General features: G+C 35.2%; 8 protein-coding genes and 3 long non-coding RNA genes across 15 annotated transcripts in view; 1 reads left to right on the top strand and 10 right to left on the bottom strand.

Moving 5' to 3' along the window:
- Nucleotides 1-4,018, bottom strand: part of LOC109147792 — a 5,761-nt gene extending 1,743 nt beyond the window's left edge. For 2 of the 4 annotated variants that reach the window (XR_002048711.1, XR_002048713.1), the window contains exons 1-7: nt 2,465-2,574; nt 2,350-2,395; nt 1,462-1,537; nt 1,079-1,154; nt 905-937; nt 726-793; nt 443-549 (exon numbers count right to left, since the gene is read on the bottom strand). This is a non-coding gene — a long non-coding RNA (uncharacterized LOC109147792). Of the gene's footprint in view, nt 1-442; nt 550-725; nt 794-904; nt 938-1,078; nt 1,168-1,461; nt 1,538-2,349; nt 2,396-2,464; nt 2,575-2,833; nt 2,891-3,833 lie in introns of those variants that run through there. The other 2 variants (XR_002048714.1, XR_002048712.1) reach the window with 2 other exon arrangements.
- Nucleotides 4,019-4,808: 790 nt separating this feature from the next.
- Nucleotides 4,809-8,124, bottom strand: LOC109147851 (TMV resistance protein N-like). The gene is made up of 4 exons (XM_019295509.1): nt 7,619-8,124; nt 6,372-7,218; nt 5,002-5,755; nt 4,809-4,867 (listed from the first exon to the last, which is right to left on the bottom strand). Exons 1-4 carry the CDS (start codon nt 8,122-8,124, stop codon nt 4,809-4,811), a joined length of 2,166 nt encoding a protein of 721 aa, XP_019151054.1.
- Nucleotides 8,125-9,808: 1,684 nt separating this feature from the next.
- Nucleotides 9,809-10,138, bottom strand: LOC109147794. Its single transcript, XR_002048716.1, has 2 exons — nt 10,025-10,138; nt 9,809-9,944 (listed from the first exon to the last, which is right to left on the bottom strand). It is a non-coding gene; the product is annotated as an uncharacterized LOC109147794 (long non-coding RNA).
- A 23,635-nt stretch (nt 10,139-33,773) lies between these two features.
- Nucleotides 33,774-40,070, bottom strand: LOC109147850 (TMV resistance protein N-like). The gene is made up of 9 exons (XM_019295508.1): nt 39,550-40,070; nt 38,324-39,407; nt 37,868-38,137; nt 36,684-37,700; nt 36,081-36,402; nt 34,926-35,210; nt 34,132-34,211; nt 33,968-33,977; nt 33,774-33,883 (listed from the first exon to the last, which is right to left on the bottom strand). Exons 1-9 carry the CDS (start codon nt 40,068-40,070, stop codon nt 33,774-33,776), a joined length of 3,699 nt encoding a protein of 1,232 aa, XP_019151053.1.
- On the bottom strand, nt 36,803-62,320 carry LOC109147785 (TMV resistance protein N-like). The gene is made up of 4 exons (XM_019295444.1): nt 61,433-62,320; nt 60,187-61,294; nt 58,717-59,978; nt 36,803-37,138 (listed from the first exon to the last, which is right to left on the bottom strand). The coding sequence occupies exons 1-3, from the start codon at nt 61,951-61,953 to the stop codon at nt 59,703-59,705; spliced, it is 1,905 nt and encodes a 634-aa protein (XP_019150989.1). The 5' UTR covers nt 61,954-62,320; the 3' UTR covers nt 36,803-37,138; nt 58,717-59,702.
- On the bottom strand, nt 41,461-116,155 carry LOC109147782 (disease resistance protein TAO1-like). The gene is made up of 7 exons (XM_019295441.1): nt 115,616-116,155; nt 114,576-115,479; nt 44,702-44,935; nt 44,240-44,509; nt 43,968-44,091; nt 42,190-43,535; nt 41,461-42,094 (listed from the first exon to the last, which is right to left on the bottom strand). The coding sequence occupies exons 1-7, from the start codon at nt 116,128-116,130 to the stop codon at nt 41,576-41,578; spliced, it is 3,912 nt and encodes a 1,303-aa protein (XP_019150986.1). The 5' UTR covers nt 116,131-116,155; the 3' UTR covers nt 41,461-41,575.
- LOC109147793 lies at nt 71,997-72,862 on the bottom strand. The gene is made up of 2 exons (XR_002048715.1): nt 72,823-72,862; nt 71,997-72,065 (listed from the first exon to the last, which is right to left on the bottom strand). It is a non-coding gene; the product is annotated as an uncharacterized LOC109147793 (long non-coding RNA).
- Nucleotides 90,872-102,839, bottom strand: LOC109147783 (disease resistance protein TAO1-like). Its single transcript, XM_019295442.1, has 5 exons — nt 102,163-102,839; nt 93,106-94,201; nt 92,644-92,913; nt 91,553-92,506; nt 90,872-91,463 (listed from the first exon to the last, which is right to left on the bottom strand). Exons 1-5 carry the CDS (start codon nt 102,675-102,677, stop codon nt 90,909-90,911), a joined length of 3,390 nt encoding a protein of 1,129 aa, XP_019150987.1. The 5' UTR covers nt 102,678-102,839; the 3' UTR covers nt 90,872-90,908.
- On the bottom strand, nt 98,498-100,316 carry LOC109147788. The gene is made up of 2 exons (XM_019295446.1): nt 99,328-100,316; nt 98,498-99,209 (listed from the first exon to the last, which is right to left on the bottom strand). Exons 1-2 carry the CDS (start codon nt 100,186-100,188, stop codon nt 98,580-98,582), a joined length of 1,491 nt encoding a protein of 496 aa, XP_019150991.1. The 5' UTR covers nt 100,189-100,316; the 3' UTR covers nt 98,498-98,579.
- A 1,196-nt stretch (nt 116,156-117,351) lies between the features above and the next one.
- Nucleotides 117,352-126,529, bottom strand: LOC109147789 (protein PELOTA 1). Of its 2 annotated transcripts, none has more exons than XM_019295447.1 (17): nt 126,511-126,529; nt 123,369-123,474; nt 123,175-123,257; nt 122,930-123,005; nt 122,647-122,721; nt 122,287-122,343; nt 122,172-122,217; nt 121,281-121,356; nt 120,899-120,974; nt 120,725-120,757; nt 120,545-120,613; nt 120,262-120,368; nt 119,731-119,803; nt 119,553-119,591; nt 119,358-119,452; nt 118,109-118,215; nt 117,352-117,795 (listed from the first exon to the last, which is right to left on the bottom strand). In XM_019295447.1, the coding sequence occupies exons 2-17, from the start codon at nt 123,417-123,419 to the stop codon at nt 117,722-117,724; spliced, it is 1,137 nt and encodes a 378-aa protein (XP_019150992.1). In that variant the 5' UTR covers nt 123,420-123,474; nt 126,511-126,529; the 3' UTR covers nt 117,352-117,721. The 2 variants fall into 2 exon arrangements, with proteins under 2 accessions (XP_019150992.1, XP_019150994.1); XM_019295449.1 differs by lacking the exon at nt 126,511-126,529 and adding an exon at nt 124,024-124,309 and having other exon boundaries at nt 123,369-123,441.
- Nucleotides 126,530-133,846: 7,317 nt separating this feature from the next.
- LOC109147784 (ubiquitin carboxyl-terminal hydrolase 12-like) overlaps nt 133,847-144,179 on the top strand; it is a 12,730-nt gene continuing 2,397 nt past the window's right edge. The window contains exons 1-26 of the mRNA XM_019295443.1: nt 133,847-133,997; nt 134,363-134,429; nt 134,669-134,816; nt 134,959-135,116; nt 136,025-136,290; nt 136,359-136,577; nt 136,752-136,860; nt 137,020-137,135; nt 137,555-137,653; nt 138,093-138,202; nt 138,421-138,495; nt 138,703-138,781; nt 138,868-139,014; nt 139,096-139,176; nt 139,247-139,366; nt 140,132-140,254; nt 140,747-140,824; nt 140,940-141,028; nt 141,494-141,602; nt 141,698-141,766; nt 141,912-142,022; nt 142,687-142,742; nt 142,840-143,017; nt 143,121-143,222; nt 143,337-143,408; nt 143,707-143,772. Of these exons, the coding sequence (XP_019150988.1) occupies nt 133,968-133,997; nt 134,363-134,429; nt 134,669-134,816; nt 134,959-135,116; nt 136,025-136,290; nt 136,359-136,577; nt 136,752-136,860; nt 137,020-137,135; nt 137,555-137,653; nt 138,093-138,202; nt 138,421-138,495; nt 138,703-138,781; nt 138,868-139,014; nt 139,096-139,176; nt 139,247-139,366; nt 140,132-140,254; nt 140,747-140,824; nt 140,940-141,028; nt 141,494-141,602; nt 141,698-141,766; nt 141,912-142,022; nt 142,687-142,742; nt 142,840-143,017; nt 143,121-143,222; nt 143,337-143,408; nt 143,707-143,772 (2,877 nt within the window). The 5' untranslated portion in view covers nt 133,847-133,967. The remainder of the gene's footprint in view (nt 133,998-134,362; nt 134,430-134,668; nt 134,817-134,958; nt 135,117-136,024; nt 136,291-136,358; nt 136,578-136,751; nt 136,861-137,019; nt 137,136-137,554; nt 137,654-138,092; nt 138,203-138,420; nt 138,496-138,702; nt 138,782-138,867; nt 139,015-139,095; nt 139,177-139,246; nt 139,367-140,131; nt 140,255-140,746; nt 140,825-140,939; nt 141,029-141,493; nt 141,603-141,697; nt 141,767-141,911; nt 142,023-142,686; nt 142,743-142,839; nt 143,018-143,120; nt 143,223-143,336; nt 143,409-143,706; nt 143,773-144,179) is intronic.

Genomic DNA, 144,179 nt, shown 5'->3' with positions numbered 1-144,179 from the left:
AAGCTTTGTTGCAGAATGAAATTTTTTTTTAAGATATAAACAACTGCTAGACTAAAGAAAGTGCTTGAAGCCTTGAACTGCTAAGATAAAAACTAACAAAGTATTGAGGATAATACATATTGGAAATAATAAATGTGTATCCTCACTGACAAGTGACAACTTAAGTTCTTAGTTTCTATATTTCAACAATTAGCGAGAAGGGAAAGGCCTGAATCTAAGATAATTCAACATGCTTCTCTACGACTCTAATGGAGCCAAGGTGGATGTATTATATATCCATACCATGCAAGCATGAATGTATACATAAATGACCAAAAACATTTTATAAGAAATAAAATTGCTCCATCAACAACTTGTGCATTCACGTGCAATATTGTATACTATTAGTGAGTGAGATACAAGTAACACATCTCCTAATATAAGAATGGGAAAGAGATCATACTTATATCCCGAGGTAGTATGTGCAAGAATTATCCGTGATTTGTTCTCTATTATAGGTCTCAGTTGCTTCCTCTCTGCTTCTAACAGCAAGTGACGATGAAATTGATCCTGAAATTATTTGTATTTAGAAAGTTATGCACTGAACCGTAACAAATAACTTACTAAGTATGAGTTGATTAATTCCTTAAAATGTTTATTTGCATATAAAAACTGTAATGGAAAAAAGATTAAGATCATCAGAATAGCATCAGCTAGAAGTAATCACTAGAGAAGCCAAGATGGACCTTTGTGAATCCCGGACTTGCAATCACAGCACAACGAATCACGTTGAAATAATATGCTAAAGGAAAGCCTAAAACATAGAGATATTATTAATGGGGGGAAATTATGAGGTTATCTAGAGAGGAATTGAACTTTTGACGGGGAAAGAAGCAGCAATATGAAGCACCTCAAAACAACTTACATCTACAACATTATTGAAGAACTTGGTCAGAGCCTGCAAAGACAATAAAAAATAATCAATGAGCACAGCACTTCATTCCATGGTTAACTATTTTAAGTATAAAATAAAATAAAATAAATCCATTCTCAGCATTAAAGAAAAATGAAGAAGTGGGAAGAAAATTTAGATGCCTACTTTATCATAACCAGCTATAGCAGGGCTATGCTTCCGAGGAATAGAAGTCTCTATCCGAGAACGAGAAATTGTCACACTGAAAACAGGCACTGTACACATTTAAAACATACTCCGTAAAATCTGTTGGCCAGAAGCCAGAGAATTATAACTTTGTTACAAAATGTCTAGTCAAACAAATCCATCAAACAAACAAAAAGCATTTTGTGCATAGGATTCTCAAGATTTTTGGTGCATATTAATAGTCGAGCACACTCAATTTATTGGCCAAGTAGTCCTACTATACACTCCATGTATGAAAATTTATGTCCACATGGTGAGGAAACAGGAATTAACTGTTATTAATGCGGTATTAGAAAACTTAGTATCTTATTAAGTTATGTTACCTTTTACCAATTAGAAAAATTTGTGCCGAGCCCTCTTGCATCAAAACCACAGCCAGGTCAGCACTTGCAGCAGGATCTACCCTCATCACATGAAAAAGAACCCATCAAAAAAGACACTAAATATCAAGGTAAGAGAAGAAAACCTATTGTTCGGTTGCATTTTGTGATAAGGAACAGTCCTAAAAATAAATAATAAAAGTATCAATGCGTGTAGCTTGCATGCATATGTTTATGTTTATAGATAGATAGGTTAAAAGTGTATAAGACCACGGGTATAGGTTTACTGCAGTATAGGATTCTAAAATGCAAATAGCACAGGCCTGAAAAGTGAAAGCATGGCACTGCAGCAAAATGTTTAGATCTCAGAGATAACACCTCTCTCTCTCTCTCTCTCTCTCTCTCTCTGTGTTTTGGTGGTGGTGTTGGTTTTTTTTTTTTCTTCATTAACTTTTCATTTACCATGATAATCTTTAATAAAAGATTAAAAGGTAATATATTGTTATTTTTCTCTCTTGTTCCAACTTCCAATAGAAATTAAAGACAAACATTTATAAAAGATTCTTACTGTCAAAATAACATTACAATTTGGCACAATCAACTGATGTAAATTAACAGTTTGTAGTTTATACCGGATACACTTCAAGGAAGATGAGGAAAAGCTTAAATAACTAAAAAGAAAAAACTATAGATGCTGGTATCAAGCCAGTTATTTATTAACTAAGCATTTCAGAAAAGTAAAAAGGTTTGTACCAGGGCCCAGGGGCAAAGTAGGAGTAAGGAAGTAAGAAATAGAATTTACCAAATGTCAACAACTCTAACTAATTATGGAGAAAAAGAAGTTACATAATGAAAGGAGTCATTTTCCTAATTCAACAGAAAATGGCATACCAGCAGCTTGACGAAGAGCCTCCAAAGCAAGTGAGTCCCAAACGTCCTAAGACAAGGATAAGGAATATTAGCACTGAAAAACATCACAGAAGGGAAGAAAGGTAAAGATATATACCTTCCCCAAAACGAAAGGTCTGTGAAGCTCAATTTCTAGTGTGTGAAATGCACCAATCTGCAAGACAAATCAAGTAATTCAGAAGTTGTATAGCAGCTTCAAACCAATTAATGTACATTATACTATAGAAGTGCCTGTGATATACTGAGCTTATCTCCAATTAGGGTACCAAGAACTTCAAGGGGAAAAAATTGGGACCTTATAGAGATAAAGATCCTATATTGGGAAGTTAAAAACACACTGATATAGGGAGTAGGGAACAACTCAAATCAAATAATTCATATAAGCAAGAAATAACTCGTCAAATACAAGGATAAGGAATATTAGCACTGAAAAACATCACAGAAGGGAAGAAAGGTAAAGATATACCTTCCCCAAAACGAAAGGTCTGTGAAGCTCAACTTCTAGTGTGTGAAATGCACCAATCTGCAAGACAAATCAAGTAATTCAGAAGTTGTATAGCAGCTTTAAACCAATTAATATACATTCCACTATAGCCAGAAATGCAAGTTACTATTCTGGACGCCACTCCTGACCCAAAAACGCCTACAACAAGGGCCACAACTATAACCCAAGAAGTTCGCACCAAGTATGAACATGATGACAAGAATGCGCGAGCAGCAATTCTGCAGCGCATGACCAACGCCATTTTTGATATATTTTCAAAGCAGAAGTCCGCCAAAACTATTTGGGACTTACTGCACCAGGAATATGGATCGGAACTGATGAGGCTGGAAAGAGGAAATATGCGGTTGGGCGCTGGCTCAATTTCAAAATGACTGACTCGTTATCCATAGTTGAACAGGTGCATGAATACGAAAACCTGGTGGCTGACATGCTGGCTGAAGTTAACAACTGACAAGTACTGAAGATGAAGGCAATACAATGCTACCCAAAAGAAAATTAAGAAGACTTAAGATAAATTTAAACCAAAACTAGTATTTATTTAGACTATATATCGTTTTTAGACTAAGTATTTAGACTAGCCTTATTACAAAGATGCAAACATTTATTTTAGTGACAATTATAATCAATCTCTCATATATTATTTTGCGTTTATATACTTTGAATTATTGATTTAAATAAACAAATTCAACATTCAATTACATATGCATGAATATTTCTTATATAATCTTACATTGATATACTTTGAAGTACTTATTTAAAATAATCATTGGGTATTATCCCATTCGCGCAATGCTCGTGAAAAACTAGTTATTTCCTCATATAATAAACAACATTAGTAAATAAGGTCCCTAACTATACATGAGCTAAATCACATATACAACAAAAAAAAAAAAAAAAAACAAAAAACAAAAAAAGATTAAAAAACCACTCAAAGTCAAAGTGCCAAGAGGTGATTGCCTACCACTGTTTTCCCTTCTATCCAAAATTGTGCCCCCAGGCCCCAGCCAATTGTGTGTCAGAAAAAGTAGCCAACACATCCAGATAAAGGCTTCGAACTCCCTTCTTCTTCTTCTTCATATCGCCTATTACGCTGGGTTTCCATTTTTGAATCAGATGTTGGAGAGCTAATTGTGAGTGTTATATTAACCCTTGAATATACATCTGTCTCGGTGTGCATAGAATCATGGTCAGGGCGGAATATGATGACCTTATTTGGGTTCACAGGAAAGAAGCAAACCTCACCCTCTTCTTCATAAACTATGCATGTTTCAATTCTGAAATTCTCTTCAGCTCCTTGCTCCAGCGGTGAATAAAACTCTACAACCACCTTTACTTCTTCCACTTTATTGGCTTCTATAAAATCATCATATATTCTCCACTTCAACACCTTATTCCTTCTTTTGTCGACCACATGCTCAAATAACTTCTCTGTGGTTTTGTTTGTTAAATAACACGCACAACTAAAAGAACATGAAATCCTCGCAACTATAACTATCCGTGTTTTTGACGGAAACAATGGCAATGTGTAATTTGATGATGAACATCCAACTACTACTTCAGGCACCATGTCTTCTAAAACCAACATTCTAAACCCGTGAAGGTTTGGGTTTTGTAAAAATGCCTGCGTGCATATATATATATATATATATATATATATATATATATATATATATATATATATATATATATATATATATATATATATATATATATATATATATATATATATGTTAAGAAAGAAATTAATAAATGCATGAGAAGAATTAGCATGAAAGCATTAGATCGAGCTGAGGCATGCAATTTCAGAGATAGATCACTAACCTTGAACAACTTCGCACCACAAGAATTACTTGCTAGAGCGCTACAATCCATGAGGTGGACTGAACGTAAATTAACAAAATTCTCTATGCCTTGAATTTCAATCAAATTACTGCAGTTATGAATCCCCAAATGGTTTAAACTTGAGTAAGGCAGATCTTGAATCACTCGAAGGTTCTGGCAATTATACAAACAGAGACTTCGTAGTTGAGAAAGATGAGAAAGGTTAAAAGGCAGGGTATCCAAGTAACTATCCCACAGTTTTAAACAACAGAGCTTTTCAAAACTGCATCGAGGCTCAATAATCAAACTTTTGTAGATAGAAACAGACAACAAATGTAGCCCTGATACAACTTGTATATTCTCCAGCAAGGGACAATGGCGCGCAATAAGGTCATCTAGGTTAGGTGGAAGATCTTTAATCAGTTGAAGGTTCTGACAGTTGTCCAAAACTAACTCTTTTAGCTGAGAAAGATGAGAAAGGTTAAAGGGAATGGTACTAAAGTAACTATTGCTTAGGTCTAGAAATGTCAAGAATGATAGACTCCCCATTTGAAGATCTAAATGTTGCATAGATTGGTAAGGAGCCTGTAGAGTTTCCAAGGAACACAAATTAGCATCGGAAGAAGAAATAGGCTCCACACTCCTATACTCATACCCCCATATATCTTTGGACTGCCCTAGTGTCAGATAGTAGAGATATCTCAAAGATCCACAAGAAAAAGGCACATGTGACACTGAAGTAAATCTAGCATTAAGCACACCTAGTAGCTCTAATTTTCCCAAGTCAGTAGGCAATTTTTTAATTTTGGAGCAATAGTTCAGATCAAGACACTTAAGCGACTTCAAGTTGCAAATACTATTGGGGAGAGCTCTAAGATTCTCACAAAAACTCATATTTAACTCAACGAGTCTTTCTAAATCTCCAATAGATTGCGACAATTCAACCAATTTTGAGCATCCATAGAAGGACAATGTCTTTAGATTTTGTGCTCCAGTAAAATTTGGGGATCCTTTAAGTTGCTTGCAACCATCAAACCTTAAGATCTCCAAGCATCTAAAATGCTGTTAAATCAAAATATAAAAAGTTGTAGTAAGTTTTTTCCAAGCATTTTGTCTAAATAAATTATGATAACTTTTTTAAAAAGATGTAATGTCAAAAAAAAAAAAAAAAAAAAAAAAAAAAAAAATCTCATATAAACTTCAAACCTGCAACTTAGGTTTAAATTCCTTAATATTGCTACTTGTTATTTTTAAAATAACAAGCTTCTTCAGGCAAAGATCAGACGATATGTGTCTCAATGGACAATTATTCCAAAAAAGCAATCTAAGCTCCTTGGATAAGTATTTTAATGGTCCCTTGGCATTCATGGATAAGATTTTGAGTAATCTTAACCTGCTCATTTTAGAGAATACTTTAGTACTCAAATGCACTTCCTTTGGCAAATCAATAATCATTGTTTCAATTGCTTCATTTCCCTAACAAATACCAAAAAAAAAAAAATAATAATAATAGCGTTAAAACATTCCTAAGTGACATAAGTATAATCAAAATGTAAAACGTAAATTAATGACAAATAAATTATTAAAAAAGTACAAAATGTAATTACTAAGCAAACGATTTGAAAAACATACATACCAAAATAATAAATTAAAGTAAATCAAGTGTATTTAAGTTTACCTTGTTGTTCACGAGTACATCCAAAACCTCATCACATGAAAATAATCTACTTCTTTTTTCATAGAGCATAAGAGATTCTTGACGAACAATTTCTCTTCCCATATCTCGAACTAAATCATGCATATAATAATCTTTTCCCCTTAACAAGCATCTATCAATTAAAGTTTTAATTCCACTTTGAGCAAAGAAACCACAAGCATTCAATATTGTAACAATCTCTTCTATGCTGATATATCCACCCTCAAAAAAACAAGCAATATCAAGGAAGATTCTTTGAGTATCAACGTCAAGTGCATCATAACTAATTTTGAGAATATTCAAAATATCTTCATGAGGAATCTTTCTTAACTTCTCAAAGTCAGCTCTCCAATGTTGAATTGATGATCTTGACCGAAAATGTGAACCTAGAACAGTAAGTGCCAAAGGAAGTCCACGAGCATAACTTACTATCACTTTCGATAGTTCTGCAAAAGCCTCCAAAGGATTTGGGTCCTTAAAAGTATGCCAACTAAAGAGTTCCAAAGATTCCATGAAACTTAACACCGTAGCATTGTACTTCTCACAATCTTTTCCGAGGCCATTCAACAAATCAACATTTCTAGTTGTAATGAGAATTGTACTACCTGAACCAAACCAATATCGGTCTCCGACCAATGCCTCTATTTGACTCTCATGGTTTACATCATCAACAACAATGAGAATCCTTTTTGATTGAAGTCTTAATTTGATCAAACTAATTCCTTCATCAACATGGTTAACATCAAATCTCGTTGTTTTGAGAGTATTACAAAGAAGCTGCTTCTGCAAACATTTTAAACCTACACTCCCTCCTTTTGAACATTCTGATCTAACATCAAGAAAGCAACTACCTTCAAATGTTTCAGAAATTTGGTTAAATATGGCTTTCGCTAAGGTTGTTTTACCTACCCCACCCATGCCATAAATCCCTATCATACAAACATCACCATTTGATTTACTTTGTAATAAAGAAAGTATTTCGCTAACCCGAGTATGAATTCCAACGGGATATTTTGCAACATTAAAAAATGTCCGGTCCACCACTTGTAGAATCTTTTCTACAATTTTGTCAATTAATTTTGATTCATACCTGCAAATTTTTGTTGATGACTAAATTACTGACCGACGGATTGTATCATATAAGGGGAATAATGGAAGAAGACAACCAGAAAATACTACCAAAAAGTTTTAATATTTTTTTTAAAAATAAAAGGGAGAAATCAAGATACCCATCAGCATCGTTCAGTAAATCCCAACCAGAAAAATTTGCAACCTTGGTCAGAGCTGTTTTCCATTGACTAACTTTTTTGGTCCCAAATCGTTGTTGATGTTGAGCCAAGGCTTCACCAAACTCACCGGTTTGTTTGCGCACTTGAGAAGGATCAACATCATAGAATACATGGAGAACCACCTGATTTGTCTTTTCTTTACATTCCAGTATCTTCACAAGCTCCTCAAGACACCACCGGGAAGAGACATAGGTTTTGGAGAACACAATAATGGAAATCTTTGATTCTTGAATGGCTTTGATGAGATCAGTGGAGATGTCTTCTCCTTTACGGAGCTCTTCTGCATCTCTGAAAGTGTGAACTCCGGCTCGGCACAACGCAGCAAAGAGATGATCGGTAAAGGACTTCCGTGTATCTTCACCTCTAAAGCTCAAAAAGACATCATAGTGCCAACAGCGCGGAAGTGAAGGAAGGAGCAGTTGATTAGTTTCAGAAGTGGATTCCATGATAGGAAGGATGGATGGAGATTAAAGCTTAACTTAGGATTACTACTGCGTTTGCTGCTTCTAATTCATATGGAGGCATTTATATATACATCTTCTGATCTGTAAGAAATGGAAATTGCTCTGAATTTTCTTGGTATGAATTATTTACTAGCCTTTTGTGGGTGTCCTTTTGTGGGTGTAATTTGGGAAGGGAATGGAAATTTCTATAGATGTTGCTTTCGTTTTAGGTGATATTGGTTGGAGATAATTATGAAGAGTCACCCAATGCATTTAATTAATCTGTTTCATTTAGAATAGTCAACATTATTATTGATAAGGTGAGTTTCTTGTATTATTTTCATGGAAAATGATTTATGGAAGAATTATATTGCAAAACTTGTTACGTGTAGTGAAATATATAATTTGAGGAAGTAATAAGTACATACACCAACTCATACAACAAACACTTGCAGGTAAAGACAAAGGAAGAAGAGCATAATTTATTATTTTATGGTTAATATTATTTAGTGGGACTTTGGATGGAAGAATTATATTGCAATTTCATCACTTTTTCCTTACTTCCAAAACATGAAAAATTGGTAATTTATATCATAGACGAGGGTTCATATAGTATTATGGATCTTAATTTAAAACGACGAGGTACAAAATTTGTATTCTTAAGGTACATAATTTAATAAAATAAAACACACAAAAATAACAGCACAACATATATAACATTATGGACCCTGAATTGAAAAGACGAGATATAAAATTCATACTCGTACAGTACATAATTTTATTAAACAAGACAAAATTATAACACAAGACACATACGCATGTTATATATTTAATTATATTTTTCAAATCTGATTTAAGTACATAATGTGTGTTCTTTGGCACAAAGTTTCTCAGCACAAGACACATAAATTCTTAACACAAACATAGAATTTCAATTACTAACTCTCAATGAAAGGTCTAACTTGAAAATTTGTAATTATCAAGTTAACTGTCCAACCAACTAGATTGGGTTGCCTCTCTACTGTGATAACATTTTCAATTTCTTATAAGATGGAGCATTTATAACCTAAAACTGAATTAAGCCATCAAAGTATTGAATTAAATTATCAATTTTACAAAACTGTTAGACACATATGCATATTTGGTGTTGCTGAGAAAATCTAAAAAAGAAGAAGAAGACAGAGCCACCTATTTGTTTGCATACTTGGGAAGGATCAACATGGTAGAATATGGGAAGAACGACCTGATTTAACATCTCCTTGCATTCCAAGATTTTTGAGATTACGAGAATGGAAATCTTGGATCCCTCAATCGCCTCCAAGAGCTCAGTGGGAAAGTAGCCCCTTTGCAGAGCTCTTCATCGTCCTTTAAACACTAAACCTGTCCAGAGCAACATATATAAAGATGCCTCTTCGCATGTTTTTTTTTTTTGAAAACCAAAAATTTTTATTACCGTAAATGTACAATACAAATAGGAAAAGAAGATAGCCAACAAGAAGGACCAGTCTGAGAACGAATAGCTCTTGCCAACGCATGAGCAAACATATTCACTGATCTAGAAACATATTGAAAAGACATTAACTCAAAGTGTCGTTTAAAGGCTCGGCACTCATGAATAACACAGCCTGCATATGATAGATCTTGAGATGATCAAGCCATTTAGTAATCTGCAAACATTCTGACAATAGAAAAAATGACCATCTTTGTAAAACCCAACTCCTTAACCCAAGATAGAGCTTCCTTCACTGCAAGGGCTAATGCGCATTATTTAGACAACGGACCGGACCATTTTTTGCAGCTAAGAATTCCCCATTACTATCCGCCTATCCACCACAAAAAACCCCATAATAAGCATCATCATCATCATTATAAACCGTGGCATCCACATAGATGCTCATAATACCTGGGTCTACAACTAACTGGGAGTGAATTCGTGCTCGAACCATGCACATTATTACTTGCTACCAATGCTGCCTCTCCCTGGCAATCCAAAACCAAATTAGCCACTTCAATAAGAACTGAAGTAGAATGCCAAGCTTTAATATTATAAGTTTGATTCTTAACAAGAGTAATTTAATGATGTTTTTGGTTTAAACAGATAATCTAGATTAGTTTATCTCTTTTAATCTTTTACTGATTAAGGTCACAAGATGAGATTTATCTAAATACCAACTTCATCTGCATTTGTCTTTTCTTTTGATAAAGCAAATACAGAAATGATGATTTCTTCATTAATCTTCAACAGGGAAAATTATTTGGATGGGGGAAGTTTAAATGACGATAGAAATGTCAATTACAAAATATCAAACAAGTATAATAAGGCTAAAATACAAAATACATTATAAACTACAATAGAATGTTTTTGATAGATTACACGATAGTTAGAATCGGAGTCAAAAATATACTTGAGTGGGGTGAAAATGTAAAAATATTTATGACAAAATATGAAACATAATCAATTAGATAAAATAGTTTGAATAACACAATATTCATACATACTTTTAAATTCTAATTCTTTTAGTTAGATCAACTTTAAGTTCTTCTAAATTAATTTGAATACAATGAAATAGACTAATAAGTAGATCAACTAGTAAATTAACTCGAATAAATTTATATGAAGTATAATATAAACTTGTATACTACATTAATTAAATGATTCATAAAAAGTAGACTAAAAGAGCGTTTAATTTGTTAATTAAATGATTCATAAAAGTAGACTAAAAAAATATTTAACTTATCTTGGGAAGGAATGAAAGAGATAAAATAAACAAGTGAAGATAAGTTAAAGTGCTGTTAATGAGTTTTGAACCTATAATAACCTTATAATTTTTATATTAATATCAAGTTTGAAGTTCAACCAAATAAGCTATTCAAACTATTGATATTATAAACATAAATATAGATTTTATATAACATTTATATATGTCTTGTATTGTGATTTTTTGTATCTTTGTGTTATGAAATTCTGTAGCTTACAAGTATGAATTATTTTGATCTGGTGTTTCCCACTTTCCCATAACCTAACAAATTATTGGTAACAAGTTGCGGTGTGAATGCATAGACTTGAAAAAGCATATGCAAATAAATACGTTAAACTACTCAACACCTTTGATATGATGGAAAAACAAACAAAATAAGGCAGCTGGTGCGCGTTAGTGCATCCACAATGGTTGGAGAGAATTGGGGGATAATGTAAGAGTGATTAGGAGAGAGAATGTGGGAAGGAGAGGAAAAAAAAAAAACAGAAGAGTCAAGTGCGCCGAACGACGCGCCCGTGTGGGCTGGCTGCTGTGCGCAAAACGCGCACAGCAACCCATGTTTCTTTTTTTTTTCTTCTTCTTCTTTTCTGCCATTATGCCTAATTTTGCAGATGAATTCTTCCCAAATTTATTCTTCTCCACATTAGCTATAAACTTGAATTGAGTGAATTAATGCTGCATTCTCCCCACATTATTTACTGATGTGGATGCTCTGTCCTCGTAAAAATGGCACCAATTTCGCCAAAAAAAATAATTATGGGCATTAGAGAGAGTTGTAGAGAGATTAAATATTGAAAACCTTGAAGAATAATTGAAGTTAGTAGTCTATGGGTCACTAGTCAGAGCACTACAATATATTATCTTAATTATTTCTATTGAAACGAGATTCTCTAGGCTATGAAGCTCAAGTAAGTTATTGCAGTTAGAAATAGAAAGAACCAACTGTTGCAGATGTTTTATGTTAGATAGAGGTAGTACCTTATTTTTCAACAAAAGACAATTGTTTATCTTGAGTTCTCATAAGTTTTGTGGAAGTTCTTGAAGCACTTAAAGGGTCTAACAATCTTCCAATTACCTTTTCAGGTAAGAGACAACCCATTATGCAGAGCACTTCTAGTCCAAGTGGAATTTGAAGTTCTCAAGTGCTCTGACATTTGTTCATATTGAGTTTCCATAAATTTGAAAGATTACATACACCTTTTATGGCAAGAAACAATTAGTTGCATTGAACACCATTACGCTAAGTGAAAGTTCTTGAACCACTTAAAGGTTCTAGCAATCCATCAAACTGTAACATTTTAGAGTGGAAAGATGACAATGGATAAATGGTAGGGTATCGCATAGAAAATCCCAGGAGTTAAATCAACATGTGACCACATCTTCGACCCTAGAACAGTGTATCAAGATTTCTCATACTTGTACAAGACAAAGGTAGCACTAACACGGAAGTCAAATCAACGTTTAACTCACATACTAATGTAGAAAAACCAAGCACACTCCCAAAAATTAAGAAAATACTATATGAACTCTCACTTTTACTCCCTCTCACAAATATATCTTTGATATAAACATTTTCTTGAGACCCATATGAAGAAAATATCCTTGTTTGCCATGTCAAATGAAGGGGAATTGAAATTTAAGACATGTAGTAAAACTCAAAAAATAAGCAAAAAAGAAGATGAATGTGGGCAAAGAATCACATCTACAAATTTGATGGAATCATAGAGTACAACAATAGATTTGATGGCCAAAAATTTAGAGTGTTAATTTCAACATTCTACCATCAAAACATAATACTAGTGTTAGCTATAACTTTTAACAGTAAAGTTAAGCATTTGATTTTAACAAGATTTTTCTCTCCTACTTCATATATACAAAGTACTAAACAACTAAGCATACATAGACAAATGAATCACATCTACTTGTACAAAAAATACTTTTATTCAAACTAAAAGCACATCTACAAAATGTGATGGTGTCTTCACCTACACTAAACTTTTAAAAAATGTGACAGAAATATTATTCCATTTGAGTGAGATGCCAAATGACGCGGTATATCAAATACCCAAATCCCATTTGCTTATGAAGAAGATAGCTCTGTTCTTGTGAAGACTATATACATAGAGTACAATACAAGTAATCCATTTTGTAATACAAGGCGAATGGGAAGTATATGTATTCAACCATCACCTACTAAGCTCTCTTTGAGGAATCTCACATCAATGTAATGAAGACAGAATAATGTGATTAAGCATTCCTTCCTCCATTCCATCACATCTCTATGTCATCAAGGTCGGGCAATGGAAACCGAAGGATTGCAGCAATACCACTCATCATCGTCAGTTCTGTATTTCAAATCCATATATGTCAATGAGCATGAATACAGGTTGGGGGTAGAAAGGAAATATATGTACATGGAGTAAAAAAAAAAAGTGTATCCTCACTGACAAGTGACAAGTTTAAGTTCTTAGTTGAGGTAAATCATTCAATAAAAAGCATTAAGTAGCGTGCACAGTTGCACACACACACAGATATCCTCAACTTCATTATCCCACACTATCAAGATGAAACCTAATATTAAAATGTCAGAAGTCCAAAGCAATCATTTGAACTACAACATTTCAGTGTTGAAATATAGAAACCCTGGTAGCCCTAGGATTAGCAAATTATTCAGCCCATAATTTTCCTATATAAGCATGTATCTCTCTTAAACTCTGTATAATATTTTGTGTACAGTCTAAGGAGATGCATGCAGCATGCTTATATAAGAATATTATGAGAGGTATAATGAGGCTACTACACTGCTAGGGTTACACCCTAGGGTTTCTATATTTCAACAATTAGCGAGAAGGGAAAGGCCTGAATCTAAGATAATTCAATATGCTTCTCTACGACTCCAATGGGGCCAAGGTGGATGTATCATATATCCAACCATGCAAGCATGAATGTATACATAAATGACCAAAAACATTTTATAAGAAATAAAATTGCTCCATCAACAACTTGCACATTCACGTGCAATATTGTATAATATTGGTAAGTGAGATACAAGTAACACATCTCCTAATATAAGAATGGGAAAGAGATCATACTTATATCCCAAGGTAGTATGTGCAAGAATTATCCGTGATTTGTTCTCTATTATAGGTCTCAGTTGCTTCCTCTCTGCTTCTAACAGCAAGTGACGATGAAATTGATCCTGAAATTATTTGTATTTAAAAAGTTATGCACTGAACCGTAACAAATAACTTACTAAGTATGAGTTGATTAATTCCTTAAAATGTTTATTTGCATATAAAAACTGTAATGGAAAAAAGATTAAGATCATCAGAATAGCATCAGCTAGAAGTAATCACTAGAGAAGCCAAGATGGACCTTTGTGAATCCTGGACTTGCAATCACAGCACAACGAATCACGTTGAAATCAATATGCTTAAGGAAAGCCTAAAACATAGAGATATTATTAATGGGGAAAAATTATGAGGTTATCTAAAGAGGAATTGAACTTTTGACGGGAAAAGAAGCAGCAATATGAAGCACCTCAAAACAACTTACATCTACAACATTATTGAAGAACTTAGTCAGAGCCTGCAAAGACAATAAAAAATAATCAATGAGCACAGCACTTCCATGGTTAACTATTTTAAGCAAAAAATAAAATAAAATAAAACCATTCTCAGCATTAAAGAAAAATGAAGAAGTGGGAAGAAAGTTTAGATGCATACTTTATCATAACCAGCTATAGCAGGGCCATGCTTCCAAGGAATAGAAGTCTCTATCCGAGAACGAGAAATTGTTACACTGTAAACAGGCACTGTACACATTTAAAATATAAAATCTATTGGCCAGAAGCCAGAGAATTATAACTTTGTTACAAAATGTCTAGTCAAACAAATCCATCAACAACAACAACAACAAAAAAAAGCATTTTGTGCATAGGATTCTCAAGATTTTTGGTGCATATTAATAGTCGAGCACACTCAATTTATTGGCCAAGTATTCCTACTATACACTCCATGTATGGAAATTTATGTCCACATGGTGAGGAAAGTCAGGAAACAGGAATTAACTGTTATTAATGCGGTATTAGAAAACTTAGTATCTTATTATGTTACCTTTTACCAATTAGAAAAATCTGTGCCGAGCCCTCTTGCATCAAAACCACAGCCAGGTCAGCACTTGCAGCAGGATCTACCCTCATCACATGAAAAAGAACCCATCACAAAAGTGACTAAATATCAAGGTAAGAGAAGAAAACCTATTTTTCGGTTGCATTTTGTGATAAGGAACAGTGCTAAAAATAAATAATAGAAGTATCAATGCTTGTAGCAGGCATGCATATGTTTATGTTTATAAGACCACGGGTATAGGTTTACTGCAGTATAGGATTCTAAAATGCAAACAGCACAGGCCTGAAAAGTGAAAGCATGACACTGCAGCAAAATGTTTAGATCTCAGAGATAACACCTCTCTCTCTCTCTCTCTCTCTCTCTCTCTGTGTTTTGGTGGTGGTGTTGGTGTTTTTTTTCTTCATTAACTTTTCATTTACCATGATAATCTTTAATAAAACATTTCTAAAAGACTCTTACTGTCAAACTAACATTACAATTTGGCACAATCAACTGATGTAAATTAACAGTTTGCAGTTCATACTTGATACCACTTCAAGGAAGATGAGGAAAAGCTTAATAACTAAAAAGAAAAAACTATAGATGCTGGTATCAAGCCAGTTATTTATTAACTAAGCATTTCAGAGAAGTAAAAAGGTTTGTACCAGGGGCAAAGTAAGAGTAAGGAAGTAAGAAATAGAATTTACCAAATGTCAACAACTCTAACTAATTATGGAGAAAAAGAAGTTACATAATGATAGGAGGAGTCATTTTCCTAATTCAACAGAAAATGGCATACCAGCAGCTTGACGAAGAGCCTCCAAAGCAAGTGAGTCCCAGACATCCTAAGACAAGGATAAGGAATATTAGCACTGAAAAACATCACAACAGAAGGGAAGAAAGGTAAAGATATACCTTCCCCAAAACGAAAGGTCTGTGAAGCTCAACTTCTAGTGTGTGAAATGCACCAATCTGCAAGACAAATCAAGTAATTCAGAACTTGTATAGCAGCTTCAAACCAATTAATATACATTACACTATAGAAGTGTCTGTGATATACTGAGCTTATCCCCAATTAGGGTACCAAGAACTTCAATGGGAAAAAATTGGGACCTTATAGAGATAAAGATCCTATATTGGGAAGTTAAAAACACACTGATATAGGGAGTAGGGACCAACTCAAATCAAATAATTCATATAAGCAAGAAATAACTCCACTGTAGTCGATGCCACTGTCGAACTCATTCAAGCTTGAAATTGATTCTTTGATGCTAAAATCACCAACTGCATCTAACTGGTCAGTATTTGTTGTGACTTCATCAACCTTGTGGAGTATTAAAACAAACGTAGGAGACGAGGGAGTGACACCAATTGATTGAGCCTCACCAACCAAAATCGTTGATTCCTAAGACATTTAATTGATCCGTAGTGCTTGCCTCTTCAACTGATTCCGCGATAAGTGGTAGCTCCTGCTTAATAACAACAATGTTTATACATGGTTCAACCTCCTCTATTCTGTCAAATGCAAAATGTCACTAAGGAGATCATATTAATTACACGAATTTTATACAATCACTTTAATCAACACTACTATTATAATCAGAATACAATTCACTCCATATTTATAATGATATATAGTCATAACATGCAGAGAACCTCATTGCGCCGACTCCGCTGCAATGGAAACTCTCACGCCAGCTGTCACCTCTACACTGACTGCCACTCCTTTCTGAAGAGCTCAAAATATGGCTTAATGAAGCAATGCATCAAACTAAAAGGTTATAACAAAATATTAAGCTTACTTCACGAATATCTTCAGCATGCCTTGTATATGATAGTGAAAGGAAGTCAATTTTGTTTTCCGCTCCCCATTTGCTTATATATAGCCTAAAACAAAGTTAATATGGCCCATAAGGCCAATTATTAATCAAACTGCATTGCAGAAAAAAAAAAAAAAAAAAACATGAGAAAGGAACTAAAAGTATTTTATAGATGTGTACTCTCTCTAGCTTCAGAGAGAGCATTCTTGACTTCAAAGCTAGTAAGGATAACTAAGAAGAAGGTAAACTAAGAGCTATTGGTAAACAAAGTGAATAAGAAAAGAATTAAATAACTATTTGCGGGTGAACTAAGAGCTATTGCTAGTTTGCTGCTTCCTGGTTCTTTACTATAACAAATCAAAGAAGCTCTTAGTTAAGACAAAATAGATAGCAAGGGAAACACATAAACAATAAACAAAGTAGTTGAATTTTGTACTCCTCCATTAGCTGAAATATTGATTATTATGACCTTGCTACCAACAAGAATTCTTACTCTCTCTTACTATCTCACATTCTCACCAGTGTTTCAATGTGCCTTAAATGTAGATTTAATTAAATTTCCTAAGACATATCTAATTAAATAAATACAAATTTACTATTCATCTTGAACTAAGTCTTAGTTAACCTCATATAACTAAGTCGTATAATGAATTTGATTGCACAAAAGAGCAGTAATAAGAAAAAAGAAGGGGGGAGGGAGTTTTTAAAGCCTCACCTTGACTCACTTCAGCCTTTCCATGGAGTCTCATCATCATACGAATTAAAGGCCCATAGATATCAGCATCCAGCAACCCAACTCTAAGTCGACACTTATTGGCAAGTGAAACAGCCAAATTAACTGCAAATCCAATATGTTCGCGGAAGCATTGCTAAGATAATAAACATACAAAAGCTGAATTCCCGGATATAATTTTAGCAAAAAAATCTCCACAATTGCAATTTAGCGAAGTAAACTTCAGATTATTTTAACTGGGAGCAATTGAACTACACAATAAATCATTTCTAACCAAGAAACATAACAAAGTGTATAGGATGCAGAAATATCAGAAGTGGTGGACTTACCAACACCACCTTTGCCTGAAGCAACCGCTATGATGTCTTAATTCCTTCAATCTTAAGGTTTTGGGTATGGTTGTTGTACCACGCCCCACTGCGAACCCCTCAACTCACCAAGCTTTAAAATGGGTGGTCATATCAGCAAAATTTCAATTTTTTAGCAATAGAAGCGTCAAAATCCGATAAAATGCAATACCAGGATACTTACAGTGAAACGCTTGATAAAAACCCTTCATAAATTCAGTCAGGTGAAGAAGACAAGCCCTATGACTTCGAATTCTGGGAACTGTGTACAGGGAGATATTGCAATTCCCAGATACAAGTATAGGGGAGATATGCATGACAAGCAGCATTACCACATGCTATGAAAAAGTATTATTTGAGGCAGTTTCAGAGAGAGAGAGAGATCACTAATCTTGAACAACTTCACACACCAAGATTTACTGCTCAGAGTGATGCAACCATGTATGTCAATGCCCTCTAAATTAACCAGACTGTCCACACCTGGAAGCTCAATCAAATTACTGCACTCATAAAGATACAATTCATGTAGCCTTAATAAGCCAGCGAGGTCGATCTTGTACATTTTCCAGCAATGGAGAATAACGCGTGGACAGTGTCTCTGATTGATTGTGGCAATTCAACCATAGAGAGACAGTGTCTTCAGACTACGAGGTCCAGTAAAGTTTAGGGCTCTAAGCTTCTTGCAACCAACAAGCTCTATCCAAAATCCTGTTGAAATCAAAATATAAAAAGCAGATGTCAGCTTTTCCTTTTTATCTTTTAGTTTAATTAAAAAGATGTAATGTCAAACCTGCAAATTAGGTTGAAATTCTCATTTCTCAACCGTCGAATCGGAATATTTCGTCTAGGCCGTATCACTCCTCCGGAATTGGTCCTGAGTGAAAATTGATGATGCTTTCCTCTATTTATAATGCTTCACCCCAACGGCTTCTCCTACACCGCCGTCCGAACGCCTACGCTGCTCTGGTTCGCGTCGATTAGCTTTGGGCATTTCTCTTCCGATCGACTGCTTCCTTGACTGGCAGAAAAGAGAAACATGGACTTGCAATTTGGGCTGGCCAAAAGTCCACTTGACTGACAATAACCCAATAATAATAATTATAATAAGCACAATTCTTTATTACTTAAACAAGACTAACTGCAAAACACTTAATAATAAAAATACATTTTTTTAAAAAAAATAAAAATACATTATTAACTGTAAAAAGTCTATTTAAAGTAATAATAAAAATAATACTCACCAGAGGTGAGTGAGGGTGAAGTTGACCGGCCATGAGTTGATCTTTGGATTGTTGACGGACAAAGTCTAAAGATCCAATCCAGTGTCTCAAGATTGTGAAGAACTAATTCCCAGTTAGATTAACCTTAACATTTTTGCAGATTTTTTCCCAGGGAGAATCATATATATGAGGGTTAAATTTATGTATATATAAATGAGCGTTAAATTTAAACACCTTTTTTGGATTGATAGGAAAAAAGTATAACTCACCCTCATCTTCATATACTATACACGTCTCAATACTCAATTTATCTTCAACTTCTTTTAGGGTACACGAAAACTCTATAAGCACCTTTACTTCTTCCACTTCATTGGGTTGCTCATATACTCCCCACTCCAAGTCCATATTACCAGCCAAAAAGTTTGTTCCTTCTATACCATGCACTTGTGGTTTGGATACATGTAATGACCAAGGGTGAAGCGAACATGAAACCATGACAATGATAAATATCCGTTTATTCTTCAAAAACAATGGCACATGAGTAGTAGTGGTGTAATTTGTAGATGAACATTCCCCAACTCCAACTACTTCTTTGCTCCTCCGCATGTATTGTGGAACCATTTCTTTTGAAACACTCATTCTAACCCATCCATGGGTTGGGCTTGGGATTTTAAAAAGTGCCTGCAGCAGCAGCAGCAGTGGCGTTTATATTATATTAAAATAACAAATGAATATAATATAATGCTTGAAAATTAATTAAGCATTGCATGCACTACCCTCTACTATTCACTATGACAAAGCCCGTAGCATTAAATTAAATTAAAATTAAAAACAGGCAGTTTCAGAGACAAAGAGACAGAGATAACTGTACTAACCTTGAAGAAATTCTCACACCAATATTTACTCCTCAGAGTGCTACACCCTCTTATGTCCATTGTTTTTAAATTAACCAGATTCTCAACGCCTACAACCTCATTCAAATTACTACACTTGCCAAGATACAATTCCTTTAGCCATAATAAGCCAGATAGATCTGGTATACTTTTCAACAAGGGACAATTCCTTACTGAGAAATCACGTAGGCTATGTGGAAGATCGTCTTTAATCACCCAAAGGTTGGGACAGTTGTTCAAAGAAAGGTGTTGTAGATTGGAAAGATGAGAAAGGTTAAAGCGCAGGGTATCAAACTCACTATAGCTTAGATCTAACCTTGTCAATAAGGATAAACCCCCATCTAAATAATGTTGCACGTACTGGTAAGGAGCACATAGATTTACCAAGGAACATAATAATTTAGTGTCTGGAGATGCCAAATGCTCAATACGCCTCCCATTATAATACCCACCAACAGAGAAACGGTTCGGCCCTAGTATCAGATGCTTGAGATATCTCAAATATCCACAAGAAGTGGGTACATGTGTCACGGACGTCATACTTGCATCAAGGAAATTTAGCAACTTCAATTTTCCTAAGTCAATAGGCAATTCTTTTATCTTGGAACACCATTTTAGATCAAGACACTCAAGAGACTTCAAGTTGCAAATGCTACTGGGAAACGCATTGAGATCCTCGCAATGATTCAAATATAACTCGACAAGATTTTCTAAATCTCCAATTGATTGCGGCAATTCTTTTATCTTGGAACACCATTTCAGATCAAGACGAATAAGAGACTTCAAGTTGCAAATGCTACTAGGAAGCGCATTGAGATCCTTGCACCAGCCCAAATCTAACACGATAAGGTTTTCTAAAGCTCCAATTGATTGCGGCAATTCTTTTATCTTGGAACACCCTTTCATATCAAGAAAATTAAGAGACTTCAAGTTGCAAATGCTACAAGGAAGCGCATTGAGATCCATGCAATTACTCAAATCTAACACGATAAGGTTTTTTAAAGCTCCTATTGATTGCGGCAATTCTTTTATCTTGGAACACCCTTTTAGATCAAGACGATTAAGAGACTTCAAGTTACAAATGCTACTAGGAAGCACATTGAGATCCGTGCAATCACTCAAATGTATCTCGACAAGATTTTCTAAATCTCCAATTGATTGCGGCAATTCTTTTATCTTTGAACAACTTTTCAAATTAAGACATGTAAGAGACTTCAAGTTACAAATGGTATCAGGAAGCACATTGAGATTCTTACAATCACTCAAATGTAAGGAAATAAGATTTTGTAAGTCCCCTATTGATTGCGGCAATTTACCCAACTTTGAACAACCATCAAGGGATAAGTCCTTTAGACTATGTGCTCCAACAAAGTTTGGAGCTCTTTTAAGTTTCTTGCAAAATATCAACCTTAAAATCTGCAAGCATCTAAAATGCTGTAGAGATCAAAATATAAAAAAACTGTGGTTAGCTTATCCTTATATATCAGTCTAATTAAAAAATATAATATGTCAAAAGCAATATTTATTATATAAACATCAAACCTGTAATTTAGGTTGAAATTCTTCAATATTGCTCCATCGTATTTCTAAGATAACAAGTTTTTCCAAGCAAAGATCGGATGGTATGTGACTCAATGGGCAACCATGCCAATAAAGAAATCTAAGCTCCTTGGACAAGTATTTTAAAGATCCCTTAACATTCATAAATAAGATTTTGAGTGCTCTTAACTTGGTCATTTTTGAGAATACCTCGGTACTCATCAAAGGCACTTTGTTTGACAAATCTATGATCATTGTTTCAATTGCGTCAGTGCCCTGTAAAAGAAAATTTTCACTGCATTAAAACATTCCTATCTGACACAAATATAATGAAAATATCAAAAATAAATAACATATGAATTATTGAAAAAGTATAAAATGCAATTAACTAAGCAATTGATTTAATAAAACAAACCAAAACAATAAAGCAAATCAAGTACAAACAAGCATTTTACCTTGTTGTTTGTGAGAACATCCGAAACTTCATCATGCAAAAATAATCTACTTCTTTTTTCAGGCTGCATAGGAGATTCCTTGCGGACAATTTCTCTTCCCATATCTCTAACTAAATCATGCATACTAAGACTTTCTTCCAACAAACATCTATCAATTAAAGTTCTAATTCCACTTCGAGCATGGAAACCACAACCATTCAATATCTTAACAATATCTTCTTTTGAGAAATTTGGATAGGTGAAAAAACAAGCAATGTCAAGGAAGATTCTTTGAGTACCATCATCAAGTGCATCATAACTAATTTTGAGAGTCTCCAAAATATTTATATGAGGTCCATGAGGAATCCTCTTTAACTTCTCAAAGTCATCTATCCATTCTTGAATTGATGATCTTGCTCCAAAATGTGAGCCTAGAGTGATAAGTGCCAAAGGGAGTCCACCAACATAACTTACAATCATGTTTGATAGTTTTATAAAAGCCTTCAAAGGACTTGGGTTCTTAAAAGCATGCCAACTAAAGAGTTGTAAAGATTTCCCATGGCTTAACACAGTAACATTATACTTCTCACAATCTCTTCTAAGGCCATTCAACAAATCAACATTTCTGGTTGTAATGATAATTGTACTACCCAAACCAAACCAATCTGGTTCTCCAACCAATGCGTCTAATTGACTATTATGGTCTACACCATCAACAACAATGAGAACCTTTTTCAATCTAAGCCTTTCTTTGATCAAACTAATTCCTCGATCAACATGATCAACTTTCAATATCTTTCCATTGAGAGTTTCACAAAGAAGCTTCTCTTGTAAATGTTGTAATCCTACAAGCCCTCTATCTACACATTCTTGTCTAACATCTCCAAGAAAGCAACTGCCATCAAATGATCTATAAATTTGGTTAAATACAGCTTTTGCTAGGGTTGTTTTTCCTACCCCGCCCATGCCATAAATCCCAATCATATGAACATCACCATCTGCTTCACTTTTTAATAAAGAAAGTACTTTCCTAACACGAGCATGAATTCCAACTGGATATTTTGCAACATCAAAGTATGTATGGTTCACTACTTTCAGGACCTTTCCTACAATATTGTCTATAAATTTTGATTCATACCTGTAAATTTTAGATAACTAAATTATTGGCTGGCCAAAGAATCATGTGCATGAGAGGAATATAGGAGAAGGAAAACAAGAAAAGAGTAACAAAAAGTATGTAGTAATTTTTTCTTTTAAAGGGGAGAAATCAGAGGTACCCGTCAGCAATGTTGCGTAAGCTCCATCCAGAAAAATTTGCAACCTTAGTAAGAGTTGTTTTCCATTGGCTAACCTTTTCTCTCCCGAATCGTTGTTGATGTAGAGCCAATGCAACACCAAACTCACCTGTTTGATTGCGGACCTCAGAAGGATCCACATCATAGAACACTGGAAGAACCACCTGGTTTTCCTTTTCTTTACATTCCACTATCTTCACAACCTCCTCAAGACACCAGCGAGAGGAAGCATAAGTTTTGGAGAACACGATGATAGAAACCATCGATTCTTGAATAGCACTAAAGAGGTCAGTGGAGATGTCCTCTCCTTTGCGGAGCTCTTCTGCATCTCTGAAAGTGTGAACTCCAGCCCGGCACAGTGCCGCAAAGAGATGATCTGTAAAGGATTTTCGTGTGTCTTCACCTCTAAAGCTCAAAAAGACATCGTAGTGCCTACGTGGAAATGAAGAGGAAGAAGAGGGAAGGATCTGGTTATTAGTTTGGGAAGTGGATTCCATGATGGTTATGGAAACAGCAGTCGGTAAAAACAAGGGATTGAAGTAGAGGTTGCTGTATGATTAGTAGTACGTCTGATACTACTACTTCATGTGGAATTTACGTACACATCATATATTGTGTAAGAAATGGAAATTGGTATGAAGTTTGTTGCATGTTAGTTTCTTGGATATTATAGCCGCAGGTAGATGTCCGGTATTAGTTTGTGAGTGTATATGTAAATTGCTCTGAACCTACTTGTGTCATATAAGAAAGGGCCCCAATTAGAAGACAACTTTAATGTCTTTTGATTAAGCAAATTAAATACAGAAAGCGGACAAGAAGATATGATGGTGTTTCCCACTTTCCCATAATTTAACAAACTGGTATGAAGTTTTGCGGTACGTGTGAATGCATAGACTTGAAAAAGCATATGTAAATTCCATTAAACTATTCAACACCTTTTTTTTTTTTTTGGTAGAAACTATTCAACACCTTTGACCTGATGGAAAAGCAACGCCCATTGTTTGATAAAATAGTTAGCTTATAGGTCAATTTTTGTTTATTTGACCAATATTAGTTATTTGACTTGTTTTAAAAATTAATATAAGTGTTTAGTTAATTAGCTTTTTGTACTTTAAAATATTAAAATTCAAAAAACTACTCAAAACAAATTTTTCAATTAGCTCTTTGAGAAAAGAAATTATACCAAACAGCTATCAACTAACAACTAATTTACCAAATACTTTTTCTACAATCAGTTAAAGTTATCCCACAAGTTATATTCTCTAATCTCAATCAGCTAACAACCATTTACGATATATTTTTGTCTTCTTCATATATACCCTACTTAACAACTAAAGCATACACCTACTCATACAAAAGAAAAGGTCGTCTTATCTTCAAGCTACACATTTGCTCCTAACTATATATAACTTTTGATATATTGAATTGAAAATCATCATTTAATCTTAACAAAAGTTTTTTTTTTTTCCTACTTCATATATACAAAGTAATAAACAATAATAAGCTTACATAGACAAATGAAAATAAAACGATTCAAGGAATACACAATTCACTTATCATATCTACTTGTAAAAAAAATACTTCTTATATTCAAACTAAATTAAAGCACATCTACAAAATGTGATGGTGTCTTCACCTACACAGCTACACTAAACTCTTAGAAAATGAGTGAAATCAATTAATGTATTTATGTTCTCCAGACACATATATGCATAGAGGAGAAGATGTGTGTGGTTAGGTTCCCCCTGAACTCTTGACCGCATTCACCAAATTGGCCGCTGGCATATTTTTGTCTCGTTGCTATATCAGAGTTCCTGCTAAATACATGATTTGGTACCTTAATTAGCTTCTTATTAAGGGTAAGAAATGCATGCATTCCTATACTTCAATCATTGAGTCATCAAAACTTACACTAGATTTTGGTAGTACCTTAAATATTTAATAAAACTATGACAGGGCGGCATTTAACATAAACTAGATGCTTCAAATTTAAATATGGGTTTGTTAGTCATGCTGAGGCACCAGGAAGTTGTCTATTCATCTTTTTTTTTTTTTTTTTTTTAATTTTAAAAAAAATTACCTATTGATCAAAGTCTGGCCGGCAGAATTCTTTTTAATTTGTCAAAAAGGAATGGTATGATTGGTATCAATTAAGAGTGGTATAAATTAATTAATTAAAGCAATGGTATGGCCGGCAGAACTCTTTTTAATAATTCTTGAATTCAAGATTCATATATTAAATAATATAATTTGGGGAGACATCATATATCGTCGTCGTGGCCCCTTTTGGTTTGACAAAACGAAGCAATTGTAATTTGGAAAGGGAATATAATGGAAATTTCTATACATGTTGCTTTCGTTTTAGGTGATATTGTCACTAGGAGATAATTATGAAGAGTCACCCCAGGCATTTAATTAATCTATTTCATTTAGAATAGTCAGCATTATTGATAAGGTGTGTTTCTTGTATTATTTTCATGGAGAATGATTTATGGAATTTTATAGGGTAAAACTTGTTACGTGTAGTGTTGTGTACTCCGTGGTGCAGGGTATAACGATTGGCATTAGAGGGAGTTTTAGAGAGATTACATACCAAAAACCTTGAAGAATTGAAGTTAATAGTCTATGGATCAATAGTCAGAGCACTACAATTTATTATCTTAATTGTTTCTATTGAAACGAGATTCTTTAGGCCATGAAGTTCAAGTAAGTTATTGCAGTTAAAAAGACCCAACTGTTGCAAATGTTTTAGGTTAGACAGAGCTAGTACCTTATTTTCCAGCAAAAGACAATTGTTTATCTTGAGTTCCCATAGATTTGGTGGAAATTCTTGAAATACTTGAAGGTTCTAACAATCTTCCAATTCAAAAATTGTTACCATGGAGAGATGACTTACTACCTTTTCATGTAAGAAACAACCCACTATTCAGAGCTCTTCTAGTTCAAGTGGAATTTGAAATTCTCGAATGCTTTGACATTTGTTCAAATTGAGTTTCCATAAATTTGAAAGATGACCTAGTACCTTTTCTGGCAAGAGACAATTAGTTGCATTGAACCCCTCTAGGCTAAGTGAAAGTTCTTGAACCATGCACTTAAAGGTTCTAGCAATCCATCAAACTGAGACCTTTTAGAGTGGAAAGATGACAATGGATAAATGGTAGGGTATCGCGTAGAAAATCCCAGGAGTTTAAATCAGCATATGAACTTCCACTTTTTACTCTCAACTTTTATTCCATCTTACAAATTTTTGATATAGACACTTTTCTTGAGACTAATATGATGAAAATTGAAAATATCCTCGTTTGTCATATCAATTAGTAAAAATGAAGGAGAAATTTGAAAATACACGCAGTAAAACTTCAAAAATTAAGCATAAAAAATTAAAAAATAAAAAATAAAAAAAGATGCATGTGGGCTATAATGTTACTGTTACTACACAAAGCAGATGCAAGATTCGAGTATACTATTCTACAAATTTGATGGAATCATAGAGTACAACAATAGATCTGTTGGCCAAAGATTTAGAGTATTAATTTCAACATTCTACCATCAAAACATAATATTATTGTTAGCTATAACTTTTGACGTAAGGTTAAGCATTTGATTTTAACAAGATTTTTCTCTCCTACTTCATATATACAAAGTACTAAACAACTAAGCATATATAGACAAATGAAAATTAAACGATTTAAATAAACAATTCACTTAATTATCACATCCACTTGTACAAAAAAATACTTCTGATATTCAAACTAAAAGCACATCTACAAATGACGCGGTATATCAAATACCCAAATTAAATCCCATTTGCTTATGAAGATGATAGCTCTGTTCTTGTGAAGACTATATACAATACAATATAATACAAGCAATCCATTTTGTAATATAAGGCAAATGGGAAGTATATGTAATTCAATCATCACCTACTAAGCTCTCTTTGAGGAATCTCACATCAATATAATGTGATTAGGCACTCCTTCCTCCATTCCATCACATCTCTATGTCATCTAGTTCGGGCAATGGAAACCGAAGGATTGCAGCAATACCACTCATCATCGTCACTTCTGTATTTCAAATCCATATTTGTCAATGGGCATGAATACAGGAAAGTGAAATCAATTAATGTACTTATGTTCTCCAGAGACATGCATAGAGGAGATGATGTGTGTCGTTCCCCCTCAACTCTTCACCGCATTCACCAAATTCGCATATTTTTGTCTCCAGTTCCTGGTAAATACATGATTTGGTACCTTCTTAAGTAAGAAATGCATTCCGAGAAGTACTTCATGTTAGATAATAATATTAAGACTAACACAAACTGCAGTAAACGAGTAACCTGCCTCGTTACAGCAGAAGCTTTAGGATCGCCCAAATATCCCCAGCCATAGTCGTTGGTATTGCCACGAGATGGTAAACCTGCAGAATAAAGATTAGTGTCGTTTTGTCTACCACTTCTCTCCCGAATACGTGATGGTGCGTGTACTGAACTCGGGAGCTGTGGGAGGACTATTTTGCTTAGAAGCCTACATGCCATCAACATAGGCAGATATTCAGTTAAAGCTTAACTGAATATCCTGAGTTGCATAAGAGATTAAGTCACTAATTGACTCAATCTCCTACTTGCACCACAGCCACCCAATAATACAATATATTATAATATATTGTATTTAGGGAAAATACTTACATTCTCCCACTTGGTGCAAGTACTGGCACAACCTTCATTAAAGAACAAAATACAAGAACCATAGTAATACGTCATCTACTAATCAAGTGAGTAGTATTTACTATGATCACATGCATTTAAATTCTCTAACTTAGGTTCTTTATGAACAAACCCTACGTTTATTCTTAGTCCCTTAATGGATGTTTCTCAAAATATATTATGTGCACAACTGAAGGAAGAAACCATCCAAATTCACTGTATGATCTCCAAAATCTTAGAAGCATGCCTCAAGTAGAGATCTCTTAATATTAGCATAATGCTAACTATATTCTATGACTTGTTTATAAGTTAACATAAACACTACCTCTAACGGCTAAGAGCTTGGAGTTGACACGTCTGTCACTCCCACTCATTAAGATAGCCCAAAAGATAGTCAAGTCACAGAAACATTCCAATGACATAAACCATAAGGTCTAAGTCAATAATTTGGAATCTTAAACATACACCAACTTCCCAAATAATCTCAAGGTCCCCCTCGAAATTAATTGCTCGAAATTAATTGAACATTACGAGTCTTACTCATAGGTCTTGCAAAATTGTTTTGAGCCTTACAAACCAAAAATGGCCCAGGATCAATTTTGAAGAAACTTAAGACTCTGTTAATTGCTAAAGAATTTATTAATTGGCAGTGCACCACAAGTTAAATGTTTTCGTTCTAATAAATTCATTACTATTGTTACAACATTTTCATAAATATGTTGTACAACCAGACGTTCAATGAGCTGAACTTATGAATTATAAGAACAAAAGACAAAATTAATACTTGTGGAAACTTTTGGACTTATTGCTAGACGCACAATCCAATTTGGAATGTATGAAAACAACTAAATCCATCAACTTTAGTGGAGTATTTTAATGATCTTTTTCTAAATGATCACTCCCACTGATTAAGATATTCTTTAGCCAAATTAATGATATAACACTCATAATTGATTTGACCAACTAAATAATGAAGATATAATTCTCCACCATTAGTTGGGCACACTAAATAATCAATATTTGGTTCCAATTATAGTCCAACTAAATGAATGATTAATGAGGACATGATTCTCCACCATAGTTGGATATACTAAAATAATAAAATACGCCTTCCAAACCCAAGTTGGAATTCGGCTCAGAAGATATATTTTATTATTGGAACCCAAAAGAAGTATATCATACCACGCAACTTACTATAGTTAACCCAAATAACCAAGTAAGCTTCGTGAAAAATAATTAATAAAAGGTGTATCTAAATTTTGGAAAGTGACTAAATACATGTTTTACCAATGCAAACCATGAAACTTAGAATTATAATTGAACTGAATTTATAAATTCTAAGAAATTGGGATAAAGTTATTATCTAATGGGTTGATGAATTTGTTGACATAAAACTTGTCTGTGGGCTAAAGTTTTAATTCTATTAAATTCAATTAACCACTTATGATAGTATTTTATCTCAATTACTAAATAGTCGGAAGAATCTAGTGACATAAAACTTGCCTGTGGGCTAAAATTTTACTCAATAAGATCCAACTGAAATTTTATGATGAAACAATTATCAAATGAGTTGAAGAATCAAGTGACATAAAACTTGTTGGGCTGAAGTTTTATTCAATTAGATTCATTACAGCCATTATGACAAAAAAACTTAAGAGATCATGTTCCTTATCTTAATCCCTGTGGGCAAATTAAGATATATAACCTAAAGTTTACATCATAAAATTAAGCTTCATGATAGAGATGAGAATTATTCGTAAAGTAAATAAAATTCTTTATTCATATCATCACTGATAAAACTACTAAACTACATTCCGATACATAATTGCCTGTGGGCTAAATTATGATCATAGTTCAGTATTTCATCCTAATTAATCATACAAATATAACGAAATTGCCTGTGGGCTAAATTCCATCATATTACATACAATTAATCACAATTGATATGTCTAAAACTTTATGTGACCCTAACAACTCAATATATAATTTTAACTGATTAAGGATGATGTGGCTACTCCCCAACTAATTAGAATTATAAGATCACTAGACATTTATCATTGCCATCTTTATGTGATTTGAACTTTAGACAATTTTTAGTAAATTAAAAATGCTGTGGCTACTCTTTAATTAATCTAGAAATTGTAATCACTTGGCAAAAGGGGAATTTAAAGCCTAACAAACAAATTAAACCAACACATGATAGACAATTATTAGGTATACTCCCAGGAAAGTTGGTCGAGACGAAGCTCGGTTAAATACCAACTCCTTAGACAGAGTAGCGTCGCAAGGGGACTAGTAACAACAAGGCTTTTAAGCCAGGGCCATAGAACTAGTATTCCTCCCCAAGAAACTTCCCTAAGTCATGTGTTCTCATGTTTGAAGTAAAACCATTTGGGAGATCTATAAGATTGTAGATTCACCTATGGATAAGGCTTTAAATTGATGAACTAAATTGACAGACTAAACGTGCATAAATTCAGGCACTACCGCAACTAAAGTTTTATGCATAGGTCCAACTTAATAAGGAACTAATATAATTCCATCCTAAAGTATGCATTTCTAAAGGCATAATAAAATTGCATAATTTAAATTAAAAAAAAAAAAAAAACAGAATATTATGCGGTGGACAAGTATGCATAAAATCAAACATTAAACTCATATATTCTAAATAAATTGCATAAACCAAAACAATTTTAAATATGAGCAATAACCTCAAAGTATACAATTAATATTCAAAACTAGTATGATTTCTAACCAAAAGAAATCCAAAATTTGAATAATAATATAATAGATGTATACTTTGAAAGGTTAAAAACTATAAGCCCACGTGGAAAAGTTTTAATTGCATAAAATCAACTTTGTGAGAAACAGGCTAAATTCACAAATATCAAGCCATAGTATATGTTTTATTCGTAAATAAAATCTCACAAATCTCAACTGCATAATTAAACTTAATATTATGCACTTAATGTGATTAAAAGCATAAAACAATTTAAAGAGTATGAAAAAACACTAAATCTGTATTCAATTATTCATACTTAACTAAATGTGGGCAATGACATCTAAAATCATAATTCAAATACTAAATAAATTGCCAAGAAAACATGTTTTTCCAAAATCTGAATTAATTAAAAAAATCACTCTCCAAAACTCAATTAATAATATTATTAATGGCAAAAAATCGCAAATAAACCAAAAAAGCAATAAATAGCCATAATAATAGTATTATGTTAATTTGGAGACTAAATATGAAAAAAACAATAGTTAAAACTGTTAAACTTTAAAACATTTTTGAATATAACTTTAAAATGTAATAAAACTTAAGTCCGAAAATAAATGTCACATAAATCAATTTGGAAACAATTCATGACTTAATACCATAAAAATAATGTTATCATTAATTAAAATATTAATAGTAATAAGGAGCATTTAATCACTATGAACATTTTAATAATGACAAACATGGTAATACATATCTTAATGTTTTCATATTTTTAAGGATAAAATGTGACTAGTTCAAAATGGTTAACAGCTATAACAGTAGTTATCAATAATAATAAACTGTAATTAATGATTTGCGTACCTTAATGATGCAAACTGCATCTATCAATAGCACTAACAGCGATAGCGAAGAAAAACCTTCAAAATCTCCCATCTTCACGGAGTGTTTAATTGAATCGCCCAATGGTACGCAACAGTTTATTGGTAAGAAAATGAAGTGACATGGGTAATCTTACCAATGTACCAAATATAGTAGATTACCATGAATTAATAATTATTATGAAAGATAATAAATGAGATTAGCCCCTAAACTTAATAACATTAATTAATAATAATTGCAATAAATGTAAAACTGTAATTAAGGGATGCTAAATATTAATCTCAATTTACCACATAATAATTAATCAAGACTGTAATGAGTCGGAGACTAAAATTAAGTTATAACCAAATTACCAATAATGTAAAGGCAACATAACTATGTACATTGCTTACCATTAAGAAAACAGAATATTATTGTTAAGGCCCCGAAAACTATTAATAGATTAAAAAACATAATTAACTTAAATAATAGTTATAATTCTTAATGGCCAAAACAATAATTATAAGTCTTAATGACTTCAAATGGTAATTGTAATCCTTAGATACTTAATGACTCAAAATCAGACAATGATAATAATTATAGCACAAAATTACTTAAGTCAGGCCCATAAACCTTAATGTCCCAAGTTAATTATAACATGAATGATAAATGCTCTAATATGGAAATAGATCCAAACATTATATTATAACCAACGATAAATACCGTTAACAAAATACGGTAGTTAGTAATAATTGAAACTAAATAAACATGTTATAATCAAAATAAAAAAAATGTGCTACAATTATTATTAAAATATCAATCAAATAATAGTAGGATCCATACTGACCAAGATAGGTCATAAATAGCCTGTTCAAAATAGGTTTTAAAGTCCCAAGTGAAAATTAGGACTAAAATATGCTCAAAATTAAATGAGAAACCAACAAACTAACTTAATAGGCTATATTGTCCAAAATTAGCCTAAGGATCCAAAATTGAATGATATTTAATATAAAATCTATGAGTTAATAATATGCTATATCCAACTTTAATAAATGCTTTTCTAAATGTACAATTATAATAAAATAATTTAAAAAATATACAAAGCAAGTTTGGATTTTGCAAATTAATATATTATTAACTCATAAATACTAAATAAATTGCAATAATTCAAGCAATTTTAATATGCACATCAATATTAAATTAAAATTCAAGTAACAAATTTAATACTTAATATTTGCTCAAAATTGAATAATAATTTAATTGTGAATATAATGCCAAAATTGAGAGAAAACTAGCTAAAAGACATTAATACAACTCTCAATATTAAATTAAAATTCAAATAGCAAATCAGAAATTAATATTTGCTCAAAAATGAATAATAATTTAATTGTGACAAGAATTACTATAATGGTAATAATTCAATCACAAATAATGCATAATTAATCTCAATTTGAAAATTTTAATGCTAAAATTTAAAAAAATATAACTAAAGGGCATTATTATTTCAAAATTAAGCAATTACCATGTAATTTACCACTTGCCAATAAAATAATATATAATTAATTAAGGTAATATAAAGATTTCAACTTTAAACCAAACATAAACACCATTTACCAAAATTAATATATATATTATTCAATTCAATGAGGCAATATTTATATGGTAAAAATAAATAATGGTAAATTGCAGAAAAAAAAAAAAAAAAAAAAAAAAGAAACGTTGCGTACCAGTCATCTCATTCCTCTTCCAAATAAATGCCGGAAAACCAGCGAAGGGGATGAAGCATCGGCCATCATCCAGCCGTCCGCCATCTTCAGATGAGGAGCAACAGCAGCCGTCTTCATCGCGGAGCCACCATCGCCGACGGCCTTACGGAGAGGAGAACGCGAAGGAGGAGAGGAAGCAGCAACGGTTCGCCGGAAAACCCAGCACAGCGCTAATAACCGCCGCCATGGCCGGAAATCCAGCCACGTCGCAGCCTACCGCTCCAGTCTTCTTCATCGCGATGAGGCCTCCGCCAACGCAGTCCTCATTCGCTGAGGGTCGCCGCCCGCCGCCGCGAATGGAGCAGCAGTGGCAGCCGAGAATTCAGCCAACCTCCGTGGACTCTCGTCATCGCAGCTAAAAGCTTGAGGAACAGCGAAAACCGACGCCGCCGTTGTCCACCATGGGCAACTCCCAGTCGCATCCTCAACAACGTCACACCGCGTTCTTCGCGTCGCTAGAGCGATGCTCCCTTCGTCGTTGTCCATGAATGCTCATAGTTGCCGCCCTCGTCAACAACGACCGGAATCAAAATCATCGGCGACAAATTCCACGCAGAAGGCTTTACTGAAAAGAAACCAAAAGAAAATGAAAAACAGCCCAGCAGTACATATTTCCCAAAAAATATACACTGTCATATGCTAGACAAACATGGAATTTCCTAAAATTGTTTTTCAGGAAACAAAAGAACAAATATATTTTTCAAAATATATATTTGGCACTAATTAATCAACCAGGCAGGAATTGATTGGGCTCTGATACCAAATGTTAGATAATAATATTAAGACTAACACAAACTGCAGTAAACGAGTAACCTGCCTCGTTACAGCGGAAGCTTTAGGATCGCCCAAATATCCCCAGCCATAGTCGTTAGTATTGTCACGAGATGGTAAACCTGCAGAATAAAGATTAGTGTCGTTTTGTCTACCACTTCTCTCCCGAATACGTGATGGTGCGTGTACTGAACTCGGGAGCTGTGGGAGGACTATTTTGCTTAGAAGCCTACATGCCATCAGTTAAAGCTTAACTGAATATCCTGAGTTGCATAAGAGATTAAGTCACTAATTGACTCAATCTCCTACTTGCACCACAGCCACCCAATAATACAATATATTATAATATATTGTGTTTAGGGAAAATACTTACACTTCAATCATTGTCATCAAAACTTACACTAGATTTGGGTAATACCTTAAAATTTTAATAGAACTATAACAGGGCATTAAAAATAAACTAGAGTAAAACTTGGGAGTCCTGGGTAACTGCGTGATAGAGTAACGAAGGCACCTTTGTAGTTGTAGTTCCCCAAGCCATCTTCATTATATTCATGATGGCGAAAATTTAAGCACCTTATTTGGGTTGATAGGAAAGAAGTCTAATCCACCATCTTCTTCTACTTCATATACTACATACGTTTCAATACTTAATTTCTTTTCCGCTTCTTCTTGTGTAACCCAAAAAAACTGTACAACCACCTCTACTTCTTCCCCTTCATTGGGTTCATATACTCTCCATTCCAACTCCATTTTACCATTCCAAGACCCTCTTCCTCTTCATCTTCCCTTGAACAACTTCACACACCAAGATTTACTGCTCAGAGTGCTACAACCTGTTATGTCCATTGTTTTTAAATTAACCAGATTCTCAACGCCTACAAGCTCAATCAATTTACAGCAGTTACCCAGATACAATACCTCTAGACTTAATAAGCTAGATAGATCTGGTACACTTCTCAACAAGGGGCAATTCTCTGCTGAGAATTCACTTAGGCTAAGTGGAAGATCTTTAATCACCTGAAGATTCAGACAGTTGTTCAAATCAAGATATTTTAGCTTGGAAAGATGACAAAGGGTAAAGGGCAGGGCATCGAAATCACTATAGCTTAGATCTAAAACTGTCAATAAGGATAAACTTTCATGACCAGTTTGAAGATCTAAATGTTGCACATACTGGTAAGGAGCACATAGATATTCCAAGGAACATAAATTAGTGTTTGACGATCTAATTTAGAATGTGTACATGCCAACAAGACTATATATAGAAGAGATTAGAAATGCTGCACAAGGCTTAAAACATTTAATCAATCGAGGAGAAAATGTAAGATACCTGCAAATTATTTACAAATAACATATTCCTATCAGATTATCATCATCATCAGCCCCAGTTTGAGTCCCATCTTTCTGAAGGCACTTGCAGAGAGCTATGTTTTGCAATTTGCTGCACACGACACATCAATTCCTGTGTCTTGTGGAATCCATCTAAAAGGATACAAATGTTGCAAGTTCCTTTAACTCAGCAGGAATATTTGACAATTATAAGCACTAGAAAACCAAATGACTTTGTATATGTGTATGATATGTGAACTGTTGTAATATAACATGCAAAAAAAGAATATTTCAGGGCAAGCTCATCATATCACTCAAATTGTCAAATACCAAATATCATTATATCAACTTCTAAAGTCCACTGTCCACACAAGCAGCAAGTGACAAATGACAATTCAATAAATTCAAATTCAGAGGCTCATTCTTAGCCTGAGAATATTCACAAATCAACTTCACCAACAATTGACAAATCAATGAACTCAATTCACAGACTCCTTAACCCTTTTGATATGATTATCTGAACAAGCAGGTGATTGCCTACCACTGTTTCCCTTGTGCCCCCCGGCCCCAGCCAATCGTGTGTCAGAAAAAGCGGCCAACACATCCAGATAAAGGCTTCGAACTCCCTTCTTCTTCTTCTTCTTAATATCGCCTATTACGCTGCATTTCCATTTTTGAATCAGATGTTGGAGAGCTAATTGTGAGTGTTATATTAACCCTTGGATATACATCTCTCTGGGTGTGTGCAGAATCATCGTCAGGGCGGAATATGATGACCTTATTTGGGTTCACAGGAAAGAAGCAAACCTCACCCTCTTTTTCATAAACTATACATGTTTCAATTCTCAAATTCTCTTCAGCTCCTTGCTCCAGCGATGAATAAAACTCTACAACCACCTTTACTTCTTCCACTTTATTGGCTTCTATAAAATGATCATATACTCTCCACTCCAACACCTTATTCCTTCTTGTGTGGACCACCTGCTCAAATAACTCCTCTGTGGTTTTGTATGTTAAATAACACACACAACTAAACAAACATGAAATCCTCACGACTATAAGTATCCGTGTCTTCGACGAAAACAATGGCAATGTGTAATTTGATGATGAACATCCAACTACTACTTCTGGCACCATGTCTTCTAAAACCAACATTCTAAACCCGTGAAGGTTTGGGTTTTGTAAAAATGCCTGCGTGCGTATATATATTAAGAAATTAATTAATTAATAAATGCATGAGAAGCATTAGATAGATCACTAACCTTGAACAACTTCGCACCACAAGAATTACTTGCAAGAGCGCTACAATATAACATGCTGATTGAACGTAAATTAACACAATTCTCTATGCCTTGAATTTCAATCAAATTACTGCAGTTATGAATCCGCAAATGCATTAAACTTGAGTAAGGCAGATCTTGAATCACTCGAAGGTTCTGGCAGTTATACAAACAGAGACTTCTTAGTTGAGAAAGATGAGAAAGTTTAAAGGGCAGGGTATCCAAGTAACTATCACACAGATCTAAACGACAGAGCTTTTCAAAACTGCATCGAGGCTCAATAATCAAACTTTTGTAGATAGAAAGAGACAACCGATATAGCCCTGATACATCTTGTATATTCTCCAGCAAGGGACAACGGTATGCAACGAGCCGACCTAGGTTAGGTGGAAGATCTTTAATCAGTTGAAGGTTCTGACACTTGTTCAAAACCAAATCTTTTAGCTGAGAAAGATGAGAAAGGTTGAAGGGAATGGTAGTGAAGTAACTATTGCTTAGATCTAGAAATGTCAATAATGATAGACTCCCCATTTGAAGATCTAAATGTTGCATAAACTGGTAAGGAGCCTGTAGAGTTTCCAAGGAACATAAATTAGCATATGAAGAAATAGGTTCCACACTCCTATAATCATACCCATCTGTATAATTGGACTGCCCTAGTGTCAGATAGTAGAGATATCTCAAAGATCCACAAGAAAAAGGCACATGTGATACCGAAGTCCATTTAGCATTAAGTACACGTAGTTGCTCTAATTTTCCCAAGTTAGTAGGCAATTTTTTAATCTTGGAGCAAAATTCCAGATCAAGACACTTAAGCGACTTCAAGTTGCAAATACTATTGGGGAGCGCTCTAAGATTCTCGCAAAATCTCATATCTAACTCAACAAGGCTTTCTAAATCTCCAATGGATTGTGACAATTCAACCAATTTTGGACAATTAAAGAAGGACAATGTCTTTAGATTGTGTGCTCCAGTAAAATTTGGGGACCCTTTAAGTTGCTAGCAAAAAACAAACCTTAAGATCTCCAAGCATCCAAAATGCTGTTGAAACAAAATATAAAAAATTGTAGTAAGCTTTTCCCAATCATTATTTTGTCTAAATAAATTATAATTAACTTTTTAAAAAAGATGTAATGTCAAAAAAAAATCTCATATAAACTTCAAACCTGCAAATTGGGTTTAAATTCCTTAATATTGCTGTCTGTTATTTCTAAAATAACAAGCTTCTTCAGGCAAAGATCAGACGATATGTGTCTCAATGGACAATGATTCCAAAAAAGCAACCTAAGCTCATTAGATAAGTATTTTAATGATCCCTTGGCATTCATGGATTCGATTCTGAGCAATCTTAACCTGCTCATTTTAGAGAATACTTTAGTACTCAAATGCACTTCCTTTGGCAAATCAATAATCATTGTTTCAATATCTTCATTGCCCTAATAAATAAAAAAAAAAAAATCATAGCTTTAAAACATTCCTATGTGACACAACTCACACAAGTATAATCAAAATATAAAACATAAATTATTGAAAAAGTACAAAATGTAATTACTAAGCAAACGATTTGAAAAACATACATATATACCAAAATAATAAAGCAAATCAAGTGTGTTTTAATTTACCTTGTTGTTCACGAGCACATCCAAAACCTCATCGCATAAAAACAATCTACTTCTTTTCTCAGACACCATAAGAGATTCTTGGCGAACAATTTCTCTTCCCATATCTCGAACTAAATCATGCATATAATAATCTTTTTCCCTTAACAAGCATCTATTAATTAAAGTTGCAATTCCACTTTGAGCAAAGAAACCACAAGCATTCAATATCATAACGATCTCTTCTTTGTGGATATATCCACCCTCAAAAAAACAAGCAATATCAAGGAAGATTCTTTGAGTATCATCATCAAGTGCATCATAACTCATTTTGAGAATATTCAAAATATCTTCATGAGGAATCTTTCTTAACTTCTCAAAGTCAGCTCTCCAGTGTTGAATTGATGATCTGGACCGAAAATGTGAGCCTAGAACAGTAAGTGCCAAAGGAAGTCCACCAGCATAACTTACTATCACGTTTGATAGTTCTGCAAAAGCCTCCAAAGGATTTGGGTCCTTAAAAGCATGCCAACAAAAGAGTTGCAAAGATTCCTTAGAACTTAACACCACAACATTGTACTTCTCACAATCTTTTCCGAGGCCATTCAACAAATTAACGTTTCTAGTTGTAATGAGAATTGTACTACCTGAACCAAACCAATCTCCATCCCCAACTAATGCCTCTAATTGACTCTCATGTTCTACACCATCAACAACAATGAGAACCTTTTTTAATCCAAGTCTTAATTTGATCAAACTAATTCCTTCATCAACATGGTTAACTTCAAATCTCATTGTTTTGAGAGTTTTACAAAGAAGCTGTTCTTGCAAACATTTTAAACCTACACTCTCTCCCTTTGAACATTCTGATCTAACATCAAGAAAGCAACTACCTTCAAATGTTTCATAAATTTGGTTAAATATGGCTTTTGCTAAGGTTGTTTTTCCTATCATACAAACATCACCATTTGATTTACTTTGCAATGAAGAAAATATTTCTCTAACCCGGGTATGAATTCCAACAGGATATTTTGCAACATTAAAAAATGTACGGTTCACCACATGTAGAACCTTTTCTACAATTTTGTCAATAAATTTTGATTCATACCTGCAAATTTTTGTTGAGTAAATTACTGACATGTGAATTGTATCATATAAGGGGAATATAATGGAAGAAGACTGCAACCAGAAAATATAACAAAAAGTATTTAATAATTTGTTTTTAAAATAAAAGGGAGAAATCAAGATACCCGTCAACATCATTCTGTAAATCCCAACCACAAAAATTTGCAACCTTAGTCAAAGCTGTTTTCCATTGACTAAGTTTTTTGGTCCCAAATTGTTGTTGATGTTGAGCTAAGGCGTCACCAAACCCACCAGTTTGTTTGCGCACTTCAGATGGATCCACATCATAAAATACAGGAAAAACCACTTGATTTACCTTTTCTTTACATTCCACTATCTTCACAAGCTCCTCAAGACACCACCGGGAAGAGGCATAAGTTTTGGAAAACACGATAATGGAAATCTTTGATTCTTGAATAGCTTTGATGAGGTCAGTGGAGATGTCTTCTCCTTTACGGAGCTCTTCTGCATCTCTGAAAGTGTGAACTCCGGCTCGGCACAACGCAGCAAAGAGGTGATCTGTAAAAGACTTTCGTGTGTCTTCACCTCTAAAACTCAGAAAGACATCATAGTCCCAACAGCGCGGAAGTGAAGAGGAGGATGAGGGAAGGAGCAGTAGTTGATTAGTTTCAGAAGTGGATTCCATGGTGGAAACACCTGCCGGTAAAAACACAATAAAGCTAAGGAAGGTAGGAAGGATGGATGGAGATTAAAGCTTAACTTAGGTTACTACTGCGTCTGCTGCTTCTAATTCATGTGGAGGCATTTATATATACATCTTCTGATCTCTAAGAAATGGAAATTGCTATGAATTTTCTTGCATCCATCCATCTTTAATAAAGATGTAGGCCGGGCAGAGCATAATTAAATAAAACAATAATAGAGTTTTGTGGGTGTTAGAGTGGCCCCGGTCTTTGGTTTGACAAAACGAAGCAATTGTAAGTTGGAAAGAGAATATAATGGAAATTTATATACATGTTGCTTTCGTTTTAGGAGATAATTATGAAGATAAAGTCACCCCAGAAAATAGGAACTTCAAATGCAGAAATTACAACAGTTTGTGTGCCTTTCATGCTAAATACGGAGTATTAAATTGTCTAATGCAGAAATACTATTTGCTTCTAAACTTTCGTGCTAAGACTACAGTTTTTGTTTTTATTTTTGTTCTTCACCCCCTGTTTTCCACTATTAGGTTTATACAAATATTGAAGGCAACATATCTCATGTAGTACATATGGCATGGGCTATGCTGTCTTAATTTTTATTTATATGCTGTCAATATACACACACATGGCAGACTATTGAAGACTATTGTCTATTGATATTTTAAAAAAATAATAATAATAATAATTAAAATAATTTTTTTATATATAATTTGACATTGTATGAGAGCTATCCTACATACACCATTTTCACAAATGTAGACAGAAAATTACACCCCAAAAACCAGACCATCTCCTACTGCATTTACATCCACACCCTTCATCTCTCTTCTTCTCATCTCTTAAGAAACCATATTGAATCTCTCTGCCAAACCATATGGTTCAAATACAAAATACATTATAAATTACAATACAATGTTTATGTTGAACTATGAAATTCTCAAAAGTAGATTTTCTTTTAAAGAATTTCTCCATCACTGAACCAAATAAATGTATTTATAGCATTAATCAGTCATGACGCAAATAAATTTCAGAAGCAAGCATAAGATAATTTCACTATAAGGCTTTAATCCTTTAACCAGAGCAAACTGAAGACTACAGATAAAAGCATCTCTATTACTCTATACACAAAGTTCAGCTGTGTAAGTTCATCAATACATGATGCATAGATTTACACACAGAAAAACAAAATAGCTAGCAAATATGAAGTTGTTTGTTATCTTATTCTTTGCAGAGTATTAGGACATAACCCACACATATAACGTGTATGTGCCTTGTGTTATGAAATTCTATACTTATGAATATGAATTATGTACCTCGATCCAGGGTTCATAATGGTATGTAGACCTGGACCTGGTCCATGATATAAATTACCTGAAGTTGAGTGGCGGCCTGAGCTGAGCTTTGGAAGCGGCGTTGGATTGCAAAGATTGTTGAGGGACAAAGCCTAAAGAGTTACTCAAGGTTAGGTTGTGAAGAGCGAGCTGAGCTAACGGCGTGTTAGAATAACCTCGACATTGTTGCGGTCTCGGATGGCCGGGACACTTCCCCAGCGTTGAGGGACAAAGCCAAAAGTACGGGGTTGGAATTTGAGCACCTTGTTTGGGTTGATAGGAAAGAAGCATACCTCACCCTCTTCTTCATATACTATACACGTCTCAAGACTTGAGTTCTCTTCAGCATCTTTTTCTGTAACTGTAAGCGGACAAAACTCTATAAACACCTCTCCTTCTTCCACTTTATTGGGTAGCTCATAGACACAGCATCCCAATTCCTTAGAACCATACACTATTCCATATCGGCTTCCATTCGTCTCTTGTTGGTATAAAATCCAAGGGTCAAGCAAACATGAAACCATCACAACGATAAATATCCATTTATTCTTCGATGAACGTCCTTCAACTCCAACTCCATCTACTTGCTTGCTCCTCCGCCAGTATTGTGGAACCATATCTTTTGAAACACGCATTCTAACCCATCCAGTAAGGGTTGGCCTTTTAAAAAGTGCCTGCAGCATAGCAGCAACGTTGTTTATATTATACGGAGTATTAAATTTTATTAAAAGCAGCAGGCAGTTTCAGAGACAGAGATAACTGTACTAACCTTGAACAAGTTGTCACACCAATATTTACTGCTCAGAGCGCTACACCCTCTTATGTTCATATCTTTTAAATTAACCAGATTCTCAACGCCTACAACCTCATTCAAATTACTACACCCGCCAAGATACAATTCCTCTAGCCTTAATAACCCAGATACATCTTGTATACTTTTCAACAAGGGACAATTATGTACTGAGAAACTATATAGGCTAAGTGGAAGATCATTGTCTTTAATCACCGAAAGGTTGGGACAGTTGCCCAAATGAAGGCCTTGTAGATTGGAAAGATGAGAAAGGTTAAAGGGCAGGGTATCAAAGTCACTATAGCTTAGATCTAACCATGTCAATAAGGATAATCTCTCATCACCAATTTTAAGATCTAAATGTTGCATGTACTGGTAAGGAGCACTTAGCATTTCCAAGGAACATAATAAATTAGTGTTTGGAAATTCCAAATGCCCAATACATCTCTCATTATAATGCCCACCAACAGCGAAATGGTGCGGCCCTAGTATCAGACACTTGAGATGTCTCAAAGATCCACAAGAAGTGGGTAGATGTGTCACGGACGTCATACTTGCATCAAGGAAATTTAGCAACTTCAATTTTCCCAAGTCAATAGGCAATTCTTTTATCTTCAAACAATTTCCCAAAATAAGATGCGTAAGAGACTTCAAGTTGCAAATGCTACTAGGAAGCGCATTGAGATCCTTGCAATTACTCAAATTTAACTTGACAAGATTTTCTAAATCTCCAATTGATTGGGGCAATTCTTTTATCTTTAAACACCCACGCAGAACAAAATCCTTAAGAGACTTCAAGTTGCAAATGCTATCAGGAAGCCCATTGAGATCCTCGCAATTACTCAAATTTAACTCAACAAGGTTTTCTAAATCTCCAATTGATTGCGGCAATTCTTTTATCTTCGAACACCATTTCAGAGCAAGACGCTTAAGAGACTTCAAGTTGCAAATGCTATCAGGAAGCCCATTGAGATCCTTGCAATTACTCAAATTTAACTCAACAAGATTTTCTAAATCTCCAATTGATTGCGGCAATTCTTTTATCTTGGAACAACTTTCCAAATTAAGATACTGATGAAGAGACTTCAAATTGCAAATGCTATCAGGAAGCCCATTGAGATCCTCGCAATTACTCAAATATAACCCAACAAGGTTTTCTAAATCTCCAATTGATTGCGGCAATTCTTTTATCTTGGAACACCATTTCAGATCAAGATGCGTAAGAGACTTCAAGTTGCAAATGCTACTAGGAAGCGCATTGAGATCCTTGCAATTACTCAAATTTAACTCAACAAGATTTTCTAAATCTCCAATTGATTGCGGCAGTTCTTTTATCTTGGAACACCCATGCAGAACAAAATCCTTAAGAGACTTCAAGTTGCAAATGCTATCAGGAAGCCCATTGAGATCCTCGCAATTACTCAAAGATAACTCAACAAGGTTTTCTAAATCTCCAATTGATTGCGGCAATTCTTTTACCTTGGAACAACTTTCCAAATTAAGACGTGTAAGAGACTTCAAGTTGCAAATGCTACAAGGAAGCACATTGAGATTCTTGCAATTACTCAAATATAACGCAACAAGGTTTTCTAAATCTCCAATTGATTGCGGCAATTCTTTTATCTTAGAACACCCTTGCAGAACAAGAAGCTTAAGAGACTTCAAGTTGCAAATGCTACTACGAAGGGCATTGAGATTCTTGCAGCCCTTCAAATATAAGGAATTAAGATTTTTTAAGTCTCCTATTGATTTCGGCAATTTAACCAACTTTGAACAACCATCAATGTATAACTCCTTTAGACTATGTGCTCCAACAAAGTTTGGAGCTCTTTTAAGTTTCTTGCAAGATTCCAACCATAAACTCTGCAAGCACCTAAAATTCTGTAGAGAACAAAATATAAAAGAACAGCGGTTAGCTTTTCTTTATATTTCAATCTAATCAAATTATAATGCATTTTTAAAAATTATACGTCAAAAGAAATATTATATAATAAACATCAAAACAAATATTATATAATAAACATCAAACCTGCAATTTGGGTTGAAATTCTTTAATATTGCTCTCTTGTATTTTTAAGATAACCAGTTTTTCCAAGCAAAGATCGGATGATATGCGACTCAACAGGCAACCATGCCAATAAAGAAATCTAAGCTCCTTGGACAAGTATTTCAAAGATCCCTTGACATTCACGTCTAAGATTTTGAGTGCTCTTAACTTAGTCATTTTTGAGAATACCTTGGAACTCAAAGGCACTTCGTTTGACAATTTTATGATCATTGTTTCAATTGCGTCTGTGCCCTGTAAAAGAAAATTTTCACTGCATTAAAACATTCCTAACGACTGACACAATTACACAAATATAATGAAAATATAAAAAGTAAATAACAGATGAATTATTGATCAAAAAGTATAAAATGCAATTAACTAAGCAAGTGATTTAATAAAACAAACAAAACAATACAGCAAATCAAGTACAAACAAGCATTTTACCTTGTTGTTTGTGAGAACATCCGAAACTTCATCAGCCAAAAATAATCTACTTCTTTTTTCAGGCTGCATAGGAGATTCCTTGCGAACAATTTCTCTTCCCATATCTCGAACTAAATCATGCATACTAAGACTTTTTTCTAACAAGCATCTACCAATTAAAGTTCGAATTCCACTTTGAGCATAGAAACCACAACCATTCAATATCTCAATAATATATCCTTTCTCATGGGTGAAAAAACAAGCAATATCAAGGAAAATTCTTTGAGTATCATCATCAAGTGCATCATAACTAATTTTGAGAATATTCAAAATATCATTATGAGGAATCCTTCTTAACTTCTCAAAGTCATCTATCCATTCTTGAATTGATGATCTTGTCAAAAAATGTGAGCCTAGAGTGGTAAGTGCCAAAGGGAGTCCACTAACATAACTTACTATCATGTTTGATAGTTCCATAAAAGCCTCCTCGGGACTTGGCTTCTTAAAAGCATGCCAACTAAAGAGTTGCAAAGATTCCTCCAGACTTAAGACTTCAACATTATATTTCTCACAATCTCTTCTAAGGCCATTTAAAAAATCAACATTTCTAGTTGTGATGATAATTCTACTACCTGGACCAAACCAATCTCGTTCTCCAACCAATGCGTCTAATTGACTCTTATCCTCTACATCATCAACAACAATGAAAACTTTTTTCAGTCCAAGTCTTCTTTTGATCAAACTAATTCCTTGATCAACATGATCAACTTTCAATCTCTTTCCATTGAGAGTTTCACAAAGAAGCTTCTCTTGCAAATGTTGTAATCCTACACACCCTCTATCTACACATTCTTGTCTAACATCTCCAAGAAAGCAACTACCATCAAATGATCTATAAATTTGGTTAAATACAGCTTTTGCTAGGGTTGTTTTTCCTACCCCGCCCATGCCATAAATCCCAATCATACGAACATCACCATCTGCTTCACTTTTTAATAAAGAAAGTACTTCTTTAACACGAGCATGAATTCCAACTAGATATTTTGGAACATCAAAGTATGTAGGGTTCACTACTTGCAGAACATTTTCTACAATATTGTCAATAAATGTTGATTCATACCTGTAAATTTTAGTTGAGTAAATTATTGGCTGGTCAAAGAATCACGTGAATGAGAGGAATAAAGGACAAGGAAAACAAGAAAAAAGAGTAACAAAAAGTATGCAGTAAATTTTTTTAAAGGGGAGAAATCAGAGGTACCCGTCAGCAATGTTTTGTAAGTCCCATCCAGAAAATTTTGCAACCTTAGTTAATGTTGTTCTCCATTGGCTAACTTTTTCCGTCCTGAATCGATTTTGATGTAGAGCCAATGCAACACCAAACTCACCTGTTTGATTGCGAACCTCAGAAGGATCCACATCATAGAACACTGGAAAAACCACCTGATTTGCCTTTTCTTTACATTCCACTATCTTCACAACCTCCTCAAGACACCAGCGAGAGGAAGCAAAAGTTTTGGAGAACACGATGATAGAAACCATCGATTCTTGAATAGCACTAAAGAGGTCAGTGGAGATGTCCTCTCCTTTGCGGAGCTCTTCTGCATCTCTGAAAGTGTGAACTCCAGCCCGGCACAGTGCCGCAAAGAGATGATCCGCAAAGGATTTTCGTGTGTCTTCACCTCTAAAGCTCAAAAAGACATCGTAATTCTTGCGCGGAAGTGAAGAGGAAGAAGAGGGAAGGATGAGTTGATTAGTTTGGGAAGTGGATTCCATGATGGTTATGAAAACTGTAGAGGTTGCTTAGTGTATGATTAGTAGTGCGTCTGATCTAGTGTAAGAAATATTGGAAATTGGTATAAAGTTTAATTTAATTTGTTGCATATTTCTTGGATATTATAGCAGGTAGCCAGGTAGATGTCCGGTATTGGTTTGTGTGTATATGTAAATTGCTCTGAACCTACTTGAAATTGTGTCACATAAGAAAGGGCCCCAATTGGAAGACCAACTTTAATGTCTTTTGATTAAGAAAATTAAATACAGAAAGCGAAGAAGAAATGATGGTGTTTCCCACTTTCCCATAATAATCTACAAATTGGTAAGAAGTTGCGGTGTGAATGCATAGACTTGAAAAAGCATATGTAAATAAATACGACTTAATACCCAATATAATTTTTGACTATATTGATTTTATTCAATTTAATCTTTTGTTAAAAATTCTGTTAGTTGACGATTAGAAATAAGGTCTTAATGATAATTTCTTATCTTTCATCTCATTTTGGGTGATTCCTTCTTCTCCCCCTTATTAAGATCCACGTAGAAATGTAAATATTCGTACCCAAATCAACGTCAACCCTAAATAAATAAATACAAAGTAAATGAATATTTGGGTACGAAAATTTACATTTATGTGTGGATCTTAATAAAGGAAAGAAGAAGGAATCATCCCAAAATGAGATGAAGAATGAAAAATTACATTTGGGACCATATTTTTAACAGTCAACTAATAGAATTTTAACAAAGGACTAAATTGTGTAAAACCGTCAAAGTCGATGACTAAATTAAACATAAAAAATTATTTAAGACTAAATTGAGTAAAACCACTATAATCAAGAACTATATTAGTATTAACTCAAATAAATACCGCTAAACTATTCAACACCTTTGATATGATGGAAAAGCAACATATTTTTTTGTACTTCATACTTAACAATAAATAACCATACACTTACTCGTACAAAACTATGACAGGGCATTAAACATAAACAGCACGTTTGGTTCACGGAATGAATTTTGAGGTAATAGGAATGTTATTCCATAAGGAATGGAATAGGCAAGGAATAGAATAGAAATTGTATTCTATTGTTTGGTTCGCGGAAGGAATAGACTTTATGAATTATATTACTGTGTTTGGTTGATTTAAGAAATAGAAATGAAATATGTTTTAAAAGACATAAATACCCTTATAAAAATATGTGATGGTGGTGGTGGTGGTGGCGATGGTGGTGGAGGTGGTGGTGATGGTGGTGGTGGCGGTGGTGGTGGTGGTGGTGCTGCTGGGGTGGTAGTGGTGGTGGCAGTGGTGGGGGCGACGATGGTGGTGGTGACGGTGATGGTTGTGGCAGTGGTGGTGGGGGCGGCGACGGTTGTGGCGGTGGTGGTGGGGGCGGCGACGGTGGTGGCGGCGGCGGCGATGATGGTGGTGGCAGTGGTGGTGATGGTGGTGGTGCTGGGGTGGTAGTGGCGGTGGCAGTGGTGGGGTCGGCGGTGGTGGTGGGGGCAGCGACGGTTGTGGCGATGGTGGTGGTGGCGGCGGCGGCGGCGATGGTGATGGCAGTGGTGGTGATGGCGGTGGTGCTGAGGTGGTAGTGGTGGTGGCGGCGGTGGCAGTGGTGGGGTCGGCGGCGGTGGTGGGGGCAGCGACGGTTGTGGCGATGGTGGTGGTGGTGGCGACGGCGGCGATGGTGGTGGTGGTGGTGGCGGCGACGGCGGCGGCGGTGATAGTGGTGGTGGCGACGACGATTGTGAAATAGGATAAATTTATATATAGAATAAAACAATTAGGTTAAAGAAAGGGGTAAAAAAGAAAATAGATTCTAAAATCTATTCCAGAGCGTTCAGTAATAGGTTAATACCAGGGGGCCCTAGTAATAGCTATTACCTTATTTGAGGTAATAGGCTATTACCAGGAATATTATTCTTGGTAATATAAATGGTTACCAAACAAAGGAATAGGCCTATTACTGGGAATGTTATGCCATTCCCGGCCTATTCCGTGAATCAAAAGGGCCAAAAGTAGATGCTTCAAAGTTAAATATGGGTTTGGTACGGTAATTCTTCTGAGGCACAAGGAAGTTGTCACATCTTTTTCATTCTAATTCCAAAAACAATTCCTAATAATATTTTTCTAAATAGAAGACTAATTCTTTATTGAGAAGCCCAATCTTTCTATTTCTAATAATTCTAGCCTTATAATTATTCTTGGCACAATTCTTCTATTTAAAAATATTTTAGCCTAGTAATTCCTTTGAGCCCAAATATTTCTAAGTCCTATTTATATATATTGGATCCTAGATGTGGACTTCACTATATAAATAATCCTTGTATAGAATATATTCAATTTCCCAAGCCCAAGCCCACACAAATATTATTGTATCTGTATAAAACCCACCCACTTAATAAACGCAAATTATGCTGTGCAACCGAATGCACCTTGCAAGGTGCATACGGTTGCAAAACGGCGCCGTTTTGGTTAAAAAACGCGCGTCCCACTTAAAGAAGAAATCAGGTTCGATTCCCGGCAATAGCATTTTTATATATCCACAATTTCATAACTATATATCCACAATTTCATAACTATATATCCACAGTGAATGAATGAAGTAAAAATCCACAATGAATGAATGAATGAAGTAAAAATCCACAATGAATGAATGAATGAAGTAAAAATCCACAATGAATGAACTAAATATCCACAATATATGATTGAACTAAATATCCACAATGAATGAACTAAATATCCATAATTTCATAACTATATAACCACAATTTCATAACTATATATCCATAATTTCATAACTATATATCCACAGTGAATGAATGAAGTAAAAATCCACAATGAATGAATGAATGAAGTAAAAATCCACAATGAATGAATGAATGAAGTAAAAATCCACAATGAATGAACTAAATATCAACAATATATGATTGAACTAAATATCCACAATGAATGAACTAAATATCCATAATTTCATAACTATATAACCACAATTTCATAACTATATATCCACAATTTCATAACTATATATCCACAATAATGCTATTACTGAGAGTCGAACCTGATTTTTTTTTTTTAAGTGGGACGCGCGTTTTTAATCAAAACGACGTCGTTTTGAACCGTATGCACCATGCGCATGGTACATTCGGTTGCACAGCATAACTATTGCTTAATAAAGCTCATAACCTTATTCTTGTAACCCTTGCACTATATACATATGAATACAGATACATATCATCCATTATCCACAAGACAAACCCTAGACATTGTTCTAACACACTCTCTCTCTCTCTCTCCATTTCTCTCCTTCTCGCCGCTCTCTTCTCCCAAACACACAAATATTATCTTCCATCTTCCTATTCAAGAATCCAAGACCAAGACTTCATCTTTTTTTCATTCAAAGACTAGAAGTGGTAAGATCTTAATTCCTACATTGTTTTCCTTCTCTATTCCTTCACTTTTTCTAAATCTTTATCTTATTCTATGTTGGGTTTTTGAGGGTTTAAGATGACCAAGTTATGGATGGCTTGATAGAGTGATCTTGGAGAAGCTTTGAGGTGTTTTGCTGAGCTAAGAAGTAATCTTATGTCCAACAAAACTTATTTTCTCTACATAAATGTATATTCTTGATGATTATGTGTTGTTTGAGCATATTCTTGTGTTTATGCTACTGTTAAAACTTGTATCTAGGTTATATGATGTTCTTTGATGTATCAATCCTTCTGTTCAAGTCATATTTGTTGTTGATGTGAGTATTGAGGAGTTTGGACTTCGATTGCACATTCTTGGCAGTTTTTCTTGAAGTCCATTTTTGTTGCAGGTTTGCATATCAGCGGGCACTTCGGGCGGGTGGTTTGGGTCCCGCCGGAACCGCCCATTGGTACATCAAGGGGGTTTGGCGGGACCTTTTCCACCCGCCCAAACCATCCTCTAGTACGATATTTGTTGGCTTTCGTTTTGTTGTTTTCCGCGTTTATTTGCGTGTATTTATTGAAGTCTCGTAAGTCTATAGCGGTGTATTATGAACCCAGTGGTTAGGATTTGGAGTCTTGAATCGTGGTTAATATCTAATATTGCTATTCATTGGATTATTCGATGAAGTTGATGATGTCCGTATGAACCCTCGTGATTATTCTTTGACTTGTGTATTAGCAATTTAGCATGTTGTTTCTTGATGCTAGTATGTGATTTCCTTGTGATAACTTTCGCTTGCTTCTTGATTGAATTGGTAACTTGAGCGTATTCATTCGTTGTGATCTCTTGTTGGAATCCTTTGATATCGTTGTATTGCCTTTGGAATGTCTTTCTCGTATCTCTTACTTGAATTCCATTGACCCTGAATTATCGTTGTAAGCTTGTACCTTATCATTGCTAATTCTTTGATTGAGCTATTGTTTGAACTTATCTGATGTTGAATACCTTATTGTGGAATCTATTCCTTTGTTAGGTCTCTTACGATTCCTTGTGTATTGAACCTTGTTGTGAGGATTGAGCTGGTACAGTGGACAGTGTGGGAGTTCCTATAAATTCAGGATGATGGTATACGGACTTCCCGTCGAAACTTATTCGGATTGTCGGACCTATTTCTACTTATTGGGGGTTGGAGGTCCCAATACGAGTGTATACACTTAGGGCTGTTTCTATTGGGTCTTTGACCCCGCAGAAACCATAATCAGGTCTGTGTGACCCCGCGGAATCTATGTATTGAGATGGTGGTTTAACTCACATACAAATGTAGAAAAACCAAGCACACTCCCAAAAATTAAGAAAATACTATATGGACTCTTACTTTTTACTCTCAACTTCTACTCTCTCCCACAAATATATCTTTGATATAAATACTTTTCTTGAGACTCATATGATGAAAATATCCTTGTTTGCCATGTCAAATGAAAGGGAAATTTAAGAGTACATGTAGTAAAATTCAAAAAATTAAGCAAAAAAAAAAAAAAAAAAAAAAAAAAAAAAAAAAAAAGATGATTGTGGGCTATAATGTTACTTTTACTACACAAAGCAGATGCAAGATTCGAATATACTATTCTACAAATTTGATGGAATCATAGAGTACAACAATAGATTTGTTGGCCAAAAATTTAGAGTGTTAATTTCAACATTCAGGATTAAAACATAATATTACTGTTAGCTATAACTTTTGACGTAAAGGTAAACATTTGATTTTAACAAGATTTTTCTCTCCTACTTCATATATACAAAGTACTAAACAACTAAGCAAACATAGACAAATGAATCACATCTACTTGTACAAAAAATACTTATATTCAAACTAAAGGCACATCTACAAAATGTGAAACTTTTAAAAAATGTGACAGAAATATTATTCCACTTGAGTGAGATGCCAAATGACGCGGTATATCAAATACCCAAATCCCATTTGCTTATGAAGATGATAGCTCTGTTCTTGTGAAGACTATATACAATACAATACAAGTAATCCATTTTATAATATAAGGCGAATGGGAAGTATATGTATTCAATCATCACCTACTAAGCTCTCTTTGAGGAATCTCACATCAATATAATGTGATTAAGCACTCCTTCCTCCATTCCATCACATCTCTATGTCATCTAGGTCGGGCAATGGAAACCGAAGGATTGCAGCAATACCGCTCATCATTGTCAGTTCTGTATTTCAAATCCATATTTGTCAATGGGCATGAATACAAGTTGGGGTTGGAAAGGAAATATATGTACATGAAGTAAAAAAAAATTGTGCACAGAGAAAAACAGAAGCACCAATATCATCATCCACGCCTCCCAACCCCCTCATCATTTAGCTTGTAGTTAAAAAATAAAAATAATAAAAAATAAAAAATAAAAACTCTTTTCACGCCCCTATTATTCTGCTACTATAATCAAGTTTTGCTTTTTGGGTTCATGCATACTAACACAAACAACAGAGAAGGGTATCAGGCATTAAGCTCAACTAGTAAAGTGAAAATGAGTGAAATCAATTAATGTACTTACGTTCTCCAGAGACATGCATAGAGGAGAAGGTGTGTGTCGTTCCCCCTGAACTCTTCACCGCATTCACCAAATAGGCATATTTTTGTCTCGTTGCTACATCAGAGTTCCTGGTAAATACATGATTTGGTACCTTCTTAAGTAAGAAATGCATTCCTAGAAATACTTCAATCATTGAGTCAACAAAACTTACACTAGATTGGGGTAATACCTTAAAAATTTAATAAAACTTCGGCAGGGCATTAAAAATAAACTAGATGCTTCCAAGTTGAAAATGGGTTTGTTAATCAGGCTGAGGCACAGGGAAGTCATCTATCTTTTTTATTTTTAATTTTGAAAAGTTATCTATTGATCAAAGTCTGTCGAATTCTTTTTGTCAAAAAGGAATGGTATCAATCAATTCAAGATTCATAAATAATTGGGCCATTGGGGGAGACATCCTTGTGGCAACTCATGAATTTCAATTAGTATAAATAAAGAGTCTTAATAAAAGTACAGGCCCTGTCTGCTATGAATCACATTTAAATTTCAATTATTGAAAGAGGGCAAGTGATTCCTATCTAGGTAATGACAAGTAGTTCGAGTTTCCAAAATGAAGATTCACAACTTGTAATGCTAAGAGGATAAAATATGTAAAATAAATGAAGAAAAGGGCAAAGCTAAAGACAAATTGAATGATCTAACACTAAAGGATAAAAAAAACATGGATAAGATTATAAAAACATTCAAACCAGGTGCACCTATTACTACTAAGATGTGCAAAGAGAGCTCGATTCCTTATACAAAGAAACTATTGTGAAGTGCTCAAGAAACATGATACACACCCAAAGGTATGGGTAGTTTACTCACGCAATAAAAGGAATGAATGCAAGAATGGAAATCAGGCAAAAAAAAAAAAAAAAAAGAGGAAGGAATGCAAGAATGGAACTTAGGAAAATAAGAATGCACAGATTAGGGAGAGAGCTTAACTTAAGGGATTAGACAAGAATAAATCAGAGGCACAATTATCTCCTTTTCTATATTTATTTATTTCTTTGCACTATATATTGGAACCTCTAGATGAGAGGAGGACATCGAATCCTTTATCCTTAGTGCGAGGAAAAAGCCTAAAACTCTTGTTGGGGAAAGTCTTGCGACGTTCCTGTTTCTTTTTTTCAGTTTCCAATCATTAAAAGTACCTCCTTGTTCTTTTCTCTAACTAAAACAACAGAAAGCTCATTACAGATAGCAATATGGCATGCTGCATAAGAAAAACATGTTACCGAAAAGTCAAATAACTAACCTGAAGACTTCATCTGTGATGAGAAGTGTTTGGATAGCCATTTATAATTTGGCACAATCAACTGATGTAAATTAACAGTTTGTAGTTTATACCGGATACCACTTCAATGAAGATGAGGAAAAGCTTAAATAACTAAAAAGAAAAAACTATAGATGCTGGTATCAAGCCAGTTATTTATTAACTAAGCATTTCAGAAAAGTAAAAAGGTTTGTACCAAGGGCCCAGGGGCAAAGTAGGAGTAAGGAAGTAAGAAATATAATTTACCAAATGTCAACAACTCTAACTAATTATGGAGAAAAAGAAGTTACATAATGATAGGAGGAGTCATTTTCCTAATTCAACAGAAAATGGCATACCAGCAGCTTGACGAAGAGCCTCCAAAGCAAGTGAATCCCAGACGTCCTAAGACAAGGATAAGGAATATTAGCACTGAAAAACATCACAGAAGGGAAGAAAGGTAAAGATATACCTTCCCCAAAACGAAAGGTCTGTGAAGCTCAACTTCTAGTGTGTGAAATGCACCAATATACCTTCCCCACTAAAGGCACATCTACAAAATGTGAAACTTTTAAAAAATGTGACAGAAATATTATTCCACTTGAGTGAGATGCCAAATGACGCGGTATATCAAATACCCAAATCCCATTTGCTTATGAAGATGATAGCTCTGTTCTTGTGAAGACTATATACAATACAATACAAGTAATCCATTTTATAATATAAGGCGAATGGGAAGTATATGTATTCAATCATCACCTACTAAGCTCTCTTTGAGGAATCTCACATCAATATAATGTGATTAAGCACTCCTTCCTCCATTCCATCACATCTCTATGTCATCTAGGTCGGGCAATGGAAACCGAAGGATTGCAGCAATACCGCTCATCATTGTCAGTTCTGTATTTCAAATCCATATTTGTCAATGGGCATGAATACAAGTTGGGGTTGGAAAGGAAATATATGTACATGAAGTAAAAAAAAATTGTGCACAGAGAAAAACAGAAGCACCAATATCATCATCCACGCCTCCCAACCCCCTCATCATTTAGCTTGTAGTTAAAAAATAAAAATAATAAAAAATAAAAAATAAAAACTCTTTTCACGCCCCTATTATTCTGCTACTATAATCAAGTTTTGCTTTTTGGGTTCATGCATACTAACACAAACAACAGAGAAGGGTATCAGGCATTAAGCTCAACTAGTAAAGTGAAAATGAGTGAAATCAATTAATGTACTTACGTTCTCCAGAGACATGCATAGAGGAGAAGGTGTGTGTCGTTCCCCCTGAACTCTTCACCGCATTCACCAAATAGGCATATTTTTGTCTCGTTGCTACATCAGAGTTCCTGGTAAATACATGATTTGGTACCTTCTTAAGTAAGAAATGCATTCCTAGAAATACTTCAATCATTGAGTCAACAAAACTTACACTAGATTGGGGTAATACCTTAAAAATTTAATAAAACTTCGGCAGGGCATTAAAAATAAACTAGATGCTTCCAAGTTGAAAATGGGTTTGTTAATCAGGCTGAGGCACAGGGAAGTCATCTATCTTTTTTATTTTTAATTTTGAAAAGTTATCTATTGATCAAAGTCTGTCGAATTCTTTTTGTCAAAAAGGAATGGTATCAATCAATTCAAGATTCATAAATAATTGGGCCATTGGGGGAGACATCCTTGTGGCAACTCATGAATTTCAATTAGTATAAATAAAGAGTCTTAATAAAAGTACAGGCCCTGTCTGCTATGAATCACATTTAAATTTCAATTATTGAAAGAGGGCAAGTGATTCCTATCTAGGTAATGACAAGTAGTTCGAGTTTCCAAAATGAAGATTCACAACTTGTAATGCTAAGAGGATAAAATATGTAAAATAAATGAAGAAAAGGGCAAAGCTAAAGACAAATTGAATGATCTAACACTAAAGGATAAAAAAAACATGGATAAGATTATAAAAACATTCAAACCAGGTGCACCTATTACTACTAAGATGTGCAAAGAGAGCTCGATTCCTTATACAAAGAAACTATTGTGAAGTGCTCAAGAAACATGATACACACCCAAAGGTATGGGTAGTTTACTCACGCAATAAAAGGAATGAATGCAAGAATGGAAATCAGGCAAAAAAAAAAAAAAAAAAAGAGGAAGGAATGCAAGAATGGAACTTAGGAAAATAAGAATGCACAGATTAGGGAGAGAGCTTAACTTAAGGGATTAGACAAGAATAAATCAGAGGCACAATTATCTCCTTTTCTATATTTATTTATTTCTTTGCACTATATATTGGAACCTCTAGATGAGAGGAGGACATCGAATCCTTTATCCTTAGTGCGAGGAAAAAGCCTAAAACTCTTGTTGGGGAAAGTCTTGCGACGTTCCTGTTTCTTTTTTTCAGTTTCCAATCATTAAAAGTACCTCCTTGTTCTTTTCTCTAACTAAAACAACAGAAAGCTCATTACAGATAGCAATATGGCATGCTGCATAAGAAAAACATGTTACCGAAAAGTCAAATAACTAACCTGAAGACTTCATCTGTGATGAGAAGTGTTTGGATAGCCATTTATAATTTGGCACAATCAACTGATGTAAATTAACAGTTTGTAGTTTATACCGGATACCACTTCAATGAAGATGAGGAAAAGCTTAAATAACTAAAAAGAAAAAACTATAGATGCTGGTATCAAGCCAGTTATTTATTAACTAAGCATTTCAGAAAAGTAAAAAGGTTTGTACCAAGGGCCCAGGGGCAAAGTAGGAGTAAGGAAGTAAGAAATATAATTTACCAAATGTCAACAACTCTAACTAATTATGGAGAAAAAGAAGTTACATAATGATAGGAGGAGTCATTTTCCTAATTCAACAGAAAATGGCATACCAGCAGCTTGACGAAGAGCCTCCAAAGCAAGTGAATCCCAGACGTCCTAAGACAAGGATAAGGAATATTAGCACTGAAAAACATCACAGAAGGGAAGAAAGGTAAAGATATACCTTCCCCAAAACGAAAGGTCTGTGAAGCTCAACTTCTAGTGTGTGAAATGCACCAATCTGCAAGACAAATCAAGTAATTCAGAAGTTGTATAGCAGCTTTAAACCAATTAATATACATTCCACTATAGCCAGAAATGCAAGTTACTATTCTGGACGCCACTCCTGACCCAAAAACGCCTACAACAAGGGCCACAACTATAACCCAAGAAGTTCGCACCAAGTATGAACGTGATTACAAGAATGCGCGAGCAGCAATTCTGCAGCGCATGACCAACGCCATTTTTGATATATTTTCAAAGCAGAAGTCCGCCAAAACTATTTGGGACTTACTGCAACAGGAATATGGATCGGAACTGATGACGCTGGAAAGAGGAAATATGCAGTTGGGCGCTGGCTCAATTTCAAAATGACTGACTCGTTATCCATAGTTGAACATGTGCATGAATACGAAAACCTGGTGGCTGACATGCTGACTGAAGGTAACAACTGACAAGTACTGAAGATGAAGGCAATACAATGCTACCCAAAAGAAAATTAAGAAGACTTAAGATAAATTTAAACCAAAACTAGTATTTATTTAGACTATATATCGTTTTTAGACTAAGTATTTAGACTAGCCTTATTACAAAGATGCAAACATTTATTTTAGTGACAATTATAATCAATCTCTCATATATTATTTTGCGTTTATATACTTTGAATTATTGATTTAAATAAACAAATTCAACATTCAATTACATATGCATGAATATTTCTTATATAATCTTACATTAATATACTTTGAAGTACTTATTTAAAATAATCATTGGGTATTATCCCATTCGCGCAATGCTCGTGAAAAACTAGTTATTTCCTCATATAATAAACAACATTAGTAAATAAGGTCCCTAACTATACATGAGCTAAATCACATATACAACAAAAAACAAAAAAACAAAAAAACAAAAAAAGATTAAAAAACCACTCAAAGTCAAAGTGCCAAGAGGTGATTGCCTACCACTGTTTTCCCTTCTGCCCAAAATTGTGCCCCCAGGCCAGGCCCCAGCCAATTGTGTGTCAGAAAAAGTAGCCAACACATCCAGATAAAGGCTTCGAACTCCCTTCTTCTTCTTCATATCTCCTATTGCGCTGGGTTTCCATTTTTGAATCAGATGTTGGAGAGCTAATTGTGAGTGTTATATTAACCCTTGAATATACATCTGTCTCAGTGTGTATAGAATCATGGTCAGGGCGGAATATGATGACCTTATTTGGGTTCACAGGAAAGAAGCAAACCTCACCCTCTTCTTTATAAACTATACATGTTTCAATTCTGAAATTCTCTTCAGCTCCTTGCTCCAGCGGTGAATAAAACTCTACAACCACCTTTACTTCTTCCACTTTATTGGCTTCTATAAAATGATCATATATTCTCCACTTCAACACCTTATTCCTTCTTTTGTCGACCACATGCTCAAATAACTTCTCTGTGGTTTTGTTTGTTAAATAACACGCACAACTAAAAGAACATGAAATCCTCGCAACTATAACTATCCGTGTTTTTGACGGAAACAATGGCAATGTGTAATTTGATGATGAACATCCAACTACTACTTCTTCCACCATGTCATCTAAAACCAACATTCTAAACCCGTGAAGGTTTGGGTTTTGTAAAAATGCCTGCGTGCATATATATATATATATATATATATATATATATATATATATATATATATATATATGTTAAGAAAGAAATTAATAAATGCATGAGAAGAATTAGCATGAAAGCATTAGATCGAGCTGAGGCATGCAATTTCAGAGATAGATCACTAACCTTGAACAACTTCGCACCACAAGAATTACTTGCTAGAGCGCTACAATCCATGAGGTGGACTGAACGTAAATTAACAAAATCCTCTATGCCTTGAATTTCAATCAAATTACTGCAGTTATGAATCCCCAAATGGTTTAAACTTGAGTAAGGCAGATCTTGAATCATTCGAAGGTTCTGGCAATTATACAAACAGAGACTTCGTAGTTGAGAAAGATGAGAAAGGTTAAAGGGAAGGGTATCCAAGTAACTATCCCACAGTTTTAAACAACAGAGCTTTTCAAAACTGCATCGAGGCTCAATAATCAAACTTTTGTAGATAGAAACAGACAACAAATGTAGCCCTGATACAACTTGTATATTCTCCAGCAAGGGACAATGGCGCGCAATAAGGTCATCTAGGTTAGGTGGAAGATCTTTAATCAGTTGAAGGTTCTGACAGTTGTCCAAAACTAACTCTTTTAGCTGAGAAAGATGAGAAAGGTTAAAGGGAATGGTACTAAAGTAACTATTGCTTAGGTCTAGAAATGTCAAGAATGATAGACTCCCCATTTGAAGATCTAAATGTTGCATAGATTGGTAAGGAGCCTGTAGAGTTTCCAAGGAACACAAATTAGCATCGGAAGAAGAAATAGGCTCCACACTACTATACTCATACCCCCATATATCTTTGGACTGCCCTAGTGTCAGATAGTAGAGATATCTCAAAGATCTACAAGAAAAAGGCACATGTGACACTGAAGTAAATCTAGCATTAAGCACACCTAGTAGCTCTAATTTTCCCAAGTCAGTAGGCAATTTTTTAATTTTGGAGCAATAATTCAGATCAAGACACTTAAGCGACTTCAAGTTGCAAATACTATTGGGGAGAGCTCTAAGATTCTCACAAAAACTCATATTTAACTCAACGAGTCTTTCTAAATCTCCAATAGATTGCGACAATTCAACCAATTTTGAGCATCCATAGAAGGACAATGTCTTTAGATTTTGTGCTCCAGTAAAATTTGGGGATCCTTTAAGTTGCTTGCAACCATCAAACCTTAAGATCTCCAAGCATCTAAAATGCTGTTAAATCAAAATATAAAAAGTTGTAGTAAGTTTTTTCCAATCATTTTGTCTAAATAAATTATGATAACTTTTTTAAAAAGATGTAATGTCAAAAAAAAAAAAAAATCTCATATAAACTTCAAACCTGCAACTTAGGTTTAAATTCCTTAATATTGCTACTTGTTATTTTTAAAATAACAAGCTTCTTCAGGCAAAGATCAGACGATATGTGTCTCAATGGACAATTATTCCAAAAAAGCAATCTAAGCTCCTTGGATAAGTATTTTAATGGTCCCTTGGCATTCATGGATAAGATTTTGAGTAATCTTAACCTGCTCATTTTAGAGAATACTTTAGTACTCAAATGCACTTCCTTTGGCAAATCAATAATCATTGTTTCAATTGCTTCATTTCCCTAACAAATACCAAAATAATAATAATAATAATAATAATAATAGCGTTAAAACATTCCTAAGTGACATAAGTATAATCAAAATGTAAAACGTAAATTAATGACAAATAAATTATTAAAATAGTACAAAATGTAATTACTAAGCAAACGATTTGAAAAACATACATACCAAAATAATAAATTACAGTAAATCAAGTGTATTTAAGTTTACCTTGTTGTTCACGAGTACATCCAAAACCTCATCACATGAAAATAATCTACTTCTTTTTTCATAGAGCATAAGAGATTCTTGACGAACAATTTCTCTTCCCATATCTCGAACTAAATCATGCATATAATAATCTTTTCCCCTTAACAAGCATCTATCAATTAAAGTTTTAATTCCACTTTGAGCAAAGAAACCACAAGCATTCAATATTGTAACAATCTCTTCTATGCTGATATATCCACCCTCAAAAAAACAAGCAATATCAAGGAAGATTCTTTGAGTATCAACGTCAAGTGCATCATAACTAATTTTGAGAATATTCAAAATATCTTCATGAGGAATCTTTCTTAACTTCTCAAAGTCAGCTCTCCAATGTTGAATTGATGATCTTGACCGAAAATGTGAACCTAGAACAGTAAGTGCCAAAGGAAGTCCACTAGCATAACTTACTATCACTTTCGATAGTTCTGCAAAAGCCTCCAAAGGATTTGGGTCCTTAAAAGTATGCCAACTAAAGAGTTCCAAAGATTCCATGAAACTTAACACCGTAGCATTGTACTTCTCACAATCTTTTCCGAGGCCATTCAACAAATCAACATTTCTAGTTGTAATGAGAATTGTACTACCTGAACCAAACCAATATCGGTCTCCGACCAATGCCTCTATTTGACTCTCATGGTTTACATCATCAACAACAATGAGAATCCTTTTTGATTGAAGTCTTAATTTGATCAAACTAATTCCTTCATCAACATGGTTAACATCAAATCTCGTTGTTTTGAGAGTATTACAAAGAAGCTGCTTCTGCAAACATTTTAAACCTACACTCCCTCCTTTTGAACATTCTGATCTAACATCAAGAAAGCAACTACCTTCAAATGTTTCAGAAATTTGGTTAAATATGGCTTTCGCTAAGGTTGTTTTACCTACCCCACCCATGCCATAAATCCCTATCATACAAACATCACCATTTGATTTACTTTGTAATAAAGAAAGTATTTCGCTAACCCGAGTATGAATTCCAACGGGATATTTTGCAACATTAAAAAATGTCCGGTCCACCACTTGTAGAATCTTTTCTAAAATTTTGTCAATTAATTTTGATTCATACCTGCAAATTTTTGTTGATGACTAAATTACTGACCGACGGATTGTATCATATAAGGGGAATAATGGAAGAAGACAACCAGAAAATGCTACCAAAAAGTTTTAATATTTTTTTAAAAATAAAAGGGAGAAATCAAGATACCCATCAGCATCGTTCAGTAAATCCCAACCAGAAAAATTTGCAACCTTGGTCAGAGCTGTTTTCCATTGACTAATTTTTTTGGTCCCAAATCGTTGTTGATGTTGAGCTAAGGCTTCACCAAACCCACCGGATTGTTTGCGCACTTCAGATGGATCAACATCATAGAATACGGGGAGAACCACCTGATTTGCCTTTTCTTTACATTCCACTATCTTCACAAGCTCGTCAAGACACCACCGGGAAGAGGCATAGGTTTTGGAGAACACAATAATAGAAATCTTTGATTGTTGAATAGCTTTGATGAGGTCAGTGGAGATGTCTTCTCCTTTACGGAGCTCTTCTGCATCTCTGAAAGTGTGAACTCCTGCTCGGCACAACGCAGCAAAGAGGTGATCTGTAAAAGACTTTCGTGTGTCTTCACCTCTAAAGCTCAAAAAGACATCATAGTCCCAACAGCACGGAAGTGAAGAGGAGGATGAGGGAAGGAGCAGTAGTTGATTAGTTTCAGAAGTGGATTCCATGATATGAATATATGATGGTGGTGGAAACACAGCTAAGGAAGGTAGGAAGGAAGGATGGATGGAGATTAAAGCTTAACTTACGATTACTACTGCGTTTAATTGGCTGCTTCTAATTCATGTGGAGGCATTTATATTATATATACATCTTCTGATCTCTAAGAAATGGAAATTGCTATGAATTTTCTTGCATCCACTTCCATTTTTAATAAAGATGTAGGCCGGGCAGAGCATTAAATAAAACAATAATAGAGTTTTGTGGGTGTTTGATCGAGTGGCACCTTTTGGTTTGACAAAACGAATTGAAGCAATTGTAATTTGGAAAGGGAATATAATGGAAATTTATATACATGTTGCTTTCGTTTTAGGAGATAATTATGAAGATAGCGTCACCCCACTGACCCCGGCAAATTATTGTATGGACCGGTCCACACAATGTTATATGGACCATAATAAAAAATATATTTTAATATATTAAATGTACATTATTTTTGTACTGAATGTACATTATACAATATAATGTACACTCAATACAAAAATAATGTACATCCCCTGAAAATAATGTACATTATTTTTGTATTGAATGTACATTATTTTTGTACTGAATATACATTATTTTACAGTATAAAAAATATGGTCCACACAACTTGTATGGACCATGGTGCAAACAATAATGATTGTCTGACCCCAAGCATTTAATCTGTTTCATTTAGAATAACCAACATTATTGACAAGGTTGGATTCTGCGAAAGTTGGTGATGCCGATAGGAGGATTCTGCGCCTCCATTTCAGCATTCTCTTTTATTTATTTCATCTCTCCATTTATTATTCATTTGATCTGGCCTATTAGTTGGGCTTGAGTCCATTATTTTATTCCTTCCTTCTTTAGGCAAATTATGTTGTGGATCTGTATGCACCATGCATGGTGCATACAGATCCACACGACGTCGTTTTAGCCTAATGACGTGGGGTTTTATAAAAAAAAAAAAAAAAAAAAAAAAATTCCGTTAACGGCGTTTACTTCCAAATTCCTTTTGAGTTTGTTTCCAAGTTTCAAACTCGATCGTTGGCAGTTGTTCGCTGTGGTATTGGCATTCGATATCACCGGAATCGCGATCGCAATCTCAATCGCATTCGCAAATCGAAATCGGAGTGGGGATCGGGAATTACAAAGTGATTGCTAGATGGAGGATGGAACAGAGCAGACGAATTCCACAGTTGGTGATTGGCATTCGATTCAAGGTGATCTTGTTATTGTTTTTGCAATTGTTCCTTTTGGTTTTTTGTATGATTATGTGATTAGTAGTGATGTTTGTGTCTAGAATCTGCAAATAGTTGTGCAAAATCACGTAAGTAATTTTCATAATTGTATAACAACAATTCCAGAATTTGAAAACAATAATTCCATAATTTCATAACTATATTTCTAGAATTTCATGTCTATATATTCAGAATTAGGGGGTACTCTGTTTTGGCAGTTTGTTGTGACTGTGTATCCAGAATTGTATAACTATATTTCCATAATCATATAACTATATATACAGAATCTATAAGCACTCTGTTTTTGCTGTTTGATGAACTGTTTGAATTAATGTTCACCATGTCTATATAATGTAGTTAGTGAAGGCATTGTGGATGGTTCAGTGAGTTCAGATCAAGTAGATGTAGATGTTGATGGATCTTCATCAATTCCAGGTTTATTCATAGTGGTTTACCTTTTAATTAGCAAATTCTGGTTAGGAATTATATGTTAATGGAAATGGTTATTATTGTGTTATATTTGCAGTTGATCAAGATTTGGTTGGTTTGGTAGTAAGTAATGCTGATGAAGATTTTGAGGTGTATAACAGTTATGCATATAGACTTGGTTTTAGTGTGAGGAAGGGTCATCAACGATACAAGGGATCTTCGAACACAATTCAAATGAAGAAATTTTGTTGTTCTAAAGCTGGTTATAAGGCAAACAGTGGGGTTAAGGCTTATTCCAAAATTGACACAAGGACAGGGTGTGGAGCGTTTGTTCAATTTGACGTGGGTGATGATGGGTTGTGGACAGTTACAAAACACGAGAAAGTGCACAATCACGAGTTATGTGTGTTCAACAAGAGTCATCTACTTCGTTCACATAGGAGTGTCGGAGATAATCAGCTCTTATATTTACAAGGTTTGAAGGACAGTGGTGTTGCATTGGCAGATGGTATTAGGTTCCTAAAACACCAATCAGGGGGGTCCCCTTTAGTTGGTTTCACCAGTAGAGATGCTTATAATTCAATGGCTGCGGATACTGTCAAGCGATTGGATGGAACGGATTCTAACTCTTTAATTGAAATTTTTAGGAGGAGGCAGTCTACCGAGACTGATTTTTTCTTTGATTTTGAACTTGATTTGGATGCAAGGTTGTGCAGTTTTTTTTGGAGGGATGGTCAAATGAGACGAGATTACGAGGTGTTTGGGGACTTGTTAGTGCATGATACGACATATCGCACAAACAAATACGATATGATTTGTGGCCCTTTTGTAGGGATGAATCACCATTGCATGAATGTAATGTTTGGATGCGGGTTTTTGATGAACGAGAGGATAGAATCGTTTGTGTGGTTGTTTAAAGCGTTTTCAAGATCAATGGGTGGCAAGTCTCCACAGACTATTATGACAGATCAATGTGCAGCTATGGCTGTGCTATATCTAAAGTGTTTCCAACATCACGTCATCGTCTTTGCATATGGCATATTGGTGAGAATTCAAAGAAGCATATCAAGACGTTAAGGAACAATAAGAATTTCTTGGATATGTTTAACTACGTGTTGAAATACACAGAGACTGAAGCTGAATTTCAATTCTATTGGACAAGGTATGTTAGTAATTAATCGTTTTTATTGCATTACGTTTCATATGCATATGAATTATGGATGTATAGTTTAACTATTATGGATGTATAGTATAATAATTATGGATGTATAGTGCATCAATTATGGATATATAGTATTTCGATTATGGATATATAGCAGTTGAACTTTGGTGGTGGTGCCGGGAAATGTAGTATATGGATTATGGATATATAGTATTCCGATTATGGATATATAGTTTATCGATTATGGATATATAGCAGTTGAACTTACTGGTGGTGTCTGGAAATGTAGTAGTATGGATTATGGATATATAGTATATCAATTATGGACATATAGTATTCCAATTATGTATATACAGCAGTAGAAATTCTGAGTATGTGTTAGATGTGGTGATGCTGCTTGTTAATATTCTGCTTCATAAACATTTGGGATTTTTTCTTACCATTTTCAGGTTGGTGACTGACTATAAATGTCATAAGAATACTTGGTTAGAAAAGCTATATGACTGTAGGGAGAAGTGGTGTCTAGCATTTAACAAGGACTATTTTTCTGGGGGCATTCTATCATCACAAAGGAGTGAAACTACAAATCATTCGATTTCTAGAAGGTTGTCCAAGACAGCGGGTCTTTGTGATTTCTATTCATCGTTTGTAAGCGTAATTTCTGAATGGAGAAGTAAAGAGAACGGTGAAGACTTTCGGTGTGCTCAAGGGGTACCCGCTATGATGATGGAGCATGTGAAACTTCTTTCACATGCTAGAGAGGTATACACGATTGAGATATATTTACTGTTTGAGGAACAATTCATGAAAGGCAGTGCGTGTCATCAAGAGATGGTGTTGAATGATGGCCGTCAACAGAAGTATCACGTGTGGCGGCCAGATATAGATATTATAAGGCATGAGGTTAGTTTTAACGCAGCCAACTTGGACATTTCTTGTAGTTGCAAGTTGATGTCTGAGTTGGGAATTCTATGTTGTCATTGTATACGCATTCTTCACGTACATTGTGTTTCTAGTATTCCCGACAAATATATACTTAAAAGATGGACTAAAAAGGTTATTGATGGTAGGAATGTCAACATTGATTCTATGGTTTATAATGTTGGTGTTCCTCCATCAATTTGGGTGTTCGATATTAGTAGAAAATTTCAAAGATTAGTTGTGTCTAGTCAAGATAGCAGCGTAGCTAGGAAATTGTGTGACGAGGCTGTTGATGATGTAAAGAAAAAGGTTGAAGCCGAGGTTGGGCATGTGCATATTGAAGAGTGTGGTGTTTCATCTTCAAGTGGTGGTGTTCAAAATCCTTCAAGCCGGAGATTGAAAGGTGAGCGTAACAAAAGGAGGAGTGGTGTTATTGAAAAGAAGTACAGTCTTGCAAGGGGGAGAAGGAGTGCTGCAAATAAAGCTGCATTGAGTACAAAGGGTGTTGTTCAGTCTTTGGTGTTGGAAAATATATCCAAGCTTGCTGGGGATGGATACCTTGTACATCCAAGTTCTTCAAGTTCAGATTTTGTTCAGTTTAGTAAGGGTTTAGATGACAATGTAGGTGTAGATTGAGAAATACAAGTTGTTATCATCGATTTTATGCAATTATGGACTTTTAGTTTTGTAATTCTGGATATGTAGTTTTGCAATTATGGAACTATAGTTATTGAATTATGGAATTATAGTTATGCAATTATGGAATTGTAGTCATGCAATTATGAAAGGTATGCAATTATGAAATTATTGTCATGCAATTATGAAAATATAGTTATGCATTTATGCATGTGTAGTCCCCATTGTGATGGAATTTGTAGTTATGAAATTGTGGTGTATAGTTATGCAAGTATGGATGTATAGTTTTGCAATTATGGTATTATTGTTACGCAATTATGGAACTATAGTTATGCAATTATGGAATTATAATTATGAAATTATGGAATTATAGTTATGCAATTATGGAACTATAGTTATCAGGGCCGTCCCTGGGCAAGTCTGCCCAGGGCGGCCGCATAGGGCCCCCAAATTTTGGGGGCCCCTTAAAAAAAAGAAAAAAAAAAAAAAAAACATAGTATTAGGTAGTTTAGGCTTCAATGCGGAAGACTACAAACAAAGCCCAAATTAAAGCTCATAAACCTTTCTTTAAAAAAAGCCCAAAGCTCATAAACCTTTCTTAAAAAAAAAAAAAAAAACAAAGACAAACACCGTATCGGAAAATTATGCTATGGACCCGTGTCTACCATGTGCATGATGGACACGCTATACATTCATAATTTATATACTGTACATTTATAATTTCTATACTGTAGATTCATAAAATTTATAATGTAGATTAATAATTTCTATACTACACATTCATAATTTCTGTACTGTAGATTCATAATTTCTGTAATGTATATTCATAATTTCTAAACTGTATAGTTATCAAATTATGAACACATAGTTATTAAATTATGAATCTACAGTACATAAATTATGAATGTGCAGTATAGAAATTATGAATCTACACTACAAAAATTATGAATGTGCATTATAGAAATTATGAATCTACATTATAAATTTTATGAATCTACAGTATAAAATTATGAATCTACAGTATAAAAATTATGAATGTATAGCGTGTCCACCATGCACATGGTGGACACGGGTCCAGGGCATAACGCTCCCACCGTAACAATGGATTAGCTTTAATCTCTATTGAAAATGACATTTTGGAAGACGTTGATATCAAAAGTTTGGTGGATGATTTTGCATCTAAGTGTGCACGACGCATGTCACTTTTTAAATAAAATTTTAGATGTATTTTTTTTATACAATATTTATATTTTAAATTTTTAACACAACTTTTTGAACAACTATTATTTGTGTATAAAAATTTATTGAAAAAGGAGGCCCAAATCAAAATATTGCACAGGACCCCAATTTTTATTGGAACGGCCCTGATAGTTATGCAATTCTGGATTTATAGTAGTCATGCAATTATAGATTTGATACGTGAAAACAAAAAAAAAAAAAAAAACAAACAAACAAAACAAAAAAAAAAAAAAGAAAAGAAAAGAAAAGAGAAAGAGGTGCATAGATCAGATGTAAATTGTTATTCAGCTATTAACATCATGCATTCACAAAATACAAGTCACATTGTCAGTGTAGTTCACAAAAACTTTCTCATTGTTTAGAATTCAGTCACAAGAATATTCATTCAATTCTTCTTTGAAACACGTTTGGCCGCTTGCAGAACCTCCCCCCTGACTTCATTCTTTCTCCACTTTATGAGGTTGGTAGCATATTTCGCTCGCAGTTCGCACATGAAGTTTGCCTATAAACAAAGAACATTAAGTAATTAGTCATTTGCAGTTTTATTTTTTTTAATGTATTTTGAAACCATAATATGTATTGTAGTCTTACATTCAAGCGCATATTCTTCTTGAATCCTGGCTGCCAGTCTTGTAGAGTCCCTCGGAATGTCTCCATATGCCGGAGTACATAGATTCCGCAATCAGTGACATTTTCAGTGTTTGCCCAGTCCAACTTAATGTACTTTATATCAACTTTTTACAATTTCACATACAAGGAGTGGCACTCGGCCTTAAGGTAACCACTGAATGCTTCAATCTGGTCAGAAAAGTTAGTTTAGTGTTAATAATGCTTTTAAGTCAATAGATAGGTAATGGTAAGAATGTCAAGTTTTTTTTTATCAAAATTACCAATAAGTGTGGGCAGTTGCCATATTTGTCCTTCTCTGAAACATCAGCTGGTAACTCCTTGTTGTCAATGACCTGTACTTTATGTTCTTTCACATTGAAGCAGACCAAGAAGTAGTGACCATGGCGATGAACTGCGAAAAATATCTAATTCCAATTCAAAGTTAAAGCAATGTTAGTCTTTTTTTTGGACATGATAAAGTCAAATTGGACATGGGTAATAGAACTTACCAGATCTGCATCACTGATGTCTAGGTTCCCGAAGCTGGTTATTTCATAGCTCAATCTCTCATTGAAATTCTTCATTTTTATGTCAGTTGGGAGATCCTTCATCCACGGGTCATTGGGATCAATTTGAAGCTGCACACACAAATGCAGGAATGAGTAGTCATAATCCAAATAATATTTGTTGAAAATGTTAAAGTTATACATACAGAGTTATATATATACACTTCCAGAATTGTACAACTATAGTTCCATAATTGCATAACTATAATTCCATAATTTCATAACAATAATTCCATAATTGCATATCTACAATTCCATAATTGCATAACTATAGTTCTATAATTGCATAACTATAATTCCAGAATTACAAAACTATAAAACCAGGAGTTCACAGGTACACATCCAGAACTGAATAACTACATATCCATAATCTAAAAACTATATATTCATAATTTGTGAACACTTACATGTACTAGGGTGGAGAAGTAGACCCGCTTTGTCTCCCCAACCGCACGGGACATGTTTAGCAATGTAAAACGTAGGGACCAGACATCTAGGAAGCTGCTCAGCAGCTCACCATTGCACAGAGTTGCAAAATCATCCCTTGACAAGTAGTAATCACCATATTTGAACAATGTCTCTCTACAATACAGTAAATAAATAAATATAAGAACATAAATTAATGAATAAAATTTAAGTAAAATAGGTGGATGGAAACATACCCTCCCGGGTGCTCACTTGAGGCTTCCAAAAATGCGTAGTTTGAAAAAACCTTTTCTTTGGGAGTTGCATTATTGATGGAGCCTTTGTTCTTATTCCAATATGGTGACCTCAAATAAAGTGGGATGTTTCTGAATTTGCGCACAGGTCTCTTTCTCACAGTAACATCCTCAACATCAGATTCACTTTTTTCCATAGCTCTGTTGTCCAGAAAAAAACAGAGGCAGTTCATAAGCCCACAAGTATAATTCCAGAATTGTATAACTACATTTCCATAATCTATAAACTATATGTCCATAATTTGAGAAATACATATCCATAATGGTAAAGAAATCAATGTCAATAGTTGAATAAGAATATATTCATATTAATCAAACTTAATATTCATAATTATTGATGAATTGAAAACCATATTCATAGTCTAAATCTGCATAAGAAAGCAGTAACCTACTTATCAAATTCATCAATCTCAGCAACAGCTTGGGCAGCAGGGGTAGTAGGAGTGGTGGATTTTTCGAATGGCACTCTGATTAGTAATGGAGTTGTTTCCTTCTCTGTTGAGGTTGATACTCCTGCACTCCTCACAATGGTATCCACCAGGGTGTCCAAAGGTTGCTGTTGAGATGGTGGTGGGGTTGGTGTAGAGCGTCCAAGTAGCTCAAACGATGGGAGTTCTATTTCCATTTCTTTTCTTGTTTTTTCAAAAGCTGCTACCAGAGAATCAACTGCTGATGTGAAGCTTTCACTTCCGAAGAAGATGTCATCCAATTGTGAGGCAGTTGGGCTAGGAGTCGGTTGAATTGTGCTTGCAGCACCCAGCATTGTTGATATTCCTGAAAAAACCCTCTTCATGATTTCAACCGGGGCCCCTTGCTTGCCAATGTCAGACATGACCTGACCGAACTCAAGGACATCTGTTGTAAGCCGTTGAAGCACATTTGTTACTCGGTCAACATTAGTCAGAGGTACAGATGGAGCTGGAATAGATGGTGTAGCAACAGGGCTGCACACTGGCCTTGGTATTGCAGCAGGAGGAGGTGCAGGTCGGGGTGATGATGTAGATGCAATGTCAGTAGGTCTCTGAAATCGAGGGATAACTTTGCCCTTACCAAAACCACCTGATTTTATCTCAGCCGGTACTCGCCTACGTACAAGGCTTTTTGTCCAAGCTTTGATTGCCGGGAATGTTCGGTTGACAGTCATGCCTCTGAACACTACTCGGTCAAAGTAGAAGAGCTTCAAGAATTACAGAAGAGTATGTTAAGGAATTGAATAACTACATATTTAGAATTGTATGGATACACATTCTTATTTGCATAACTATAATTCCATAATTATAAAACTACATATCCAGAATTGCATAACTATAATTCCATAATTGGATGACTATAATTCCATAATTGGATGACTATAATTCCATAATCCATAAACCACACATCTATAATTGAATAACTATAATTCCATAATTGTAAAACTATTATTCCATAATTGGAAAACCACAATTCCACAATTACAAAACTACACATCCATAAGGGCATAACCACACATACAGAATTGCATATCTATGATTCCATAATTGCATGAATATAATTCCATAATTACAAAACCACACATTCATAATTGTAAAACAATAATTCCATAATTTCAAAACCATAATTCCACAAATACAAAACTACACATCCATAGGTGCATAACCACACATCCAGAATTGAATATCTACAATTACATAATTGCATAAATATAATTCCATAATTAGAACAGTTTATGTATAATGGGATATTACCAGGATGAATACCATTGGACCTCCAAAGGATCTGGTAGGAGAGTCTTTGTAAATGTCATATGAATCAATTAAAGACTTGTACGTGTACTTGCACCAATTAAGTCTTGAGATTGCCCGGATGTTGAGCAATGACTTGATAACTCGATAGTTGGCATATCTTCCAGTATTTCCCCGGAGCAGAGATGAGACAGCAAACACCACAAAGTCTCTCTTGAAGGCATCTCCATGGTCACCTCTCCTGATTATTTCATCAGGCATCTTTATTGTTATGGGTGACCCTGACTTGACATTCCATCTTTTCCTCCATTCAGTCAGGACCTTATTATATGCAGCTGTAGAATTTTCCTCACCCTTTGTACCTTCCTCAACATCTCTCTTCCCCCGGGGGAGTCCCAAGATGTATTCAACATCCTCTTCACCGACATGTAGATGGTCACCATCCAATATGAAGTCTGATTTGAAAACATCAAACCTTTGTAGAAGATACTGAACAACTTGTGAGTAATTGCTTGAGAATTGTAGGTGAGCAGCCCTCCAAAACCCATATCAATCACAGCATCCTTTTGGTCCTGCGTTAGACGCTGGACAAGGTCATACATTTGCTTGGGACCCATTCGTGTACTGAAGTAATTCGCATCAGGGTCCCGTACTTTCTCTTGCTTTTGTGGTGGTGCCCTCTTTCTTTTCACAGCTGCTGGCGGTTGCCTTGTCGAAGGCTCTGCTTGATCTTCCTGGGCAGGGGTGAGTTGAGCAGCTTGTGAGCTCAATACTGCTCTGGTTGTTCTCTTTTTTACAGACTTCACAAATTGACCAAGCGTAGCGTCATCTGCCACACCTGACTCATCCATTTCTGCAAATAAAAAACATCAAGTGAGGTTAACAGAGTACTATATCCAAAAGTTCATAACTACAATTCCATAAACACACAACTATAATTCCAGAATTGTAAAACTACAATTCCATAATCTCATAAGTATACCCACAAGACAAGTTATGCTAAAAAGTATTTGAATGCAGTTTGGTGCACAGAGTAAGGTTCACAGAGTAATACATCCAAAACTGTATAACTACAATTCCATAAACACACAATTATACTTTCAAAATTGTACAACTACAATTCCATAAGTATACCCACAAGGCAAATTATGCTAAAAAGGCATTGATGCAGTTTGGTGCACATAGTAAGGTTCACAGAGTACTACATCCAAAACTCTATAACTACAATTCCATAAACACACAACTATATTTCCAGAATTGTAAAACTATAATTCCATAAGTATACCCACAAGGCAAATTACGCTAAGAAGGCATGAATGCAGTTTGGTGCACAGAGTAAGGTTAACAGAGTACTACACCCGAAACTGTATATCTACAATTCCATAAACGCACAACTATACTTCCAAAATTGTACAACTACAGTTCCATAAACTTATAAATATACTCATAAATCCATAATCATAACCATACACGTTAATAATCAAATAACTATACATTCATACAAGATTAAACAGTATAAAACCCTAGTTTAAAATTTCATAAACATATACTCAAAATGAATGCTAGTTTTGTGTAAATGCATTATGTATCAACGTAAAATGCATTTATACCTGTTATAGGATGATGATGAGCTCTGGTTTACAGAGAATGCAACGTAAAATGCAGTTGATTATGCGATGATGGACGCCAGCGACAATAGCGACGACGAGTGTGTGTGAAAGCTAGAAAGTGCTGAAGAAATGGTAAGGAAATGGAGATGATTGAAGCTTCTACGGAGGGTATCGTGTTGGAGAAGGAAGGGAGTGCGGGAAGTGAAATGCAATGGGAGAGGAAATGAAGGAGCATTGTTTTATATTTAAAAAAAAAAAAAATCTGATTGGTGGAGTGAAACGGTGCCACTAACGACACCGTTACTCCCTAAACGACGTCGTGTGGATCCGGATGCACCAAGAATGGTGCAAACGGATGCACAGCATAACGATTGCCTTCTTTAGGCCTGATTTGTCAGGGTTTGGGTCCATTCCTTATTTAGTTTCTTTTGAGCATTATAGGCCAAATGGGCTCAGTATGTTTTCTGGTCACTTTTGGACCGTCAGTTGTAAGACTCTTTTTTCCGTTGTTTAATAAAACTTTTGTTTTGAAAAAAAAAATACATTATTGACAAGGTGAGTTTTTTTTTTTTTTTTTTTTTTTTTTTGAATGCTATTGACTCTATTACAATGTTGTATCTGTTCATAACTACTTTTTCAACCTACTGAAGTACAGAAAGCCAATAACGCATCCACTACTATTGATAAGGTGAGTATTTTTTTTTTTTTTTTTTTTTTTTTGCAAAAATACTAACTTTCGTGCTAAGACTACAGTTTTTGTTTTTATTTTTGTTCTTCACCCCCTGTTTTCCACTATTAGGTTTATACAAATATTGAAGGCAACATATCTCATGTAGTACATATGGCATGGGCTATGCTGTCTTAATTTTTATTTATATGCTGTCAATATACACACACATGGCAGACTATTGAAGCCCACACACACACGGCAGACTATTGATATTTAAAAACAAAATTCTTTTTATTTTTAAAAATAATAATTAAAATAATCTTTTATATATAATTTGACATTATGACATCATATTTAAGAAAAAATTAGAAGTGACCTGTAAAAAGTGCTATTTGTACAACCTTTTAAGGGAAAATTGTAAAAAATGTCCCTCTATAATATGCCAATTATCAATGTCACCCCTGAATTATGAGTGGTGTAAATGTTTCCCCTCAATTATCAAAACGGTGCACATATAGCCCCTCCCGTAACGGACATGTGGTTCCCCACCGTTGTCCATCGCTGGTACTTCGAATCGAGTGAGGAAAAAAACAACTAAATTACATATTTATTCCGACTTAACGGTAAAACTGAATGCATTGGAAGTGGCATTGTTAGACAAGGAAGCAATAGAGCCGCCACCAAAACTGAATGCAGTGGGAGTGGTGATGTTGGACGAGGAAGCAATACAATTGCCACCGAAATTGAATACACTCCGAGTGGCGTTGTTGCACAAGGGAGCAGTTGAACTGCCACCAAAGCTGAATACACGGGGAGTGGTGATGCTGGACGAGGAAGCAATAGAATTGCCACTAAAACTGAACACACCCGGAGTACTGGCATTGCTGTACAAGGAAGCAGTTGAACTGCCACCGAAGCTGAATACATTGGAAGTGCCATTGCTAGATGAGGAAGCAACATAACTGGCACTGAAACTGGTTACACTGGGAGTGGCACTGCTGAGCGAAGAAGTAATAGAGTTGCCACTGAAACTAGATGTGTCACCCCGTAAATCTAACCCTTAATTGAGATTAATTGAGGAATTAATCCTAATTTTCTTTTGATAATTTCCTTCTAAAAATCCTAAAATTTAATTGTCGAGGGACTAGAATTTGACTAGTTTCCTTAGCCAACCATGTGTACCTTTTGCCTTATGCTTTGTACCTCAACCTTTTGTCTTCCTAGCTTTAGTAAGGACAAAATTGACCTTTCATACATGTTTTGATGCTCAAGTTTTCCCTAGCAAGACACTTCACTCATTTCCCTTACTAGCTAAATCATAAACACTCCACCTTCTCTCTAAAGAAACATTGGCTTGCTCTTCAAGCTAAAAGAAGAACCATCTATCCTTGCAAAGTTTCATCCAAAGATTCCACATTTCTACCTCCCTAGCATAGGAAAGGGTAAGATCTAAAGTTATTTAGTGTTTTTAGTTAGCTTTAAGGTATCTTTATCTTATTTTGGTGTTTTCTTTGTGGTTTGGTTGTGTAAGAAGTCTTTGGTGAGAAAGAGCTTCAAGAAGAGGCATAAGAGTGTAAGGAGTAAGAGGTTTTTTGTCTTCAAAGGTAACCCATGCTATACAAAATCTATTTTCTATTGCTATGAATGATTATTGGCTTCTATTTGATGATTCTTGGTGTATTTGTGAGATTGGATGCATGAACTTGTGATAATGCATGTTTAGAGCTTGTATCTAGGTTTCTTGAATGTCATTCTTTGAGCTATTCTTGGGTTCAAGTCATATCTTTGTTGTGTGTGAGGTTTTGGGTGTTTTGGACTTGAACTTGACCTTGAAGTTGAATTTCCCAGAATGGCAAATGTTGTACAGGGATGTACCCCGCGGGCAGAACGGCGGGTAGTGGCCTACCCGCCGCTCCACCCGCGGGGAACGCAGCCTTATGGGGTTGTACCCCGCGGGCAGGACCACGGGTGGTGGCCTACCCGTGGGGAACGTGTATGGTGTTGCGGGAATTGTTTCCTCGTGGTTCTTTCCTTTTTGGTATTTGATATTTTGACCTCCCTATTGAGCTTTTGTGAGTCTTTTTTATGTTTCGTATGTCTATAACGACGTATTAAGTATCTTTGTTAGGGCTTGGTGTCTTGAATCGTGCTTGTGGTCCAATCTTGTGATTCGTTGGCTAATATGAGTCTTGAAGGTTCATTGGAACCATTCTGGTTTACCCGTTTGATGTGCATGCTAGTACGTGTTGATGTCGTTTATGCTAGTATGTGTGGTTTGTTCCTTCTTGTTGAGGATTGGCAACTTGAGTTGCCAATCATGTTGGTATTGGATTGTAGTCCATTGTTGTTGAGTATTGCTTTATGTCTTTATTGAAATCTCTTGGTTAATTCTTATGGTGTGATCTTGTACAAATCGTTGTACTCTTTGCTGATACTTGATTGGGCTATTGATGAGCCTCGATCTTCTTGATGATGACTATGTGTGAATATGAATGAAATTGGTGGTTTTGTTACTTGAGTTTTGCTCACGAGATCGGTGGTATGTTACTATGAGTTTAATGGTACCCTCGTGTACTAAGAGATAGGTGGTATAATGATTGGTGGTGCGATTGGTGGGGGACGACAGTCCCAGGAGGGAGAAGGTTGGACTCGGTGTACAGGGTGGCACTCGGAGGTACAGGTTGGAACTGTGATAAGGCTGGGAGTAGCCATAAGGGTGGTACTAAGATATAAGGTTGGACTCGAAACGTGAAACTTGAATGTGAACTTGTCATGATATGATTGTTGTATTTCCTGCTTATGAGCATGTCTATGATGAACTCTACCGTGTGAATGGTAGGTTGCATATAGAGTTGTGGTTGTCATTTGTTGATTGTGGTCTCTATTGTCTTGTTGAGGTTATTGGTCTTGATCTTTATTGAGAGTGTGTTATGTCTATTGTTGTCTCATCTCTTAGTTTTCAAATGCTATATACTGTACTCTTCAGTTTCAAACGATTTTGACTATATCTATGTAAATATATATTGATACTTAACGTGTATTGGTGGGTTACCAATATTATTCGCTGACCGGGTGTTATCCCTCGTCTTTATAGGTTTTGATTAGATTGAGGAGCATGGTAGATGTGGACCGTAGTTAGTGTAGCTGGCCTTAGTATTCTGTTGGCCTGTGAGCTGTAGAACTTTGGCAATGGTTTTAGTTGTAGCCTATGCATCTATCTTTTGGTATAGGTGTGGCATATCACTACCCGAATTATGTTAGATTCCACTTTGTTTAATGACTAATGTTAGACTATTTCCTTTAAATTAAGCTTTTAAAATGTTGGTAAATTCAGGGGTGTTACACTAGCAGTGGCTTTGCTGCACGAGGAAGCAATACAACTGCCACAAAATAAACTGGGAATGGCGATGCTGGGCGAGGAAGCAATAGAATTTCCACTAAAACTAAATACACTGGGAGAGGCGTTGCTGTACAAGGAAGCAGTTGAACTGCCACCGAAACTGAATACACTGGGAGTGGTGATGCTGGACGAGGAAGCAAAAGCATTGCCACTGAAACTGAATACACTCCGAGTGGCATTACTGGATGACGACACAATCAAATTACCATCAAAACTAACAACCCCAGGACTATCCAAAAATTCACCAGTAGTGGCATTGTTAAATGAAGAAGTGGCCAAACTACCATCAAAACGAGATACACCAGGAGTGGATGAAATGTTGTGATCACCTGTATAACTTGAACAAGAGTATGTGTCTATTTCTGCTGTTGAATCATAGGCACAAGAGTATGTGTCCATTTCCCCTATTGAATCATAGTCTGCATCTAAATCAGATCCCTGATTAGAAAATGACAATGAATAGTTACAGCTTCTAGGCGAAGTGGTGCATTCACTTATGTCATTTGTCTCCAGATTTCTATTCATACGAAAGAAAAACAGATGTCCGTCTTTGTCCTGATATATCCCTAGCTGAATTTTGCACTCGCATGCCAGATTTCTTTCAGGAGTATCAAGAAGCACATCTCGTTCTTCGTCTGATCCCTTTTCAGGAGTATCTGCAACCACTTCCAGTTTGTCTCCAAATTCTATAGAGCCTCTAAAGTGGTGTTTCGGTATGTATATCAACCATATATCACCATCCTCAACTTTCCATCCACCACCCATCGCCCAATATTCAAGCAACTCAACATTTGTAATTTTGTTATTGATAATTACAGAGTGTGCCCCCTGATCAAAAAACCCAAAGATCATTCCTATGAACTTATGCTCAAAAAGCAATGGTATTCAAAGACCTGTGGACGTAGAGCATCCAACTCCTTGAAGAAAGCTGATATTCCATTCTAGAAATTCATCGAGGGTGAAGAATATCTCGATAATATCACCTTTAGAATGAGCCTGCAATATATTTAGGAATATAATACATGACATGTATAGCCATCTAAATATGAGAACTAAAGCAAGAAGAGAGATCACTAACCTTGAAGAATTCATCAGTCAAAAGGAAAAATTAATCAGAGCATTGCAATTCCTTATATCAACTTCTTGTAGAGATTCAAGAAACTCAAGATACTTAAGAGACTTCATATTGCCTATTGCGCTGCTGCTGTATTGGATCAGATGTTGGAGAGCTAATTGTGAGTGTTATATTAACCCTTGGATATACATCTGTCTGGGTGTGTGCAGAATCATCATCAGGGCGGAATATGATGAGCTTATTTGAGTTCACAGGAAAGAAGCAAATCTCACCCTCTTCTTCATAAACTATACATGTTTCAATTCTCAAATTCTCTTCAGCTCCTTGCTCCAGCGGTGAATAAAACTCTACAACCATCTTTACTTCTTCCACTTTATTGGCTTCTATAAAATCATCATATACTCTCCACTCCAACACCTTATTCCTTCTTGTGTTGACCACATGCTCAAATAACTCATCTGTGGTTTTGTATGTTAAACAACACATACCACTAAACAAACATGAAATCCTCACAACTATAAGTATCCATGTTTTCGACAGAAACAATGGCAATGTGTAATTTGATGATGAACATCCAACTACTACTTCTGCCACCATGTCTTCTAAAACAAACATTCTAAACCCGTGAAGATTTGGGTTTTGTAAAAATGCCTGCATGCGTATATATATTAAGAAAGAAATTAATTAATAAATGCATGAGAAGCATTAGCATGAAAGCGTTAGATCGAGCTGAGGCATGCAGTTTCAGAGATAGATAAGATAAGATCACTAACCTTGAACAACTTCGCACCACAAGAATTACTTGCTAGAGCGCTACAATATAACATGCTGATTGAACGTAAATTAACACAATTCTCTATGCCTTGAATTTCAATCAAATTACTGCAGCTATGAATCCGCAAATGCTTTAAACTTGAGTAAGGCAGATCTTGAATCACTCGAAGGTTCTGGCAGTTATACAAACAGAGACGTCGTAGTTGAGAAAAATGATAAAGGTTAAAGGGCAGGGTATCCAAGTAACTATCATACAGATCTAAACGATAGAGCTTTTCAAAACTGCATCGAGGCTCAATAATCAAACTTTTGTAGATAGAAAGAGACAACCGATATAGCCCTGATGCATCTTGTATATTCTCCAGCAAGGGACAACGGTATGCAACGAGCCGACCTAGGTTAGGTGGAAGATCTTTAATCAGTTGAAGGTTCTGACACTTGTTCAAAATTAAGTCTTTTAGCTGAGAAAGATGAGAAAGGTTAAAGGGAATGGTAGTGAAGTAACTATTGCTTAGGTCTAGAAATGTCAAGAATGATAAACTCCCCATTTGAACATCTAAATGTTGCATAGACGGGTAAGGAGCCTGTAGAGTTTCCAAGGAACATAAATTAGCATCTGAAGAAATAGGTACCAGACTCCTATACTCATACTCATTGGTACACATGGGCTGCCCTAGTGTCAGATAGTAGAGATATCTCAAAGATCCACAAGAAAAAGGCACATGTGATACCAAAGTCCGTTGCTCTAATTTTCCCAAGTTAGTAGGCAATTTTTTAATCTTGGAGCAACTTTGCAGATCAAGACACTTAAGCGACTTCAAGTTGCAAATACTATTGGGGAGCGTTCTAAGATTCTTGCAACAAGTCATATCTAATTCAACAAGGTTTTCTAAATCTCCAATGAATTGCGACAATTCAACCAATTTTGAACAATAAGAAAAGGACAATGTCTTTAGATTCTGTGCTCCAGTAAAATTTGGGGATCCTTTAAGTTGCTTGCAACCATCAAACCTTAAGATCTCCAAGCATCTAAAATGCTGTTAAATCAAAATATAAAAAGTTGTAGTAAGCTTTTCCCAATCATTTTGTCTAAATAAATTATGATAACTTTTTTAAAAAGATGTAATGTAAAAAAAAATCACATATAAACTTCAAACCTGCAACTTAGGTTTAAATTCCTTGATATTGCTGTTTGTTATTTTTAAAATAACAAGCTTCTTCAGGCAAAGATCAGACGATATGTGTCTCAATGGACAATTATTCCAAAAAAGCAACCTAAGCTCGTTGGATAAGTATTTTAATGGTCCCTTGGCATTTATGGATAAGATTTTGAGTAATCTTAACCTGCTCATTTTAGAGAATACTTTAGTACTGAAATGCACTTCCTTTGGCAAATCAATAATCATTGTTTCAATTGCTTCATTGCCCTAACAAATACAAATACAAAAAAAGAAAAAAAAAAGTGACACAAGTATAATCAAAATATAAAACGTAAATTAATGACAAATAAATTATTGAAAGAGTACAAAATGTAATTACTAAGCAAACGATTCGAAAAACATACATACCAAAATAATAAATTAAAGCAAATCAAGTGTGTTTTAATTTACCTTGTTGTTCACGAGTACATCCAAAACCTCATCGCATGAAAACAATCTACTTCTTTTTTCAGGGAGCATAAGAGATTCTTGGCGAACAATTTCTCTTCCCATATCTCGAACTAAATCATGCATATAATAATCTTTTCCCCTTAATAAGCATCTATCAATTAAAGTTGTAATTCCACTTTGAGCAAAGAAACCACAAGCATTCAATATCGTAACAATCTCTTCTTTGCGGATATATCCACCCCCCAAAAAACAAGCAATATCAAGGAATATTCTTTGAGTATCACCGTCAAGTGCATCATAACTAATTTTGAGAATATTCAAAATATCTTCATGAGGAATCATTCTCAACTTCTTAAAGTCATCTCTCCAGTGTTGAATTGATGATCTTGACCGAAAATGTGAGCCTAGAACAATAAGTGCCAAAGGAAGTCCATTAGCATAACTTACTATCATGTTTGATAGTTTTACAAAAGCCTCCAAAGGATTTGGGTCCTTAAAAGTATGCCAACTAAAGAGTTCCAAAGATTCCTTGAAACTTAATAGTGTAACACTGTACTTCTCACAATCTTTTCCGAGGCCATTCAACAAATCAACATTTCTAGTCGTAATAAGAATTGTACTACCTGAACCAAACCAATCTCTCTCTCCAACTAATGCCTCTAATTGACTCTTATGTTCTACATCATCAACAACAATGAGAACCTTTTTTAATCTAAGTCTTAATTTGATCAAACTAATTCCTTCATCCACATGGTTAACTTCAAATCTCATTGTTTTGAGAGTATTACAAAGAAGCTTTTCTTGCAAACATTTTAAACCTACACTCCCTCCTTTTGAACATTCTGATCTAACATCAAGAAAGCAACTACCTTCAAATGTTTCATAAATTTGGTTAAATATGGCTTTTGCTAAGGTCGTTTTTCCTATCCCGCCCATGCCATAAATCCATATCATACAAACATCGTCATTTGATTTACTTTGTAATAAAGAAAGTATTTCAATAACCCGAGTATGAATTCCAACGGGATATTTTGCAACATCAAAAAATGTCCGGTTCACCACTTGTAGAACCTTTTCTATAATTTTGTCAATAAGTTTTGATTCATACCTGCAAAATTTGTTGAGTAAATTACTGGCCGATGAATTGTATGCATGTAAGGGGAATAATGGAAGAAGACAACCAAAAAATACTAAGAAAAAGTATTCAATATATAAATTTTTTTAATATAAAGGAGAGAGATACCCGTAAGCATCATTTTGTAAATCCCAACCAGAAAAATTTGAAACCTTAGTCAAAGCTGTTTTCCATTGGCTAACTTTTTTGGTCCCAAATTGTTGTTGATGTTGAGCTAAGGCGTCACCAAACCCACCGGTTTGTTTGCGCACTTCAGAAGGATCAATATCATAGAATATGGGAAAAACCACCTGATTTGCTTTTTCTTTACATTCCACTATCTTCACAAGCTCCTCAAGACACCACCGCGAGGAGGCATAAGTTTTGGAGAACACGATGATAGAAATCATTGACTCTTGAATTGCTTTAATGAGGTCAGTGGAGATGTCCTCTCCTTTATGGAGCTCTTCTGCATCTTTGAAGGCATAAACTCCTTCTCGGCGCAACGCTGCAAAGAGATGATCGGTAAAGGACTTTCGAGTGTCTTCACCTCTAAAGCTCAAAAAAACATCATAGTGCCAGCAGCGCCGAAATAAAGAGGAAGATGAGTGAAGGAGCAGTTGATTAGTTTCAGAAGTGGATTCCATGGCGGAAACACCTGCCCGTAAAGACACAAGCTAAGGAAGGATGGATGGAGATTAAAGCTAATTAACTTAGGATTACTACTGCGTTTGCTGCTTCTAATTCATGTGGAGGCATTTATATTATATATACATCTTCTGTATGAAATGGAAATTGCTATGAATTTTCTTGCATCCATCTTTAATAAAGATGTAGGCCGGGCAGAGCATTAATTAAATAAAACAATAATCTAATTGGTATGAACTATTTAGTAGAGTTAATTTTGTGGGTGTTAGAGTGGCCCCTTTGGGTTTGACAAAACGAAGCAATTGTAATTTGGAAAGGGAATATAATGGAAATTTATATACATGTTGCTTTCGTTTTAGGTGATAATTATGAAGATAGAGTCACCCCAGGCATTTAATAAATCTGTTTCATTTAGAATAGTCAACATTATTGATAAGGTGAGTTTCTTGTATTATATATTTCATGGAAAATGATATATGGAATTTTCTAATTAAATCATTTAAGAATGAATAGAGCCAATCACTGTAAAATCTTGTTCCAAATCTGACTGGAACTTGGAGGTCATTGGGAAACCTTAATCGGACAGAGGAGATGAAGATCCATTCTTGTGACAGAGTGTACAGATAAGGGAGGGAAGCTGGGAACTGACCGGACGAGTTGCAGCCGACACAGAATTAGAGCAATGGCTTTGCTTATTGCTTTCACTTCCTTCCTTTCTTACTTCTTCTAACTGTTGCAATCTTTAGACCTGATTTGCTGTGGCCTCCACTGCCTAATGAGAAGCTCCCTCCATCTCCGATTTCCAGATTATCTGATGCCTGAAACGCAGACGAATTTTGCTGTGTAGATTGATTATGCTGGCCACCGGCACCAGATTCAAATGGACTAGAGAAGCAAGTGTTGAACAAGACAGAGAGGAAGTGGGAGAAGGGGAAACAGCATGATGTAGAAGCTTCTGCAGTTACAGATGATTGCACTGCATCCTTCTTAGCCATGCTGTCCTCCATACTTGTTGAGCCACTGTTTCCATTTCTTGGTCCAATGGTAGAAACATAATTTCCCAACGCAGTCCGGGAATTGGAAGTTGATGATGCTGATCCAAATGCAAAGCCGGGACCTCTTGAGGCACCGGGAGATGGTACTAAAATCATTGGCGCTGGTGCGCCAAAGGTGAACTCGGTTGACAAAGGGGAAGAAGAGCTCAAGGCAGGAGGAGTTGTTGATCCTGCTCCAGCACTAATGGGCAAGATATCTGTGTGGACACTGCAAATTCTACTGGATGAGGAAGCAGTAGAATTTGCACTAAAACTATATACACAGGCAGGGGTTGTGTTGCTGAACATGGAAGCAACAGAATTGGCAGTAAAACTGAATGCACCTGGAGTGGCATTGTTGGACGAGGAAACAATCGAGTAGCCACCAAAACTGAATGCAGTGGGAGTGGTGGTGGTGGAGGAGGAAGTAGTAGAATTGCCACTGAAACTGAAAACACTCCGAGTGGCGGTGTTTCTGTACAAGGAAGCAGTAGAACAACCACCAAATCTGAATACACTCTGAGTGACGTTGCAAGATGAAGAAGCAATAGAATTACCATTAAAACTGTAATCACTGGAAGTGGCATTGCTGGCCGAGAAAGCAATAGAGTTGCCACCAAAACTGAATACATTGGGAGTGGCGGCATTGCTAGATGAGGAAGCAACATAACCGGCACTGAAACTGGTTACAATGGGAGTGGCAATGCTGGGCGAGGAAGCAATAGAGTTGCCACTGAAACTAGCAGTGGCTTTGCTGCACGAGGAAGCAATACAACTGCCACTAAATACACTGGGAATGGTGATGCTGGGCGAGGAAGCAATAGAATTTCCACTGAAACTAAATACACTGGGAGCGGCGTTGCTGTACAAGGAAGCAGTTGAACTGCCACCGAAACTGAATAGACTGGGAGTGATGATGCTGGACGAGGAAGCAAAAGCATTGCCACTGAAACTGAATACACTCCGAGTAGCATTGTTGTACAAAGAAGCAGTTGAACTGCCACTGAAACTGAAAACACTGGGAATGGTGATGCTGGACGAGGAAGCAAAAGCATTGCCACTGAAACTGAATACACTCCGATTGGCATTGCTAGATGATGAAGCAATAGAGTTGCCAGCCGAGGAAGTTATAGAGTTGCCACTAAAACTGAAGACAGTGGGAATGGCATTGCTGTACAAGGAAGAGGCTGAACTGCCACCAGAAGTGAATTCATTGGGACTGTCATTGCTAGATGAGGAAGCAAAAGAATTACCGCTGAAATTGTAAACTCTGGGAGTGACATTGCTGGGCGAGGAAGCAATAGAGTTGCCATTACAACTGAATACACTGGGAGTGGCATTGCTGGACAAGGAAGCAATAGAACTTCCACCAAAACTGAATGCACTGGGAGTTGTGATGCTGGATGAGGAAGTAACAAAACTATCAACAGAACAGAACACGACAGGAGTGGCATTGCTGGATGACGACACAGTCAAATTACCATCAAAACTAACAACCCCAGGACTATCCAAAAATTCACCAGTAGTGGCACTGTTAAATGAAGAAGTGGCCAAACTACCATCAAAACGAGATACACCAGGAGTGGATGAAATGTTGTGATCACCTGTATAACTTGAACAAGAGTACGTGTCTATTTCTGCTGTTGAATCATAGGCACAAGAGTATGTGTCCATTTCCCCTATTGAATCATAGTCTGCGTCTAAATCAGATCCCTGATTAGAGAATGACAATGAATACTTACAGCTTCTAGGCGAAGTGGTGTATTCACTTATGTCATCCATCTCCAGATTTCTATTCATACGAAAGAAAAACAGATGCCCGTCATTGTCCTGATATATCCCTAGCTCGCATGCCAGATTTCTTTCAGGAGTATCAAGAAGCACATCTCGTTCTTCGTCTGATCCCTTTTCAGGAGTATCTGCAACCACTTCCAGTTTGTCTCCAAATTCTATAGAGCCTCTAAAGTGGTGTTTCGGTATGCATATCAACCATATATCACCATCCTCAACTTTCCATCCACCACCCATCGCCCAATGTTCAAGCAACTCAACATTTGTAGTTTTGTTATTGATAATTACAGAGTGTGCTCCCTGATAAAAAAAACCAAAGATCATTCCTATGAACTCATGCTCGAAAAGCAATGGCATTCGAAGACCTGTGGATGAAGAACATCCAACTCCTTGGAGAAGGCTGATATTCCATTCTAGAAATTCATTGAGGGTGAGGAATATCTCGATAATATCACCTTCAGAATGAGCCTGCAATATATTTAGGAATATAATACATGACATGTATAGCCATCTAAATATGAGAACTAAAGCAAGAAGAGAGATCACTAACCTTGAAGAATTCATCAGTCAAAGGAAAATTAATCAGAGCACTGCAATTCCTTATATCAACTTCTTGTAGAGATTCAAGAAACTCAAGTCCTTGAAGCTGAACCAAACTTTCACATCCATGAAGATCCAATATGTTGAGTCTTGTTAAGTTTGACAGATCCGGCAGCACTGCCAGTGAGATACAACCATACATAAAGAGTTCTTTTAGGCTAGGAGGGAATTCTTGGACCACTCTAAGATTAGTGCAGTGAACCAATGTGAGAGAGATTAAATTGGAAAGATGAAAAAGGTTAAATGGCAAGACATGACAGTAACTGCTAATTATGTACACATATTCCACTGAGGATAAACCCCCAAAACAGATTGGCGGAAGACCAACTTTGTGCCCATGGTCGTTGTTGACCCGTAGAATCTTCAAGGAACACAAGTCTCCACAAGAAAATGATAGATGAAAAAGCATTCACATTTACATCCAGCTCCCTTAGGCGCTCCAATTTTCCCAAGTCAGTCGGCAATTGGATGTCTGAACAGCTCCACATGCTTAGTTTCTCAAGGGCCTTCAACTGGCAAATGCTGTTTGGCAGTTTCCTCAGCTTAGAACAAAACGATAAATCTAACTCCACAAGGCTTTTCAAATCCCCTATTGACTCTGGCATTTCAACCAAATTAGAACAATATGTAAGGGACAACCTCTGTAGAGTTTGTGCTCTGGTGAAGTCTGGGGCTGTTTTCAGTTTTCCGCAACTATCAAGTTTTAAGATCTTCAAACAACTAAAGTGCTGTCCAAATCAATAAAAAACTTGCAGTCAGTCTCTTATGTTCTTAACAAAGTAGTACTTTTTATATAATAGTAAACAATGCATCGAACCTGCAAACGAGGTTGAAATTCCTCTATATCGCTACCTTGCAAATCTAAACAAACAAGTTTCTGCAGATGAAAAGTAGATGGTATGTGTCTTAATTGGCAATTTCGCCAAGAAAACAATCTAAGGTCATTGGATAGGTACTTGAAAGATCCTTTTAGATGCAAATCACCATCAATTTTGAGTATCCTTAATTTAACCATCCTTGAGAACAATTTGGTACTAAAATGCACATTCTTTAACATTCGAGAATGTATAATCATTCCTTCAATTGCTTCGGTTCCCTGACAACAGGAAAAAAAATCATAATAGTAAGTTAGACCTGAATCTTGTAAATACAAGAAAAACTGAGCAAGAACAAATTGAACCTTGTTTTCTTGAAGAACTTGAGAGACGTCATCAGGTAAAAACAATCGACTTCTTTTCCCAACATCTCTGGGCGATTCCATTCGAACAACTTCTCTTCCCATGTCTCGAATTAAATCATGCATCTGAAGCTCACCATATTTACAAACTGTTAACAAGCTTCTATCAACCAAAGTTTGAATTCCACTTTCAGCGTAGAAACCACAACCATTCAATATGGGTACAACATCTTGTATGTCAGATCCTGTTAAACAATAAACTAACTGTATATTTCTATATGTTCTGTGTGTCAATGTACAAGGAAGTATAGAGCTATTTATATTAGACAAGAACTAATCCTAGCCATAGATTTCAAACACCTAAAACTAAGGCTAAGAGAGATCCTCTCAACTAACACCCTATTTCTCTAACACTCCCCCTCAAGTTGGAGCATCCAACTTGTTACATATGTATCACATGAACCATAGGACTCCACACCTAGACTCATAAGCCCAAGTCTTGAACCACTCGAACAACTTTCGAACCACGCTGTGCCAAACCAGTCCACAAGGTGCCTTGTCGCATCAACAATGCTTCTACGGAGCCAACAAAAGCTAGGCCAATCACCACAGCGCCACACCTGCCTCTCACACCCCACACCCTATCACCGCTGCCTAACACCACAGCGTACCTGCCTCTCACTCCACAAACCATTAGCGCTGCTAGACCACAATGCACTTGTCCTTCTCACCATGCACCCTTATCAACGCTGCCTAACACTACAGCGTTTCCCTGGTGCATGCACGTAAACTGATTCACTCTGAATCATTCTTCAGCCGTCGGCCTCCCCCGCGGCATATGCCAGGTCCGCCCCACTCCTGCCACTTGTGCTGCCCACTCCTGCAACACCCCTGTTTACGCACACTGAACAAGCTGCACTTGACTCAACTCAGACCCTAGAATTGCTCCCATACCAAATTAACTTAAAGCGACAAACTATGATAAACAAAATACAAAGCTCAAGACTTATTAATACGAATACGATAAACAAAAGAAAACTACTGCCTAATTATTCCTCAGCTTCGTGGACCTCAGACCACCCAGCTTCATGGACCTCCCCTATCACCTCTCTTGGCTGTCTCTCTTTCTCGGCTGACACCAAACTGGTGAACAAACAGATCCTCGCTGCTGTCGTCGGGGGTTATGAACCCAAACCCCTCACTGAACCACTCGACGCAGCCCTCCATCCTCTGCTCACTCTCCTCAGCCATAATAAACAAAACAGACCAACCCGAAAACGCAGCAGTCCAAAAATGCAGCAGTCCACAACGCAGCAGTCCAAAAAATGCAGCAGTCCAACACGTAGCAGTCCAAAACGCAGTAGCCCTTCGCAACACCGGAGTACACCACCACTGCAGACGCGTTGGGTGTTCAGAGACGAGCCCAACAGTACCGGCCGCGACCGGAGAAGACGCCGGAGAACTGCCCACGCACCGGCGTGTGGCGTCGGAACCCTAGGACTGCGCCGGCGCGTGAGGACTCCGGTGGCTGCTCCGCCTCTCCCGCCGGCGTCGCCTCCTCTTTCTGACCAACACCCACTACCCAATCACCTCAAGGCTCTGATACCATGTTAAACAATAAACTAACTGTATATTTCTATATGTTCTGTGTGTCAATGTACAAGGAAGTATAGAGCTATTTATATTAGACAAGAACTAATCCTAGCCATAGATTTCAAACACCTAAAACTAAGGCTAAGAGAGATCCTCTCAACTAACACCCTATTTCTCTAACAGATCCAATGAAAAAACATGCAATATCTAGAAAGATATTGTGAGTGTCATCATCAAGTGAATCATAGCTTATTCTAAGAATTTTCTGAACATCGCCATGGGGGATTTGTCTTAATTTCTCAAAGTCATATATCCATTCTTGTTTTGATCTTCCACGGAAGTGTGAACCTAAAACCACAAGTGCTAACGGAAGCCCTGCAGTATAATTTACAATTCCTTTTGATAGCACATTGTAGCCTTTCGCGGGTGGAAAACAACCAAAAGCATGCCAACTAAAGAGCTGCAGAGATTCATTTGAGCTTAACCTTTGCATCTCATACTTCTCATCCGTTCTAAGGTCACTCAACAAATGAGCATCTCTAGTTGTTATGATGACTCTACTGCTTGAACCAAACCAGTCCCTTTGTCCTGCAAGCGATTCCAATTGACTTATATGGTCTACATCATCAAGAACAACGAGAACCCTTTTTGATCCCAGCCTCGCTTTTATCAAACTAATTCCTTCATCCACATTGCCAACTTGAAATTTCTTTTTCCTAAGAGTTTTGCAAAGAAGTTTCTCCTGTAAATGAGTTAGACCAACATGTTTCTCCGAGGCTTCTGATCTAACATTTGCAAGGAAGCAACTACCCTCAAACATTTGAAATGTTTGGTTGTATACAGATTTAGCAAGGGTAGTTTTCCCTATACCTCCCATGCCATAAATTCCAATCATTCGAACCTCGTCACTTGTTCCCAGTTGCAAGACTGAAAGTAGTTCTTTGGCTCGGATATCAATCCCAACCGGGTGTTTTGCAACATTCATGTATGTACAGTTTACCTCCAATAACACTTCTCCAATTATTTTATCAATAAACTTTGGTTCATACCTGAAAATTTTTATTGCAGAGAAGTATTAGACCACACTGGCAAATTAAGTCAAAGGAAAACAGGCAAATGCACTGTAAATTTAAATTCTTGGATCCCAATTCCACTGTTCTAAGAACCATTATAAATTAACTCTGGCAATAAGAAAATGGCATACCCGTCTGCAACATTCTGCAAATCCCAACCTGAGAAATTTGCAACCTTAGTGAGTGCAGCTTTCCACTCATTAACTTTGTCATTGGTAAATCGTTGTCTGTGTTGAGTCAACGCATCACCAAATCCACCCGTTTGTTTGCGGACCTCAGAAGGATGGACATGGTAGAATACAGGAAGAACCACTTGCTTTAGCCTCTCCTTGCATTCCAAGATCTTCACCAGCTCTTCAAGGCACCATCTGGAGGAAGGGTAGGTTTCGGAGAATACGATGATGGAAATCCTGGACTGCTCAATGGCTTTCAAGAGCTCAACAGAGATGTCCTCTCCTTTCCGGAGCTCTACCGAGTCTCTGAACGTGTTAACTCCAACCCGGCACAACGCGGAGTAGAGGTGATCCACAAAGGACCTTCGCGTGTCTTCACCTCTAAAACTCAAGAAAACGTCATATGACCAGCAAGGAAGTGAAGAAGATGATGCAGCGTCAGCCATGGGCGAGATGAAGAAGCTGATGAGGCAAGTTGGTTGGTTACTACTGGTTTTCTGCAGAACTGGGCTTTTTTGTAACGCAGCGGAGAATTCAAAGAAAAACGCTCACCTTTGCACATTCACTGATTCTTTCCAGTGGGGTGCTACACAATTGCTGAAATTTTGCCTGATTGTGGAATTTGGATGGATGGAAGGTTAAACAATTATAAAGTCAATTCATACATCGTAGTAAGAAAATTCTTATTAATAAAAAAATCCATGCAATGATTAGCTAGCCACCCAAACAAAGACTTTTTCAAAACCTTCAAAATGCAAAAACTGGGTTCATTAGAATTTTTATTGGGTTCAGAAATACCATCTTTGTAGTTTGTTCAATCCAACTCCAAGCTTAAAACAGAGAAAAAGCTCCAAATTGAAAATCCACTCTCTTTGCATCGCCTTGGCAAACTACTGTGCTCCTGTATCAATGTCTGAATCAGGGATAGCTTCAGTTGAGATAACATGAACAAAGTATCAGTTGAGATGAAGAAGTCAGGTTGCTTACCAGTAATTATCCGGCAGTTGCGCAATTGTTGAAAAGAATCAAACTTATCTAGTTTTCACACGATGAGTACCATCCCAGGTTGCTTACAAGTGGATATCGAGAGAGTGATAATAAGTAATCAGAATCGAACGAATGCTCCACTCATTCGGTCACCCTTTTTAGGGCAAATTGGGTTAGATCGAAAGAAATGAAAGTGTTGGTTTAACTCAAGTATAAAATTATTCATGTACAAGCATTTATAGAGCAAACCTGATGGCACAACATTACCATACAAAACAATGTGCACAAGCCAACAAGACTACATATAGAAGAGATTAAAACTGCTGCACAAGCCATAAAATAGTTAATCAATTGAGCTAATTGTGTGTCAGTCAGAAAAACCAAGACATAGAAATAAAGGGTGCAGGCATACAACATCCCAAATGCAACTCCCTTCATTCTGCTGCTCTCTTTCCATGCCTGTAATTTCATCGTCTGTAGATTGAGGATGGAATTTTATCACCACATTTGGGTTCATAGGAATGAAGTATACCTCACCCTCTTCTTCATATACTATACATGTTTGAAGAATGCTTCTATCTTTCCATTTTTCCTCAGACGATGAATGCAACTCTATAAGCTCCTCTACTTCTTCGAATTTATTGGGTTCTGTAAAAAGATTATATACTGTGCATCGAACCTCCATATCATCATCTGGATATATCAACTCTGTTCCAATCATTTTGTAATCCAAAAATTTCAGCCGAAACAAACATAAAATCTCCACAACAATAAATATCCCTTTTTTCTTCAAAAACAATGGCAATCTGTAATTTGATGAACACCCAGCTACTTCATTATTGCTGCACAAGTATTTTGAAACCATGTCTTTGGAAACACTCATTTTAAGCCATTCACGGCAGTTTGGGTTTTGCAAAAGTGCCTGCGTATATTAAAAACGACAAACATTACCAGCTGCAATAAGAAAACATTAGAGGCAGTTTCAGAGAGAGAGAGAGAGAGATCACTAACCTTAAACAAGTTCACAAACCAAGATTTACTGCTCAGAGTGCTACAATTTCTATTGTCAATTTCTCTTAACTCAACGAGATTCTCAAGGCCTCGAAGCTCAATCAAATTGCTGCAGTTATAAAAATACAAATAATGTAGCCCTATTAAGCCAGATAGGTCTTGTATGTCTTCCAGCAAGGGACAATCATCTAACAAGAGATCCTTTAAGCTAGGTGGAAGATCTCGTACGCTTTCTAGCAAGGGACAATTTACTGCAAAGAGATTCTCCAGGCAAGGTGGAAGATCTTTAATCACTTGAAGGTTCAGACAGTTGTCCAAGCGGAGTACTTGTAGCTGGGCAAGATGACAAAGGTTTAAGGGAAAGGAATGGAAACAACTATACCTTAGATCTAAATCTTTCAATAAGGATAAATTCCCATGACCAGTTTGAAGATGTAAATTTGCCAATAAGGATAAATGCTGCAAAGATTGGTAAGGAGCCCTTAGAGTTTCCAAGGAACATAAATTAGCATATGAAGATGTCAAATGCCCAATAGGTTTCACACTCCTATACCCTTCCAACAACGGTGGTAGTAGCAGAGTTTTGAGATATCTCAAAGATCCGCAAGAAAAAGGTAGATGTGACACCAAAGTATCAGTTGCATTAAGCAGACCTAATTGCTCCAATTTTCCCAAGTTAGCAGGCAATTCTTTTATCTTGGAGCACCCTTGCAGATTAAGACCCTTAAGAGATTTCAACTCACAAATGCTACTAGGAAGGGCCCTGAGATTCTTGCAAGCACCCAAATCTAACTGGACAAGGTTTTTTAAATCCTCAATTGATTGTGGCAATTCAACCAACTTTGAACAACCCCACAGGGAGAGTTTCTTTAGACTATGTGCTCCACCAAAGTTGGGGGCTCTTTTAAGTTTCTTGCAAAGAGCAAGCACTAAGACCTCCAAGCATGTAAAATGCTGTTGAAATCAAAATATAAAAAGCAGAGGTCAGCTTTACCTTATCTTTTAGTGTAATTAAATTGTGATGCCTTTTGTTTTAAAAAAACGTAAACGTAATGTCAAAACTCAAAAGAAATAACATATAAATTTCAAACCTGCAAATTAGGTTGGAATTCCTCAATATTGTCACCTTGTATTTCTAAAATAACAAGTTTTCCCAAGCAAAGATCAGACGATATGCATCTCAAAGGGCAATTTTTCCAATAAAGCAATCTGAGTTCATTGGACAAGTATTTTAAAGATCCCCTAACATTCATGGACAAGATTTTGAGTAATCTTAATCTGGTCATTTTAGAGAATACCTTAGTATTCAAATTCACATTTTTTTGCAAATATATGATCATTGTTTCAATTGCTTCGGTACCCTGAAATATAAAATAACTTCACATCATTAATACATTAATACATTACTAAATGACGCAAATATAATGTAAATGTCCAGGTCAAGTAATATGTCCCTAATTTGGAAATATAAATAACAAATAAATAATTGAAAAACTATAAAATGTAATTAACTAAAAAAAAAAAAAAAAAAACAACTAGAAACAAGCATTTACCTTGTCACCCTTGAGAACATCAAAGACATCATCAGCTAAAGTCAATCTGCTTCTTTTTTCAGGCTGTATAGGCGCTTCTTTGCGAACAACTTCTCTTCCCATATCTCGGACTAAGTCATGCATAGAGAGATCTTCTGCTAACAAGCACTTATCAATCAAAGTTCTAATTCCACTTTGAGCATAGAAATTACTACCATTCAACACCATAATAATGTATTCTTCATAGAATCCACCTATAAAAAAGCATGCAATATCTAAGAAGATTCTTTGAGTATCATCGTCAAGTGCATCATAACTAATTTTGAGAATCTCCAAAATATCATTATGAGGAATACTTCTTAACTTCACAAAGTCATTGCTCCATTCTTGAACGGACGATCTTGCTCGAAAATGTGAGCCTAGAACAGTAAGTGCCAAAGGAAGTCCACCAGCATAAATTACTATCATGTTTGATAGTTCTATAAAAGGCTTCAAAGGATTTGGGTTCTTAAAAGCATGCCAACTAAAGAGTTGCAAAGATTCCTCGTGACTTAACATTGCAACATTATACTTCTCACAATCTTTTCCGAGGCCATTCAGTAAATTGACATTTCTAGTTGTAACAATAATTGCACTGCCAGAACCAAACCAATTTCGGTCCCCGACTAATGCATCTAATTGACTCTCACAATCTACATCATCAACAACAATGAGAATCTTTTTTAATCCAAGTCTTTCTTTGATCAAACTAATTCCTTCATCAACATGATCAACTTTCAAGCTCTTTCTATTGAGAAGTGTACAAAGAAGTTGCTCTTGTAATCTTTTCAAACCTACATTTGCATATTCTTTTCCAACATCTCCAAGAAAGCAACTACCATCAAATGTTCTATAAATTTGGTTAAATACAGCTTTAGCTAGGGTTGTTTTTCCTACCCCACCCAGACCATAAATCCCAATCATACGAACATCATCATTTGCTTCACTTTGCAAGAAAGAAAGTATGTTTCTAATACGAGAATGAATTCCAACAGGATATTTGGCAACATTCAAGTATGTATGGTTCACCACTTGTAGAACATTTTCTACAATTTTGTCAATAAATTTTGATTCATACCTGTAAATTAAAGTTTGGTTGAGTAAATTATTAGCCAAAGAATTGTATGCAATGAGAGGAATAAATGACAAAGAAAACAAGAAAAGACTAACAAAAAGTATGCAGTAATTTTATTACTACGTATTATTTTTAATAAAAATGGAGTAATTAGAGGTACCAGTCAACATCATTCTGTAAATCCCACCCAGAAAAATTCGCAACCTTAGTTAGAGCAGTTTTCCATTGACTAACTTTTTTGGTCCCAAATTGTTGTTGATGTTGAGCTAAGGCTTCACCAAACCCACCGGTTTGTTTGCGCACTTCAGAAGGATCAACATCATAGAATACTGGGAGAACCACTTGATTTGCCTTTTCTTTACATTCCACTATTTTCACAAGCTCCTCAAGACACCATCGGGAGGAGGCATAAGATTTGGAGAACACAATAATGGAAATCTTTGATTCTTGAATAGCTTTGATGAGGTCAGTAGAGATGTCTCCTCCTTTACGGAGCTCTTCTTCATCTCTGAAAGTGTGAACTCCGGCTCGGCACAACGCCGCAAAGAGATGATCCGTAAAAGACTTCCGTGTGTCTTCACCTCTAAAGCTCAAAAAGACATCATAGTAGTGCCTGCGCGGAAGTGAAGAGGAAGACGAGGGAAGGAGCAGTTGATTAGTTTCAGAAGTGGATTCCATGATATGATGGTGGTGGAAACACCTGAATTGAAGGTTAAGAAAAGGAAGGAAGGAGAGGTTGCTTAAATTAGGGTTACTACTGATACTTCTTCATATCTTGTGTAAGAAATGGAAATGGAAATGGAAATTGGCATGAAGTTTCTTGGATAAATAGCAGCAGGTAAGTGTCCGCTCTGAACTTACTTTAGTACAAAATCCACTCATTGAATTGCCCAGAACGGTTAGAATTAGTGAATGCCACATGAGAAACAGAGCAAGGGCCTCAATTCGAAGACCAACTTCATCCGCAATATTTTTTTTCTTTTTTAAGTGATCCAGCTTCGCTATGATTAATTCTAAGCTCATAGTATCTCGTCCCTAGAGTTACTGGAGATAAATCACGAGGCGCGCAATCAGCCACCGATCGAATCCTAGTCTTTATGTGTACACATTTTCGCCTCCCGTCATGACTCAAATCCTTGTCTTCATGTGTACACATTCTCGCCTCCCGTCATGACTTTTAAGTAGGGGGACAAACCAACTACACTAATTGATGAAAAAAATTTAAGGTGTGTTTGGAACTCGGAAAATGATTTCTGGAAGTCATTTTCCGAGTTTCTAGTGTTTGGATAGGAATGGAAAACAAAAGTCAATGAAAAATAGCTTAATGTCAAAGGAAAATAGCTCTCCTTTTCGAAAAATGACTTCCCCCTTTTTTTGGGGGAAGTCATTTTCCATTCCTCCTCTCTTCTGTGGCTAGAAACGCTCCTAGTCATAAAAGCTCCACCACCAATTCCATCTCCCGTCTTTGTACGTCGACAGAAATTTCAGAAGTCGCAGAGTGCTCTGCGTCAGCGTCGCCCCCATTTCTGTAGCTTCCGATAACGCCAGTCGTGTCTGATTTTTCCGGAGCATTGCTAGCGATATCAAGAAATCGCTGCTTCTGAGGATTCAGCGTCCCACTCTGAATCAACTACTAACAATCTCGATAACGCCGAATACAAATCCGCGATCTCGGAGAAGAAATTTTTTGGCTTCGGAATCCACGGCGATAATAAGGTCTAATAGTTCGGAAACGGATATTCGCAGTAGCTTTGAATTCCCTTCTCTTTCCACTGGATTAATTGTTATTTTAGTGTTTGAATATTACTGGGCAGATGAACCATTTTGCAGTAGCTTTGAATTCGAAGTAATTTGTGATATTTTTTCTTTTGGGTTTTGTCATTTTCCTACTCATTTCTGGAAAATGAACCAAACACACAAAGACAATTTTTTACTACGCATCCAAATATTGAAAAGGAAATGTTTTTCAGAAGCCATTTTTTAATGTTTTTCAGAAGCCATTTTTTTGCTTTCCAAACGGACCATTATTTTGGAGCGGCTGAAACCAACTAACCTGATTAATTAAAGGATAATGAATATAAAGCCAATGAAGTGTTTGAAGTAGACAAGTTGGTATTGTAATCGCATTAATTGCTCAAAGATAGTACAAAGGAATTTTTAATAAGACAACTTTTCTCTCTACCGTGAGTGTTTTCCTCTCTCCTTGTGAGTGTTCTGGGTTTTGTTTTTTGGCTGCGTGTTTTCTTGCTTCATGGAGAAGGGTGGCCCTAGTGATCTGGGTGCGACTTGTGAGGCCCTAGTTACTGTTAAGTTAGATACGGCTTCTTTCTGGTTGCAAGTTCATAACCTACCAGTTGGCTTTATGTCAGAAAAGGTTGCGATATGATGGTTATCGGAAACCATGTGGGTGAGTTCGAGAAGGCGGATGCCCGAAATTTTGATGGAGCCTTGTGATCGTTTATGCGTGTCCGTACCAAACTAGACTTTACGAAGCCTTTGAAAGCAAATATGAGGATGAAGAATGACCATCTGTCGTAAGCTCTTAAATTAAAACCTTACAAACGTAGTAGCGGGAGTAAGGGTCGATTCTACTAGGAGTAACTAGTTCAATGTATGTGCTCAAATTAAAAGAAATAGGGTTTGGTATGAAAGTGATAATCAAAGTAAATAAACGAATAAAACAATGAAATAATATATTGAAAGCACTTATAATAGAAAACCTTGGTTAGTAAAGATCCACTGTCGGAATTCAGCACTGATCATTGATTCAAATGGTAATTAATATGTAATTGAATATTTGTCGTGAAATTATTTCATTTCTGTTTTCCCTTAGTTGTAGGTAACTAAAGCACACGCGGTTTAATTACTCCTAACTACTAAATAATCTAAGACAAGCGCTATAGATTTAATTTTATAGCAGCAATAAGAACTAGGAAAATCGACAAACTAAATAACACAAGCACAAGCGGTTGCATTTAATTTAGACAAGCCCTAATGGAATTTTGTTCTTTGAGTGGATTTAGGGATTAAGCAATTAAGTGAATCTGATGTCCGAAGTCGTGCATACAAGGGAGAAATACGAATAATTATACATTAGGCAGATGAAATGACTACTTTACCACCCTTTCATTTAAAGTCCAATTTATTGTAATCTAACGAAAAGACCTCAATTGGAAAGAAATTGAAAGTCAAGGGACGTAAAGTGTTCAAATTAAAACTTGAGGACTAATTTTGGAAAATCAATATAGTCAGAGGACCATTGCTGGAATTAACTCTTTGTACTATTCATTCATTGGATATTTTTTTAAAGAGAAAATTGTAATTTATGCCCTTCTATAATATGATAATTATCAATATCACCCCTGAATTATTAGTGGTGTAAATGTTGTCTCTCAAGTTTTAAACCGGTACATATATTGTCCCTCCCGTACCGTACGGGAGGGGCAATATATGTACCGTTTTGAAAATTGAAGGACAACATTTACACCACCGGGGGGCAATATATGTACTTTTTTGAAAATTGAGAGACAACATTTTTACCACTAATCATTCAGATGTGACATTGATAATTGACATATTATAAAGGGGCATAAATTACAATTTTTCTTTTTTTAAATATTTAATATCACATTGTTGTATCAATAGGTAAAAGTACAAATGAGTTCTATCATGTATCATTCGTCTTAGTTTTCCATATTTTAATCTTACATTAAAAATAAATTAATAAATAATTTAATATCCTACAAATTAGAGTATAGATATATCATACTTACAAAAAAATTCAATCACTATTATTAGGTCAGATTAATATAATAAAGAAAAAATTGTAATTTATGTCCCTCTATAATAAACAACATTAGAAAATAATGTCCTTAACTATACATGAGCTAAATCACATATACAACTAAAACTACAAAGATGAAAATAATATAATTATATTCACATACTACCAAAAAAAAAAAACCACTCAAAGTCAAAGTGCCAAAGTGGTGATTGCCTTCTGCCCAAAATTGTGACAGTGCACTACGGTGCATAATCGATTATGCACCGAGTTTCAAACGACGTCGTTTTGTTTAATGAAAAGAAACGGCACCCGTTTTGCGCCGTTCCGCAAAAAGTAACTCTGTTATTCAGTTTCATTTTGTATACACTGCAGTTTCATTTCGATATAACTACAGTTTCATTTCGATATAACTATAGTTTCATTCGATAATTATATATTCAAATATGTGAAAATGTTATTTAATTTTATTTTATATACACTATAGTTTCAATTAAACACAACTACATGATCATTTCCATATAACTAAAGCTCCATTGCACAATATACACTCAAATATGTTAAATGTTATTCAGTTTCATGACCCCAGCCAATTGTCTGTCAAAAAAAGCAGCCAAAACATCCACATAAAAGCTTCCAACTCCCTCCTTCATCTTCTTCTTCTTCTTCATATTGCCTATTGCGCTGCTGCTCTGTTTCCATTTTTGAATCAGAGGTTGGAGAGCTAATTGTGAGTGTTATATTAACCCCTGGATATACATCTCCCGACATGTATGAAGAAAGATCGTCAGGGTGGAATTTGATGAGCTTATTTGGGTTCACAGGAAAGAAGTAAACCTCATCCTCTTCTTCATAAACTATACATGTTTCAATTTCAAAATTCTCTTCAGCTCCTTGCTTCAGTGGTGAATAAAACTCTACAACCACCTTTACTTCTTCCACTTTATTGGCTTCTATAAAATCATCATATACTATGCAATTCAACACCGTATTCCATATGGGATCTCTGTGGCTCACATACTCATTAAGCTCCTTTGTGGTTTTGTATTTGAAACAACAATGACATCTAAACAAACATGATGAAATCGTCACAAGTATAAGTATCCTTTTTTTGGACGAAAACAATGGCAATGTGTAATTTGATGATGAACATCCAACTACTACTTCTGCCACCATGTCTTTTGAAACCGTCATTTTAAACCCGTGAAGGTTTGGGTTTTGTAAAAATGCCTGCGTGCGTATATATATTAAGAAAGAAATTAATTAATAAATGCATGAGAAGCATTAGCATGAAAGCATTAGATCGAGTTGAGGCAGTTTCAGAGATAAATCAGATGAGATCACTAACCTTGAACAACTTCGCCCGACAAGAATTACTCACTAGAGCGCTACATCCTACCATCTCGATTGAACGTAAACTAACAAAATTCTCCATGCCTTGAATTTCAATCAAATTACTGCAGTTACGAATCCGCAAATCCTTTAAACTTGAGTAAGGCAGATCTTGAATCACCCGAAGGTTCTCGCAGTTATCCAGTAGGAGACTGTGTAGTTGAGAAAGATGAGAAAGGTTAAAGGGCAGGGTATCGGAGTAACTGCATCGATGCTCAATAATCAAACTTTTGTAGATAGAAAGAGACAACGAATATAGCACTGATACATCTTGTATATTTTCCAGCAAGGGACAATAGCATGCAACGAGCTGACCTAGGCTAGGTGGAAGATCTTTAATCAGTTGAAGGTTCTGACAGTTGTTCAAAACTAACTCTTTTAGCTGAGAAAGATGAGAAAGGTTAAAGGGAATGGTAGTGAAGTCACTATTGCTTAGGTTTAGAAATGTCAAGAATGATAGACTCCCTATTTGAAGATCTAAATGTTGCATAGACTGGTAAGGAGCCTGTAGAGTTTCCAAGAGACATAAATTAGCATCTAAAGAAGAAACAGGTTCCACACTCCTACGCTCATACCCCACATAGATATAATCGAGCTGCCCTAGTGTCAGATAGTAGAGATATTTCAAAGATCCACAAGACAAAGGCACATGTGAGACTGATGTCCATGCAGCATTAAGCACACCTAGTTGCTCTAATTTTCCCAAGTTAGTAGGCAATTTTTTAATCTTGGAGCAACTAATCAAAACAAGACACTTAAGCGACTTCAAGTTGCAAATACTATTGGGAAGTGCTCTAAGATTCATGCAACCTCTCATATTTAACTCAACGAGACTTTCTAAATCTCCAATTGATTGTGACAATTCAACCAATTTTGAACAATAAGAGAATGACAATGTCTTTAGCTTGTGTGCTCCAGTAAAGTTTGGGGATCCTTTAAGTTGCTTGCATCCATCAAGCCTTAAGATCTCCAACCATCTAAAATGCTGTTAAATCAAAATATAAAAAGTTGTAGCTAGTAAGCTTTTCCCAATCATTTTGTCCGAATAAATTATGATAACTTTTTAAAAAAGATGTAATGTCAAAAAAAAAAAAAAATCAAATAAACTTCAAACCTGCAAACTGGGTTTAAATTCCTTAATATTGCTGTTTGTTATTTCTAAAATAACAAGCTTCTTCGGGCAAAGATCAGAAGATATGCGTCTCAATGGACAATTATTCCAAACAAGTAGCCTAAGCTCCTTGGGTAAGTATTTTAATGGTCCATTGGCATTCATGGATAGGATCCTGAGTAATCTTAACCTGCTCATTTTAGAGAATACTTTAGTACTCAAATGCACTTCCTTTGGCAAATTAATAATCATTGTTTCAATTGCTTCATTGCCCTAACAAATAAAAAAAAATCACAGCGTTAAAACATTCCTAAGTGACACAAGTATAATCAAAATAAATTATTGAAAAAGTACAAAATGTGATTTCTTAGCAAACGATTTGAAAAACATACATACCAAAATAATAAAGCAAATCAAGTGTGTTTTAATTTACCTTGTTGTTCACGAGCACATCCAAAACCTCATCGCATGAAAACAATCTACTTCTTTTTTCAGACACCATAAGAGATTCTTGGCGAACAATTTCTCTTCCCATATCTCGAACTAAATCATGCATATAATAATTTGTTCCCATTAACAAGCATCTATCAATTAAACTTGTAATTCCACTTTGAGCAAAGAAACCACAACCGTTCAATATCTGAAACTCTTCTTTTCGGATATATCCACCCTCAAAAAAACAAGCAATATCAAGGAAGATTCTTTGAGTATCAACGTCAAGTGCATCATAACTAATTTTGAGAATATTCAAAATATCTTCATGAGGAATCTTTCTTAACTTCTCAAAGTCAGCTCTCCAGTGTTGAATTGATGACGACCTTGACCGGAAATGTGAGCCTAGAACAGTAAGTGCCAAAGGAAGTCCACGAGCATACCTTACTATCTCGTTTGATAGTTCTGCAAAAACCTCCTTAGGATTTTGGTTATTAAAAGCATGCCAACTAAAGAGTTCCAAAGATTCATCGTGACTTAACATTGCAATATTATACAACTCACAATCTTTTCCGAGGCCATTCAGTAAGTTGACATTTCTAGTTGTAACAATAATTGCACTGCCACAACCAAACCAATTTTGGTCCCCGACTAATGCGTCTAATTGACTCTCATGGTCTACATCATCAACAACAATGAGTACCCTTTTTGATCCAAGTCTTAATTTGATCAAACTAATTCCTTCATCAACATGGCTAACTTCAAATCTCACTGTTTTGAGAGTATTACAAAGAAGCTGCTTCTGCAAACATTTTAAACCTACACTCCCTCCTTTTGAACATTCTGATCTAACATCAAGAAAGCAACTACCTTCAAATGTTTCAGAAATTTGGTTAAATATGGCTTTCGCTAAGGTTGTTTTACCTACCCCACCCATGCCATAAATCCCTATCATACAAACATCACCATTTGATTTACTTTGTAATAAAGAAAGTATTTCGCTAACCCGAGTATGAATTCCAACGGGATATTTTGCAACATTAAAAAATGTCCGGTCCACCACTTGTAGAATCTTTTCTAAAATTTTGTCAATTAATTTTGATTCATACCTGCAAATTTTTGTTGATGACTAAATTACTGACCGACGGATTGTATCATATAAGGGGAATAATGGAAGAAGACAACCAGAAAATGCTACCAAAAAGTTTTAATATTTTTTTTAAAAATAAAAGGGAGAAATCAAGATACCCATCAGCATCGTTCAGTAAATCCCAACCAGAAAAATTTGCAACCTTGGTCAGAGCTGTTTTCCATTGACTAACTTTTTTGGTCCCAAATCGTTGTTGATGTTGAGCCAAGGCTTCACCAAACTCACCGGTTTGTTTGCGCACTTGAGAAGGATCAACATCATAGAATACAGGGAGAACCACCTGATTTGCCTTTTCTTTACATTCCACTATCTTCACAAGCTCCTCAAGACACCACCGGGAAGAGGCATAGGTTTTGGAGAACACAATAATGGAGATCTTTGATTCTTGAATAGCTTTGATGAGGTCAGTGGAGATGTCCTCTCCTTTACGGAGCTCTTCTGCATCTCTGAAAGTGTGAACTCCAACTCGGCACAACGCAGCAAAGAGGTGATCTGTAAAGGATTTTCGTGTGTCTTCACCTCTAAAGCTCAAAAAGACATCGTAATTCTTGCGCGGAAGTGAAGAGGATGAAGAGGCAAGGATGAGTTGATTAGTTTGGGAAGTGGATTCCATGATGGTTATGGTAAAAACAAGGAAGTAGAGGTTGCTTAGTGTATGATTAGTAGTGCGTCTGATACTACTACTTCATGTGGCATTTATATACACATCATATCTGATCTAGCTTAGTGTAAGAAATATTGGAAATTGGTATGAAGTTTGTTGGATGTTTCTTGGATATTATAGCAGCAGGTAGATGTCTGGTATTGGTTTGTGAGTGTATATGTAAATTGCTCTGAACCTACTTGGAATTGTGTCACATAAGAAAGGGCCCCAATAGAAAGACCAACTTTAATGTCTTTTGATAAAGCAAATTAAATACAGAAAGCGAAGAAGATATGATGGTGTTTCCCACTTTCTTTCCCATAGTAATCTAACAAATCGGTAAGAAGTTGCGGTGTGAATGCATAGACTTGAAAAAGCATATGCAAATAAATACCGTTAAACTATTCAACATCTTTGATACGATGGAAAAAAGTAACACATTTTTAAACATAAAGTAGATGCTTCAAAGTTAAATATGGGTTTGGTACGGTAATCATGCTGAGGCACAAGGAAGTTGTCTCATCTTTTCTTTTCTTTTTTGTTTTTTAATTTGTCAAAAAGGAATGGTATCAATCAAGAATTCAAGATTCATAAATTAAATAATTTGGGGAGACATCATATCGTCCTTGTGCCTTGTGCCGATTCAGGAATCTCAATTATTAGTATATATAAATCCAAGTCTTAATAAAAGTACAGTCCTTGTCTGCTAGACTGCTATGAATCACACGATTTAAATTTCAATTATTGAAAGAGGACAAGTGTTGAGGATGACAACAAAGAAAAAATCTTTTGCAAATTTTGGAGGTCCCCAGCAAGGACGAAGATATTTCATGAAGTTGTGAGTAATTTTATTAAAGGAGTTCTATGTGAGAGTTAGTATAAATGCGAAAAAAAACATACACTATTTACAAATATTATAATTCTAATTTTAAGCTAATACTAGTAGTTATTCCGATTTGAACCTCCGGTTCACGGTACGGTTCAGGATCCATTTTTTTCCAGTTCACGGTTTTAATAAATAGAACCCAAATATTGGGTTCTGGTTCTGAATCATAACCGAAATATTTTGATTTGATTGCTATAGTGTCCGGTTCAGTTCGAACCGAACTATGGTAATCCGTACGTATAAGCAATAATTTGTTGAAGAAGAGAAATAAATAAAATATTTAGTTTAAGGGTAGAAACGTTCATTTAATATATAGGAGAAATGTGAATGCACGAATAACTCAGGAGGAAAAAGTACTATAAGCATATAAATTAGGGGGAAAAAGTGTCATTTTTCCCCAAAAAAAAAAAAAAAAATCGGTAAATAGCTTATAATTGATTGTTGATATTGATTGTATTAAATAATAGCTTATAGTTATGAAGAAAAGTGTAATACTTAATGAAAAATCCGGCATATCTCACGAATTCTCATATGAGATTATGCCTTTTATTGGATCATATGAGACCAGCGTTGTAGATGAGATCATGGGATCTTATCACAATCATCCAATTAATGGTTAAGATTTAATTTAAAGACCAATTTATATTAGGATATATTTAATACATAAGGGTGGTATAGTAATTTTAGTTTCTTGTTTGAATTGAAATATAATTGAAATACAATATTATCCTTATTATTAAAAACAAGATGTGTTTTTTACCCATTTCCTGAAGTGTTATTGAAATCAATGAGTGCAGTGTTATGTAAGAGCGTGTGCATGTATGTGCGAAAGAGTGTGCGTAGTTAGAGAACCCCTTTTCTTGCAAGATACCAATAGTATAGCATTCTAAATTGCCGTGTGCATGTACGAGCAATGGTGTGTGCACTGCAATTCTATAGGTGTGCCAAATGAAGCTAAACGAAACAACAAGTACCATACCATTCAAAATTGTCGTTTTACTGAGCACCTCCAATGTTATGGAATAATACTGAGCACTATGCATATTTGTCCATAAGTGTGTGCAATTGAAAACATAGAAAGTTGAACTTAAAATTTTGTGATTACAAAGCCAACTGTTCAACTAACTTGATCGGGGTTGCTCCTATTGTGACGACATTTGGGTTAACAAAAGAAGGCAATTGTGAATTGGCAGGAGAAATGAAAGAAGCATCCATGGAAATTTAGAGGCAAGTTCCTCCTTTGGTCCCAATTCATTTACTCCTAGGTACACGCTAACACTGTAGAAAATTAGACTGGACAAGTGAGCAGGGCTCCATTTCAGTGAGTGGTCCCAATTCATTTACTCCAAGCTACAAGTTTAGACTGTAGAAAATTAAAGTAGGACAAGTGAGCAGGGCTCCATTTCTGTGAGTGGCCCTATCCATTTCATTGTCTCCTAGGTACAAGTTTACACCTCCTTGAGCGTAGAAACTCCTCAACCACAACCATTCAATATCTGATCTTAACAATATCTTTTATGCCAAAATATCCTCCTCCCTTAAAAAAAATATCAAGAAAGATTTAATGATATGAAGGGCTCCAATGATTTTTTGGAGCTTAGCAGTGCAATATTATATCTCCAACAATCTTTTTTAGTACCATTCAAAGTGACTAAGTGAGCATAGCATAATTGTAGTCTCCACAAATAAATTCATTAGTCACCAAGAAATCTAACAGTTCAACCCAACATACTGGCTCACCTTTCGTCGTCAACGTAGCAATCGAAGGTCGAAATTCCGATCAAAGACCCTGAAAATGTACAACTTATGGTCATCTAAAGTGACCAGCCAACTAACCAATGCCAAATCCTCCACTTGCACCTAAGTGCGGCCAAGAAAATTAACAATAGATTCATCACCTTTTTTAATTGTTTCTAACTTTCTATTGAAACGAGATTCTCCAAGCCATGAAGCTCAATTAAGTTATTGCAGTTAGAACGATTACAGATAGATGTATTAGGTTAGACCTAGTACCTTATTTTCCAGCAAGAGACAATTGGTTATCTTAAGTTCTCATAAGTTTGGTGGAAGTTCTTGAAGCACTTGAAGGGTCTGACAATCTTCCAATTAAAGAATTGTTAACATGGAGAGATTACCTACTACCTTTTCAAGTAAGAGACAACCCATTATGCAGAGCTCTTCTAGTCCAGGTGGAATTTGAAGTTTTCAAGCACTCTGACATTTGTTCATATTGAGTTTCCATAAATTTAAAAATTGACCTAGTACCTTTATAACAAGAGACAATTAATTGCATTGAACTACACTACGCTAAGTGAAAGTTTTTGAACCACTTAAAGGTTCTAACAATCCATCAAACTGAAACATTTTAGAGCGGAGAGATGACAATGGATAAATGGTAGGGTATCAAATAGAAGATCCCAGGAGTTAAATCAACATGTGAAGTTTCAATATCTAGTAACCACATCTTCGACCCTAGAACAGCAGGTGTTATATTATAGACCGCGGTGCATAATCGATTATGCACCGCGGCCCATATACGGCGCCGTTTCTTTAAGTAAAGAAACGGCCCGCCGTTAGAGTTAACGGAGTCCGTTTGTTTGGTGTATTAAACACCAACTGACACTACAGTATATCCAAACCGACACTGCAGTTATATCAAAATGATACTGTAGTTATAGTGAAATGAAACTGCAGTGTATATAAACTGAAACTGAATAACATTTCACATATTTGAGTGTATATTGTACAATGAAGCTATAATTATATCAAAATGATCATGTAGCTGTGTTTTAATAAAACTATTGTGTATATAAAATAAAATTAAATAACATTTTCACATATTTGAGTCTATAAATATCGAATGAAACTATAGTTATATCGAAATGAAACTGTAGTTGTGTTCAACTGAAACTGCAGTGTATACAAAATGACACTGAATAACAGAGTTACTTTTTGCAAAAGGGTGCGAAACGGCGGAAATAAACACTTTTAATTTTCATTTAAAAAAAAAAACGCGTGGTGCATAATCGATTATGCACCGCGGTGCAAAATATAATTTGCCCTAGAACAGTGTATCAAGATTTCTTATACTTGTACAAGACAAAGGTACCACTAGCACGGAAGTTAAATTAGCATTTAACTCACATACTAATGTAGAAAAACCAAGCACACTCCTGAAAATTAATAAAATACTATATGGACTCCCACTTTTTACTCTCAACTTCTACTTCCTCTCACAAATATATCTTTGATATAAACACTTTTCTTGAGACCCATATAAAGAAAATATCCTTATTTGCCATGTCAAATGAAGTGCAATTGAAATTTAAGAGCACACATAGTAAAACTCAAAAAATTAAGCAAAAAAGAAGATGGATGTGGGCTATAATGTTACTGTTACTACACAAAGCAGATGCAAGATTCGAGTATACTATTCTACAAATTTGATGGAATCATAGAGTACAACAATAGATTTGTTGGCCAAAGATTTAGAGTGTTAATTTCAACATTCAACCATTAAAACATAATATTATTGTTAGCTATAAAGTTTGGCGTAAAGGTATGCATTTGATTTTAACAAGATTTTTATCTCCTACTTCATATATACAAAGTACTAAACAACTAAGCATACATAGAAAAATGAATCACATCTACTTGTACAAAAAATACTTATATTCAAACTAAAAGCACATCTACAATATGTGATGGTGTCTTCACCTACACTAAACTTTTAAAAAATGTGACAGAAATATTATTCCATTTGAGTGAGATTCCAAATGACCCGGTATATCAAATACCCAAATCCCATTTGCTTATGAAGAAGATAGCTCTGTTCTTGTGAAGACTATATACAGTACAATACAAGCTAAGCAATCCATTTTGTAATATATATATAAGGAGAATGGGAAGTATATGTAATTGAATCATCACCTACTAAGCTCTCTTTGAGGAATCTCACATCAATATAATGGAGACAGAATAATGTGATCAGCACTCCTTCCTCCATTGCATCACATCTCTATGTCATCTAGGTCGGGCAATGGAAACCGAAGGATTGCAGCAATACCACTCATCATCGTCAGTTCTGTATTTCAAATCCATATATGTCAATGAGCATGAATACAGGTTGGGGGTGGAAATGAAATATATGTACATGGAGTATATAAAAAAAATGTGCACAGAGAAAAAAGAAGCACTAATATCATCATCCACCGCCTCCCAACCCCTCATTTAGCTTGTAGTTAAAACAAACTCGTTTCAAGCCCCTACTATTCTGCTACCATAATCAAGTTTTGCTTTTTGGGTTCATGCATACTAACACAAACAACTGAGAAGGGTATCAGGCATTAAGCTCAACTAGTAAAGTGAAAATGAGTGAAATCAATTAATGTACTTACGTTCTCCAGAGACATGCATAGAGGAGAAGATGTGTGTCGTTCCCCCCGAACTCTTCACCGCATTCACCAAACAGGCATATTTTTGTCTCGTTGCTACATCAGAGTTCCTGGTAAATACATGATTCGGTACCTTCTTAAGTAAGAAATGCATTCCTTGAAGTACTTCTGAGTCATCAAAACTTACACTAGATTTGGGTAATACCGTAAAATTTAATAAAACTATGACAGGGCATTAAGAATAAACTAGATGCTTCCAATTTAAAAATGGGTTTGGTAATCATGCTGAGGCACAGGGAAGTCATCTATTCATCTTTTTTATTTTTAATTTAGAAAAGTTATCTATTGATCAAAGTCTGGCAGAATTCTTTTTGTCAAAAAGGAATTGTATCAATCAATTCAAGATTCATAAATAATTGGGCCATTGGGGGAGAGATCCTCGTGGCAATTCATGAATTTCAATTAGTATAAATCAAGAGTCTTAATAAAAGTACAGGCCCTGTCTGCTATGAATCACATTTAAATTTCAATTGTCGAAAGAGGGCATGTGATTCCTATCTAGGTAATGAGTTGGAGTTTCCAAAATGAAGATTCACAACTTGTAATGCTATGAAGATAAAGTATGTAAAATAAATGAAGAAAAGGGCAAAGCTAAAGACAAATTGAATGATCTAACACTCGAGGATAAAAATCACATGGATAAGATTATAAAAACATTCAAACAGGTGCACCTATTACTACTAAGATGTGCAAAAGAGAGCTTGATTCCTTATACAAAGAAACTATAGTGAAGTGCTCAAGAAACATGATACACACCCAAAGGAATGGGTAGTTTACTCACGCAATAAAAGGAATGAATGCAATGGAAATTAAGAAAATCAGAATGCACAGATTAGGGAGAGAGCTTAACTTAAGGGATTAGACAAGAATAAATCAAAGGCACAATTATCTCCTTTTCTATATTTATTTATTTCTTTGCACTATATATTGGAACCTCTAGATGAGAGGAGGACATCAGATCCTTTATCCTTAGGGGGGTGTATTCAATCATGACTTTTGTAGAGTTTTAAAGACTTTTAAAATGATAGATTTTAATAAACTTTGATTGACTTTCATAGAGTCGTTCAAAACTTTTTAAAACTTTATAAGACTCTATAAAAGTCTATATAAAAAATATTCATAGACTTTTATCAACTTTTTATTTTAAAAAGTCTACAAAAGTCATTGAAATTCTAAATTGAATACATCCTTACAAACTTTCAATAATTTTGATTCTTATCATTTATAATTTTCTTACAAAACATTTATAATATATCATAAAATTCTTCTTATTATATAGTTCTTCACTCACAACAACATTCTCAACATTATTATTTTTATCCATAGTATGTTGAGACTTATATGCTAATTACTTATATATATTATTAATAATCATAAAAAAATTATTTCATTAGAAATTCATAACAATATTGAACAATAAAATTTATAATAAAAGAATTGATCAAATAAAATATTTAAAAATATAATTACAAGTTTCATAAAATAAAAAAAATTAAAATCTAATATTAATAATATATATAAAAATTATACTTCATATATTGCTAGGCATCACACAAAGAACTATTATTTGCAATAGCAATTTGAGACTGCGAACAACAACAACGTGATACTGTTTGCAACCCCAAATTGTTGGTTTGCGAACAGTAGTTTGCTATTCGTAGTAACCTGTTGTTAAAATATATAGTATTTATATGAATATTATGAAACATATACTAACATTTGACAATGAAAAATTTACTTTGTTCATGTATTTAGGGAGAATTAGAGAAGTTAGGGGTGAAAATTTCATAGAAAAAATAGAAATCAATATAAACAAGCAATAATGAAGTAAAAATAATATTATTTCGAATTTTTAGAGAAAGATTGTAAAGTTCAGGAGAGAGAGAAAAAACGGTAGAGTTTAGGTATGAGAAAAATATAGGATAATGAAGAAAAAAATAATTTTATTAAATTTAGATAGGTTTATAAAGTTTAAATAGGGAGAAAAATAGAGTTTAAATAGAGAGAGAAAATATTCAGAGTTGTTAGAAAAAAAATTTTGAAATCTTGGGGCTGATGGTTGGATTTCAACTATGTATATTTGAGAAGGAAAAGTCTACGAAAGTCCTAAAATTAAAAAGTCTACAAAAGTTCATAACTTTTTGAATATCACATGACTTTTAAAGACTCTTTAAAAGTCTTAATCGAATACCACACGACTTTTAAAGACTCTTTAAAAATCTTGATTGAATACCGCCTAACTTTTAAAGACTCTCTAAAAGTTTAAATTGAATACCTCTAAACTTTTAAAGTTCATAAAAGTCTTTAAAACTCTACAAAAGTCATGATTGAATACACCCCCTTTAGTCTTTAAGCTCTAAGTGCCGTGGCAAGAGCGCCTAAAACTCTTGTTGGGGAAAGTCTTGTCACATTCCTGTTTCTTTTTTTCAGTTTACAATCAATAAAAAAAAAAAATACCTCCATGTTCTTTTCTCTAACAAAACAACAGAAAGCTCATTACAGATGGCATGCTGCATAAGAAAAACAAAAGTCAACCCTTAAATAACTAACCTGAAGACTTCATCTGTGATGAGAAGTGTTTGGATAGCCATTCGCTCATGAGCAACTTCCACATGTTTTGGTCCATAGCATGCACGATCAGGGTCCTGGAGTACACAATAATAAATAAATCAAAAACTTTTAAATTACAAACATTACTTGAATAATAGTTTAAAACCACACAGATCAAGGGTGAAACCTAACATTTGAAAGCATGTTGAAGAAATCCTTGAGGGCTTGTACCTAAGTAAAAAAGGAAGAAGAAGGACAGTTTCAGTTAGTCCAAAATAAGAATTCAAAACAAACATGATTTAATATAAAATTTAAACAAAAAAGAAATGAAGAAAATCTCATATCAAAGTGAATAAGGTGCAGAAATAACCTCTTTTGCAGCTTTTGTATCTTTAATCATATTCATTACATTGGGGGCATCTAGAACTTCTTTCAGACTATGCCTGTGAATCAAGTTTTTTTAATGTTAAAGCTTTGGAGGGCGGAAGGCGGCGCTGGATTGCAAAGATTGTTGAGGGTGAAAGACTGAAAGCTGGAGAGTTTGGGTTGCCTCAAGGTTGTGGAGGGTCTGCCTAACTGGTACTCTCAAATTTTACTTCATTCTTCATTTTTACTTTCTGATGTGACAGATAATGATAAGTTATTTTTCATCATGTGTGTCTCACGAATTCAAAAGTGGGAGTAAAACTTGGAAGTCCTGAGTAACTGCGTGATAGTGTAACGAAGGCACCTTTGTTGTTCCCCAAGCCATCTTCATTATATTCATGACGGCGAAATTTAAGCACCTTATTTGGGTTGATAGGAAAGAAGTCTAATCCACCATCTTCTTCTACTTCATATACTACATACGTTTCAATACTTAATTTCTTTTCCGCTTCTTCTTGTGTAACCGAAAAAAACTGTACAAGCACCTCTACTTCTTCCCCTTCATTGGGTTCATATACTCTCCATTCCAACTCCATTTTACCATTCCAAGACCCTCTTCCTCTCCCTCTTCCCTTCCTTGTTGCCATGTTGGATTCCAATAGCACCCACATGTCGAGCAAACACGAAACCATCACAACGATGAATATCCGTTTTTGCTTCAAAAACAATGGCAAAGTAGAGTAATTTGAAGATGAACATTCTCCCACTCCAACTACTACTTCCTTGCTCCTCCGCAGGTATTGTGGAACCATCTCTTTTGTAAGCTTCATTGTCAACCGTTCATCGATTCTAAGGCTTGGGTTTTTAAAAAGTGCCTGCAGCAGCGTTATATATTAAGATAAGAAATCAATGCTTGAAAATTAAGCATTATCATCTACTATATATTGACTATGAGAAAGCAGAGAGAGAGATGACTAACCTTGAACAACTTCACACACCAAGATTTACTGCTCAGAGTGCTACAACCTGTTATGTCCATTGTTTTTAAATTAACCAGATTCTCAACGCCTACAAGCTCAATCAATTTACTGCAGTTACCCAGATACAATACCTCTAGACTTAATAAGCTAGATAGATCTGGTACACTTCTCAACAAGGGGCAATTCTCTGCTGAGAATTCACTTAGGCTAAGTGGAAGATCTTTAATCACCTGAAGATTCAGACAGTTGTTCAAATCAAGATATTTTAGCTTGGAAAGATGACAAAGGGTAAAGGGCAGGGCATCGAAATCACTATAGCTTAGATCTAAAACTGTCAATAAGGATAAACTCTCATGACCAGTTTGAAGATCTAAATGTTGCACATAGTGGTAAGGAGCACATAGATGTTCCAAGGAACATAAATTAGCGTTTGACGATCTCAAATGCCGATCATAATACCCCACAACAGTACTGAAACGTGGCGGCCCTAGATTCAGATTCTTGAGATATCTCAAAGATCCACAAGAAATGGGTAGATGTATCACACAAGTCTCACTTGCATCAAGGGAATTTAACCGCTCCAATTTTCCCAAGTCAGTTGGCAATTCTTTTATCTTCAGGCAACGTGTCAAATTAAGACACTCAAGAGATGTCAAGCTGCAAATGCTACTAGGAAGCCCGTTGAGGTTCTTGCAACCACTCAAATATAAGTTGACAAGGTTTACTAAATCTCCAATTGATTGAGGCAATTCTTTTATCTTTGAACACTCGACCAGAACAAGATCCTTAAGAGACTTCAAGTTGCAAATGCTACTAGGAAGCCTGTTGAGATTCTCGCAAAATCTCAAATTTAAGTTGACAAGGTTTTCTAAATCTCCAATTGATTGCGGCAATTCTTTCATCTTTGAACACCCTACCAGAACAAGATCCTTAAGAGATTTCAAGTTGCAAATGCTACTAGGAAGAGCTCTGAGATTTTTGCAACTTCTCATGTTTAACTTGACAAGGTTTTCTAAATCTCCAATTGATTGCGGCAATTTTTTTATCTTGGAACACCAATCCAGATGAAGACACCTAAGAAACTTCAAGTTGCAAATGCTACTAGGAAGCGCGTAGAGATTCTTGCAAGCACTCAAATATAAGTCGACAAGATTTTTTAAATCTCCAATTGATTGCGGCAATTTGTTAATCTTGGAACACATTGCTAGATCAAGATGCTTAAGAGACTTCAAGTTGCAAATGCTACTAGGAAGCACATTGAGATTCTCGCACGATCTCAATTTTAACTCGGTAAGGTTTTCTAAATCTCCAATTCGTTGAGGCAATTCTTTTATCTTAGAACACCGCATCAAAGTAAGACACTTAAGAGACTTCAAATTGCAAATGCTTGTAGGAAGGGCATTAAGATTCTTGCAATCAATCAAGTATAAGTTCACAAGATTTTCTAAATCTCCAACTGACTGCGACAATTCAACCAACTCTGAACAACTATTGAGGGACAATTCCATTAAACTATGTGCTCCAGCAAAGTTTGGGGCTCTTTTAAGTTGCATACAATATTTGAGCCTTAAAATCTGCAAGCATCTAAAATGCTGTAGAAATCAAAATATAAAAAACAGTGGTTAGCTTTACCATATATTTCAGTCTAATTAAATTAAGATGCCTTTTTAAAAAGATATAGGCCCTGTTTGGTATAAAATTGGCCTATAGGTCAATTTTAGCTTATTTGACAACTATTAATTGTTTGTTTTAGTTAAAATATCAATATAAATGTTTGGTTAATTAGTTTTTTGCAACTCCAAAAGGCTAAAATTCAAAAAGTTACTCCAAACAAACTTTTTTAATAGCTTTTTGAGAAAAGAAATTATACCAAACATCTATCAACTAACAGCTAATTTACCAAACACTTTTCTACAATCAGCTAATGTTATCAACTATACCCTCTAATTAACACAATCAGCTAACAGCTAACAGTCATTTTACCAAACAGGGCCATAATGTCAAAAGAAATATCATACAAACATCAAACCTGCATTTTGGGTTGAAATTCTTCGAGATTGATGCCTTCTATTTCTAAAATAACAAGTTTCCCTAGACAAAGATCAGATGATATGCGTCTCAGATGGCAATTATGCCAATAAAGCAATCTAAGCTCGTTAGATAAGTATTTTAAAGATCCTTGGACATTCGTGGATAAGATTCTAAGTAATCTTAGCTTCTTCATTTTTAGGAATACCTTGGTACTCAAATGCCCTTCAATTGGCAAATTTAATATCATTGTTTCAATTGCTTCAGTGTCCTGGAAAAGAAAATTATCATAGGTAAATAAATAAATTATTGAAAAAGTATAAAATGTGATTAACTAAGCAAGTGATGTAATAAAACAATAAAGTAAATCAAGTACAAACAAACATTTTACCTTGTTATTCATGAAAACATCCGAAACTTCATCATTTAAAAATAATCTGCTTCTTTTTTCAGGTTGCATAGGAGATTCTTTGCGAACAATTTCTCTTCCCATATCTCGAACTAAATCATGCATACTAAGACTTTCTTCTAACAAGCATCTATCAATTAAAGTTCTAATTCCACTTCGAGCATGGAAACCACAACCATTCAAAATCTTAATAATATCTCCTTCTGAGAAATCTGAATAGGTGAAAAAACAAGCAATGTCAAGGAAGATTCTTTGAGTATCATCATCAAGTGCATCATAACTAATTTTGAGAGTCTCCAAAATATTTCTATAAGGTCCATGAGGAATCCTTTTTAACTTCTCAAAGTCATCTATCCATTCTTGAATTGATGATCTTGCCCCAAAATGTGAGCCTAGAGTGGTAAGTGCCAAAGGGAGTCCACCAACATAACTTACTATCATGTTTGATAGTTCCATAAAAGCCTCCTCAGAACTTGGCTTCTTAAAAGCATGCCAACTAAAGAGTTGCAAAGATTCCTCGCAACTTAAGACTTCAACATTATACTTCTCACAATCTCTTCTAAGGCCATTTAACAAATCAACATTTCTAGTTGTGATAATAAGTCTACTACCTGAACCAAACCAATCTCGTTCTCCGACCAATGCGTCTAATTGACTCTTATCCTCTACATCATCAACAACAATGAGAACCTTTTTCAGTCCAAGTCTTCCTTTGATCAAACTAATTCCTTGATCAACATGATTAACTTTCAATATCTTTCCATTGAGAGTTTCACAAAGAAGCTTCTCTTGTAAATGTTGTAATCCTACACGCCCTCTATCTACACATTCTTGTCTAACATCTCCAAGAAAGCAACTACCATCAAATGATCTATAAATTTGGTTAAATACAGCTTTTGCTAGGGTTGTTTTTCCCACCCCGCCCATGCCATAAATCCCAATCATACGAACATCACCATCTGCTTCACTTTTTAATAAAGAAAGTATATCTTTAACACGAGCATGAATTCCAACTAGATATTTTGAAACATCAAAGTATGTAGGGTTCACTACTTGCAGAACATTTTCTACAATATTGTCAATAAATGTTGATTCATACCTGTAAATTTTAGTTGAGTAAATTATTGGCTGGCCAAAGAATCATGTGAATGAGAGGAATAAAGGACAAGGAAAACAAGAAAAGAGTAACAAAATGTATGCAGTAATTTTTTTTAAAGGGGAGAAATCAGAGGTACCCGTCAGCAATGTTGCGTAAGTCCCATCCAGAAAAATTTGCAACCTTAGTTAATGTTGTTTTCCATTGGCTAACTTTTTCTGTCCCGAATCGTTGTTGATGTAGAGCCAATGCAACACCAAACTCACCCGTTTGATTGCGAACCTCAGAAGGATCCACATGATAGAACACTGGAAGAACCACCTGCTTTGCCTTTTCTTTACATTCCACTATCTTCACAACCTCCTCAAGACACCAGCGAGAGGAAGCATAAGTTTTGGAGAACACGATGATAGAAACCATCGATTCTTGAATAGCTGTAAAGAGGTCAGTGGAGATGTCCTCTCCTTTGCGGAGCTCTTCTGCATCTCTGAAAGTGTGAACTCCAGCCCGGCACAGTGCGGCAAAGAGATGATCCGTAAAGGATTTTCGTGTGTCTTCACCTCTAAAGCTCAAAAAGACATCATAATTCTTGCGCGGAAGTGAAGAGGAAGAAGAGGCAAGGATGAGTTGATTAGTTTGGGGAGTGGATTCCATGGTTATGGTAAAAACAAGGAATTAGAGGTTGCTTAGTGCAAGATTAGTAGTGCGTCTGATACTACTACTTCATGTGGCATTTATATACACATCATATCTGATCTAGCTTAGTGTAAGAAATATTGGAAATTGGTATCAAGTTTGTTGGATATTATAGCAGCAGCTAGATGTCCGGTACTGGTTTGTGTGTATATGTAAATTGCTCTGAACCTGCTTGTGTCACATAAGAAAGGGCCCCAATTGAAAGACCAACTTTAATGTCTTTTGATAAAGCAAATTCTGGCAGAATTATTTTTAATTATTGATATGATCAAAGTCTGGCAGAATTCTTTTTAATTTGTCAAAAGGGAATGGTATGATTGGTATCAATCAAGATTCATAAATTAAATAATTTGAGGAGACATCATATTGTCTTTGTGGCGATTCATAAATTTCAATTATTAGTATAAATCCAAAGTCTTAATAAAAGTAAACCCTTGTCTGCTTCAATTATTGAAAGAGGACAAGTGTTGAGGACAACTATGAGGATGACAACAAAGAAAAAATCCTTTGCAAATCTTGGAGGGTCCAAAGCAAGGACGAAGATATTTCATGAAATTGTGAGTGATTTTATTAGAAGAGTAAGTTTCTCCAGTTGTGACAGCCAAGCGTGGCAATCACACCTGCGCCCAGCGGGCGCCTGCAGCATGCGCCCGATGGGCGTCTCAGCCAAGCATGGCTGTCACACCTACGCCAAGCGGGCACGGCATGCGCCCGCTGGACGTGTCAAGTGCCTGACAGTGACCTATTTTTTTCCTCCCAAAAGACAAATGTTTATCTTGAGTTCGCATAAGTTTGGTGGAAGTTCTTGAAGCACTTGAAGGGTCTGACAATCTCAGGTAAGAGACAACCCATTATGTAGAACTCTTCTAGTCCAGGTGAAATTTGAAGTTTTCAAGCACTCTGACATTTGTTCATATTGAGTTTCCATAAATTTGAAAGATGACCTGCACCTTTTCTGGCAAGAGACAATTAGTTGCATTGAACTAAGCTACGCTAAGTGAAAGTTCTTGAACCACTTAAAGGTTCTAGCAATCCATCAAACTGTAACCTTTTAGAGTAGAAAGATGACTGGATAAATGGTAGGGTATCGCATAGGTAAGCATTTGATTTTAACAAGATTTTTCTCTCCTACTTCATATATACAAAGTACTAAACAACTAAGCATACATAGACAAATGAATCACATCTACTTGTACAAAAAATACTTTTATTCAAACTAAAAGCACATCTACAAAATGTGATGGTGTCTTCACCTACACTAAACTTTTAAAAAATGTGACAGAAATATTATTCCATTTGAGTGATCTGAGATGCCAAATGACGCGGTATATCAAATACCCAAATCCCATTTGCTTATGAATTGAAGAAGATAGCTCTGTTCTTGTGAAGACTATATACATAGAGTACAATACAAGTAATCCATTTTGTAATATAAGGCGAATGGGAAGTATATGTATTCAACCATCACCTACTAAGCTCTCTTTGAGGAATCTCACATCAATGTAATGGAGACAGAATAATGTGATTAAGCACTCCTTCCTCCATTCCATCACATTTCTATGTCATCTAGGTCGGGCAATGGAAACCGAAGGATTGCAGCAATACCACTCATCATCGTCAGTTCTGTATTTCAAATCCATATATGTCAATAAGCATGAATACAGGTTGGGGGTGGAAAGGAAATATATGTACATGGAGTATAAAAAAAAAATGTGCACAGAGAAAAAAGAAGCACTAATATCATCATCCACCGCCTCCCAACCCTTCATTTAGCTTGTAGTTAAAACAAACTCGTTTCAAGCCCCTACTATTCTGCTACCATAATCAAGTTTTGCTTTTTGGGTTCATGCATACTAACACAAACAACTGAGAAGGGTATCAGGCATTAAGCTCAACTAGTAAAGTGAAAACGAGTGAAATCAATTAATGTACTTACGTTCTCCAGAGACATGCATAGAGGAGAAGATGTGTGTCGTTCCCCCCGAACTCTTCACCGCATTCACCAAATAGGCATATTTTTGTCTCGTTGCTACATCAGAGTTCCTGGTAAATACATGATTTGGTACCTTCTTAAGTAAGAAATGCATTCCTAGAAATACTTCAATCATTGAGTCAACAAAACTTACACTAGATTGGGGTAATACCTTAAAAATTTAATAAAACTACGGCAGGGCATTAAAAATAAACTAGATGCTTCCAAGTTCAAAATGGGTTTGTTAATCATGTTGAGGCACAGGGAAGTCATCTATCTTTTTTATTTTTAATTTTGAAAAGTTATCTATTGATCAAAGTCTGTCAGAATTCTTTTTGTCAAAAAGAAATGGTATCAATCAATTCAAGATTCATAAATAATTGGGCCATTGGGTGAGACATCCTTGTGGCAATTCATGAATTTCAATTAGTATAAATCAAGAGTCTTAATAAAAGTACAGGCCTTGTCTGCTATGAATCACATTTAAATTTCAATTATTGAAAGAGGGCAAGTGATTCCTATCTAGGTAATGACAAGTAGTTGGAGTTTCCAAAATGAAGATTCACAACTTGTAATGCTAAGAAAGATAAAATATGTAAAATAAATTTAGGAAAGGGCAAAGCTAAAGACAAATTGAATGATCTAACACTCAAGGATAAAAATCATATGGATAAGATTATAAAAACATTCAAACCAGGTGCACCTATTACTTCTAAGATGTGTAAATAGAGCTCGATTCTTTATACAAAGAAACTATAGTGAAGTGCTCAAGAAACATGATACACACCAAAAGGAATGGGTAATTTACTCACGCAATAAAAGGAATGAATGCAAGAATGGAAATCAGGAAAATCAGAATGCACAGATTAGGGAGAGAGCTTAACTTAAGGGATTAGACAAGAATAAATCAGAGGCACAATTATCTCCTTTTCTATATTTATTTATTTATTTATTTATTTGCACTATATATTGGAACCTAAATGAGAGGAGACATTGAATCCTTTATCCTTAGTCTTTAAGCTCTAAGTGGAGTGACAAAAGCCTAAAACTCTTGTTGGGGAAAGTCTTGTGACGTTTCTTTTTTTCAGTTTCCAATCAATAAAAAAAATACCTCCCTGTTCTTTTCTCTAACAAAACAACAGAAAGCTCATTACAGATGGCATGCTGCATAAGAAAAACATGTTACCGAAAAGTCAACCCTTAAATAACTAACCTGAAGACTTCATCTGTGATGAGAAGTGTTTGGATAGCCATTCGCTCATGAGCAACTTCCACATGTTTTGGTCCATAGCATGCACGATCAGGGTCCTGGAGTACACAATAATAATAAATAAATCAAAAACTTTTAAGTTACAAACATCAATTGAATAATAGTTAAAACCCACACAGCTCAAGGGTGGAACCTAACATTTGAAAGCATGTTGAAGAAATCCTTGAGGGCTTGTACCTAAGTAAAAAAGGAAGAAGAAAGACAGTTTCAGTTAGTCCAAAATAAGAATTCAAAACAAACATGATTTAATATAAAATTTAAACAAAAAAGAAATGAAGAAAATCTCATATCAAAGTGAATGAGGTGCAGAAATAACCTCTTTTGCAGCTTTTGTATCTTTAATCATATTCATTACGTTGGGGGCATCTAGAACTTCTTTCAGACTATGCCTGTGAATCAAGATTTTTTTAATGTTAAAGCTTTGTTGCAGAATGAAATTTTTTTTTAAGATATAAACAACTGCTAGACTAAAGAAAGTGCTTGAACTGCTAAGATAAAAACTAACAAAGTATTGAGGATAATACATATTGGGAAATAATAAATGTGTATCCTCACTGACAAGTGACAACTTAAGTTCTTAGTTTCTATATTTCAACAATTAGCGAGAAGGGAAAGGCCTGAATCTAAGATAATTCAACATGCTTCTCTACGACTCTAATGGAGCCAAGGTGGATGTATTATATATCCATACCATGCAAGTATGAATGCATACATAAATGACCAAAAACATTTTATAAGAAATAAAATTGCTCCATCAACAACTTGCACATTCACGTGCAATATTACTATTGGTGAGTGAGATACAAGTAACACATCTCCTAATATAAAAATGGAAAAGAGATCATACTTATATCCCGAGGTAGTATGTGCAAGAATTATCCGTGATTTGTTCTCTATTATAGGTCTCAGTTGCTTCCTCTCTGCTTCTAACAGCAAGTGACGATGAAATTGATCCTGAAATTATTTGTATTTAGAAAGTTATGCACTGAACCGTAACAAATAACTTACTAAGTATGAGTTGATTAATTCCTTAAAATGTTTATTTGCATATAAAAACTGTAATGGAAAAAAGATTAAGATCATCAGAATAGCATCAGCTAGAAGTAATCACTAGAGAAACCAAGATGGACCTTTGTGAATCCTGGACTTGCAATCACAGCACAACGAATCACGTTGAAATCAATATGCTTAAGGAAAGCCTAAAACATAGAGATATTATTAATGGGGGGAAATTATGAGGTTATCTAGAGAGGAATTGAACTTTTGACGGGGAAAGAAGCAGCAATATGAAGCACCTCAAAACAACTTACATCTACAACATTATTGAAGAACTTGGTCAGAGCCTGCAAAGACAATAAAAAATAATCAATGAGCACAGCACTTCATTCCATGGTTAACTATTTTAAGCATAAAATAAAATAAAATAAATCCATTCTCAGCATTAAAGAAAAATGAAGAAGTGGGAAGAAAATTTAGATGCATACTTTATCATAACCAGCTATAGCAGGGCCATGCTTCCGAGGAATAGAAGTCTCTATCCGAGAACGAGAAATTGTTACACTGTAAACAAGCACTGTACACATTTAAAATATAAAATCTATTGGCCAGAAGCCAGAGAATTATAACTTTGTTACAAAATGTCTAGTCAAACAAATCCATCAAAAAAAAAAAAAAAAAAAAAAACATTTTGTGCATAGGATTCTCAAGATTTTTGGTGCATATTAATAGTCGAGCACACCTAATTTATTGGCCAAGTAGTCCTATACACTCCATGTATGAAAATTTATGTCCACATGGTGAGGAAACAGGAATTAACTGTTATTAATGGGGTATTAGAAAACTTAGTATCTTATTAAGTTATGTTACCTTTTACCAATTAGAAAAATTTGTGCCGAGCCCTCTTGCATCAAAACCACAGCCAGGTCAGCACTTGCAGCAGGATCTACCCTCATCACATGAAAAGGAACCCATCACAAAAGTGACTAAATATCAAGGTAAGAGAAGAAAACCTATTTTTCGGTTGCATTTTGTGATAAGGAACAGTCCTAAAAATAAATAATAAAAGTATCAACGCGTGTAGCAAGCATGCATATGTTTATGTTTATAGATAGATAGGTTAAAAGTGTATAAGACCACGGGTATAGGTTTACTGCAGTATAGGATTCTAAAATGCAAACAGCACAGGCCTGAAAAGTGAAAGCATGGCACTGCAGCAAAATGTTTAGATCTCAGAGATAACACCTCTCTCTCTCTCTCTCTCTCTCTCTCTCTCTGTGTGTTTTGGTGGTGGTGTTGGTTTTTTTTTTCTTCATTAACTTTTCATTTACCATGATAATCTTTAATAAAAGATTAAAAGGTAATATATTGTTATTTCTCTCTCTTGTTCCAACTTCCAATAGAAATTAAAGACAAACATTTCTAAAAGATTCTTACTGTCAAAATAACATTACAATTTGGTACAATCAACTGATGTAAATTAACAGTTTGTAGTTTATACCGGATACCACTTCAAGGAAGATGAGGAAAAGCTTAAATAACTAAAAAGAAAAAACTATAGATGCTGGTATCAAGCCAGTTATTTATTAACTAAGCATTTCAGAAAAGTAAAAAGGTTTGTACCAGGGCCCAGGGGCAAAGTAGGAGTAAGGAAGTAAGAAATAGAATTTACCAAATGTCAACAACTCTAACTAATTATGGAGAAAAAGAAGTTACATAATGAAAGGAGTCATTTTCCTAATTCAACAGAAAATGGCATACCAGCAGCTTGACGAAGAGCCTCCAAAGCAAGTGAGTCCCAAACGTCCTAAGACAAGGATAAGGAATATTAGCACTGAAAAACATCACAGAAGGGAAGAAAGGTAAAGATATATACCTTCCCCAAAACGAAAGGTCTGTGAAGCTCAATTTCTAGTGTGTGAAATGCACCAATCTGCAAGACAAATCAAGTAATTCAGAAGTTGTATAGCAGCTTCAAACCAATTAATGTACATTATACTATAGAAGTGCCTGTGATATACTGAGCTTATCTCCAATTAGGGTACCAAGAACTTCAAGGGGAAAAAATTGGGACCTTATAGAGATAAAGATCCTATATTGGGAAGTTAAAAACACACTGATATAGGGAGTAGGGAACAACTCAAATCAAATAATTCATATAAGCAAGAAATAACTCGTCAAATACAAATAGTTCACCCAACAACTTAACTTAGGGTTTGAATTGTAATACTAATACCTTTACATGTTCATTCTCCAGGATGTTCTTCCCACGTATACGCAAGGTAGAATCTTCTTTATCATACTCCACAGCCTTCAAAAATATTTTACAAATATTGATATATGGCATAAAACTGAACTCATATAACAAATTTGAACCCTTTAGGAGAAAGCTCCATCTACACATAAGTAAGTAATTAGTTGCAATGAAATGGAAAAACCACCAACACACAGTCACACACCCTTACTATCAAAGGGCATTAGTTGGCTAACCTTGGCATATGCCATAAAGTAGGGTTTACCTCAACTTTTATCTGTAATTTTAATTTTAGTCGTTCTGCTTCTCTTCCTCCCGAGGCATCTTCCCTTAAAACTTTCCTACGAGAGATCATGAACAATTGTCAAGAGCATTCTTGCAATTGCCAAGAGGCTTATAATCTTTCAACGGAAAAATAAGGTACCAAGCTCAATAGCAAATCTTTTGCATTACAAAAGAGTATAATTGGCATTAAAATGTCGATCTTAACGGTGAAGAGTACAAAATTACCTAAAAGTAGAAGCTAAAACAGTGTCACCCTCGCCTATCAAATTATAGGCAATCCACAAATCATCTGCTTCTTCAGCAACCATCTGCTTTGCAGTCCAATTCGCCGCCACAAATTCACATGAAGTTATCCGTAAACATTAAAAATGGAAATCTGAAAACACAATCCTTGCTCTACACACAAGCAGAGAGATTACCTTGACGCTGCCGGGGCCTTTGGGGATGAGGTCTCTGCGAACAATCTTCATGTTTTACGATTTTACTGGATATCTGATTGATAAAATTTCTCTTTAGCTTCTCTTCTAGGGATGGCAACGGGGCGGGGACAGGGAATCCCAGCCCCGTTTGCAATTCCAAATACGAAAATTTTAATAAACAAGATAATTAGGTGTAAAAGTACTATGCCAACTAAATTCCAGCAAAATACACATCCTTTAGTTAACCTATATATAGCAAGCAGAACAACTTCAACCGGACATGACCAATCATAGACTTACCACAAAATTTAAGCTTCCAAGCATCAATTTAGAGAAGAAATAAAATAGCACACAGCTTTTTCTGAAAGAGACTCAAATTGTGAAAATATATAATGGGTTGAAAAATAGCGAAATTAATGCTGAACTACATGGAAGTGGCAAAACCTTTGGAGAGCTCAATCTGAATAAAGACTGAAAACAACCCAAAGTAGCATCAATCAACACAAAGCTGCAATTGTAAACACTGAAAACTACCCAACTAGCAATAATCAACATAGAAAAGAAGTAAAAATTAAAAGCAACCCAAGCTAGCATTAATCAACACAGAAAAGAAGCAAAGATTGAGAACAGCCCAAAGTGAGAATGGAGGAATTACCTGGCAGAGTCGCAGAGCAGCAGCCGGTGACAGCAGACTGGGATGAGTCGCAGCCGACAAGAGAGGCAGAGATGGGGACGACCAGAGAGGTAGAGACGGCGGAGAGGCAGAGCCGCAGCCGGCAGAGACAGACTGGGAGTCTGGGATGGTGACGGACTGACGATGAGGGAGTCTGGGATGGCCGGACGGTGAGTGGACGACGGCGTGACTCGTGAGGCTGGGAGGCTGAGACACGGGAGAGAATGAGAGATAGACAAATAGTCAGATGGGGCTGGGTGAATCGCTATTCGCTAAGCTGCAGGGGTTTTTAATATTTTACTAGTATTTTCCCCACTGGGATTGGATTTGTTGTAATACTAGTATTTTCCCCACTGGGATTGGATTTGTTGTAATACTAGTTTTTTAGGCGCATTGCGCGATTAGGATAATGCCCAATGTTTTTTTTGTTATATAAGTACTTTAAAGTATATCAAGGCAAGATTATATTGGTATTGTTCGTGCATAGATAATTGAATATTAAACTTACGTATTTAAATAGGCAATTCTAAGTTTACAAATGCAAGATAATATAGTCCAGATTGATTATAATTGTCAATAAAATAATTGTATAGGTATGGTTGAAACCAAATACGGGACATAAGGGAAAGTAAATTAAAATTAGGGCATAAAATATTAAATATATACTAATATTGAAAAGTTAACTGCTGATTGCCAAACAAGGACATTGCGAGGTAGTTTCCTACTTCAATTTGTTGTGTGATTTGAATACTCTTTTTGTAAATAAATCCCTCAAGTAGTTAATATGATTGGCTTAATTATATATTTTTTTATTTTTTTAAAAACTATTATTATTATTGTTATTATTATTATTATTATTATTATTATTATTATTATTATTAAATATAGGTATACCCTTAGGTCATTTTACATGTTAACATAAACAACAGCTATTTTTTTCAAATATCATTTTATCAACCGTTGATATAATTCGCTGGTCAAATTCGCTAATATAATCCGCTAACGTTAACCGCTAACTGGTGATTGTCAAACAAGGACATTGCGAGGTAATTCTCACTTCAATTTGTTGTGTGATTTGAATACTCTCTTTGTCAACAAATCCCTCAGATAGTTAATATGATTGGCTTTATTAATTATATTTTTAAAATTTTTTCATGGTATTAATAAAATACTTGGTAAACAACTATATAGCATTATTTTGTATTATAACTTTGATATTTAATTAAAAAATAATGCACAAAAAATAATAGACTATGTAGTGAATATAATCAATTGATGAATTTGAAATTTGAATGTAAAGAATTTTTACTTCGAGAAATATAAAGACAATAGAACTAATAAAATTATGTCTCTTAATTAATGTATTGATAATGAATAATTTTTTTTTAGTAAAGACATTGTAGGGAATATAATCAATTGATGAATTTGAATGTAAAGAATTTTTTATTGGAGAAAAATAAAGACAATATAACTAATGAAATTATTTCTCTTATTTAATTTATTGATAATGAATAATTTTTTTTTAATAACGACATTGTAGACACATAATTCTAAATTAAAGAAATGCATATGTATTATTTTTTGTTGTAGCTACTAAATTATTATTTAATTTAATAAGACTAAAATAGAGTACTAATTATGCTAACTTTGATTAGGATAAGGTTCGAACCTAAGAGCTTTCTTATTGAAATCAATGAGTAAGTTAACGGTGAACTAACATAAAGTAACGGAAAAGATAATATTTAACGGAAAAGTTAACGGATAATCATATTCATTAAAGATAAATTAGTAAATCTTAAGGAAAAATTAAAATCTGATCAATCTGAGTCATTCATTTGATTAAAAAATTTGACCGCCATTTTTTGTACCCATTATATAGGCCTAACTCTCTTGGGCTCTTATTAGTATATATATATAGTAGATTAAGGATAAATAAATTAGTAAATCTTAAGGAAAAATTAAAATCTGATCAATCTGAGACATTCATTTATTAAAAAATTTGACCGCCATTTTTTCTACCCATTATAGGCCTAACTCTATTGGGCTCTTATTAGTATAGTAGATAGTAGATATTAAAAATATTTAGATCAATATATAATTATTTAAATTAAAATATCAAATATTATATAGTGTAATGAATATATAATTTGGATTATTTATTTGTTTTGATGTTATTATTGTTTGAATTTAAGTAAATAGTTACTCAAATTAATAGCTAATGACTTCATAGTCTACCATAATACAGAAGGATGATTTTTCTTTTAATTATATATAGATTTTTAAGTTTTAGATTTATATATATATATATATATTATTTATATATTATATAATATTATAATGTAATATATAATATTATACGGGGTCGGGGCGGGGATGCCGGCACCCATTCCTCGAAGAAATTTCCCAATTTGGGTGCAAAGATCGATTTTTTTCGTCGGAGGCGGATGAATTGTCATCCCTATTCTCTTCAAGATTGCGCCCACAGTTAGAGCCGTCAAAATGGGTTTAGCCCGCCGGGCTTTCCAGTCCCGCCCGCCAAAAAGGCGGGTTGGGCTCATGTTTTTGAAGTCCGTTTTAAAAAAAGACTTTTTTGCCCGCCCCGCCTAACCCGCGGGCTTGGCGGGGCGGGCTAGCCCGCCAGCCCGCCTTTTTTTTTTTTAGTTTTATATTATATATATATATATATATATATATATATATATATATATATATATATTAGTTACTTTACAGTAACTAATATATATATTAGTTACTTACAGTAACTAATATATATATTAGTTACTGTAAGTAACTAGTATACATATTAGTTACTGTAAAGTAATATATATACAATATAGTGTCGGTTATTCGGTAATCGCGGTTATTACAGCTTCGTAATTGATAAATAACCGAATAGTCGAATAATCAATTTTTTTTGCTTATAACCGTTAACCGAAATTATTGGTCGGTTGGTTATCGATTATCGATTTTTCGATAATTATACTTATCTCTATTGGTGTTATTGTTGTCATGTTGTGATGAACGAATTTATGTTATTTTTTATGAATAAGTGTTTTAAGTAGATAGCAATTAAGTTATTAACATAATCGCATTAGAGTTTAGATTTTAGGGACATCACACATGATTACAACAACAAAAAAAAAAAAAAACAGGCGGGCTTTGGCGGGGCCCGCGGGCCTAAGGGGGGCGGGGCGGGCTGCCCCTACCTAGGCCCGTATTCTTGGCGGGCTTTTTAGTCCGCCCCGCCAGCCCGCATTGACAGCTCTACCCACAGTTACACTTCATTTGGGCGCACCGAGCATGGTATTGTTTAAAAAAAAAAAAAATGGAACAAATTTCAAATAGATCACTAAATTTTTTACACATTGTGCAATTGAACTATAAAACAAAGAAAGCTTGTAATTTGACCATTCAAAACTCAAACAATCTGTAAATGATATTTTTTACAGGTTACTTCCAAGTTATCCTTAAATATTATGTCATAATGTCAAATTATATATATAAACTTATTTTGATTATTATTTTTAAAAATTAAAAGAAAAAAATGAAGATAGCAACAATAAATAAGAGAAACAGTGTTTGGGTTACCAGGTTAAAACTCACATTTATAAGTTGACAAAGATCAACTAAATTTAATTTAATTTTTATATTTATACAAATCTAATGAGAATCAATAAAGTTATGGTCTTAATGAAAAAATGTTAGTGCAATTATTTGTGAGCAAATTACCAAAATGGTCCCTCGACTATGTCGATTTCACCAATTTCGTCCTACTCATTTTGACTTCGCTAATTGCATCCTTCGACTATCAAAATTTTAACCGTTTAAGTCCTCTGTTGACTTAGACGGCAATTTTTTAGGGGTATTATTGGAAGTTCATTGTGCATTCACCATTTTCATCCGACGACGACGACGTAGAAGTAAAAGATGATTATACCACATTCGCAGCTGCCGCAGTCGGAGGCGCCAGCAGGAGTGGCTACGCCGGTGTCGCCTAGGGACCTGGAACGGTCTAAGTCGATGCCAGATAGTTTTGACGTGCCGGCAATTGGGAAGTTCTTTCGGGAAAAGAGTTACGGCTTATTGGATGTTATCACTAGGCGGATATCGTCGTTGAGGGAATCGCCTGAGGTCAAGAAGGTGGAGTCCGATTACAAAGTGACGGAATTCAACCTCTCCGGCCTCAAAGTGATCGTCAACTTGAAGCTGGAGGATGAACATGGGACGCGGCTCCACGAAAGAGTGGCCTTCTTCTCGCGATCCAATTGCCGAGACTGCACTGTACTGCCGTCCGGTTGTTCCTACGCGAGAGAAGGCTCAATTTTGCGAAAATCAACGTTGACGTGTATTCGGAGAGAGAGAAGGAATTAGTACAGAGGACAGGGAGTGCAATTGTGCCGCATATTTTCCTCAACGAGAAGTTGCTGGGATGACTCGTCGCTTTTAATTCGCTACAGAACAGTGGAATGCGGGATAAGAAACTGAGTGAAATGTTGTCCGGAAAGTGTCCGGATGATGCGTCGTCGTCTCCCGTCTACGGATTCGATGAACCAGAGGACCAGAGGGATGGGTGGCGGAGATTAGAGAGTGGTGAGGCAAAAGTTGCCGATTCAGGACCGGTATTATTGGAAGTTCACTGTGTGGACTGTATGGTCCATACAATAACCACCTGCGGCTCGTGTTGAAATCGAGCTTTCTCGAAGAGCTTTTCGCTCCGAAACCATAATCCCAGCGGCCGCCTCCTTCGCTGTGTTCAGTATTATATCAGCATACGCCGGCATCGGAGAAGGTGAATAGGCGGCGACGGACGTAGTGGGTGTTGAGGAAGGTGATGTGGAGGCAGAATATCTCAGCGAGTTTGAGAATGGAGTTGCTGTATTTGCTTATACGTCGGAGGAGGAGGATGAAAATGGCGAATGCAATGAACTTCCAATAATACCCCTAAAAATTGTTGTCTAAGTCACCGGATGACTAAAATGGTTAAAATTTTGATAGTCGAAGGATGCAATTAGCGAAGTCAAAATGAGTAGGACGAAATTGGTGAAATCGACATAGTCGATGGACCATTTTGGTAATTTGCTCAATTATTTGTTAAAATGAATGTTTCATATCCTTTTGATTTTAGTATTTTTTTTAATGATTTTATGAGCCATTCATTTCAACAAACAATTACACCACTGATCGTTAGTTTACATATTGAGTTTCTATTTTTGTACATCACACATAAAAATAATAGTTATTAAAATAATTGACAACATTGACCATTCATACTACATCACTACTTTATTCACCTTATATGGTCACTATTAGGTGAAGATGCCAAGTTGGTATTATTTGATTTTCTTTTTATTTCTTTTGATTGTGTTGAAATACTCCATGTCATAAAGAAAGAATAAAATATGTGAATTTATATAATATTATAAGTTCAACTAATTAATAGGTTAAACTCAACCTCAAGAATCGTGTTGTAGAATTAATCATTGAAGGGAAAATTATAATGTATGTCATCCATAATATGGCAATTATCAATGTTACTCATTAATTATTAGTTGTGTAAATGTTGCATTTCAAATTTTAAAATGGTATATATATTGCTCCTTCTATACCGTACGAGAAGAAAATTGAGGGGCAACATTTACATAACTAATAATTGACATTGATAAGTGACATATTATAAAAATGCATAAATTATAAATTTTCCATCATTAAATTTATGTGGTGGATTTGGGGACTAAACTTTTACATCACAAATAATTGATGCAGGGGGGCTACAAGTGTCATTTTACCCATAGAACAAATCATCTAAATTAGTTTAGAAATTCGGAAAATGATTATTGGAAATCATTGTTTCCCATGTTTGAAAAGGCTTGAAAAATTAAAGTCATGGAAAATATTTTATTGTCAAAGGAGAAAATATTATTGTTTTCTTGAAAAACAACTTTCCTTTTTTTTTTTGGAAGTTAATTTCCAAATCATGATTCACGTAGCTTATTCTCCTCGGCTTCTTCCGTTCGTCCTCAACCATCTTCTATGACCTTCTTTTGTAACATTATTCCTCTATCATCTTCCACGACCTTCTTCCATCATCTTCTAGGACCTTCTTCCCTGACCTTCTCCCGCCATCTTTCTTCATCTTATGATTCAAGTTTAACCAGAGCATTGGTTTCTCGATCGGGAACCAGAGCACTAGTTTTCGCATCGAAAACCAAAACACTGGTTTACGACGGAAACCATATCTCTAGTTCCCGCGAGATACTAGTGCAATGTTTTTTTTTTTTTTTTGTTTAAATAAATATTGTTGGTTTTGTTTATTTATATAAATAATTCAGCAGTGCAATGTTACACTATATTGTATAATTATGCTCATTTTATGAAAAAATGAACCAAACACACCAAAACTATTTTATGGAATGCAACAACAAATTGAAAAATGAAATGTTTTCTAGAAAATGTCTAATTAAAATCCAAGTGTGAATGCTTTAATACAAGCTTTCAAAATGTTTAGAAACATAAATCTAAGCCTAATTTAACCTAAAAAAATATGAAGAAAAAATGAAAAGTAACTAGGGTTCGAAAATGGGTCGAAATCAAGTAAAAATGAATGAAATTGTTCTTAAATGCAAAGCAAGTGATAGCTCCACATGCTGGGACATGGAGCGTGTAGGCGCTTGTGTAGAAAATAGTAAGAAAATCACATTAGAGAGTAGTGTTGCACGGACTGAGACATGGGCATGTAGGCACCCGTTTATTATGGCATAATGACTCATTGATGTTTTTAACCGTTTTAACATAAAAAATAAGTGCCAAGCACATGTGCTCATATGACACCTATGTGGCTCTCCTTGAGAGAATGTCACACGATCGAACCATGATTGTGTGGTATTGACTCTTTGGGAGGCAACATATATAGAAAGTATAGAACAAATAATACCTCGTATAGGGACAATATTACTAAAAAAAAAAATCAAAAGTAGGCTTGATGGTCTTCAATAAAGTTATAGCCCTTTGAATTAGTTTTCTAATGGCACAATAATCATTTGAGTTTGACATTCATACGATGAGATATGGTTAAAGTACTAAGTAGTGGACAAGATGCTTGAGAATTGCAATGCCTTGATCTTTTAGTCCACTATTGCCTTGTTTGTCTTTATGATAAAAACCATTGAAACCACTACTTGTTGGCTCTCCAATAGGTCTTGCATCCATCTCCTTAGCTTTAATTTGGCTCTCATTAACTCCAAATGCATCCAAAATGCTTCAAACATCATTTAGGATGTATTTGGACACCTGAAAAATGATTTCTGAAAACCATTCTTTCGAGTTTCCAGTGTTTGGATGTGCCTGGAAAATCAAGTCAACGGAAATCAATTTCCGTTGACTTTGGAAAATATGTTTATTTTGGAGGAAAATGACTTCCCCTATTTTTCTGGAGAAGTCATTTTCCAACTTTTAGGGGTGTCTGGTTGGCATGAATTGCATTGACATTGAATTGCAATTCAATAAAATGATAAACTACATTGTTTGGTTGGAGGGAATTGCAATTCCCTCAATTCATTGAATTGCAATTCATAGGCCCCCCTATGAATTGCAATTCAATGAATTCATCCATACAATGAAAAAGGGAAAAGAAGGAAATGACATATTTGCCATTTGAATGTTATTATTATTATTATTACATAAGGGTATCCAACTAAACGCCATGTTACACCAACACCACTACCACCATACCCCACCATCACCACCTCACTACTACCATCACGATCACCATCACCACCATATCAACCGCAACCACCACCACCACACCACAACGTAACCACCGTTATACCACCACCAATTATTATTACTATTATATTATATTGAATGTTATTATTATTATTATTACATAAGGGTATCCAACTAAACGCCATGTTACACCAACACCACTACCACCATACCCCACCATCACCACCTCACTACTACCATCACGATCACCATCACCACCATATCACCGCAACCACCACCACCACACCACAACGTAACCACCGTTATACCACCACCAATTATTATTACTATTATATTATAACAAATAAGACCACTACCACTACCACCACCACCACCACTATACCACCATACTGCCACTACTATACCACTTATTATTATTATTATTATTATTATTATTATTATTATTATATCTTATTAGTTATTTTTTATTATAATTAAAATTATTATTATATTATTATATATTATTATACATGTTGTTATATTCTAAATAAAATAATTAAAATGTTTAATTATATAATTTTACTCGTTTTTTTCAGAAAATGAACCAAACACACCAAGACAGTTTTCCATAATGCATCCAAACACCAGAAAGGAAATTTTCCTTCTCGAAAAATGACTCATTTTCCATAAGTCATTTTTATGCTTTCCAGACAGACCCTTAATCCATCACAATTATCAATGATTATACCTAAACACACAACTGAATCAAATAAGAAAAACTTTGGATAAAATTATAACAAATGACAAGCAAAATAAGCTAAAATTTAAGGTGAAAATATGAACAAATATACACTTACCAATTGTTATCGATTTGCGTTGACTTAAACATTTTATTAATAATGTTAATTGTCGTCACATTAGAATATTAGTCTGATGGATCATGCGCAAATAGGAGGTTTGGTTGTTAAGGATGCTTTAACTTAGTTGAAAGACTAATGACTTCACCAAGTCATCTTCAAAAATGTCAAGGCCTTAGATGCGATGATGACAATTTGTATTATACATGCAGTTTATATAAAATTGCGTTGAATTAATAAATTATATAAATAATGTTATTTTGTTGTCACATTAGAAGATTAATGGGATGGATCATGAGGTGGTGAAATGTTTAATTCTTAAGGAGGCTCTAACTTATGTGAAAGATTAGTAACTTGAGCAAGTCTTCCTCAAAACTATCAATGTTTTAGATGTAATGACAATGGTTTGTCTTATACAACTATTTTTGCTAAAGATTGCATTAACATAATATATTATACTGTGAAAGATTGCATTAACTTAATATATTATACTAATAATGTTACTTTTTATCATATTAGAAGATTGGTGTGATGAATTTCAAGATGGTAGAATGTTTGTTGTTCAGAAGGCTCTAACTTAGTTGAAATATTAGTGACTTCAACAAATCATCCTCAAAATTGTAAATGATTTAGATGCAATGATGACACTTTATCTTATCTTATACTAACATTGTTATTATTATTAAATAATAATGTGCTAGACTTAAAATATTATAATAATAATGTTACTATTTGTCAAATTAAAAGATCATTTAACAATGTAGCATTTGTCCTTACTAAATCCACAAACTTTTAGTTTGGTCAAGGGATTTGGAGATTCTCTCCTACTCTTATTTGTGGTCTTTTTATTTTTAATTAATAGATTGCAAATGATGAGTAATATAAATGTCACACTATGATACATATTCGTTTAAAAATAATTTATTTCATTATATAAGATAAATTTATAAATTCATAATTTTCATTAAATCTAAAAGGAATACAACACATTAAATACCTTAATATTTATTTTTAATAATTCATCATTAAATATGTTATTATTATCAATTTTTTTTAACAGCTTGTATATTCTTATTATTATTAAAGAATATAACATTTATTTGTTATAAATCAATAATAAAATTTAAGGCATACTCCAAATTAAAACAATTAATTATATATTCCACGTCACGGCCTCTACCGTACATACTTTTCTTACATAGACTGAAATTCCTGAGATACCCTTCAGAAATCTTTTTACTGCTCGTATAATTTTCAGTGACTCCATTCCGCTTTCCCACCTCCTCCGCAAGGAGACTCGACCCCCTAGATCGACCGTGCCTTCTCTCCCTCTGAATTCGCCGATCCTCGGCTCAACATTCTCCGGCGATGACTCTTCTCACTCCTCCTCCGATGGATGTAATCTCTCTCTACCTTTCTATATTCATGCACGCCCGCACGTTACATTCACATACATAGAGCTATGCTTTGTGTGTTTTTGTTTTTATTTTTTTATTTTTATTTTAATTTTACTGTTTGCAAACTGCTTCTGCACTTTTCAAGAGTAGCTTCGGATAGTGATTTTAGCAAAGTTTTTATCTTTGGATTGGGGGAGTTGTTGAGTGGATTGACTGATGCGCGGCGGGCGTGAGAATTCGACGTCTGTTTTGCAATTTAATTTACGCCAATGCTGGAAATCCTAGGGATTCGATTGATCAACAGTATCTTTAGCTTCAGTAGATCGGGATTATCTTACTTCTCTTACTACTTTGGTTGTTTTGCAGCAGGAAGATGATGACATGCTAGTTCCTAATTCCGACTTCCCAGTTGAAGGCCCTCAGCCTATGGAAGGTAACTTTCTTCACTTATGCATCACCATTTTGCCCCCTCTTGCTATCTATCTACGTGTGTGTGTGATTTATGTGGATTGTGATTGATAACCTATATAAAGTTTTGTTGTTTTAAACTTCATTTATCAAATGTGCATGAATATACACTGTTGATTGAATTTCATAATGAGGTATGGTGAAAAGCTTGGCCTTTGGCCTTTTGGACATGTTATGATGATTTTGGGGTTGAATTTTTGGTAGTTGCTCCTGCTGAAGCAACAAACACAGTAGATGCTCAGGCAGTGGATGATCCACCCACAGCTCGGTTCACATGGACAATTGAGACTTTTTCAAGGTTGAATGCGAAGAAGATGTACTCTGAAGTTTTCTATGTGGGAGGATTTAAATGGTATTATATTTTCAATCTCTCTCTTCATTTATTTAGTTATTTTTAAATGTAACTTTTGATGCATTTCTAGATGTTTTCTGTTTAAACTTTGTTTGCACAGTGAGAATTGACGTTTGATGTAGTTAAAATTTTAATGTGGCAGGAGGATACTGATTTTCCCAAAAGGGAATAATGTGGATCATTTGTCAATGTATCTAGATGTTGCCGATTCTTCAACACTGCCATATGGATGGAGTAGATATGCTCAGTTCAGTTTGGCTGTGCTTAATCAGATTCATAACAAGTTTACGGTGAGGAAAGGTGAGAGATTTGCGATGTTGATTGCACGAATGGTTTTTACAAGTTTGTGTTCTGTTTAGAATAATTGTCAGCTTGATTTTGCCAATATTGCTACTTTTAATTGTCTTATCACGTCCTTGTGGCATTTTTCTCACTCATGCTTTCATCATTCATGAGAAGAGGTTAAATGAAATATAAGGACTCTGCCTACTGGAGAAAGGTATTCATGTGACCATTTATTTCATGGGAAGTGGGATTTCATTATTGTGGGCATCCATGTAATTTTGGTTTTTCCTGTTGAGAGTTTCATACAAGTCATGATCAATGGTTTTTTTTCCCTGGTTTTGGGTGGTAGTGTAAACCCACTGTCTTAGTAGCACCTTCTTTGTTAGTTAAACAAGTAAGCAACTACTTTCCAGCCTCCTATGTTTCTTTATTGTGATGTTCAATTGTATATGACTTTTGGACTGTTTTAGTAAAATGCTCGATTTTATGAAAATATTCATTTTTGTCCTAGTTGTAACTTAGTCCGCTCAATTAAGTACTTTTCAAGTTATGCCCTAGATTTCTTTTGCCTGATGGCAATTGTTCTGTACAAAACCGAATAACCAATTGACTTTGCGGCCGGGTTTCTGAAACTATTTTTTTTTAGTTCTGGGGTCTTGTTGCTAATTCGTTTGGTAGTTGTAGTCAGGGCAGGAATAAGCATTCTTATTACTATACCTTCTTTATAAGGTTGCTTTGTATTCCTATTTTATTGGTTTCCATCCTTTTAATTAGACATCTTCTGTTGTCTAACCCAGTCTTTATGAATTTGTTATCTCATATATCATTGAGTGTTAATTTTGAACTGTCGAGGTCCTATCTAGTGTTCGGATATTTCTATTGATGACTGGCTCTTTGAGAGTTTTTTGATTTCCATGTTCTAGATACCCAACACCAGTTCACTGGAAGAGAGAGTGATTGGGGTTTCACATCTTTCATGCCTCTTAGTGAGCTCTATGATCCCAGCAGAGGCTATCTTGTGAATGACACAGTCATAGTTGAAGCTGATGTGGCTGTGCGTAGGGTGGTCGATTATTGGTCACATGACTCAAAAAAGGAGACTGGCTATGTTGGACTTAAAAACCAGGGAGCTACTTGTTACATGAACTCCCTCCTCCAAACATTGTACCATATTCCTTACTTCAGAAAGGTTAGTATATACATTTTCCCCTCTCTTTAGTCATTCCGTTAAATGACTAATTCAAATCCGTGCTTTAGGCAGTGTATCATATGCCAACAACTGAGAATGACAATCCTTCTGGGAGCATACCTTTAGCTCTGCAGAGTTTGTTCTATAAGCTCCAATACAGTGATACCAGTGTAGCAACGAAAGAGTTGACGAAGTCCTTTGGATGGGACACATATGATTCTTTCATGCAGCATGATGTGCAAGAGCTTAATCGGGTTCTTTCTGAAAAACTTGAAGACAAGATGAAGGTGATAGATCTAGTAACACCACACCTTTGTTATTGAGAAAATTAAATCTTGGACTCTCTCTCCTAATATTTCACTTCTCAAAAAATATTTATAGCCAAGGGTGGGTTCCCGAAGTCATTGACTTGGTCCCTTTCCAAGTTAAATTCTTAAAATTGCCTATTTTCTTTGGCTCAGGGAACAGTTGTGGAGGGTACAATACAACAATTGTTTGAAGGCCACCATATGAACTATATAGAATGTATCAATGTGGATTACAAATCTAATAGGAAGGAATCTTTTTATGGTATGCTATTAAATCTCTAACTCTGTAAGACTGACATGACTTGCTTTATGCAGGATTCTGAACATCAGCTTATATTTTGGTCCATGTAATTTGCATCTTAAGACTTTGCCTTTGTCCTTTTTTTTTTTTTTTTTTTTTTTTTGGTTTCTTTTTTTCCAGACCTTCAACTTGATGTCAAAGGGTGTCGGGATGTATATGCTTCCTTTGACAAGTATGTTGAAGTGGAACGCCTTGAGGGTGATAACAAATATCATGCAGAACAGTATGGTTTGCAGGTCGGATGCCTTCAAATCTTTGTGTGTCTATTGTATTTTGGAAAGTGAGGGCCATGTTTATTTTGTATTCTAGTTTAACACTTCATCGATTAACTTATCATGGTTTTCATACTACTTTTTAAACCAAAGATGGTGAAACCTTTTGCATATCAAGATAATAAGAAGACAACATGCATACTCACAAAAGAGAACCACAAGTAAATTTACAAATAATATACAATAGTCATTGATGAAATATGTCAAAAATCAAATACTGCATACATATCTCTTACTTTACCAATTATTTTAGATTGATTTTGTGGTAATAGTTTTGGAGTAGTTGATTTATTCTTTATAAAGTTATATGGCTTAATTCTATTTGTTTTTTCAAACTATGTTGGTTTTATTGTCTTCTAATGCTATAAATTTGACATTCTCAGGATGCTAAGAAAGGTGTCCTTTTCATTGACTTCCCTCCTGTTCTTCAACTTCAGTTAAAGCGATTTGAATATGATTTTGCACGTGATACTATGGTCAAGGTAACTAATTAATAGTCACCACCTTGTCTTATATGTAATCTAATGTGACACCACTTATGTATTCTTTGCATGATATGGAGTTTTGGGTTGACAGGAATAAATGAATTTAGTGCATCAATGCCTTTTGGCCTTTTATGATTCTTATTATTTGGAGTTGGACGTGTACCTATATCTTCTGGAATAAAATTTCCTATCTAATGGTTTGATCAGCCTTATATCACTTTCTAGTTAATCTATAGTCTGAGATTAATGTATACATTTGGGGTAAAATGTGGTCACCTTGAGACAGCTTTGAGCTGTTGCTGTTACCTGTTTTCCTTTGAGTGCTCTGGAGTACTGCTGTACCAAACCTTGTTTTGTCATTACATATCTCTCTTGAAGTATGTAGTACAACCTCCTGTTTCATCACCGAAATCATTTGTTTGATATGATCTTACAGATAAATGACAGATATGAGTTCCCTTTGCAACTTGATCTTGATAGAGAGGATGGAAAGTATTTATCTCCCGAGGCAAATCGAAGCATTCGCAATCTCTATACTCTGCACAGGTATCTACTCCTTTTGTGTTCTTTTCCATGATATTTCAGATGTTACTCTGCTGTCATCTTTGGTTAAATGAGTCATTTCTTTTACTTGTAATCTGGCTAAACAAAGTTGTGTATTGTTGTTCCATGCTCTATATTCTGTCACTGGCAATTGATATCTGGCTAGATGTTGACAAGTCACTGAAGCCTTTTGTGCTGACACCTCTGTTGGTTGCTTTTAGTGTTTTGGTACACAGTGGTGGGGTGCATGGTGGACACTATTATGCTTATATCCGACCAACTCTCTCTGATCAATGGTATGTAGGATGTTCTGTAGCATGTATATTTGTCCATTTTCCTGTTTTCCATTTTCTAGGCTTAACAGGGGCAAATTGACTCTTTTAATTTGCATCTGCTACCTGCTAAAGCTTGGGTGCTTCATTGTGAGCAGATATAGACATTGAGGCCTTTATTGCTGCTTTTCTTCTTTGATATAGTTTTTCTGTCCTGCTTTGTACTTTTAGGTTTAAATTTGATGATGAACGGGTGACAAAAGAAGATATGAAGAGGGCGTTGGAAGAGCAGTATGGCGGTGAGGAAGAGGTATGTGCCCCACATTTCCTATGTTGAGTCATGTGTTTCAGTTCTTTCTTTACATTGTGCTATATTAATAATCTCTATTGCAACAGTTACCACAGACAAATCCTGGATTTAACAACTCGCCATTCAAGTTTACAAAATATTCAAATGCATATATGCTTGTGTACATTCGGGAATGTGATAAAGACAAAATAATTTGTAATGTGAATGAGAAGGACATTGCAGAGCACCTCAGGGTAAGGTTTTGATTCGTATTTTGATTTGCTTATTTATGTTTCCCCTCCAATGAAACTAATCCTATATAAGCAATGGTTCAGATAAGACTAAAGAAAGAACAAGAAGAAAAGGAACAAAAGAGAAAGGAGAAAGCAGAGGCTCACCTTTATACGATCATCAAGGTTTCACTTTGAACCCCTAATTTCTGTATTTCAAGTAGTGCTTCCATATAACAGTTGCTTTTGGTTCTAGGTTGCTCGTGATGAGGACCTTCGGAATCAGATTGGAAGGGACATATTCTTTGATCTTGTGGATCATGATAAAGTCCGCAGTTTTCGTGTTCAGAAACAAATGCCATTCAATGTATTCAAGGTATTAATCGTTGTCACTTTATTTTTCAATAGATGGCATGCAATGAAACATGTTTTTGCTAGCAGAGTATTGGAAAAGTTCAAGGGGCAAATTGCTTTGAATTTCCTTGTGGTGATAGTAGCAGAAAGTGATGTACTTTACATTGTGTTCTAGACTTCTATTTTTACATTTTCTCCTCTGAGTGTGTTCTAGACTTCTGTTTTTTGGATCCTTGCCCTCCATTATGAAAGTGGCAATAGATGTCTGTCCACATCTGTGTACAACCTTTGCAAATGTGTCAGCACCATCTTAACACACCGAGTGAACTTGAAATGCTTTTTGGCCTGTTGCTTTATATGCTGTTAAATTCTGTGAAAAAGTGTAAATACTAAATACCATTTAGTTGGAAGGGAGTTTGAGTGTTTGACATCCCATGTTTTTCAAATTTCAAGAAATTGAGGAGGTAAAGGTAAGGATTGAAGAAGATTGTGAAATTGAGAACGCTGGGCCATTCTAGGACTGATAGTGGTATATACTTGCACCCAAGAAGGGAATGGAAAATTCTTTAGAAATTGGGTTGTGCAAAGGTACTGGTATAAGCTTTTGGCTTACTAGGCCTTTTTGTGTGCCAACAACTTGCCTTCTAAAACAACCTTGATTCTCCTCAAGTTACATTTATGATTTGGATTTGATTAATAACATTAATTTGCAATAATTGTATAATTTTACAATCCTTAATTATCTACTTGGTACAATGTTGTTTATTTGTTCCTATGTCTGTTTTAGGAAGAAGTTGCCAAGGAATTTGGTATACCAGTGCAATATCAACGTTTCTGGTTATGGGCAAAGCGACAGAACCATACATATCGTCCGAACCGGTCATTGACACCTCTAGAGGAAACTCAGTCTGTAAGTTCTTTTTGATTTCCAATCATTTTATTGTGCTGTTTGAAGCTAAACTTGACATTATCATTTTTGAAAGGATCCAATTATGGCAAATTTTTATGTTCTTCAATTGCTTCTTACCAACAATTTGTCATACAGCAAAAGTGTGATATAAGCATCCGCTTAGGGCCAATTACCTAGGGATTTCAGTAACTATTTTCTGAGGCATTTGATATAAAATGCGCAGAACCATTATGCTAAGACTAAGACTGTTGGGAAGTGAAAACATTTGATGACTTGCGTTTAAGCCCATATGTTGGACATCTTTTTAGGGAGGATACTTCTGAGAGGGTGTGGTGTTATCTTGAGTGTGACAGGGAAAAATGCTAGCTATTCTTATAACAATTATTATGGAAACAGTATGGTTTTATGGCTTCCTTTGTTACAAATTACAATTATTTGTTATTCTTGACAACCTTTATGGTCTTTCATGATCTTGCTTGATTTGTTTTTTAGGTTGGGCAGCTGAGAGAAGTATCAAATAAGGCAAATAATGCTGAGCTAAAATTGTTTTTGGAAGTTGAACTTGGCCTGGTAATTCCTTGGGTGCCCATTTATCTTCCTCCTTATCAGGGCAGCAGTTATATTCTTATCTTTCCTAATGTAATCATTGAGTTTTAATTTAATATTCTATGGTGCATTTATGTAGGATTTAACACCTATTCCTCCACCAGAGAAGACCAAAGATGATATTCTTTTGTTTTTCAAATTTTATGATCCTCTGAAAGAGGAGATACGGTATGTGTGCTTGATCTGCATAGATTGAACACTTCTTTTCCATAGGATTTTGTTGCAAGTTTTTCTCATTTGATATCTCTTTCAATTATTCTCCAAATGTTTTTTATGAAAAGGATGCATTGACATTCCAGACACTCTTGCGAATGTGATCATTTGATTGGCATCACATTAAGAATCTAGGAGAAAGAAGTTTTAAGGACATACTGTTATGCATTTACCTACTCAAGTGTATGGAAATGCTTAATACCTGATACTGTGTTAATTCTTCATCCAAAATTTAAATACTCTAATTCTCAACTTAATCACTAATTTGGCCAACTATCAGTGTTATTGTCTCATTCACATGGTCTTGATGAGAACTTACTGGAAAAGATATTTTTGTGCCTCAATTCTATATGATTCCATGCTTGTGAGTGAAGTCTCTTGCCTTGGTATTGTTCTCAGTGGACTTTTCTTCAATGTCAGGTATGTTGGATGTCTTTTTGTCAAAGCCAGTGGCAAGCCATTGGAAATTTTGACAAAGCTCAATGAGTTGGTTGGATTTGCCTTGGATGAGGAAATCGAACTCTTTGAGGTTAGTGTTTCTTCTTACTATTATATGCATCACTCTCCTTTATGTTAGTATATGTTCTTTTTTTAGTTTCCTTATTCTTCCCCTTTCATGCACAGGAAATAAAGTTTGACCCTAATGTTATGGTTGAACACATTGACAAGAAGGTCAGCTTTCGTGCAAGTCAGGTATATGATATTCATTGCCAGTTTGTCTTAGCAATTTGATTTTCAATCATTCCATCTCTGCTGTTTAGTGACAGATTGATAGTAGTAGACAGCTTTGAGTTACACTTTTTAATTCTTCCAATTCTGAATTCCCCCATTATTGCAGCTTGAAGATGGAGACATTATTTGCTTTCAGAAGTGTTTTCACAGTCAAAGCAGTGAGCAATGCCGTTTTCCTGATGTTCCTTCATTTTTGGACTACATGCATAATCGGCAGGTATATGGTTCTACCATCATGTTATAATTCCTCAGACTACAGAACCTTTTTTGAACAAATAGTTGGTGCTTAATGCATTTGTAGGTTTTCCTTATGATGTGGACCACATTCTAATTTAAAAAGTTGCTGGAAACTTGCCTATTGTATTTCTGAGAATCACAGAATATTTTTGTATGAATCTCTGGGCATTAGTGTAATTGTTGCAATTCATAGGATGCTAAATGTGAATGAATGATTTGATAGGCAATTTATTCAGTAGATCATAAATTGTGCAAAATATATGGTTGGTTTGTTTGTTTCTTAATTTCCTGTTTCAGTTTAGGGTGATTAATGATACTGGTAATAACTTGTAGTTCTTTACCTTCTTCGATTGCACTCCTACAAAACTAAAAAGCCAAATTATCAATATTGTTTTCTTTTTCCCAACATAAGGGTGAAACATAATTGGATGTTATCCATTGGAGAGTGGATTGGAACTTGTTTATCTCCATGTCTAATAATAGTTTGTAGTGCAAACACATAATTCTTTGGCCTTCTTTCATGCTTGCTTTCCTTGTGTTTGCAAAAAGCCATGTCTTTTCAAGTATACTGAGTTTTGGATTTAATAGTTCTCATTTTTTTTTTTTTTTTTATGGTTTACTTATGAAAACATTATGGTTCTCAGGTTGTTCGCTTCCGTTCTTTGGAGAAACCTAAGGAGGATGAGTTCAGTCTTGAACTGTATGTATTTAGTGTTTTATCTCGTTGTTTGATTTCACAAATTTAGTCAACTTCTTTTTACCTATTGTTTTTCAATTGATGATGAGCAAACATCTAGGTCAAAGCAGAATAACTATGATGAAGTGGTTGAAAGTGTAGCTCGCCATCTTGGCTTGGATGATCCATCAAAAATTAGGCTTACATCTCATAACTGCTATTCCCAGCAACCAAAGCCCCAACCAATAAAGTACCGGGGAGTGGAGCGTCTTACTGATATGCTCATTCACTATAATCAGGTAGTTTAGTGGGAAGTGCCCGTCACTGCTCCACTTTTCCTTGATAATAATAAACTTGCCCATCTGCTTGACTGTTTCTAATATCATTCTTATGTTTGAACAGACTTCTGATATTTTGTATTATGAAGTCTTGGATATACCTTTACCAGAACTGCAATGCCTGAAAACTCTTAAAGTTGCTTTTTATAGTGCGGCCAAGGATGAAGTGAGTTCTAGAAGTTTTGTTCTGTTTTCATGTTTTGCTCACGTGTTGTTGTTGTTGTTTTTTTTTTTTTTTTTTTTCCCCCTATTTTGATTTACTTCTGCCTTAAAATTTTAGGTGACTATTCATACTATTAGGTTGCCAAAACAAAGTACAGTGGGAGATGTCCTCAATGACCTCAAAACAAAGGTAGGTGATATTGAACTTTTGTGATTTCACTGCTGATGTTGGTATCTTTCAAACCCCCTTCCATCAATTTGAAGAAAACGAAAAGAGGGAGGGAGGGAGGGAGGAGCATATTGAAAATGGAAATTATAATCAAATGAAAAAATCCAAGCATCATCCTCTCTTGGACCGAAACCCCACTTGATTTGATGGGAAAACTTGTATTCAATATGCTTGCTGCAATCTCTGGGTTTTCACATAATTAGGTTTCCAAACATCTCTTGAATGAAATCTGCTGATTGGTTATTTTGATATGGAACAGGTGGAGTTGTCTCATCAAGATGCTGAACTAAGATTGCTGGAGGTTTTCTACCATAAGATTTATAAGGTACTGGAATCTTTTTTCTATTTTGTGAAGGTGTGGTGATTCCAACCCCACCAAAAAAAGTGTCAGGTTAATCTTTCTTGGGCTTTGCTTATTTGGATGCAAAGTTATTCATGACCAAACAAGTTTTTTTCTTGCTAAACACTCCCTTTTTGAACACTGATTATATGAGTGAGACACAATGAAGTTAAAACACTACTAACATGGATTGTCTGTATTCTTTGTATGGTTTTGAAAACTTCTGAGAGAAATTTATGAGTTGCTTCATGAACTTTATTATTATTATTATTACTATTATTATTATTATATTATTATTATTATTATTATTATTATTATTATTATTTGACTTGTTTAATAAAGTAGTAAAAATGTTAAGCAAACTGAAGCAATCGAGCTATCATCTTTAGAAA

This window comes from Ipomoea nil, unplaced genomic scaffold (genome assembly GCF_001879475.1).
Source record: "Ipomoea nil cultivar Tokyo-kokei standard unplaced genomic scaffold, Asagao_1.1 scaffold2036, whole genome shotgun sequence".
NCBI classification, from domain to species: Eukaryota; Viridiplantae; Streptophyta; class Magnoliopsida; order Solanales; family Convolvulaceae; genus Ipomoea; species Ipomoea nil.
The sequence above is the reverse complement of the archived record's forward strand: the minus strand, read 5'-3'. Positions and strand labels throughout refer to the sequence as shown.

Bases quoted from the DNA above. Each gene is read 5' to 3' on its own strand.
- LOC109147785 (XM_019295444.1), bottom strand. From the start codon at position 61,953: ATGGAATCCACTTCTGAAACTAATCAACTACTGCTCCTTCCCTCATCC. The intron at 61,295-61,432 runs GTATCTTGATTT...AAAAATTTGCAG, and splicing joins TTACTGAACGATGCTGATGG to GTATGAATCAAAATTAATTG. The intron at 59,979-60,186 runs GTAAACTTAAAT...GGTATTTGTTAG, and splicing joins ATGTACTCGTGAACAACAAG to GGAAATGAAGCAATTGAAAC.
- LOC109147851 (XM_019295509.1), bottom strand. From the start codon at position 8,124: ATGGAATCCACTTCTGAAACTAATCAACTGCTCCTTCCTTCACTTCCG. The intron at 7,219-7,618 runs GTATCTTGATTT...TCTTGATGTTAG, and splicing joins TTACTGAACGATGCTGATGG to ATCAGAATGTTCAAAAGGAG. The intron at 4,868-5,001 runs GTTTGATTATTG...TATAATTGCCAG, and splicing joins GTCTGTTTCTATCTACAAAA to AACCTTCGAGTGATTCAAGA.
- LOC109147788 (XM_019295446.1), bottom strand. From the start codon at position 100,188: ATGAGAGGTTGCATGAATCTTAGAGCACTTCCCAATAGTATTTGCAAC. The intron at 99,210-99,327 runs GTTAGTGATCTC...ATACGCACGCAG, and splicing joins GTCGGGCGAAGTTGTTCAAG to GCATTTTTACAAAACCCAAA.
- LOC109147850 (XM_019295508.1), bottom strand. From the start codon at position 40,070: ATGGAATCCACTTCTGAAACTAATCAACTACTGCTCCTTCCCTCATCC. The intron at 38,138-38,323 runs GTAAATTAAAAC...TTTATTTATTAG, and splicing joins ATGTGCTCGTGAACAACAAG to GGCAATGAAGATATTGAAAC. The intron at 36,403-36,683 runs GTTAGTGATCTA...TTATTTGAGCAG, and splicing joins GTGGTGCGAAGTTGTTCAAG to GTGGTCCACACAAGAAGGAA.
- LOC109147783 (XM_019295442.1), bottom strand. From the start codon at position 102,677: ATGGAATCCACTTCCCAAACTAATCAACTCATCCTTGCCTCTTCATCC. The intron at 94,202-102,162 runs GTATCTTGATTT...TTTAATTTACAG, and splicing joins TTACTGAACGATGCTGATGG to GTATGAATCAAAATTTATTG. The intron at 91,464-91,552 runs GTTAGTGATCTC...TAATATACGCAG, and splicing joins GGTTTGTGAACTTGTTTAAG to GCACTTTTGCAAAACCCAAA.
- LOC109147782 (XM_019295441.1), bottom strand. From the start codon at position 116,130: ATGGAATCCACTCCCCAAACTAATCAACTCATCCTTGCCTCTTCTTCC. The intron at 115,480-115,615 runs GTACCTCTGATT...TAAAATTTACAG, and splicing joins TTACGCAACATTGCTGACGG to GTATGAATCAACATTTATTG. The intron at 44,936-114,575 runs ATTATTAAGATT...ATTGCTTGTTTT, and splicing joins CAGATTTCTCAGAAGGAGAT to TTCACCCATGAGAAAGGATA.
- LOC109147789 (XM_019295447.1), bottom strand. From the start codon at position 123,419: ATGAAGATTGTTCGCAGAGACCTCATCCCCAAAGGCCCCGGCAGCGTC. The intron at 123,006-123,174 runs GTAATTTTGTAC...GATCTCTCGTAG, and splicing joins GTTTTAGCTTCTACTTTTAG to GAAAGTTTTAAGGGAAGATG. The intron at 122,218-122,286 runs GTATATATCTTT...TCCTTGTCTTAG, and splicing joins GACCTTTCGTTTTGGGGAAG to GACGTTTGGGACTCACTTGC.